The 128789-nt window shown below is 38.4% G+C and overlaps 5 protein-coding genes across 8 annotated transcripts; 3 read left to right on the forward strand and 2 right to left on the reverse strand.

The window, feature by feature from the left end:
- The first annotated feature begins 2430 nt into the window (after nucleotides 1-2430).
- rcor3 (REST corepressor 3) lies at nucleotides 2431-13440 on the forward strand. Of its 2 annotated transcripts, XM_053513652.1 has the most exons (13): nucleotides 2431-2653; nucleotides 2771-2827; nucleotides 3535-3612; nucleotides 3716-3768; nucleotides 5545-5706; nucleotides 8448-8572; nucleotides 8666-8744; nucleotides 8899-9117; nucleotides 9468-9545; nucleotides 10469-10526; nucleotides 10611-10855; nucleotides 11004-11375; nucleotides 11861-13440. In XM_053513652.1, the coding sequence occupies exons 1-12, from the start codon at nucleotides 2530-2532 to the stop codon at nucleotides 11346-11348; spliced, it is 1623 nt and encodes a 540-aa protein (XP_053369627.1). In that variant the 5' UTR covers nucleotides 2431-2529; the 3' UTR covers nucleotides 11349-11375; nucleotides 11861-13440. The 2 variants fall into 2 exon arrangements, with proteins under 2 accessions (XP_053369627.1, XP_053369628.1); XM_053513653.1 differs by lacking the exon at nucleotides 2771-2827.
- Nucleotides 13441-14565: 1125 nt separating this feature from the next.
- traf5 (Tnf receptor-associated factor 5) lies at nucleotides 14566-31077 on the forward strand. Of its 2 annotated transcripts, none has more exons than XM_053512737.1 (11): nucleotides 14566-14884; nucleotides 24481-24738; nucleotides 24889-24946; nucleotides 25689-25790; nucleotides 25941-26105; nucleotides 26201-26278; nucleotides 26383-26457; nucleotides 26549-26641; nucleotides 28063-28182; nucleotides 28982-29168; nucleotides 29611-31077. In XM_053512737.1, exons 2-11 carry the CDS (start codon nucleotides 24515-24517, stop codon nucleotides 30174-30176), a joined length of 1668 nt encoding a protein of 555 aa, XP_053368712.1. In that variant the 5' UTR covers nucleotides 14566-14884; nucleotides 24481-24514; the 3' UTR covers nucleotides 30177-31077. The 2 variants fall into 2 exon arrangements, with proteins under 2 accessions (XP_053368712.1, XP_053368713.1); XM_053512738.1 differs by having other exon boundaries at nucleotides 14568-14884; nucleotides 28982-29153; nucleotides 29611-31072.
- Nucleotides 31078-31253: 176 nt separating this feature from the next.
- On the forward strand, nucleotides 31254-41669 carry zgc:172076. The gene is made up of 9 exons (XM_053512740.1): nucleotides 31254-31668; nucleotides 33650-33696; nucleotides 34063-34261; nucleotides 37977-38137; nucleotides 39153-39285; nucleotides 39442-39598; nucleotides 40097-40220; nucleotides 40298-40487; nucleotides 41020-41669. Exons 1-9 carry the CDS (start codon nucleotides 31635-31637, stop codon nucleotides 41178-41180), a joined length of 1206 nt encoding a protein of 401 aa, XP_053368715.1. The 5' UTR covers nucleotides 31254-31634; the 3' UTR covers nucleotides 41181-41669.
- A 1976-nt stretch (nucleotides 41670-43645) lies between these two features.
- mark1 (MAP/microtubule affinity-regulating kinase 1) lies at nucleotides 43646-88483 on the reverse strand. 2 transcript variants are annotated; one of them, XM_053512736.1, is made up of 18 exons: nucleotides 88154-88483; nucleotides 71696-71899; nucleotides 69262-69315; nucleotides 61774-61822; nucleotides 58515-58580; nucleotides 58338-58408; nucleotides 57189-57245; nucleotides 56859-57095; nucleotides 55144-55263; nucleotides 54878-54977; nucleotides 54218-54330; nucleotides 53969-54122; nucleotides 52507-52688; nucleotides 52203-52300; nucleotides 51664-51825; nucleotides 51080-51337; nucleotides 45962-46006; nucleotides 43646-44485 (listed from the first exon to the last, which is right to left on the reverse strand). In XM_053512736.1, exons 1-18 carry the CDS (start codon nucleotides 88202-88204, stop codon nucleotides 44143-44145), a joined length of 2364 nt encoding a protein of 787 aa, XP_053368711.1. In that variant the 5' UTR covers nucleotides 88205-88483; the 3' UTR covers nucleotides 43646-44142. The 2 variants fall into 2 exon arrangements, with proteins under 2 accessions (XP_053368711.1, XP_053368710.1); XM_053512735.1 differs by lacking the exon at nucleotides 88154-88483 and adding an exon at nucleotides 78586-78669.
- A 2506-nt stretch (nucleotides 88484-90989) lies between these two features.
- Nucleotides 90990-126518, reverse strand: ptk7a (protein tyrosine kinase 7a). The gene is made up of 20 exons (XM_053513867.1): nucleotides 125974-126518; nucleotides 107125-107421; nucleotides 105884-105986; nucleotides 105302-105486; nucleotides 105010-105157; nucleotides 104789-104919; nucleotides 102744-103010; nucleotides 102490-102629; nucleotides 101564-101699; nucleotides 100640-100759; nucleotides 98735-98884; nucleotides 97834-97978; nucleotides 97553-97680; nucleotides 95978-96178; nucleotides 95691-95843; nucleotides 95355-95584; nucleotides 94397-94471; nucleotides 94156-94307; nucleotides 93780-93958; nucleotides 90990-92316 (listed from the first exon to the last, which is right to left on the reverse strand). The coding sequence occupies exons 1-20, from the start codon at nucleotides 126068-126070 to the stop codon at nucleotides 92156-92158; spliced, it is 3198 nt and encodes a 1065-aa protein (XP_053369842.1). The 5' UTR covers nucleotides 126071-126518; the 3' UTR covers nucleotides 90990-92155.
- Between the last annotated feature and the right edge of the window lie 2271 nt (nucleotides 126519-128789).

A 128789-nucleotide genomic window follows, 5' to 3' on the forward strand; every position in this document is an offset into this window, starting at 1 on the left:
AAAAGAGTATCAGATAGGGTAATGAGTCTGAAGCTGGAAATTGAAGAGGTGATGTTCATTGTTGTTAGTTGTTATGCCCCACAGGTAGGATGTGATTTGGAAGAGAAGGAGAAATTATGGGGTGAGTTAAATAAAGTGATGCAGAGCATCCCCAGAGGTGAGAGAGTGGTGATTGGTGCAGACTTCAATGTACTTGGGGTATCATCAGGAAGGGCAAAGTTGACAAGGAGACTTGGTGGTGGAACAAGAGGTTAGTAAAGAAAAAGTGGGACACTGAGAGGACTGAAGATAGTAGACATGAGTACAGGGAGATGCAGCGTAAGGTGAAGGTAGAGGTGGCAAAGACCAAACAAAGAGCATATGAGAACTCGTATGCTAGATTGGATAGTAAGGACAGAGAGATGGATCTGTACAGGTTGGCGGGGCAGAGAGATAGAGATGGGAAGGATGTGCAGCAGGTTAGGGTGATTAAAGATAGAGATTGAAAAGTACTGAAAGATGCCAGGAGGGTAATGGAAAGATGGAAGGATTCCTTTAAAGAGTTGATGAATAAGGAAAATAAAAGAGAACAAAGAGTAGAAGAGGTGACTGTTGTGGAGCAGGAAATAGCAAATATTAGTAAAAAGGAGGTGAGCGGTGAGAAGGGCCTTAAAGAGGATGAAGAGTGTAAAGGCTGTTGGTCCTGATGACATACCCGTGAAGGTATGAAAGTGCTTGGGAGAGGTTGCAGTAGAGTTTCTGACTAGTTTGTTTAACAAGATTTTGGAGGATTCCAGAGAGATAAAGGAGAAGCGTATTGGTGCCGATTTTTAAGAACAAGGAAGATGTACAGAGCTGTGGCGATTAAAGAGGCATTAAGCTAATGAGCCATACAATGAAGCTGTGGAAAAGAGTAGTAGAAGCTAGGTTAAGAGCAGAGGTAAGCATTGGTGAGCAGCAAAATGGTTTAAATCCTAAAAAAGAGTACAACAGATGCAGTATTTGCTTTGAGGATGCTGGTGGAGAAGTACAGAAAAGGTAACAGGGAGTTGCATTGTGTCTTTGTAGATTTAGAGAAAGCGTACAACAGGGTGCCAAGAGAGGAGCTGTGGTGTTGTATGAGGAAGTCTGGGGTGGCAGAGAAGTATGTTAGAGTGGTGCAGGACATGTATGAGAACTGTAAGACAAGTGGAGGAAAATTTGGAGAGGTGGAGGTATGCTCTGGAAAACAGAGGAATGAAGGATAGCCGCAGCAAAACAGAATACATGACAGTGGTGAGACCAGCAATGCTCTACGGCTTAGAGGCAGTGGCACTGAAGAAAAGACAGGAGGCAGAGCTAGAGGTAGCAGAGATGAAAACGTTGAGGTTCTCTTTGGGAGTGACGAGGATGGATAGGATCAAAAATGAGTTCATCAGAGGGAAAACCCATGTTAGATGTTTTGAAGATAAAGTCAGAGAGGCCAGATTGAGGTGGTTTGGACATGTTCAGAATAGAGATTTTTTATATATATCAGTAGAAAGATGCCAAGGTTGGAACTGCCAGACAGGAGGTTTAAAAGAAGACCAAAGAGGAGATTTATGGATGTAATGAGAGAGGACATGAAGTTAGTTAGGTGTGAGAGAAGAGGAAGCAGAGGATAGGGTTAGATGGAGGCAGATGATTCGCTGTGGCGACCCCTGGAAGGGAACAGCCGAAAGATGTACAAGTACATTTATATTAAAATATAGAACCTTAATGCAAGTACATATCAGTGTTATATTGGATATGTTCACAAATAATATTATTAATCATAATAATCATCATCATCTTAAAAAAGCTTGACTGCCCTTTACAGTTATACCCTGTGTCGGAGTTGTTGCGCCATCTGCTGGAGGTTAATAATATAGGCATTTTTGTTTATAAGAGTTTATAATGGCACTTAATTATGTGAAGAGGCCATAAGAACAGATTTATATCCTCTACAAACACACACCTATCTATTTATTTATCTATGTTTCTCTTTTATAATAAATAGTTTATGAAATTCTAGCCTAATGATAATATTTACCTCTTTAATCCCATGTTGATGTTACTTTTTATTTACTCACATAAAAATACTAAACACTCCCTTCACCAATGTCTCAAAAAAGCTAAATTGATTCATGTTTAATTTTTCATTATTTGCATGCATTTGTATTTAATGTATTTATAAACAACTCTGACGCAGGCACCGGTTCACAGGCATAACAATTCATTCCGCCTAAGAAAATAGTTCGCAAGAGAGAGACATAGAATCGGTTGGATGAAGACTGCAGTTAATCTTTAATAAATAAATATCTTGCTTATAAACATAAACCTAAAATCTAAACCAAAGGACTTTATTGTTATATAGTGTAAATGGTAGTGTTTACCGTTGTGGCGGAGGGATACAGATCAGAGGCACTGTGGCTCAAACTGCGCAGGGGAGTTATTGCAAGGGACAGGCTAGCTGTGAAAAAACCGTGCATTGAATATTGAATACACATATTTTTGTTTCATACCTAGGGAAAAAATATAAATACCATTACAATGCCTGGGATGATGGATAAAGGGTCGGAATACCTAGGAAAAGGTCGGTCTAACGGAACGAAAAGCCCCTCAAACGCCTCGAATGGGCATTTTTCTGATGAGAGTGGCAGCGACGACGAGCACGGTATAGCCTCGAACACACACACACATATACACACAGCTTTGCGTTTTGATTTAAAAATATATCGATCGAAACCAGACCCCCGAGGACTGATAGATACACGTTTCCTTTGCCTTGCAGATGTCGGAATGCGAGTGGGATCCGATTATCAAGCTAATATTCCTGATTACGATCCCGGTACGGTAGGCTCACTGGGGTTCTCTCGCCGTGGACAAGCAGCATACTACTTAACTGCACTAGGCAGTATGGAAGGGTAGTGCAGCAACATTGGTTACCATAGTTACAATACAGCGCGCGCAAGCTTGGCATACTATGTAGAATATGAGTATGCTTGTGGCTGAAGTGTGGTAGCCTCGGTGTATAGCTAGCGCACTGAATGCTAATATGAATAATATTTATGCTTGTTTGTTTTGTTCGCTAATTAGTTTAGTGTTATGGAGTCTAAATAGGTTAAATGTTTCGGATAATAACAATACTAAGAGTAGTGTTTGCGCGAATAAAATTGTAAATAATTTCGCGTGTAAGATAGCTTCCCAGTTAGCCAGTTGCTAGTTTGCGAATTAAAACGGGATTACGCTTAACAAAATAACAGTAATAACATAAATACGAAGAAACTTGCTATTATCCCCAGACAAACGTCATATCTTGTTGTTGATATAGTGTTATGCACAGTTTTATGCAGTTACAAAGTCCTGCTGAAGTAACATAGACAAGCTTATTATTTTACCAAAGCCTTTAAAAGTATACAGTTAACTTGCTGTACAAATTAAATAATGCAGATTTTATTATACTTTTCATTTTTTTAAACATAATTAGGGCTAATGTTAACACTAACTAGTTGTTACAATCATTGTGTTAAGCTGTGTTATTTCACATTTTCACAGGAACTACCAAATACAGTGATAAAGACACTGGAGGCATGTTGGTGTGGTCTCCGTATCATAATATTGTTGACACTAAATGTAAGCATACTTATTTTCTATTTATTATCTCCAAAATATTCATCAGATTATAAAGATTTCATTAGACTTTACTACCACTTACGCACTTGTGTTTCGTCCACAGTGGATGAATACATTGCCATTGCAAAGGAAAAACATGGCTATAATGTGGAGCAGGTAGATTTTGTTACTGCATTGCTTGTGTTTTAATGTTTTTAAAATGGTTTTAATTTAGTAAATTGTGGTAATATACACTGAAAAACAGTGGGCAGAAAAAGGGCAGAATTTCCATTCAAGTAAAATATGTACATTTAACAAAAACATAAGTAATGGTTAATAATTTGTATGTTTATGTTAAACTCATATTTAAAAAAATTAATTATAAAAAAAAATTAACAATAATTTTAGGAATCTACATTACCTTCTAAATCTTATAACATTTTCACTTCCTCTGACCGAAAATTTCACCTTTTTTAAAACATAAATCAGTACGTAATAGAAATTTTGTTCTTATTTTATAACTGAACAACAAAACATTTTAATTACATTTTAATAACCTGCGGTTTTGCAATGCTGTATTGGACAACTATAGCTACTTTTAAAGTAATTTTGCCCAGACCTACAGTATTTTGTGGTTGTCCAGGACAATTGAAGAACGACATCAAGCACTGAATATAAATATGCAAAAGGTACATAAGTGAAGTTCATAAATCTGGGTTTTTGCAAAAAATAAGTTTTACATTTAAATGTTCTTTGGAAAAAAATGAAACAAGTCAATGCATTGCACATGTAATATGAATCTTTTATTGTGAAACTGATACTAATATTGACACTGCTTGTATTCCTTTTTCATGATGCAATGAATAATCCTTAAAGAGCATTTCCAGTGCATTTCATAAAACAGTAGCAAAACATGATTTCCCACTTATTTATTATTATTATTATTATTATTATTATTATTATTATATAACAAAAATAATCTAATCTATTAATTTATTTAACATAGGGAGCTTTTTTATGATGTCAAAAACTTAGTTAGCTTAGTTAATGCTACACTAGTAAGTGCTAACCAGACTTCTGAAAGTTCAGTTAAAGTTGTTGGATGTTATCTGATTGACTGGTTATGTATTCAAAACCTTTCCTTTTCATAATTCTCTTGAGTTTATTTTGTTTTCCTGGATGCGACATGGACAACACAGTCACAGGCAATAAGTTTGGCAAGTGTTAATGATGACTCTAAACATTTTTAATATGACCTGAAGCCCAAAACCAAAAAATAAAAGCGAATCCAGAAGTAGTGTGGTCTTTAAACTTTACTTAAATTGAAGGCTGTAATTTCAGGTTACCCAGCCTCAAATGCTCTTTGGAGCACAAAGCTTTATTTCTGTGCTTTCTTCATGAGTAAACATACTGTATTGTGCAAATTGTTTTCGTTAATTATATATTATAAACATGTTATTACTGGATAGAGTAAATAAAGTTTATTAGCTTGGCTTTCAAAGCTTCAGGTGTAAAATGTAAAATTTATTAAAGTGCTGCTGTCGTGATGCATCAGTAAGCTTTTAATTACAGTAATTACACACCTCATGCAATAACCTCACCTCACATTTAACCCCATGCAGAGCAAAAGCAACAACACGAAAGGGAGCACAGCCTGTTTTATGCAGAACACTCAAAAACTTTTGATGTAATTACATTTTACAGGACATTCTAACAGTGGAATTTATAAGATTATGATTTGTCCCTGGGAATGAACAGACACACTTTTATGTCTGTATGTGAAGTTTTTTTTTTTTTTTCTAACATTTACGTGGTACAGATTCTGTTTTTGCTGTTCCTCTGAAAAAGGTACTGGAGTTGTTCTTTAAAAATGTAATGAAAGCTACAAATAGAAATTGGGGAACAGATGAGGTGACTGGTGAAAAGGATGATGTAACTGTGTATGTCCAACAGGCTCTTGGCATGCTCTTCTGGCACAAGCATAACATTGAGAAGTCCCTGGCAGACCTGCCCAACTTCACCCCCTTCCCAGATGACTGGACAGTGGAGGACAAAGTCCTGTTTGAGCAGGCCTTTAGCTTCCATGGCAAGAGCTTTCACAGGATTCAGCAGATGGTGAGTCACAAGACGATAATCACATGCAGTCACTGTAGATAATGTTACAGGGTGATTCCATCTCAAATGAACCAGTGGAAGAGAAATGGCTATCTCCTGTGGTTATGGAGATATTTCTAAAAAAACATTTTTTTGGGGTACCCCTTTTCGACCCCCCAGAACCCAAGGTCTGTATGTATATATGTTACTCAAAAAAATAGGGGTTACTTCACATCACCTTATCTTGAAAATAAATAAAAACCAGGGGTGTGTTATGCCCTGTTTTATAGAAATCATCAAAAATGAATTGTCCAGGTTTTGCAAATGTTTTACGATTTGATACACATTTTATATACAGAGAATGTACATGGATCTACATAATAGGCCTTATCTACCAGTAAATGTGTTATTTTATGATGGTACATGTAAGATACATGTATCACTGTCAAACAGTATCCTGTAACTGAACCATTCAGGTTCATACTGATCAGAAAGTTAAATTATCTCCTACCAACTCCATGAGTGACCTCGCACTCAAGGAACTTAAGGATGATTGCATCATCTTTTTCTTCGTACTAATTGAGTGTGTTTCATTTATGTTAATTCTTTTACTGAATCTTTCCAATGTAGTTTGTTGTCTTAATCACAATCTGATTACAAAGACTTGATGGCAAAGCTTGTCTGTTCTTTGGATTCTCGTGACTATATGTTGCACAGGCGTGAGCAGTGGCCCCCAATCAAAACTATCTGATTATCTTAATTAGGGCAGGGCAATATGGCCAAAAATATTTATCACGATATATATTTGAACATTTGCGATAACGATATAATTGACGATATGATTGACACAAGAAAAAATACTTTACAATTCCAAAACTTTATTAGTGCAAAAAAAAAAAAACATCAACTTACTTTCTATTAACTGGCAGCTGTTTGTATGTGCATTAAAGCTATATAAAATTTTATCAGTGCAAATGCAAATTCCTTGCTGACAATTTAACCAAAAGGCATTTCCAGTGGAAATGGGCTGACGTATCCTGAGCATAACCATGTATAATATACACAAAACTTAAAAAGAGTTGCTTTGCAACATAAAACTGCAGTGTGGTAAATAAATAGGTCAAATAACCAGATGAACCAGAATTGATGAACCAGAATATTAATTGAGTATTGTTAATTAATTTGCAAATATTATATATTTTTATTAAATAAATCACTATTTCTTCAATAGCTTTTTGGTCATGTCACCTGGTGACCCCAAACTAGTACCAATATAATCTCGTTAGAGCTCCACACAAGGTACACCTGATTTTATCCCAAGATATGTCTTCATTCATTTTTATTTTATTTTCTATTTAAAAAAAGGTCATATGACCTGGTGACCCCAAACTGGTACCAAAATAATCAGATCTGAGACCCCCAAAAGGTACACCTCAATTAGGTACAGAAATGTCCTCAATTATTTTAATTTAATTTTTTATAAAAAAAAAATTAAAAAATAAACGCTGTTTCTTCAAGCTACAGATGCGTTGAAATTAATAAGATCCCTCTTTTTCAATGCCACTACGACCCGCTTGCTTGTTATGTTCTACAAAAAATTGTGCTTTGTTGGGTATCTGACGGGCGAAAACCAAACCAGTTCCACACTACTGAAGTTGCACCATTTTTACAAACCAATTCTGGTTCATCAACGATCCGCTTTCGCCGTTCTCATTCTCCGCCGCCGCCATGCTTTTTCCCCCATAAAAATGTATGCAAACAAAGGGACTGCGCATGCGCATTTTACGCCTTTTCAATCGTGATATTTTATTTTCTTATTATTGCCTAACATTGTACTGGTATTACCGTGAAAGGTATAATATGGCCCAGCCCTAAACTTGATGGTATATTTGAAAATGCTGATTTGGACCCAGATGACACTGTTCAGTTCAAGCAGTGGAATCATGAAAGCCATGGCAAAATTTCTGACATGTCTTTGTGTCTGATTTTATTATGAGACTTTGTGAAAAATGTGACTCCTGCACAGCTCATCACTATACAGCCAAGGCCCAAGCTGTTTATTTAAAAGAACTCCAAGAGAAACAGTCTTTGACTAGATATGCATTACAGAAGAATTTAAGGTTACTTTTACTTTGAAAGGAGCAGATTTTATGAGTATGCATTAAGTATTCTACAGATATTGCAGTACATTTCTGTATGTCAAATCATAAAATGTTGCAAAACCTGGACAATTCATTTTTGAAGATTTCTATAAAACAAGGCATAACACAACTCTGGTTTTTATTTATTTTCAAGATGAGGTGATGTGAAGTAACCCCTATTTTTTTGAGTGACATATATACATGCAGACCTTGGGTTCTGGGGGCTCGAAAAGGGGTACACCCAAAAAATGTTTTTTCAGAAATATCTCCATAACCACAAAATTACATAAATATACCCAGTTTCATCTCCATATGACATACAGCAAGTGAGTTATCTAGAAAAAGAGGATTTTAAAAAGGGGCGTGGCACGTCTCGAAGCGCGTCGAGGCCAAAAATCAAGATGGCTGCCATTTTTTAACGAGCGGGAGTTGGGACAAAACAATTGGGGGTTTTTATTTTCATGCCAATACCAACAATTGGTGAAAAAATCAGCAAAATCTGTGATCATGTGGTGGAACCCACTGGTTGATTTCAGATGGAATCACCCTACATGGATTCATTTGTTTGTTCGTTTGTTTTTCAAAAAATGTAAATAGATATAAAAACCTTTTTTTTTACAGTTGCCAGATAAATCCATATCAAGCCTTGTAAAGTACTACTATTCATGGAAAAAGACTAGATCCAGGACAAGCTTAATGGACAGACAAGCAAGAAAGCTGGCAAACCGAAGTAATCAAGATGAAAGGTGCACTAGTCAAAGATTGGTTGTTTATCTGGTTATAATTAAAGTACTAATTTTATAGTCCATTCTATTCTTAACTTGTTTCTTATTGTCTAGTGATGAAGAAATGGAGGAAGCTAATCCTATTGAGGCAAACGACAGTGATTATGACCCTACTAAAGAAACGAAGAAAGAGGTAAAGTATTATGCGTGATAACTATTTTCTCAAAATAGCTTGCACAGGATGTCCTTGTGGTACTGCAGTGATTATTATTTAGTTTTTTTAATTATGATTTAAAATTTACTGCTTGTCATGGTGCCTAAGCTATGCACTGTGTTTTGTTTTCTAGAGCCATGTTGAGCCACAGATAGTGAGCTCTAAAATCAGCATGGGTCGGCGGGACCATCAGACCCTGCAACATCGGCACCACTCACAACGCTCCAAGTGCCGTCCACCAAAAGGCATGTACCTCACGCAGGAGGACGTGGTGGCCGTATCCTGCAGCTCCACCGCTGCTAACACTGTCCTCCGGCAGCTCGACATGGAGCTCGTCTCGCTTAAACGACAGGTAATCTGGTTAGACTGAAGATTCATTTGACAGAATCTGTATTCCTGACTGCAATTTATTTACATTAATTTAAATTTAATTTAATTATTTAATTAAAAAAGATTTTGTGCTGTACATCTGAGCAGTTGAGGGTTAAGGGCCTTCAACTGCTCAGAAGGACTTCTGAACCAGTAACTAGTTTTCAGTAATTATTTCCTTGGGAAAATGTCTCCTCACCGAAACGTATTATTCACAGATATTTTATATTATGCACCTGGTATTCACAGAAATCTTTCAGCAATTTACACCAGTGAGAAATGGAACCAAAATGGTATGCAAACAATTCAATATTAATTTTCTTTATCTATCAGGTTCAAAATGCCAAGCAGCTGAACAGTGCTTTAAAACAGAGGATTGAATCTGGCATTGATGAATACCGGCTACCTGAGGTAAATCAAAATTATGGTTGTATATTCTAATATTCTTTTTTTAAAACAAATCAAGTGTTTTCCACTAACTATTCTTTGCATATAAAGGTTGAAACTGTATAATATTTGAGTTGAATAAAGCTAAAGAAAAGGGGAAAAAAAACAATATTGACATTCACACCAAAATGGTTTGAAATACAAAAATATCACAAAGAAAATAACACAGTAACCTTCTTTTTTCTTTTGTCTGGTATTTTATAAGGTCAAGTGTGCCAGTTAGGTCTGTGTAATGTACTTCCAAGTTCAGCAATACATTGTCTATTGAAAGATTAAGGACATTTGACCTTTTTAATTTAGTCTGCTTTTTTGTCTTTTTTTTTACTTTTCACTTATTCCACATACAGCTCAAAACTATAGAATGTAAGAGATGTTTGTGGAGGAAGAAGGCAGTGCTGTGTGTAATTGAATAGCTTGCCCACTGACCCAAGTCTAACTCAATCAAGCTGCCCTGCTATATTTGAACTGAAAGGCAACATTTCAAACTAGAGATTTCTGAGGAATGCCTGGAAAAAAACATTTGTTTTAAATGAAGGAGTTTTTTTGTGGGGGTGTAAGTGTAACAACTACTGAGGGAAAGTTTATTATATCGATCTGTCATTTTATTATTAAGTACTGATGTTTCTGTCAATTTTAACTACTAAAACTACTGAGAGTAGTTTGAGTAGTTTTGAGAATTTTGTTGGTTTCTGCCACTACTTTACTACAATCTTAAACTCTTAAGAGTTCTTCAGTTGTCCCTCCAGAGAAATGTTTAAATGTTTAATAAGACATTATTTTCCTATCAAAAAGAGTTACAGAGTAGAATTATTTTAGAACATTACATACATTAACACTACAAAACGTCCTTTGATCAAACAAATGTTGTTTTTTTTCTTGTGTTTTAGTCCAACCAAAAAGTCAATGCTCGCTGGACTACAGATGAGCAGCTGCTTGCTGTTCAAGGTAGTTTCTGGACACATTAACCTTTTAGATGATGTTTAATTGCATGACATTTTGATTTTAATTCTTGTGACCTTTTCTATTCAGGAGTCCGCAAGTATGGCAAAGACTTCCAGGCTATTGCAGATGTTATTGGTAATAAAACAGTGGGGCAAGTTAAGAACTTCTTTGTGAACTATCGGCGTCGTTTTAACCTTGAGGAGGTGCTGCAGGAGTGGGAGGCTGAGCAGGGAACTCGTGCCCCCAACGGAGACAGCACAGCCTCTGGGGAGGATGGAAAAAACAGTTCCAACCCACCTTCAGGAAAGAGCACAGATGAAGAGGAGGAGGAGGTACATTAATATGCTCCTAGTAAAATAAACAGAGATTTACCTGTTTGATTTTATTTACACATTGATTATATGCTGATTAATGTTCTGATTTTAGTGTGTTTCATGCATATATAAAAAATAATTAATTATGTGTCCTTGTCATTTACAGGGTCAGGTAACACCTGCCTCTGGCCCGTCTCCCATAGCTGTAGCGTCACTGGCCATGGTAGCAGGAAGTGGCAGCACTTCCTTAAATCAGCCTCCACCATTACTACGGCCCTCTCTGCCAGCCACTCCTGCACTGCACCGTCAGCCTCCACCCCTTCAGCAGCAGGCCCGGTTTCTGCAACCTCGCTCAGCTTTAAACCAGCCACCCCCCCTCATTCGGCCTTCCAACCCACTCCCCCCACGCCTTAATCCCCGCCCCGCTGCACCTGCCAACACAGGCATGGGCCCACAACCCCCGACACTAGTGGGCATCCCATCTGAAAACCCGTCTTCCTCTTTGCACTGAGCATGAGCAGCACACCCGGAATTGAGGGTGAGAAAAGAAAACAAGCACTCACAAATTCATATGCTGTTGAATTTGTGGTGATGTTTTTTCTATCAATATTTTGTTATAGTAATCAGAGGCAAATTAAAAGAAATTACAGACATGTTGCTCTATAATCTTTTTTTTTTCTTCACATATATCACTGATGTAGCCCTTTTTCCGGGTCGTTAAGGTCAACTAATCCTGGAGTGACTACTTCTATCAGGATAGAAATGTTTCATCATAGGATAAAAGTGATCGTAAAAACCTTGTATTGCTTTGCTAAATTGTGCTGGGGAAAGAAAAGCCTTTACAGCATTAAAAAAACACAGGTTTTTCTTTTAATTTGTCACCAGTCCGCATGTGTGTAATGTTTGCCTTTGACTGATTTGTGTAATCATTATGTTTATTTAAGTATTGTGCATCTGGCCATTTTTTATGACTTCATACAAGTGGGAAAAGACAACTCTGAGTTTTACAAATTTGTCTCGCAGAAAGTGCTGCATAACCAACAGTCCTGGACACAGAGCTGGACCTGATTCAATCTGTGAGATGCTTTACAACACAGTAAAAAACACAGCCTAAAAGACACTGACTTGTCTCTGCCTCTTTGACCTTTGGCTCAGGAGGAAATGGCTTAGGTCTGGCTCCACTTCCTGGACTTTTGATTCTGCTGTGATTCTGCTGGTACTTGCTCGCAATCAGAAACTGATAGTGAGTGTTCTTTTTTTCATTTAAGTTTGTTATATAAGGGCTAATCAAGTCCTGCTGTATTTTCCTTTTCCTGATGTAAGTTTTCAGTGCACAGTTGTTGAGACTTTCATGTCATCTGTATATAAACATTATTTATTTTTATACTTGGTGCTAAGGACTACCGACAGATTAATGCCTATCGTCCAGATTTTTCACCATGAAAGTGCTCTTAAGGTTTAAGAGAACATTGTATTTGTTTTTAAAAGAACATTTTCGACTTTAAACATTGTCACAAGTCTTGAATCTTTCCACAAACTACTGTGGGATATTGTACATGATATATGTATTGTAATGAACAGCTTATTGCATTTCATTGACAGTGGTATTATGAACACTAAAATAGCTGACAATGTGATGTCTCAAAGTTTAAGGTTCTTGTCAGTAAAGAAATTATTTTATGAGCATAATTTTTATGTCATATTTAAATATTAGGTTTAATATTTTGGTTATATATTTGAACTTTTATGGACATATTTTTATTAAAATTTTAGTTATTAGATTCTATGAGACATTATTTACAGAACTACTTGTTTTTCAATTATTGACCAGGCAAACAGTCTGATAACTAGTAACAAACATGAGCACTTATGTTTGACTGTCACCACTATAACAAAATGTGCAAGTCATGGACCTGGCGGCTCTTCACTGACCCCATTTTCAGAGCCACCGTCTTTAAATTATCTTGCACACTCATTTTCATCCAGCTGTTATGATTTATTTGTATATGTTGGGTGTTGTTTTAAAAACCATTGCGTAGTATAGATGATTGAACCAGAGATTAAGCTGTTGACTCAGTGTGTGAGTTCGGTCCCACGCCGGTAGTTTCTTACTATACACCGTAGCATACATTTATGTACCCTTTTATGGAGAGGTGTTGTCGATAATTTTATTTGCCTGTATAAAACTGGATACTTGTTCTCCATTTCATAATCATCAGTGTTTTGCTGTAACTCTACTATGTTTTGTTAATTCAATCTGTAGAGATTCTGGATTTGTGCTTTCCCTGCATGTCACTGTTGGTAAAGTCACTGCTGTGTCTGTATTTTAGTATTTTTTGTGTTGTATTTTATCTCATGTATGCTCTGTGGTTTGATTTCAATCTGTTTTCATGTGACAACTTTATAGTTTTAAATGTAAATCTCAGTGTACATTTGTCCCTTTTTACACAATTACCTCTTAGAATGTCAAAATTATTTATAGCACTTATTGATTAAGTAGGAACCACCTTCCTAGTGGATTGAAACTATCTCCCTGTTACACTTGACAGACATAACGTCTACTTTATCTGCATTTCAGGCATTAAAGCAGAAGTGTCCACACTTCATTTGTGTGCATATTTGTGTTTTCTGAGGCACATTTTTGACTGGTGAACATTAGAATCTAAATTAGGTTTTTGGGTGAACCAGCTGAGTTAAAGATTGCAGTTTTTATGTTCTGTATATTGGTTGTGTTCTTCAGTTCCACATCCATATAACATATCATTTTGAAGTATATTTGAATTAATTTAAGTCAAATTAATTGAACGGTTTTCTTTTTGAACAGAGTTTCTTATAGATAAGCAAGACAAGGTTGACAAACTAGGGTGGGGTAGAGGAGTGTTGATATGTAATTAGCTGTACTGTATGTGTGTTAAACAATCAGAAAAAAAGCATTTGGAACGTTGTAAAATTTGCCAGGAATGTCTACATCCTAAGTATTTATTAATCCCCAATAAAACAGATATCAAGACATTTTCACAATTAAAGTAAACAATCTAAAATTGCCCCATGTAGCACCCTGCAATAGACTTGTGTATTTCTTCCTAAAGCCTTGTGTTCCCAGAATAAACCAAAAATTCGTCATAACCCTGAACAGGGAAATAAAGCACAGTTACAATTAAGCTTTACTGAAGATGAATAGCTAATTATTGTATATTAAAATGAAAACAAAAGGGCAGCACAGTGGTGTATTGGTTAGCGTTGTGGCCTGGCAACTCCAGGCTTGAGGGTTCAATTCCCACCCTGGGTCTGTCTGTCTGTATGTGTGTGGAGTTTGCATGTTCTCCCTGTGCTTGGTGAGATCCTCTGGGTACTGCACTTTCCTCCAGTAGTCCAATGACATGAATTTGTTTGATTAGTGTTCCCAAATTGCCCCATGTGTGTGTGTGCGCCCTGTGATGGATTGTCACCTTGTCCAGGGTGTAGACTCTAGCCCCCACTGACCCTGTTCACATGATAAGCGCTATAGAAGATGAAAGATGCAAGATAAAATAATAAAGTTATTACTAAAGTATATTTTAAGTCGATATTAGCTTATTTACAGGTGTTCAAGACATAAGTTGAAGGGGTTTAGCATATCAAAAAGTTTAGAGATGATGACGTGCTAATAGTGGCCACGCCCACATCTACTGTCAGGTAATAACATTTAGCTTTAAAACACTGACACTGGTGCTGCAGCTAGAAACACTCATGGCGACCCCGGGTGCTGCTGCTGCTGCTGGTTTCGCTGGTGGTCCTGGTGCACCATCACAGTGCCGCCCGCAGTGAGAACTGTTAGTACGAGACAAATCTAACTTCCTGTTCAGCGCGCTTTCCGCTGGCACCACGCCAACTCCGACACCGTGACGTCACGGCGTGTGTTCCCGCAGTGCTTGATTGCGCGTGCGGAGGAAAGCTCGTCTCGGCGCTCTCCAGTTGGCTCCTGGCGCTCAGGCCGCGCGCGGTATTACTGATCCACTGGAGAGAGAGAGAGAGAGAGAAAGAGAGAGAGGCGACACCGAGCTCGAGGTACGTGACCTGGACAGAGAACGCGCACAATTACACACGCGCGCACACACACACACACAAATATATATATATATATATATACTCCCGCTCTTCATCCGTACATGTATTCCTGCGGGGGTCAGAGCAAAGCGAAAGTAAAAATTAAGGACTGCATTTAAAGTACAGTCAGCTGTTACATTCTGCAGTTATGATAAAGGATAGAATATGATAGAATGTAAAATGTATGATATGAGACACGCTGTTCCTTTCACTGTCGGATGTTTCTGTATCCGCAGCCGCCTTCCACCGGGGATTCCCCGCGTAGTCTAGTGCAGTGTGAGTGTAGTGGAGGTGCTGAGGCGTTGGGTAGGGTACTGTCGTGTAGACTGAGTGTGAGTGTAGCGCAGTGAACTGAAGTGTTGGGTAGGGTAATGTAGTGCAGTGTACTGTCAAAGTAGTGTAGTCTGAGTGCAGTTGAAGTGAAAAGGTAGTGGATAAGAGTGTCTGTCAAATGCCTGAATACACAGTGTAGTACAGTGTAGGGTAGGAGGGTGTGAGTGCAGTATAAGTGAGAAGGTTGTGTAATGTGAGCGCAGTATAAGTGAGAAGGTTGTGTAATGTGAGCGCAGTATAAGTGAGAAGGTTGTGTAGTGTGAGTGCAGTACAAGTGAGAAGGTTGTGTAGTGTGAGCGCAGTATAAGTGAGAAGGTTGTGTAGTGTGAGTGCAGTACAAGTGAGAAGGTTGTGTAGTGGGAGTGCAGTACAAGTGAGAAGGTTGTGTAGTGTGAGCGCAGTATAAGTGGAAAGGTTGTGTAGTGTGAGCGCAGTATAAGTGAGAAGGTTGTGTAGTGTGAGCGCAGTATAAGTGAGAAGGTTGTGTAGTGTGAGCGCAGTATAAGTGGAAAGGTTGTGTAGTGTGAGCGCAGTATAAGTGGAAAGGTTGTGTAGTGTGAGTGCAGTATAAGTGAGAAGGTTGTGTAATGTGAGCGCAGTATAAGTGAGAAGGTTGTGTAGTGTGAGTGCAGTATAAGTGAGAAGGTTGTGTAATGTGAGCGCAGTATAAGTGAGAAGGTTTTGTAGTGTGAGCGCAGTATAAGTGAGAAGGTTGTGTAGTGTGAGCGCAGTATAAGTGAGAAGGTTTTGTAGTGTGAGCGCAGTATAAGTGGAAAGGTTGTGTAGTTGTGAGCGCAGTATAAGTGAGAAGGTTGTGTAGTGTGAGCGCAGTATAAGTGGAAAGGTTGTGTAGTGTGAGCGCAGTATAAGTGGAAAGGTTGTGTAGTGTGAGTGCAGTATAAGTGAGAAGGTTGTGTAATGTGAGCGCAGTATAAGTGAGAAGGTTGTGTAGTGTGAGTGCAGTATAAGTGAGAAGGTTGTGTAATGTGAGCGCAGTATAAGTGAGAAGGTTTTGTAGTGGGAGTGCAGTATAAGTTAGAAGGTTGTGTAGTGTGAGCGCAGTATAAGTGAGAAGGTTGTGTAGTGTGAGCGCAGTATAAGTGAGAAGGTTGTGTAGTGTGAGCGCAGTATAAGTGAGAAGGTTGTGTAGTGTGAGCGCAGTATAAGTGAGAAGGTTGTGTAGTGTGAGTGCAGTATAAGTGAGAAGGTTGTGTAGTGTGAGCGCAGTACAAGTGAGAAGGTTGTGTAGTGTGAGCGCAGTATAAGTGAGAAGGTTGTGTAGTTGTGAGCGCAGTATAAGTGAGAAGGTTGTGTAGTGTGAGCGCAGTATAAGTGGAAAGGTTGTGTAGTGTGAGCGCAGTATAAGTGGAAAGGTTGTGTAGTGTGAGCGCAGTATAAGTGAGAAGGTTGTGTAATGTGAGCGCAGTATAAGTGAGAAGGTTGTGTAGTGTGAGTGCAGTATAAGTGAGAAGGTTGTGTAGTGTGAGTGCAGTATAAGTGAGAAGGTTGTGTAATGTGAGCGCAGTATAAGTGAGAAGGTTTTGTAGTGGGAGTGCAGTATAAGTTAGAAGGTTGTGTAGTGTGAGCGCAGTATAAGTGAGAAGGTTGTGTAGTGTGAGCGCAGTATAAGTGAGAAGGTTGTGTAGTGTGAGCGCAGTATAAGTGAGAAGGTTGTGTAGTGTGAGCGCAGTATAAGTGAGAAGGTTTTGTAGTGTGAGCGCAGTATAAGTGGAAAGGTTGTGTAGTTGTGAGCGCAGTATAAGTGAGAAGGTTGTGTAGTGTGAGCGCAGTATAAGTGGAAGGGTTGTGTAGTGTGAGCGCAGTATAAGTGGAAAGGTTGTGTAGTGTGAGTGCAGTATAAGTGAGAAGGTTGTGTAATGTGAGCGCAGTATAAGTGAGAAGGTTGTGTAGTGTGAGTGCAGTATAAGTGAGAAGGTTGTGTAATGTGAGCGCAGTATAAGTGAGAAGGTTTTGTAGTGGGAGTGCAGTATAAGTTAGAAGGTTGTGTAGTGTGAGCGCAGTATAAGTGAGAAGGTTGTGTAGTGTGAGCGCAGTATAAGTGAGAAGGTTGTGTAGTGTGAGCGCAGTATAAGTGAGAAGGTTGTGTAGTGTGAGCGCAGTATAAGTGAGAAGGTTGTGTAGTGTGAGTGCAGTATAAGTGAGAAGGTTGTGTAGTGTGAGCGCAGTACAAGTGAGAAGGTTGTGTAGTGTGAGCGCAGTATAAGTGAGAAGGTTGTGTAGTGTGAGCGCAGTATAAGTGAGAAGGTTGTGTAGTGTGAGCGCAGTATAAGTGAGAAGGTTGTGTAGTTGTGAGCGCAGTATAAGTGAGAAGGTTGTGTAGTGTGAGCGCAGTATAAGTGGAAAGGTTGTGTAGTGTGAGCGCAGTATAAGTGAGAAGGTTGTGTAATGTGAGCGCAGTATAAGTGAGAAGGTTGTGTAGTGTGAGTGCAGTATAAGTGAGAAGGTTGTGTAGTGTGAGTGCAGTATAAGTGAGAAGGTTGTGTAATGTGAGCGCAGTATAAGTGAGAAGGTTTTGTAGTGGGAGTGCAGTATAAGTTAGAAGGTTGTGTAGTGTGAGCGCAGTATAAGTGAGAAGGTTGTGTAGTGTGAGCGCAGTATAAGTGAGAAGGTTGTGTAGTGTGAGCGCAGTATAAGTGGAAAGGTTGTGTAGTTGTGAGCGCAGTATAAGTGGAAAGGTTGTGTAGTTGTGAGCGCAGTATAAGTGAGAAGGTTGTGTAGTGTGAGCGCAGTATAAGTGGAAAGGTTGTGTAGTTGTGAGTGCAGTATAAGTGAGAAGGTTGTGTAGTGTGAGCGCAGTATAAGTGAGAAGGTTGTGTAGTGTGAGCGCAGTGTAAGTGGAAAGGTTGTGTAGTTGTGAGTGCAGTATAAGTGAGAAGGTTGTGTAGTGTGAGCGCAGTATAAGTGAGAAGGTGGTGTAGTGTGAGTGCAGTACAAGTGAGAAGGTGGTGTAGTGTGAGTGCAGTACAAGTGAGAAGGTGGTGTAGTGTGAGTGCAGTACAAGTGAGAAGGTGGTGTAGTGTAAGCGCAGTGTAAGTGAGAAGGTTGTGTAGTGTGAGCGCAGTGTAAGTGAGAAGGTGGTGTAGTGTGAGTGCAGTACAAGTGAGAAGGTTGTGTAGTGTGAGCGCAGTATAAGTGAGAAGGTTGTGTAGTGTGAGCGCAGTGTAAGTGAGAAGGTTGTGTAGTGTGAGCGCAGTGTAAGTGAGAAGGTTGTGTAGTGTGAGCGCAGTATAAGTGAGAAGGTTGTGTAGTCTGAGCGCAGTATAAGTGAGAAGGTTGTGTAGTCTGAGCGCAGTATAAGTGAGAAGGTTGTGTAGTGTGAGCGCAGTACAAGTGAGAAGGTTGTGTAGTGTGAGCGCAGTACAAGTGAGAAGGTTGTGTAGTGTGAGCGCAGTACAAGTGAGAAGGTTGTGTAGTGTGAGCGCAGTATAAGTTAGAAGGTTGTGTAGTGTGAGCGCAGTATAAGTGAGAAGGTTGTGTAGTGTGAGCGCAGTGTAAGTGAGAAGGTTGTGTAGTGTGAGCGCAGTATAAGTGAGAAGGTTGTGTAGTGTGAGCGCAGTATAAGTGAGAAGGTTGTGTAGTGTGAGCGCAGTACAAGTGAGAAGGTTGGGTCATGTGAGTGCAGTACAAGTGAGAAGGTTGTGTAGTGTGAGTGCAGTGTAAGTGAGAAGGTTGTGTAGTGTGAGCGCAGTACAAGTGAGAAGGTTGGGTCATGTGAGTGCAGTACAAGTGAGAAGGTTGTGTAGTGTGAGCGCAGTATAAGTTAGAAGGTTGTGTAGTGTGAGCGCAGTATAAGTGAGAAGGTTGTGTAGTGTGAGCGCAGTACAAGTGAGAAGGTTGTGTAGTGTGAGCGCAGTATAAGTGAGAAGGTTGTGTAGTGTGAGCGCAGTATAAGTGAGAAGGTTGTGTAGTGTGAGCGCAGTACAAGTGAGAAGGTTGTGTAGTGTGAGCGCAGTGTAAGTGAGAAGGTTGTGTAGTGTGAGCGCAGTACAAGTGAGAAGGTTGGGTCATGTGAGTGCAGTACAAGTGAGAAGGTTGGGTCATGTGAGTGCAGTGTAAGTGAGAAGGTTGTGTAGTGTGAGCGCAGTACAAGTGAGAAGGTTGGGTCATGTGAGTGCAGTACAAGTGAGAAGGTTGTGTAGTGTGAGCGCAGTATAAGTTAGAAGGTTGTGTAGTGTGAGCGCAGTATAAGTTAGAAGGTTGTGTAGTGTGAGCGCAGTATAAGTGAGAAGGTTGTGTAGTGTGAGCGCAGTACAAGTGAGAAGGTTGTGTAGTGTGAGCGCAGTGTAAGTGAGAAGGTTGTGTAGTGTGAGCGCAGTACAAGTGAGAAGGTTGGGTCATGTGAGTGCAGTACAAGTGAGAAGGTTGGGTCATGTGAGCGCAGTGTAAGAGAGAAGGTTGTGTAGTGTGAGCGCAGTACAAGTGAGAAGGTTGGGTCATGTGAGCGCAGTACAAGTGAGAAGGTTGTGTAGTGTGAGCGCAGTACAAGTGAGAAGGTTGTGTAGTGTGAGCGCAGTACAAGTGAGAAGGTTGTGTAGTGTGAGCGCAGTATAAGTGAGAAGGTTGTGTAGTGTGAGCGCAGTACAAGTGAGAAGGTTGGGTCATGTGAGTGCAGTACAAGTGAGAAGGTTGTGTAGTGTGAGCGCAGTATAAGTGAGAAGGTTGTGTAGTGTGAGCGCAGTATAAGTTAGAAGGTTGTGTAGTGTGAGCGCAGTATAAGTGAGAAGGTTGTGTAGTGTGAGCGCAGTACAAGTGAGAAGGTTGTGTAGTGTGAGCGCAGTGTAAGTGAGAAGGTTGTGTAGTGTGAGCGCAGTACAAGTGAGAAGGTTGGGTCATGTGAGCGCAGTACAAGTGAGAAGGTTGGGTCATGTGAGCGCAGTACAAGTGAGAAGGTTGTGTAGTGTGAGCGCAGTACAAGTGAGAAGGTTGTGTAGTGTGAGCGCAGTACAAGTGAGAAGGTTGTGTAGTGTGAGCGCAGTATAAGTGAGAAGGTTGTGTAGTGTGAGCGCAGTACAAGTGAGAAGGTTGTGTAGTGTGAGCGCAGTACAAGTGAGAAGGTTGTGTAGTGTGAGCGCAGTACAAGTGAGAAGGTTGTGTAGTGTGAGCGCAGTACAAGTGAGAAGGTTGTGTAGTGTGAGCGCAGTACAAGTGAGAAGGTTGTGTAGTGTGAGCGCAGTGTAAGTGAGAAGGTTGTGTAGTGTGAGCGCAGTATAAGTGAGAAGGTTGTGTAGTGTGAGCGCAGTATAAGTGAGAAGGTTGGGTCATGTGAGCGCAGTACAAGTGAGAAGGTTGTGTAGTGTGAGCGCAGTGTAAGTGAGAAGGTTGTGTAGTGTGAGCGCAGTGTAAGTGAGAAGGTTGTGTAGTGTGAGTGCAGTATAAGTGAGAAGGTTGTGTAGTGTGAGCGCAGTGTAAGTGAGAAGGTTGTGTAGTGTGAGCGCAGTGTAAGTGAGAAGGTTGTGTAGTGTGAGCGCAGTGTAAGTGAGAAGGTTGTGTAGTGTGAGCGCAGTGTAAGTGAGAAGGTTGTGTAGTGTGAGCGCAGTGTAAGTTAGAAGGTTGTGTAGTGTGAGCGCAGTATAAGTTAGAAGGTTGTGTAGTGTGAGCGCAGTGTAAGTGAGAAGGTTGTGTAGTGTGAGCGCAGTATAAGTGAGAAGGTTGTGTAGTGTGAGCGCAGTGTAAGTGAGAAGGTTGTGTAGTGTGAGCGCAGTGTAAGTGAGAAGGTTGTGTAGTGTGAGCGCAGTGTAAGTGAGAAGGTTGTGTAGTGTGAGCGCAGTACAAGTGAGAAGGTTGTGTAGTGTGAGCGCAGTACAAGTGAGAAGGTTGTGTAGTGTGAGCGCAGTACAAGTGAGAAGGTTGTGTAGTGTGAGCGCAGTACAAGTGAGAAGGTTGTGTAGTGTGAGCGCAGTACAAGTGAGAAGGTTGTGTAGTGTGAGCGCAGTACAAGTGAGAAGGTTGTGTAGTGTGAGCGCAGTACAAGTGAGAAGGTTGTGTAGTGTGAGCGCAGTATAAGTGAGAAGGTTGTGTAGTGTAAGTGCAGTATAATTGTATGAAGTGTAATGTAGTGTAATGCACAGTAGTATAGAGTAGTGTGGGTGTGGTTTATGTACACGGTAGTGAAGGGTAGTGCAGTTTTTGTACAATGTAGAGTAGGGTAGTGTAGTGTGATGCATGGTAGTGTAGATATAGTGTAGTGTGTGTTTCAGTGTAGGGTTGGCTAGTGTAGTGTGAGTGTAGCATAGAGTAGAGTAGTGTGATGCAGTGAAGGGTAGTGTTGTGTAAGTCTAGTGTAGTGTAGTGTGTAGTGTAGTATAGGGTATAATAGTGTGAGTGTATGGCAGGGTTGAGAAGTGTATAGTGAGTGTAGTTTTGTTTGATGTGTAATGTGTAATGAAAAGTGAGTGGTTAAAGGTAAATTGACAGATTGGTTTGAGCTGCTATGAAACATATATTGATATATACTGACACTATACAACATATGTAGATTTATATATACTGATATATTAAGTCTTTACAACCGTGGTGATATGTGTATATATATATATATATATATATATATATATATATATATATATATATATACACACGCATGCACGCACACACAGAGCAGCAATTCACTCCTCATCAAAGGCAAGAATGTCCTTACTTCCCCAACCTTTCAAGGAATCCTTATGGACTTCCCAATTAACACTTCTTATAGCAGCGAACCTCTCTCAGACTATTACTGACTGGTTGTGCTCTTTTACCTTGTTAGAGTACCACAAATCAGATCATCCACACTCACATTTCCCCATCACAAAACATGTTTCGAACTAACCTATGAGCTGCAAAATTCTGTCTCTTTTTGTATATAGAAAAGAGACAGCTCAAGAGACAGCAGAAAAGCTCAATTTTTGAGGCAGTGTAGAGAAGGATAGCATATTACAGGTTATGTGTAGGATATCATAGTGTAGGAAAGTATAAAGAGGGATAGGGTAGGGTAATGTATTGTTGGGTAGTGAAGAGTAGGATAGTCAAGTCACTGTAGTGTTGTCTGGGTTAGTTGGGGTAGGGTAGTATAGGGTAGTGTAATGTAGTCTGGGTTACATAGGGTAGTGTTATGTAATGTTGTCTGGTTTACATAGGGTAGTGTAGTTTGTGTTACATAAAGTAGTGTGGGTAGGGTAGTGTAGTCTGGGTTACATAGTGCAGGGTAGTAGGGTGTTGTCTGTGTTACCATGTATAGTTTAGTGTAGGGTAGCAAAGTGTAGTCTGGATAAACAGGGTAGTATAGTGTTGTCTGGTTCACATGCTATAATGTAGGCTGGTTTCATGGGGTTGGGTATTATGGGGTAAATGATTTTAGTCAGGGTTACATAGGGTAGGGTAGTGTAGGATATGTTAGGGTAAGGTACAGAGTAGAATATAGTAGTGTAGTTTCCTGTAGTTTAGTGTAGTGGTAGGATAGTGTCGAGTAGGGTAGTGCAAAGGTAGTCGGGGTTACATAGGGTAGCATAGAGTACTAGGCTAGTGTAGTGTAGGTTAGGGTAGTGTAGCTTAGGGTAGGGGGGTCTATGTAGCATTTGGGTCGTGTATTGTAGGGAAGTGTAGGGTGGGGAGTCTATAGTAAAGGTAGGTCATTGCAGGATAATGAGTAACATACTGTAGGAGAGGTTAGTGTAGGGTAGTCTGGGTAAACATAGGGTATTGTAGGGTAGAGTAGATTGGGTAGCATAGGGTAAAGTAGGGTAGGGTAGTGCACATATTTTGTATCAGAAGTTTAGAAGAATTGAACTTAACACTTTCTTTACAGAAGGAGTTCAGGCAGTAGTGACACAGCATCAATCTGACGCAATATACAAACAAAGATATACAGGTAGTCTGGAGTTAATGTGGGCCAGAATGGTTCAGAACAGCATTCCAGCACCTGAACTCTGCAGCACATCACTTATTGATATTTGGTTCATAGTAATGTTAAACTATTATTTTGTTTATGTTGCAGTCTGGTTGTAATATATGCCGTTATATTAGGGTCAAAAGTAGTGCAATTAAAAAGCCATATTGTGTGCTGTTGTCTTAGAACTTCACAAGCTCACTCTAAACTTGCAGTGGAAAAAGCAATGCACGTATATAAGCAATTTTAAGGTGAGTCAATTTCCCTATTGCATTCTTGCACTGGGTTTTACGGTTCCCCCACCTACGAAATATCCTTTTTTTACTCCTGGATAAAGGCACAGTTGGACCATAATAGCTTTTGGGTGAGTCTTATCTGTATGTAGGTGCACTACTGTACATGCCAGATAAACAGATGCATACTAGCTATACAAAAGATGTACCCTTGGTGGTACTATGTTTCTGAAAGTGCATGGTATCATTCCACACAGTATGACATACAACTGTTTTTCATTCAGTTTGATGCTTTAAATGTGCTGTGCTATGTGAAATATGATGTAATTTAATGGCATTATTCAACTTTAATCCTAAATGACAAGTGATTTATTCGAACCTGTAATAGCTTGAAAAAGACACCAGTTGTAGATTTAATAAAGCTAGGACAAATGCTATAAATTTGCTAAGGATTCAGGAATTTAAAGTTCTCATGACTCATGAATAAAAAACTGTTGTATGGCTGATGTTGCCTGTGGTCACAAGGTTTAAAATACTATTGTCAGAAAAGATTCTTTAGAACCTGTGTTGCCAAAACAAAATAATCACACAGAGACCCCAGAATAATCGTATTGCAGAGCCACAAGAACTGAGTTTGCAGTCTGTATATCTACCAAACAAAAAGCAACAGACTCCAACTATTCAACGATGACCGTACATTGTAAAGAAACCCGAATTCTTATACAAATATGATCATTGTCGTACATCTGGCTACACTGTTTGGAGCAGTAATATAGATAAAGTACTTTCTTGTCCTGTAAGGGAGAGTTTCCACTTATGTAAAGTAAATTCTGGTGCACAAATACTCCATTTCTATTATTTATTTATTTATTTATTCATTCATTTATTTATTGTCAGAATGTTCTGTTTAAATAATCCACATAAGGGACTTACTGTAATTGCAATAAAAACAATTAAAGATATATTAATAGAAAAACTTTTTTTTTTTTAAACGTTGAAAGGTTGTTCTTATAAAGTAGAAGATAATGTTTAGTTAATATAATGTCTAAATGTTAAATATGAATTGGGTAAAATCTGTCTACTCATGTCTTTCTGTGTCCGTTCAGTCTCATGTCTGTATCTTGAGTGTCCCAGCCTGACATGGCAGCGGAGGAGAATGAATGCTCGAGCCTCCAGCTCTCCAAACAGAGCTCTGCTCCCGTGAGGTCGTGGGAGTTGGAGTCTTTCCTGGCCAATCGCACACTCAGCTTCGTGTCCCAGCTTGATGAGTGCTACATGTGCCCGGCCTGCGGTGGCGCCATTCTTAACCCCCACCAGACGGGCTGTGGCCACATCTTCTGTGCCAAGTGCATTAGAATGTTCATGTAAGTACAACAAAAGAAAATAACAGATCTGTGTAGAAATAGTTCTGTGAGAATATGTATTGATTTAGTTTGTCATGATTAACAAACAAGTAGCTTATCCGGTATGTTTTGGGCAGGTGCAGAACTAAAACCAACTTTTTTTTCCTACAGTGAGAGCAGCGACATGTCCAAATGTCCCTTAGATGGCATTTTAATCAAGCCAGAAGAGGTATGAAGAAGTGTTTAAAAAGTTAACCATTGACTGTCATGTTTTATTTAGCACTTAAAAATGTATTTACTTAAAATCTAGAAGGTAAATATATAAATAGGAGAAATTTTTTTATTTATTTGCATTGCAGTATGTTTTTTCAAATACATTTTTTTAAATAAGTCTGCTGTTGAATGTTTTTAATAATTTTATTATAATTGTAACCTTTCTCGATGCTGTAAAGATTTTTAGACCATTTTGGAATAATCCACAGCTGTTAATCATCCAGACATTTTTAAGCTTAGTAAAATAGTGAAGCATTTATCCTATCATCAGGCTTAAAAAGCTACCACAGCTGTCTGTGACCAGGAGTCAAGAGAGCATAACTGGCCGTGCTGTCTGGGTGGGAGGGATGCTCTTACTTTCTCTCTCTTTCTCTTTCTCTCTCTCTCTCTCTCTGTGCTGCCAGTCGTAGTGATACAAGTCAATTATGGGCATCTATGAGCTCATGGTTGTGGAAGAGGATAGATTATACTTTTCTCATAGTGTGTTATGCTGTCTTACAATACAGTAGACGCAGCAGTTCAAAATGATCTTTGCTGTCAGTCATGTAATGGGAGAGCTGGATATAGTGTGGGAATTAGCTGTCTTTGAAAAACATACAAATATTTCTCTGTGCAAAGTTAATCTTTTGGGTGAAATACTTGCTACTTCCCCCAATACTAGTACAGAATACCGTAATTAACTATTTTAAATGTCACAGGTTTTTCAAGACAACTGCTGTAAAAGAGAACTACTTAACCTTGAAGTTTACTGTAGCAACACTCCAGATTGCACACAAAAAGTTCCTCTGTGTGATTTGCAGGTAAGGTGCTTCTGTGTGATTTGCAGATTGATACTGAAACCACAATGTACACACTGATGCAGCTAAAAGTCCCTAAATTTTACACTCTAGGTAGCTTAGTAATAACAGACTGGTTATAGCTCACTGACTGTTTCGATATTTCTCCCTCAGAAACACCTAAAGCTTTGTCAGTATGAGATGCTGCCATGCTCCAATCCAGGCTGCACTGACATTCTGTTTCGCAAGAATTTATCAGAACACCAGCAAAGCCTCTGCCCCTTTCGCACAGAATTCTGTCGCTACTGCACCAAGCCATATCCAATTTCCCAGCTCCCGGTCAGACACCCTTTGATGTTTTGCCTCCAGTCATGTGATTAAACTTTATCACAGACCTGTTAACCCTGTTAACCCTGTTTTGTGCATCATTTCAGGACCATGAAAAGACATCTTGCCCGGAAGCTGAAGTTCAGTGTCCCAATGATTGCTCTCAGATTGTGAAGAAATATAAGGTTCTGTCCACTTTTGGCTTTAAAAAATAAATTGTATATATATCATAACTTTCTAATGTGTTTATCATTATATTGAATTTCATTCTTCTATTTCTTTCCCATAGCTGAAAGGACATATAGATGAGTGTCCAGAGATAGAGACAGACTGCATTTATAAGCAATATGGCTGCACAGTCCGAGTATGTACACCGATTATTCCGCATACTCCATACTACGTAACTACATATTCTGATGCCGAATGCAATTTGACACGTTTCCTCTGTCTTTTAGGATAAAAGAAGCAAAGTGAAAGTCCATGAATACACTGAATTTAGCCATCATGTGCTGCTTGTGCTAGAGAGCAACAGCAAGCTCGCCAAACAGGTATATATTTCAATTCCGTTTCATTACAGTTCAGACTTTAAGTCAGGTCAAACTATCTTAGAATAGCAGTCCCATTATCAGAAAACAGAAAATAAACTTAAACCCAACTGCTCTTCATGGTTAAGTCACAATCCAACTCTAAAGTTTTAAATGTTGACAAGCACCTTTTTACCAAATGGACGTGTATTTTATGTTAGATTGTTTTAATTTGAATCGGTTTACATGTCACTATTCAGTGTTGCACTACCACCACCATGTTTCTCATTGCAAATTATACAATAAACCAGTTTAAAATGTATTGTATGATTATTGCTTGCCACACTGTAAAATCTCAGGTCTACTGTACATGTCAGATTATACAGTGAAGATCCATTAATAATAAAAAAAGATTTATATCCACTGCTTATGCCATCAATCAGTGTAAAATGGGGTAGCATAAACTGAAAACAACATCTTGAAATAATGTCTGTCATGATAGAATTTATTGAGACATTAAAGAGAAATTCTCTTTGCTGCCACAGAAACTCGTTTATATATATATATATATATATATATATATATAAATATAAATATATATATATATATATATATATATATATATATATATATATATATATATATATATTACCTTTTTTAATTGTGGCTTTTCTGTGCATTAAGCACAAATATATGCTGTGATTGTATTGTTCACTTTTAGATAAACAACATAGCAGCAGCTGAGATTTCAATCAAGCATTTTTATCTCCTGGCGGTGCCATTGACACTAGTGATCACGTCACATTATACGTGTGAAGGCTGTAGATTTTAACTCACTACAGAAAGATTTGAATTTTACAATGTGCAGTAATGGAATCTGCTCAAAAATTATACAACGTAAAGGTTTTTTTTGTTTTTTTTAATAATGGTGCTCTGTTGAACATTGTTTCAATTTAAAAAAATCATTTACACAGATTTTTTTTTTTTTGCAAAACACTGATCTAAAATAAATCTTAATGTGAAGCGCAGTTACATCATCAAGGCATTATTTTTATTAACGCTGACATTCTGAAGATTTTTCCAAGAAAAGCTTTTACTAGTAAACAAGCTGTGCTTTTGGTGAAATGAGTATTTAAAAACTTGTAATGTTACACAATTCCATACCAATCATATCACATCTGAGATATAAAAAATATATATATTTATAGGGACTACTTTGCTTACTTTTACCATTTATCTACCATGATTTTCCTGGTAGCACTTTTAGGCTAATTTAAGAACCCACATGTTAAACTACACAAAATTGTGCGTACTTTAAGCCATACTAAGCAGCATAGCAAGAATGACTAGGTGTGTTAAATTTCATAGCAGTTATTTTGCCTCCATACTCACTTACTGTAAGTGTAGGAATTGTAAGCATTTCCTCATCTCTCTTTCTCTCTCAGGTAGACCAGCTGCAGAAGGACCTGGCCATCCAGGAGAGGGAGCTGAAGGAAAGAAACTTACTTGTTGATAATCTTAAAAGAGAGGTGTCCAAGTGTGACAACACATTTTCTACTATCCAGGTACAGTTTATTTAAGCTTCATTGTTTAATTATTTGCATGCATTTGGCTTGAAGTATGAAGCTACCAACACCATGCTTGATGCAGTTGGTACAGTGTTCTTGGTGTTGAATGCCTCAGATCTGCACTGAGATCCATGTCTAGTGTACCCTTTTAATGTTGCACAAAGAAGATACCAGCTGTAGTCAATCATAGTCACTAACAGGATGTTGAGTGGCTAATAATCTAAGTGGGTTTATGTACATTATGGAAATCGTGGGAGTGTTTTATGTGTAACTTTATGATCCAACTCCTTTGAGCTTCATATTCTTGTTTTTCTTTCTATTAACAATGCATATGAACGATCATTCTGTACTATAAACGCAGTTCATGGAAATGACTAAAAGCCCAATATCTCCATTACATTCATGTTAATGGTGAGTGTATAGGTAAACTTCTGACCTCAGCTGTAGGTGTGAAATTTTATATTTATACTCAACGGAAACAGGAAGGTAAAAAGCTCTAATGTCTCTGGAGACAAAACAAGTGCTTTATTTAGTGATAATGATTGGTTTTTTTTTTTCCAAAGGCGGTTTAATATTTTTAAAAAATTTGCATTTGAGGAAATATAAGAAGGCATACTATTTAAGCAACTAAAATATGTTTCAAAACTCATATCTTCTTAGGCTTAAATCTACTTATGTTGGTACCAGTACTGTACTGTGTTTCTATTTAAATCTATACAAGCTTCAGTCTCGCATCTCCTTTGTAAAAAGTGTGTATTAGCAGGAGCTCAGGAGATGTGTCATGTCTATGTTGTAGAGGTCAGTGGCAGAGCAGAGGGAGTGTGTCTCCAGCGTTAAACAGGAGCTGCAGGAGCTCCGCAGTGTTCTGGATGCTGAGCTGGCGAAAGAAGAGCTAAGGTCCCTCCGAGTTTCACTGGACTCTCTCAGACAGCAGGTGGCAATGACGCAGAGCCTCAGAGATCACCTGGGTGAGGACAGCATGGGTAAAATAATCAGTCTGCAGAAGACATGTTTTTGGTCTATATTGTGTTATAGTTTGTCCTGTGTCTGGACAGTCATGGTGATCACTGAGGAACAGGGTACAGGAATGCTGATGCATTGTACATAGCATTTGAGGATTTCCATCCATCAGTTTATATTTAAATACTAATCGGCATTCTTGGTCCAGTGGTAAGTTTCTCAGCTACCACGCGGAACGCCTGTAAGGGATGTATTTTGGGTTGTACCCTATCCATTGCAGGGCATCATGCATGATACTCATTTACACCTGCTTTTTTCTTCAAAACCAAATGCAATTATACTAAAATGTCAAAATCTTTTATAATAGTTCATATAATAGCATTTTCTGTTGAATTAGAGAAAAAGTGGAATTGTTTCTACAGACACCAATCCTTATACTAGTTCTGTGTGTGTATGATCATGCAGGGGCTTTAGGGCAGACGTGTCAGCGTCACACTCGACTCCTAGACATTCACGTGGAGCAGCTGCAGTGCAACGAGCAACGTTTTCGCCAGCTCGAGTCCACGTCATATGATGGAAAGCTCATCTGGAAGGTTCACGACTATCAGCGCAAAAAGGATGCCGGTGCACCGCTCACCTCACCGCCTTTCTACACTGGCCGCAGCGGCTACAAGCTGAGTGCCCGCGTGTACCCCGATGGGGAAGGTAGCGCCCGGGGCACACACCTCTCCCTCTACGTCATGGTGATGAGAGGTGACTTCGACTCGCTGCTGCCGTGGCCGTTCCGCCAGAGCGTCACACTCACCGTGCTCGACCAGAGCGGCTCACGCAACCACATCAGCTGCAGCTTCAACCCTGACACCAACAAAGAAAGTTTCCGCAGACCCACAGCTGAAAGCAACACAGCATTAGGCTTTTCCCGTTTCATCTCTCACACTGATCTGGAAGGTCCCCGAAACGCAATCTATATACGAGACGACACACTGTTCATCAAAGTCAAGGTGGACACAACAGGGTTGGAGGATTTGTAGTGTATTCTGAGAGAGTGGATCTTGTAAAGCTGGCCTTTATAAGATTTTTGTTTCAGGATATGAAAATGCATTTAGACAACTCATAAATGAATGGCACGCCTCCAAAAACGACTGCCACTAGAAATAAGTAATAAACATTGGTTTCAAAACTATTTGTGTGCCACCCCAGTTAAAATGTAGTGAATCATGTGTAAAGGTTTTTACCAGAATTTCCCACATTTCAAGGTCTTACAGTATATGTTTATGACTAAGGTTTGTTCGTGTGGACATCCTTTCAGATCAAAGTTTTTAATAAGGGTTAAAAATCCAAAGGGAATTTTTAGGCAGAAGAGAAAGATATTTTTTTTAGTATTATTATTACTTTTTTTACAATAGTACAATTGTGTTGTGTTTCACAATTGTGTTGTAATGAAGGTCTTGTTTGACCTAATGGCAGAGAAAAACTTGGTCTGGTCTAAAATTTTCTGATATATGTATGTTCTGAACTTTGGAATATTCTGATACTGCAGAATTCAAAGTTGTCTCAACTCTTTACAAGAGTCAGCCCATCATTGTTTTTAATAATGCAAGAAAAATGTTGATATATATTTTTTCAAGTTTTTTTTATTATTTAAGTATTTTTGCCTGATTCAGCAGAAATATCACATTCCTTGTGTTTTATGCTAAAGTGTGTCTGTAATTGCAGAGCAGACTAAATTATTTTTAGCCGTAGATTAAGTTATTACTTTTTTTTCCTTCTTTCCTTTTTTACAGCACATTTGCCTTAGAATGAGGAAATAGCTTATAGGAGAAGCTGGGACACTGTAGTTATGGTTTCTAAAAGTTTTTGTAGTTTTATTTTTATACATGGTCATAAATGTGATATTTTCTTAAATAAAGATCTGGTGCATGTTTGTTGGTGTAAAACATGCGTTCCAGTGGTAATAAATAGCTTCCTAGATCTGTAGCAGTGAGAAACCACAGCATTCAACACACACACGTACACACACATCCACACACCTGTGAGAGATGACTCAACAGTTCCATTAGCACTGCTGTAAATATTCAGACCCCTCGAATGCAGTAACACAGCCTAAAAGATTCTAGCTGAGACAAGGGTCGCTACAACTGCTGTGTAAGGCCATTAATAATCAATATCCAAACGTGAGCAGCTTTTTTTCTTCCAAGAGTCCTTAATAGGACAGAATAGTACCTACAGTTCCAGAACAGTGCTAACTATGTAACAGTAAGGTTCAAAATAAAACATGACACAAAAGTCAAAAATAGGCTACTGTTACAACTGAGTAACATGACACTAGCATGCTCAGGTCTCAGAGGTGGAGGCATAATAGGCACTTGGATGATGAGACCCCCCAGGCTATTCATAGCTCTTTTGTTCGATTTTAAGACCAGTTGTCATGAGCCAGTGCTTGTGCTTCATTCCTGTCCACAATCACACGCTGCAGCCGATGAGAAAGGATGTGGAAGAGAAAGAAAGAATGGTTGATCAAACGTAAGTCTTCATGTCTTCGTTCTGCATGGCATCAAAGCTATATGTAGCTATCGATTTGGTATCTTAACTCCAGTGTACTGGTTAGTAACATTTTAGCTGTTTTTCAAATTTGTCAGCTTAAAGAAAACCTTTTCCCTAAAATACACTGAATACATTTTTTTCTTAAAATATCTGAAAAGTCCTAAGTGATTTCGGTGCTAACCTAACGTTTTTTTTTTTATTAATTCCTATGAGACGGTTCATTTCACAGAATAACAGACATATTGACAATTATAAGTGGTGCTTTATACTGTATATAAAGCACCACCAAATACATATAAAGGATGTGTTTTATTGTTTGAAATAAAGAAAAAAGTGTAATTATCTGGCTGTGATAGCCAGTGAATATTTATTGCATATTGGTTATACATTTAGTTATTACATACTAAAAGGTGGCCAAGAAAGGACTGTGAACCAACCACAGGGGTCATGGGCACCCAAGGATCATTGATGCATGTGAGAAGCATCTGATCTAATCTCACAGAAGAGCTACTGTAGCTGGAAAAGTTAACGCTGGCAGTGACAGAACATTGTTAGAACACCAAGTGCATCGCTGCTTGTGGTGGCTCTCATTGCATAGCTGCAGACCAGTCAGAGTGCCCATGCTGACCCACATCCAAAAGCCAGGGCAGAATAACAGCCACAGCATTAAAACTGAATCATTTATAGCATTTGGCAGACACCCTTATCCAGAGCAACTTACATTTTTATACCATTATACATCTGAGCAGTTGAGGGTAAAGAGCCTTGCTCAAGGGCCCAACTGTGGCAACTTGGTGGTTGAGGGGTTTAAACCTGAGACCCTGCGAACTGCAGATTAATGCATTAACCACTGAGCTACCCCTCAACCCCCTGGAGCAGGGAGGACGTATGTATTTATTCCTTCCAGAAGAGACAGCACCAGGATGCACTATGGGAAGAACGCAAGCTGGTGGAATCAAAGTGTTGACTTGACCACAAAATGCCACAGATCTCAATCTACTTAAACATCAGTGGGATGTGCTGGACTATTTCAATCCATGAAGCCCCACATTATAACTTACAGGAATTAAATGATCTGCTACTTACTGTATATCTTGGTATCAGATACCACAGCACACTTTCAAAGGTCTTGTATTGTTGATGTCTCAATCAGAGTCATTTTGAGAGCACAAGGAGGCAGTGGCATTGACAATTGTCTTAGCATTAAAGTTGGAGTTATGGAAATGTATCTGTGTAAGCAAACTGTGAAAAGTCTGTGACGATTAAAAAGTCTAAAACACTGCTGCATCAACTTATTAGGTAGATATAAAGCGAGTGCAAAATTCTTCAAGTGCAAATATCAGCAGAACAACATGTCTATGATAGAAGTTTAATGAAAAAAATAAATAAATAAATAAAAGTACATTTTATTATAGTGATTATTACAAAATACATCAGGGATGCTACTGAAGATCGCATATTATTTATGAATATGAATATACAAATCATTTAGTATCAGAAAAATAAAAAAGATTTGTATTTAAGCACATTAGTGAATCAGACCTTACAGAATGAAATGACTGGCTGAGTCTCCTGACCTAAAACCCATTTAGAGTTCCTTTCATTTACTGAAAATAAGACTGAAGATAGAAAGTCCCCAAAACAAAACAGGAAACGAAAAAAAAAAAAAAGCTGCTGGTGAGGTCAACGTTCTGCTGCAGACTTGTAAAGGACTTGCAACAACATGTAAACAAGTATAAATATAGTTTAGCTACTTTGTCCTATTCATTACTTTCTGTAAAATAGGTGTTTATTTGTAAAAATGTTGAGATTCCTGTATACATGAGTGATATATTAAAATAAAATAAAATAAATTTAGCGCTCACATATTTATATATAAGCCGAGTGGAATTAGTATTACACACGAGTATTATTGTGTTTATGCATGGCAGCACTTGCTAACATCAATAATCTCTTTCAGCTCCCATGGAGTACCCTCTGGAAACAAAGTACAGGCCTGTGCTCGAGGTATTCCCCTTCACAAAAAAATGACACCGAACACTTTACATTGCAAAACAAGAGGAAAGTCCCTTGCTGCGGTTGGTCTATGCAAAAAAAAAAAAGAAGAAAAAAAATATTGCAGTGCAGAGCCAAGCAGAAGCATTGTTCTAGTCGTGATGATATTGAATGGATTACCTCCTCTATGTCAACTTTGCCATCTGCAACCTTGACATGCCTAACAGTCAATCGCTCCCACAATAATGCAGGATAGAAAACAGATTTTAACATAAAGCACTCATACGTCACACAGCCAGGCAGGCAAAATGACACTCATGTTACCATGCTATGAAATCTGATAGAAGCTCCTTTCACCATATCATGTCGTTTCTTTAGAGCATGATCCCCACAGATCCCATGAGCAAGCTCAAACTGAAGAGGGGTTGTCCCAAAGAAGAGTTCCCTAATCTGGATGGAAACTACACCTGCATGGCCCGTGTGCTTGATCTACACATGTACACACGCCAGTTCAACCGGGCCACTGAGACTGGAGTCATCTTTGATGACATCATTCGTCCAGGCCTGGAAGACAAAGGTGATTGGTTTATTATTGGATTGGTTAAAATACAATGGAATTTCCAACAGCGGCGCTATCTGTATTTCAAATTGTGGGTTTATATTCATGCACTCATGCAAATAACTGTTATGTTTAAAAGTTAGTACCCCCTCTTTTAATTCTATTTGTTTTTCTGTAAAAACAGTTTTTACTCACCTAATCATAGCAGGTCTCAGTATTAGGCACATAAAACCTAGAGAAACAGTGTCTAACTTATTTCACCGTTCCAATATTTGTTTAACAAAAACATGTGGCCAATACTAAGTACCCTCCATGATACAATAACTTGAACTACAGTAAACGTTTCCTATACAACTGTATCAGTCTCTCATATTCTTGTGGAGAAATTTTGGCCCATTCTTCATTACAACATTGCTTCAGTTTATTGAGGTCTTTGGACTTTTTGCTTGGATCCTGCCACATCATTTTAACTAAGTTGAGGTCTTTGGACTTTGACTAGGCCATTCCAAAACCTTGATTCTTTTCTTTTTCAGCCATTCTCATGTCGATTTACTGGTGTGCTTGGGATCATTTTGTCCTGTTACATAACACAATTTAGACCAAGCTTTAGCTATTGGACAGATGGACCCACATTTGCGTTTGGAAAACTCTGGCATACAGAGGCGTTCATAGTCAACTTATCGACTGCATGCGGCAGGCATGTGGCTGAAAAACAAGCCTAGATCATTACCTCCACTGCCATGCTTGACAGTGGGTATAAGGTGTTCCTGTCTAAAGGACATTGTTCAAGGGGCCTTGTGGTTTGTTCATATGCAGTTTTGTGAACCTCAGTTGTGCTTCCATGTTCAAACAGAAGGGTCTTTCTCATGCCAACCCTTTTCCAGCAAACAATACTTGTTCAATCTTCTTCTAATTGTGCCGTCATAGACTTTAAGATTTAACATGCAGTGAGGCACGTAGGGTCTGAGATGAAAGTCTTGCATTTTTTTGTATTTCCCAGAACATTGTATTGTCTGACCTTGGAGTCACTTGTGAATAATTTTCCTACTGTCAAACACTATTTCTCATTTGGAGATAGTTTTATATCTTTTCTAGATTGATGTGCAGCAACAATTGCTTCTCTTAGACCATTGCTTATGTCTTTCCTTTTTGGCATGGTGTAAACACACATCTGAACGGCTGCAACAAATCCATGGAAACAGTACGGGGGTACTTAGTATAAGCCACTTGTTTTTTTCTTTTTGTTTTCATTTTTGTTAAATAAATAATTGCACAGTGAAAATTGACAACCGTCTGAGGTTGTATTTTCCTTATACTAAGACCCGCTATGATCAGATGTTTTTATTATGTTTTTACACTAAACATCCACAATAAATCTTTTGAATATGACTGTATATAGGTTGCATGGTAATCAAATATGTTTTTCAGACAATATGTAACTCTAAACTGATGAAACGTATAAAGTGAATTCTGTTAATAAAAAAAAAAAGGAATTGTTGGCTAACTGCGTCCGTAAAAAGAGGAATAAAGAACACAACACAGGATATGTTGTTAAAAAAAACATCAAACAAGCCAATAGGTAATTATTTATCTTATGTAAATGTAAATAATTTTACTACAGTACAGTACTCTTGTTGGCTCAGAACCACTCCACTGGACAATTCCATTTATAAAGAGTCATTTGGGCATCGGAAAAATCACACTTACTTTTTCTAAGGGAGATCAAAGGGTACTCATGATGCGGAGGAAGAATGACTCATAACCAGCTCAGCACAATTACGGGTTCACATCACACACCTCACAATTACCAGGTTGTTTTTTTAAGAACATGTTTCAAAATGACTTTCTCTGAGTAGATTGGTTTTACAGTATATTCTTAGATCGAAAACTTGTCAAGTGGTCTTTTGCTAGTTAACGAGTTTAGATTTCAGCAGAGCTTCTAGCTGAAACTCTTCTGTTGTAAAATTTTACACAATCTTTAAGAATGAGAGATTTGACACTTGATCTAAAAATGTACCTCTACTGATGATTCAAAGGAAATCGAAAGGAAGAAAATTGAGTAAAACAAAAAATGCTCGGTGAAGTGGAAACTGGAAACTAAACCTGAATCACAGCACTCCAGAGCACTAATCGGATGCCATAAACTACAGTGGGGAAAAAAAGTATTTAGTCAGCCACCAATTGTGCAAGTTCTCCCACTTAAAAAGATGAGAGAGGCCTGTAATTTTTATCATAGGTATCCCTCAACTATAAATAAAAAGATCCAGAAAATCACATTGTAGGATTTTGAAAAAAATTATTTGCAAATTCTGGTAGAAAATAAGTATTTGGTCATCTACAAACAAGCAAGATTTCTGGCTCTCACAGACCTGTAACTTCTTCTTTAAGAGGCTCCTCTGTCCTCCACTCGTTACCTGTATTAATGGCATCTGTTATCAGTATAAAAGACACCTGTCTACAACCTCAAACCATAATTTGCAAATAAATTGTTTAAAAATCCTACAATATGATTTTATGGATTTTTCTTTCTTATTTCTCTCATATTTGAGGTATACCTATGATGAAAATTACAGGCCTCTCTCATCTTTTTAAGTGGGAGAACTTGCACAGTTGGTGGCTGACTAAATACTTTTTTGCCCCACTGTATATTCTATATAGTCTAATCTCACAGTAAAAGGATGAACCAAACCTTTCTATGGTTAATCTGATAACGATCTCTACGAATCAGCTGATACCTGATACTAATCAGAGGTTGGCGTCTTTTTAGTTACCACCATGTGTAACAAAATGCGTAAACAATTCATGTGAAGCATCATAGGCACGATAGTAACATGCTTGACGAGTAGAAGTGTGTATGGAAATACATGTACTTATCGCCCACCCTGTAGATCAGGGAAAATGATCTAAGAGATTGCCTTACCCTATCTGTTAGTGGTTTAGACACACTAATCCCTCCCGCCCCAACCTGCATGCAAAGTTGTGTACTCTTATATTCAATGTTTGAAGAGTGTATAGGATTTTTGAGCTTTTTATTGAAGATAACTGCCAAAGTCATTTGGAATGCAAACATTTGCTGTTAGCTTATTGTATCCCAACAGGCATGTGATAAATTAAAGGAAGAAACCCTCTAGCTCTGTTGTGCTGTGAAGGCAATAATACTGTAGATCAATTTATCCTCTGAGAGAGAAGAGTAATTTTACACACAGAAAAAAAAGTTAATCACCGTTATCCTACAATAAAACATTTCTATCCTGATCGAAAAGGTCTGTTTAAGGAAGACTCTGTCTCCTCCAAAGACGCTATGGACATCACAAACACCATAGTCACTGAATTTTTTAGACAGTTCTTTGTAACACCTCCAATAAAACACCAGCAATTTGACTATAGTTGGGTAAAAAAAAAAAAAAATCCTTAATTGTGTAATATTCGCAAAACTGTTACATCCTTAGTGTCCAGCTCTTATATCCTGTAGTCCAAAAAGGTAATGGATGAGGATGATATGATGATAACTATGCATTTCTTCTATGAAAGTACAGTACTCTCAGTTCATTCAAAAGACTTCTCAGTGAACTTAGTCACCCTACAGATTGTCTGAATGGCCCTAAATAACTAAACGTTAAACACTTTAATAAGCTTCAGCATTAACAAGTGAAGTGGGCTGAGGAGGCAGAAATAAACCACTGCGTGATTGCGGTTCTAAACGGAACTGTGCCAATTTCTGTCTATGACGCAGGAACGAGGACAGGGCCCTTGACTGTGGGCTGTTTAGCTGGTGATGCCCAATCCTACATTCTCTTCTGTGACTTTTTCGATCGCGTCATTGAAGCCTACCACAGCTACAAGGTGCTTAGTCACGTTACACAAAAGAGTGACTTCAATTATGACAACCTCAAGGTGAGTGTTAGTTATAGTACAGTACATCATTTTATACCATAGCTACAGATTATTATTATTTTTTTAAATCTTGCTTTGGTCAGACGGTGTTGATCATTTTTCTATAAGAGCAGCCCAGACACAAGTTTATAACCTTATTGTAACAGCTAATTCACCAAAAGCCCTCCCCTATCCTATGACAGCTTTAAACCAGAGGTGAAAACTGACATGTACTTCCTGTAAGATAAATAAAAACAGACAACTACATATTTTCAAATTTCTGCGTTGTGACTGAACAAGCTGCAATCTTGGATACAAATCTCTTGATGTATAATTATGCAAAGGAAAAACAAAAAGTGATGTTGATTTCACTGGTGTTGCACAACATTAAATATAACAGAAAAAGAAGAACGTATGATGTCACATTTGAGAATTGAATTAAAGTAATAATAAATGGCAAGGGTTGATTCTAAACGTATATGTTTTTGTAAATATATAATATAGGGTGATTCAAAGAAATAAAACATAACTTTAATCATGTCATGGTAATATACAGTATGACAATGATCACTTCAGTGTGGTAACATCACACATTATATATAACCCTGTTGATTATTTTCCTCTAAGAGCATGTCAGATTACACTTCAGTCTTTGCATGCAAAAGTCTTGAGCTGCTCCTCATTTCTTCACATTAAAAAAAAATGTTTTAGTTTGTTAAGCCACACAGTGACCTATAAACCAGTGAGAAAAAGGTACAGATGATGACAGATGATTAGGACGGTGATTAATATACTGATGATGCTGAATACTGAGTGGTTGGAACAGATGAGAGGGGAAATGAGGCTGCTGCTGAGGTTGTTATATTAAAAAAACGACCCAATTTTTAAATTGTACCTTTTGGCACTTTGCATGAAATTAAATTAAATTAAATTATTTTATTTTATATAAAGAAATTAGTGGTGGCTCAAGACTTTTGCACAGTACTGTATGCCACTTGTGGCTCATTAATATGAGTGTGTGTGTGTGTGTGTGTAGGGAGGTGATGACTTTGACCAAGCGTATGCTGTGAGCTGTGAAGTGAGCGCTTCCCGCTGCATTGAGGACTTCAGCTTCCCCACACACTGCAGCCGAGGGGAGCGGAGACAGCTCCTCACACTGGCCAAAAAAGGTACTGCAATAAACTGTAAAAATACAGTACAGTGTTAATTGAGTCAGCACAGTGCAAGAACAGTCAGTGCAGTACAATGGCATGTGTTAATGATCCTCTGTATTTATAATTTAAACACAACCAAAGTCATACTAGCAAAAATGATTGGTTTTCCAGCTCTCGACCAACTTGGTGAAGAACTCCCAGGCAAGCTTTACTCAATGGAGGAGCTAAACCAAGAATCAGAAGATAAGGGGCTGATCCTGGATGTCCCGTCTAGTACATTAATGAAGATCGGTGTGGCCCGTGATTGGCCTGATGCACGGGCATTGTGGTAAAACTCACCAAATGCCATACATTGTGTTATGCTGGATGGACACACTAACATCGTTACAAAACGTTTCACAAAAATACACAAATCTACTAGACAGGGTTTCATAGACTAGATGATATTTAAAGAGAAAACTCTCTTGTAGAACTAAATTATAATACGCATCAATTTACACAGTATTGTCTAATCTTGCAGTTCATAAATAAGACAATATTCCGATCAAAATAATTTTTATATTTTTTATACAAATAAATAAATAAACATTGATCAGAACTCGCTCTTTCAATAATATCTTTGTTTCACACTTTGAAGAACCCAAAATCAGTTGCAGAAAAATTTCTGTCTGTCTGTATGTCAGTGTAAAGCTTTGAATTAGAACTTTATGAAAATTTGTTGAATGGCTGATGTATTAATATGGCAAGGCTCTGATGCTGAAGCGTATAACAGTGGCTTTCCTGTTTGGCTCATCTTCATGAAAGTATGCATCTTACCACCTTACAGGATAAGTGAGAACAGGAGCCTGGCAATTTGGATGAACATGGAAGATCATCTGAAACTGGTTTCTTCCAGAAGTGATGCCAATATTCAGGAGGCTTTTGCATCCATATGCATCAACCTAGTAAAGGTGAGACTTGGTTAAGGCCACTTATTGATGACTGATTACACATGACACTGTGTTCCTCCTTCATGTTTTCTTCTCAGTTGGAAGCAATATATAATAAACTAAGGCACTCGTTTATCTGGAAGCCTCACCTGGGATGGGTGGTGAGTTCGCCAGCGGAGGTGGGCACAGGTCTGAAGGCCACCGTCACTGTCAGGCTGATCCACCTTCCAGAGCACAAAAACCTGAGCTATATCCTGGACAGACTGAGACTTCGAATGGAGGCAGACGGTATGCATTTGGTTAACCATTCATGAAAAATGCTGTAAGCAAAGTGTTTACCAACTATGGGTTAAAAGCCTGGTTTGAGTTACTGTCTAATCAACCACATACTTTATTGTTAGTTAATTCCTTTGTATTCTGTAAGTACCAAAGCACTATTACGACAGAAGAAAAACAAAGATAATACAATACGCAACTGCTGGTAAATAGTATTTAAAAACACAATTTATCAGTGCCTATGTACAGTAAAAGAGCCACTGCTGAGTCACACCCATTACAGAAAAGTAAAGCTCAGCAATAGGCTGGGGAGGGTGTCCTCTTATATGAAATCACAAGGGGAAGATTTTATTGGCTTGGCTTTTTGTTGTCAACAAAAAAAGAAGACAAAAATTAGTTGTTTTTTTTGTCCCCATTAGAGTCTCATCTGAATGTATAAAAATTAATAAAAAAAAGAATCGTATTTAATTGTTCCCATTCAGATGTTAGTTATAAATTCAAAGATGGTACAGTTTAAAGTGTTGCATGTCCTCTGTCTACACAGACTCGAACGGATTGTACAAAATAAGCAACCAACAAACCATTGGGCTCTCAGAAGTGGAGTTTACACAGCTTGTGGTGGATGGGGTTAAACTTCTCATCAGGATTGAGAAGAGACTGGAGGACAAAGTGGACATTGATGACCTGGTGCCTGCACAGAAGTAGAATCACGACATGTTCTTTCAAGACTAGTAGTACCGCTGGAAAGTTTTCACAAAGATATTTATAGTTACTGTGTATCTCATTGAAACAGTTCTCTAAAATAATTTTGTAGTTATAATTTGAGCTGATTCCAATGTGGACCTTACTGATCTCTGTATGTACAGGCTTTCAACTAAAATGCATTACACCAAAGCTGAATTATCAAATGGTTGGAAAAACTTGTTTTTCTATAACAGCTCTGACCTGTAAAGATTTGTTAATGTGCTCATTTAATAGGTTATAATTTGTACAGTAGGAACTTGCACAGGAAATTAATGCTGGATGGTCCACATAATCTAACACCAATAATCATTAGATTTTTATGTGACATCATGTTTGGTTTGTGTAAGTAAAACATTAACCGAAAAAATATTACTGTAAAGAGATTTAATGTGATTTTCGTATTTAGGTGAAAATGTTTCCTCTTCTTGTTAGGTTTACCTGCAGTGGGAGAGCTTCCCTATGAAGGGCTTTGTGGTTTACAGTTTCTAAGTTATGTGACAAGAGGCATTTATCATATGAGAAGGAGAGAGAGGAAAACAAAAATGATTGTATGTAACTTGTTTTATGGCGATTGCACAACATTAAATGTACTTCTAAACAGAGATAAACTGACATTTGAATACTTGACAAATTGTTGCAGCATAAAAGGAATAACATTTTCCTTTAACAGCACAACTTGTATTAAACCGCTGCAACTATTGGAACAACCTGACTGAAGATTTAAGAAATCGATTCTAAACAGCACTAAAAGGACCAACATTACTACAAAAGTATAACAAAAAAAATATCATAAAAAAACAGACATTTAGGCTCAGAATCTCATTTCAAGTAAGCTTTAATGTGCACCAGTGAGACTGAACCTTTATGACCCATGAGACTTTATTGAGAACTGTACAGTACTACACTGATTGGAGGGTGTACAGGGGCGGTGGTAGTGAAATGACTGGGAGGATTGGGGGCCGAATGGGTAGTTGCATTTTTAGTAAATCTCTACCGTCTCTCCAAACACCTTCAAGCGTCTGCTCAGGAAATGTACCGTTACAACATGAAACGTCACGCTCCTCAAGGATCAGCTTAATCAGATCACAGCTTAAACCCATGTTTTAAATAAGCAAACTAAACACAATCATTCTCGTGAAATGTGTGCAGTCAGGGATGTTTTTCTGTGTTTGAATTACAGTAATACAACAAAAGCATTGCACATTTAAACCCTCATTACCTCATTACACAGGAACAAGAGGAAATGTTCCAGCACAAGTGGTCTTACACATCACCACCAGCATCATTATCACTGTTGTCTCCAGCATCACTAATTACAAAAGGAACAAATGAAAGTACATCTTTAAAAACAAATGTCACATCCTACTTGACAAGTTAAAGCAGCGTAGTAAAGGTGGTGCAGAAACTGTAATAAATAAACAGAACATCTTCAGAGAAAATGAGATGAAATCAAATAAAACTCAAAGAAACTGCTAAAAGATAATCATGTTTAACCAACCCTGTTCCACTCCTGTTCCTAATAGGGCTACATCTGCTACAACTACAGTGTTATCCCTCAATTAATTCAAAGCTTTGCAAGATGCTCAAGTCAAACTGGGACTTCTTGTTTGCACAATTATGAGAGTAAAAACTTGTTTTATTTTTCCATATAATCCCCAGCTACACTAATGCACTTATCCTAGCGTTTTACTAATGCTTGGATATAATCAAGGTAGAAAGTTTTCTCAGGCCTCGGAGACCTGAGAACTCCTTGCTCATACTCCTTGCTTCATGTCTCAAAGTCCCAGGAACTCCTTTAATGGCACAAAAATGTGGAAATGGCTCGGAGCGTCAGGACTGTATGAGGGATGTGGCGATAACTCCCAGCCGTGCTCCTGTGGAAATGGTTGGAGTGCGCCGTTCCCACAGACAGATGTGCTTCTACCGCAGGTTGGCGACAAGTTATTTGTTGACTATCATGGATCAGGTGTTCCACTCGCTGAATGCTCAAAGGAACAACTGCAGTGGGCTCTGAGCCGCCTTATTGACGGATGTACGGTCTTCTGTAAAGTCTCTGGACAATTTTTTTTTTATTGCGGTGAAGTCATCACCATACTGTGCTTGAAGTCTTTTGTAAAGGTTAATCTGTTTTATGTCTTAATTTACGAGAAATTTCACCACAAATCCCAGTTTGTCTTGAACGCCCTTCGTATATCCCTTTTCAGCATACAAGGAATGGGAGTGTGTCAAACTTATATCACAACTGGGACTTGAACAAAAGAATTAAACGGGATAAAACAATTTGCCTTTGGAATGTGCACAGCCTGCTTTATGAAACACTGTTATTTAGTAACTCGCCACTGATCTACTGGTTCTACATCCTGTTGAAAAGTGAAAAAAATTTATAAAAGAAGGATTAAAATGTCACATGGCAGAGGCAAAAAAAAAAAATCTAAAATTTTATAAGAAAAGCAAAAAGCTAAACAAAACAGTAAGACATTTAACAAATTTTCTGTGCAGAACTCAATACTATACAACACCTTCAGATACATAGGCTGAAAAAGTCTTGTATTATACAAGTCTATGAACAATTCAACAAAACATTCTGTATCTTAACTGTACATGTGGAAAAAGTAGCATTTAAAGTCTCTGCTTTAGCCTACAAAGGTAGTTCTGTAAAGGAACACCAACCTGCTGACCCTGAAAGGGTTTTCATTATTATTGCAAAGATGGTTATGTTAACCTTGCGTATATGTTGAGAGAAAAGAAGAGAACTGGGGAAATCATGGATGCTCATTCCTCATCTTTTTAAATCCACTGGTCAAACCATACAGCAGTAGCTTCAGAAAGCAGTAAACTCAAAATGGTGCCCGAACTAACTGGGAATGTAGACATCAATGTAGCAAGGCGGATTTGCTCCCCGTTTTGTTTTTTTTAATGCCGGTCACAGCTTCAGCTCATTGGCTATTTTGGATGCAATGTTTTTAAAGGCAATGGAGGTGCCCGAGATGCGCTTGAAGCGGACGCCATTGAGAGAGAGGCGGGGCAGCTTGCATACTTCCATCTCCCACTGGACGAGGCTGTCCTGACGGGCATCTCCATGAACGCAGAAGAGCAAGAAGCGCTCGCGCTGCTCGTAGTCACAATTGTTGGCGTCTAGCACCTTGCGGATTTCTCGCATCATGTCTCCTGGCTCCATAGATGACGTGGTCTTCATGCTCCATGTAAAGCGGAGGGATCTTGGCTTAGAATCACGCCCATCATCCTTAGGTTCTCCTGACCCGCTCCTGAGGATGAACACAACCCCCAGGAGAATGTTAGGCGCTATTTGAAATAAGATCTCATCCTAAATATTGAGACAATTTATGCATGTTAATAAATCTGCACTGAAGTTAATGTGTGTGATGCATCATCCAACCTTCAGATAAACTTTGTTAGCTCTGCTGCTGTTGATTTCATCATGTAATTTTTATTTGACCAAAACACAGTACTGGTGCTGATTTTTTTAATATACAAATAAAACAGAAAATGTGTGTGCTAAAGAAGCTTTTTCTAAAGTTTATGCAACACAGAAGTGACCAATGCTTCCCTAAAAATTTCAAGATGCTAACTTCAGCCATTTTGGAGAAACCTTTGCCCCCAAAATGGCAATTTTTCATCATTATACTGTCTGGCTTCAAACAATAATAATTTAAAATGCAAATTATTAATATTTACTAAAATTGGTGTACGCTTTTAGAAGAATTTGACCTGTAAAAATTCTGCTTTAATGATAAATTAAAGTGTCAAATTATTAGTGTCAAATTTATGCTGCAATATTTAAACAATTTTGCATTTAAAATTGGCATGAAATTGTAATTAGCAAATGTGTTTATTTTTACCTGACAAAAATATAAAGGTGTATGCAAAAAATGAAGCATGGATCAGGAGATGAGAAGAATTAAGTACTATGAAAAATGTTGTTACATGATCCTATCTGAAAATTTATTTTTCACATAGACGAGAGGCGTTTTCACCCTAATACCATGTTTTAGCCGATTATATACTCATTCTGATTACATGATATTTTCAAGACAATTCAGAATGTTTTAAAACTTTTCTTGTTAATTCCCATCTGCGAAACTTATACCTACGGTAAGTGGATGAGATCGGTGATGTGAAAAGTAATATAGAATATTATTACAATTCTTTTCTTCAGTCAATTTACAGTGACTCTCTTCATTAGCTTTTCATTTTCTGCTGCTGGTGGACACATTCAAATTATATGCAAGAATGAACTGAGACACCTATGTGTATGGCAGCACGCAACAAATACAATACATATGTTTTCACAGGTATACATCAGCAGGAGAAATGCAAACCATGCTTTAAACAAACAGTTATTAGAAAAGCATGTACTGTAGGTGCCTGCATATTTATGGACTTTTTTTTTTTTTAAAGGGGGAAAACTCAGCTGTCACGAACAATAATAAAACACATAATCGCACATGAATGTGTACCTGTGTTCATTTTTAACTTTTAAAATATTTATAATAGGAATGTGGACCTTCATATGCCAGCAACCGTCCTGTTGAGACAACATGCAAGCATGCCATAAGATGTGTCACATAAAGGCTGTGTTAGTGCATAAATTACAAAGATTTTACTGATGCAATACTGCCCCCATTTGGCCAAACCACTTGTCAAAGATGTAATCCTCACACTGACAAATTAAAAGAAATGAAAAAAAAATCTACACAGGCGACACTTCAGTGATGTCTCACCTCAAGCTGTTTGTTCTGCATCTGGCCTCTCCTTCACTGGGTAGCCTTAAAGACAGTTAAAAGTTCAGATTGAGACACAAAAGGAAATAGGAAACTACCAAAACACATCAGGGCATGGAACAAGTGATGCACAAGGGCATCGGTGGTAAATATTTCATGCAGTATTAATGCAACGGCTGCCTTTAACGGGATATCACAGTAATTAAAGTACACACTAAGTGGAATGCAGCGCAAACTACTAATTCTGATACCTTTAATACTACATGTTCAATGTAATAAAGCACATTTGCCACAGATTTTGCTATGCCTGACACAATGATGTACAACAGATGTGACTGAACGCTAACCAATAATGGTCCAAAAATTTGTTATTTCCATTCTGTAATGCTTAGACTAAAACTTTTTGTTATGATGATGCCAACACTATGTTCATCAGTTTGGTTAATATTATATAACAAGCATAAAAAATTGTTTTTTTTGTTTTTTTTTTTAAAAGACTGCCAAAATTAGGGTAGAAGAGATACATAGAAGAGCAGTACATTTTGACAAATTGCTGCATGTAACAAATCAGAACTTGGCACACAGGGGTTTCCACACCCCATACTACCCAAGCACTGCATGCAGTACTGTCCCATTTGATAGATTTTAATTTAATATTTGTTAAATGTTAATATTTGAGATATTATAAAACTACAAAATCTGTTTCCTTTAACCAGTTTTTCATGTATTTCTTTATTCCAACATTGCACATTCATAATACCAGTAAATCTGAGTATTAAAATCATAAGTAGTTGTGATTAATCCAGTGGTTCTCAAAGTGTGGGGTGCGCCCCCTAGTGGGGAATACAGATATGACAGGTGGGGCGCAATGAACGGGAGGAAATTAGAGGAAAATAATAGTAAAGTACCTATTCTAATTCATGCTTTTCTTTATTGATTTATTTAATCTTTATTTTCTTTATCGGGCACTCGAAACTAAATAATGACACACAAAGAAATGGATCATTAATACAAGTAAATTAAAATAACATCAGAGAAAAAGTGGAATCATAGTGCAACAATAACGGTTTAACGTCGGCATGTTAATTGCATAGGAACAATATATAAGGAAACATTCGGTATTATATATGTAATTTCATTTAATCCAATGTGTATGCTGATGTTTCTGTATTTTTGTTAAAAATTTATATTTTATCAGGCAGTACTAGTCTGGCATTTCTAGTTTCCAGTGCGGCAACAAAGTAGCTTTTTGATCCTTCAGGCGCCAAACAAAAGGGAAGATCAATATCGTTCTACGCTTTTTGTTGGTGTGCTGCATTTAGCGATGATCCCTAAATCATTCGTTGCGCCGTAGAGAATAATGGTGTTTATGCTTTTAAACATGTATAATTTAAGGCGGATGGAGCTTAAAGACAATGTAGAGAGGAAATATATCTGGGTATCTTATTTGCGGGTTTATTTACGCAGCTGTTGAATTCGGACATGCGAATATAAAACTAACTTTACCGCGGACACAAACCGGTGTTATGCGCTAAAGTGCCCCCCTGCCACGGATTGCCCCCCTACATAATCTCTACCAATTATTATATTAGGACATGCATTCAAAGGTTTACTATTATCAAATATATTATTACTATTATAATTAACCCTAGGCACATGACACTCGTCGAGACGATTAATACAAATCCCCAAAATGATTATTTTATGGCACATTTATTTTGTTGGGGTTTGTCAATGTACAAATAAATTACTTATCACAAATTACACTAAATAAATATTGTTTGTGGTGAAAAATTACAGGAAATGATTTTTATTATAAAATAAGCAATATAAAAATATACATGTGGTATATGAAAAAATATATAATTTATATATTTTTCCCCTATACAACCTTTTTTTATATTGCTTACTTTATAATTAAATTCATTTGTTATAATTTGTAATTTGTAAACCATAAACCTATGAATTTAGGTGGGCAATCCGTGGCCTAGGTCGGGGGCATTTTAGACCATAACACAGTAGCGAACTGTATGTAGTGAGCATAATAACATCAATGGATACATTTGTTACATGGACCACCAAAAAGCAGGTGATTCAGCATCATCAGCCTAATCAACCAAAAATCCAGCCGAAAGGAAAACATGATGAAGCCTATGTTGCGCTTGGATTCATGGTTGGGATGGTGGGGGCAGAGGAGAGACCTCTGTGTGTATTGTGTCTTAAACCGCTGGCAGCAGACAGCATGAGACAAGTAGGAAGACACTTAGAGACAACACACCCCAGTCACGTTAATAAGCCACTCAACTTCTTTGAAAGAAAGCTCTAGATAAGTGATGAAGTAAGCCTGTTATGACAATTGCACGTGTATTTTATCTGTTTTGAACTTGGTGTTATTTGATCTTACTGGTTTAGAAATTGATTGATTTTTCAATAAATAGTACACTTGGCCGTTTTTCGTTATCATTTTGTTGACAAGTGGGGCTTGAAAATTCACCCACCCCCTTAAGTGGGGAATGACAGAAAATGTTTGAGAACCACTGGATTAATCACAGTGATTAACTACAGTAGATAATCGATTGACAGCACTAATATGAGAGAGGGAGAGATGTTTTGAAATCATTCGCTATATATCTTATCCTAAAATAGTTGAAGGTGCCTAAAGTGTTTATCCACTAATGTAATTATTTACAGTTATATCACTCATACTACTACTACTCTAAGAGCCATCTAATTTTATATACTGTATGCATCTCTTGTTTTCTAGTCTGTCCTTGTTTTGTGTGCCTCTTCTTGCAACCATTTTTAAAACCTGTAAACTATGTGAAAATGTGTTTCATACTGTAACTCCAGCATGAATGCTATAACATCTGTAACCTTTATGTTCCTTTTGTTTGTGAAATTCCTTTCCTGACATTATCACACTTTGGCTTTGGGAAAGAACATCAAAAGTGAACAATATCTAGGCTGACACAAGACATTTAGCATTCCACACATGTACATGGACACACTGCTTCATTTCTTTCACACGAGGAATTTCTCTGTTTAAAAATTTATTTCTTAAGCATTATTACTGACAATTCAGCTGGGCATGCACAAAGATACACCACCAAGCAGGATTCTGGGGTTAAACAGTGGGAAGAAATCGGTAATCAAACAACAAATACTAGTATGTAGAAAAGTGTTTTTTTTTTTTGTTGTTTTTTTTACAAAAAATAAAAATAAATAAATAAATCCGGCTCAACTTCAGAAAAAGTCACTGAACACCACCTCCTACCTCCCTGAGGCCCTGAAAGAAAGAGTTCTACAAGAGAAAAAGCATACAGCACTTTTAGGGCTATTGTGTATATTGGCAGGTACTTCGCAACACAATTTCTTTATGTACATATGTTCTCTGTATGTTCATAATCAAAAAAGAATAAAATTACCTACACACACACACACACACACACACACACACACACACACACACACACACACACACACACACACACACACAAAAAAAAAAGAAAGAAAAATCTAAATTCAATCCAAAAAGTGTCTGTGAAAGGAATTCGCATCAGAACCAAAAAGTGACAGGGACATCTGCACCAAAATGAGGAGTGTGAGCTCAGGTTTGCTGCTAGTGTTTGAATTCCAGCACTTAAGAAAGCCACTGATGGCTTAGTTCATAATTCGCTCCGGAAAGTGTACTTGTACTGTATATCAAAGCACTTGTATATCAAACTAATTTTTATCCATAAGAATAATGGAAATTCTGATAATCCTTTCCATAACGCAAAAATATTAATAGAAAAAGACATAGAGGGTCCTCCGAGTGGCGCAGTGGTAAAGCCCTCGCCCTATCATTCGGAGATCGCTGGTTCGATCCCCAGGTGATGCTGTTACCTCTCACAGCCGGAGGTCTAGAGAAAGCTGATTGGCCGAGCTCTCTCAGAAGGGGATGGATGAGAGGTACTTTGTGCTCCCACATTAATCACGGCTCTACAGCCAATCAGGGGTGTCTGTGAGCTCGCGCACACGGAAGGAGCGGCTAGCGCTTTCCTCCGAGTGTGTTACCTCGCCCCTAACAGTGCGTGAGCAAGTAGTTCGAAAAGATGCGGTCAGCTGGCGTCACGCGGTTCGGAGAAAACACGTGATAGTCTTCGGCCCTCCCGGCTAAATGGTAGTAGTAGCCTTAATGTGGGATCCTCCTAGTGATGGGGGGGGTTTGGCCACAACTAAATTAGGGATAAAATCGAGTAATTGCATTAATGAGAATATCTGCTGTTCAAGCATCAGCTATAAAACCACTGAAATGACTGCAGTGCTGCAGTGCTTGTGCATTCCTGCTTAATCAGATTAATAAAATGTGGCTATACTGTAGGCTTTCAGTCTTTTAAACACTGCAGCAGGTACACTGCTCATAGACCCCACACTTTTAGGACATGGAATATTAGGCTCTCTGGTTGAACATCTGCAGTCAGATCAGAGCAGTGACGATTATCATGTCACAGCAGCACTGGAGATTTAAAGAAAGTCCAACACTGAGACACTGACATGCAGATGAAGGGAGATGTCTGGGTTTTCCACCAAGCTGGACAGAACTGAACAACTGATGAAAATTAAGTCCGTTTTACAGTGTGAGTCATGGTCAGTGAAATTGAAAACTCAGCATAATGAACATGTGTTAGTGGCCACACCCATCATCCTACAGTATAATCCCTGTAGTTGAGTGGGTTTCCTGTAACACGTAGTTTTATAGAAACATTTAGAGATAAAAAGTGCTTTTTACAAAAAGTAATTTAAGTAATAATCAATAACAAGGCCTGGCTAACTTAAACATAGGTTGCTGTTTCCTTCTTTTCCTGAATCACTTCTGAGTGACTATTGGTATGCACAATTACTTCACTCACACGTTAATTGACATATCATGCTTCCCATGGACACAGTTTTGGAAGCTCTACTTCCTAAAAAAAAATTCAGAATTCTGCACTCAGGCTGTGCTATGAGCACAGAGTAGAAGTTTGATTTAAACCCCCAACCCAGAAGATGCATGGCTACAGTGCTAACCACTAAGCCTTTGTCATGCTGCCAACTGTGGTTTATCCTCAGGGTGATGGAGAGGTTTGTCCAACTCACCTACGCACAAACTTGGAGGTGATTTTACCGATGATGCCCGTTGAAGTGCCCCTTCGAGTGTGGACTAGTGCTCCTGTGTCGTGCGAGAGCGTGGGAGAGGCAGGCGGTCCGTTGTAGGTTGCACTACGCCGTTCCCTTAGCTGGGCTCCGTGAAAGGTGCTGCGTGTAGATGTGCCACGAGGGAAACGTGTTCGGTCTGGGGTCACGCTGCTGATGCTGTGGGTCGATGGAGATGCAGCAGGTGCCCTGGAGCTGGGGCTAAAGAAAGAAAAAGAGAGACAACAATGGTAGTTTTAATAAAGCGATAGGATAGCTGAATGAGCCGCATGAAAACAACTGTAAATGAACAATCCAAAGCCTCTTTTATCATCAGTCAGAAAAAACACATTATATATGCAGTTTATGCCAAGTTACAATTGGGATAATAACAAAAAAGGATAGAATTTTCAATTTCTATCGAAACTTTAAAACCTGTAAACCTGCTTTGCAACCATGTTAAACTGTCTATTGTTAAAAGTGCTATAGAAAAATGTTTGAAGTAAACTGAAGTGAGTAGATAGGCTGAGTGGTAAATAGGCTCTCACCCCTTGTACTCTGCATTATCCTCTATTGGGGGCAACGGGGACTTTGTGGGATGGCTTGAGGCGGACATGGACTTCACATGACGCGGCCTAGCTGAGGCCAGTGCTGAGGAAGCTCCAGGTGACACAGAGGAGCCACTACCAGAAGCAGACATCTCAGTCAGACTGGAAGAAAGAAGAACCACGTGTGTTTCTTATGCCACCCACTGTGTTTGTGATCAATAAAAAAAAAAACATTCTGACAAACTCTGACTAGGGGCAGTACAATATTTAACCACTTTAACATCCATATAGATAAATGGCACACATTTTGGTTTATATGTCTAATATGTAATTGCTGATTCTTCATTCTGCCTTATATTGTTATAAGATATTTATCAGGATGCAGTTGATGAGTTTTGGTTGAGCTGGTTGACAGCCAGAACTGACAGCCTTGCGTTATTGGACACCAAGAGACAGTATATAACAGCAAAAAATCTTCACTACTCGCCCAGTTAAAGGGCATTGATTTCCCCTTAATGGACCATAACACTGGTGCTCACCTGCTGTCCTTGCCATTAGGAATAGCCGAATAACGATCTGTGCTGGCACGCTCACACACATACGTATTCCTCCGCGTCATTCCCCCGCTTGTGCTGTTCTGTTGATTCACACATGCAAAAAAAAAAAAAAAAACGGGTTAGATATCCTCCCTGCAATGTCTTTAATTTACAACTTAAAATGAGACTTCCTGTTAACACAAACTATTACAAATCCATCTCCCTTTCCTCAACAGGACTGCAAATAATATTTAATTGTCACTTTTATCAAGACCCCTCTGCATAACCTTAGTGTGTGATGTCTCACCCCTGAGGCTGTAGAATACTTCCTGCGCTCTTGTGTGGTCAGCGGTGACACGGCCATGTCTCCTTTGGAGCTGGAGGTGGGGACCTTACGACCCGCATCCCACTCCTCTTTCTTTTCTCCCTCCACACTGTTGGCCTGCGTGCGCTTGGTGTAGGACACGGCCGGTGGTATAGATGGGGCAACTGCAGGTTGCACAATTTTGTTGAACATTAAACCCTATTCTCTGATGCAAAAATCAGAGTTCATTTCACGGACAATAATAATGTAAAGAAAAAAAAGAAGAAGAAAAATAAAAAGTCGAGGACACATGGTTGTATAAAATGAATTGTGTCACTGGCAGAGCTGTTAAAACAAACTTGACTGTTTTAATATAATTTACATAGTGGAAAGCAAACATCCACATTCCAATGTTTATGTTTCCATGATAAACTGAAGAATGATAAATGATAATTTTTTTTCTTATAACTGCATGTTAGTTATGATAGATTCTCTTTATAAATATGTACTTTGTTTTGAAAAAATAAAATTAAACACCAAAATTATACAAGGTGTTCAAAATTTGTTATTGGAAGAAGGTTTGGCAAAACAGCATTATAGATGATGTACAAAACTGTAAACTAGAGTGAAAACGGATCACGTTAATTATAAATAATATAATATAATAATTAATAAATAATAATTATAAATAATAATTGTTTCTAATTCGTTCTGATTGCCTCGTGAATAAAAGGAACCATGTGTGCCCTATTTTTTACAGCTACAAAGCCTAATAGATTCTAATGCAAGGCTGAATCCCAAATTACTTTCAAACCTTTGATCATGAACCCTAATTGGTGTGCGGTAAAATTTTTTTTACAAAATAATGTTAAGTTATAATATTAAATAGCTGTTGTAATTGAACAGCTTTCTGTGTAACATAAATTGGGATTTAACCCTGGAACCCGGAAGTTCTGATATTCTAAAGTGGAATAAATGGAAATATAATAAAATAACCGTTTTATTAAAACCATTTTTAAGAAATCATGTTTTATTTTCCTCATAGTACAGGTAGGAAGTTAAAACCACCGTCACCCCTATTAATTAGACTGTCAGTATCCGGCTGCATCAATCGTGGTTAGTTAGTTCTGCCAGTACTGGAAGGATTTTTGTTGGTGGAACAAAATAAATGGAGTTCATGGAACTGTTGTATAAAAGCAATATTACACTAGAGCGATTGCTGTTGTGAGGAATATCAGCACAGCTGTGATGTTGTCATAGGCAACGAGGGTGCAGCTCGAGTTCACAGCCTTCTTACTAATGCTATGTACTGTAGCTGATATTGAGTGCAATACGTTTGTCAATGTGAATGAATATTTATGTTAAATGTAGGCACTTCCTAGACAGCAAAATGGTAAATCTACATTACAAGACCAGTCTTATGTATTGTGTGTGTGTGTGTGTGTGTGTGAGTGTGTGTGTTGACCATGGTCACTGTAGCGGCGCTGTTTCTGTGTGGCAGAGATGCTGCGCTGCACTTTGGAGTGGGCTGGAGACTGGGATAAGCTGTTATTCAGGTCACTGCTGGGTCGGGGCATCTGACACAGATTTGTGCTGGACAGAGACTCGCTTCCTTCAAACTGCAGGCAACAAAGAATATCATGAAGTAAACATAAATAGCCACTACTAAAGGCTATCTGACTTACTGATGACACGAGATGTGTGTGGTTCTTGCCTCAGGAGGTTTTCTGCCCAAGAGCAAATAAGTAGCCATAACTTCATCGTATTTCTGACTCACTAAGGCCTCAGTGATCTCTTCTTTGGGGAAACCCATAGTAATCATCAGGTCTAAAGGAGAGAACGATTAAGTCAAAGATTAGCAACAATCTTGTTAAAGACAGCAGGTTACAGCACACTAAAGAGAGAAAAAGAGTGAAGGGGAGGATAAAGTTACAATGTGAGTTTATGACCACACTGATTCATTCTAAATGTTCTCAGAACATTTAGTTACAAATACAAGAACAATCCTTAAATAAAAATAAAAAAGCCTTGTAGAAAAACTGCACCCTATATATTGCAGGTTGCCATTTGGTAGCTACATCTGAAAGCAAAGTCGGGCTGACTATCCAGTGCATTTCAGTATTCTAGTGTTCAAATGACAAACAGAAAACAGAATATCCAGAATACACTTTGCTCTTTGTAAAAAGACATTACGGACAAAGATGTGGAAATATTTCTGCCAACATCCTTTAAAAAATACTGCACCACGTTGTACAAAGCTCTTATAAACATTACATAAAAAGTGGTCTTAAGACATCCTAACATATTAAACGTGAATAAAACATTACCAAAGCTAAACTTATGGAGAACGATAACATCTTATATGTTTGTGTACCTATTCTTTTGGTGTCACTGAAGTCTGCTTCTGGCTCTGTGTACGGTTTGAGCTCCTCCTCCTCGTGACCCACATTCATCCAGCGATCTTTCATGATTTGCTGTGTGGTTAAAAATATCATGCATTTAGACATCAAGGGATAAACAATATGCAGAAAATTTGCACAACTGCAACTATGACATCACAGGGCGAAGCTGGATCTGGGGCCTGCCAGATGTTGAGACTCTGATTTAAGTGTTTATTGGAATGCTAAGAAAAGCTTTTACCTCTAGACTGCCACGTTTGCCTGGATTCAGTACCAGCAGTCGCTTCAGTAGATTTTCACAGTCAGTGGACATGTAGAACGGGATGCGGTACTTTCCTCGCAATACTCGCTCTCTCAGTTCCTAAGATCAAGTGGACAAAGAGTTAGGACACAACAATAGCGCACTGGCATTGGACAGGTTAACCGGGTCCTCTCTAAATAATCACTAGACATGTTGAGAGAATTTTAAAAAAAAAATTGAGGGATAATGTAAGAAGAGATTCAGATGACAACACTGATTCATGCTGATTTGTATATTTAATTTTTCAGCAGATGCATTTGAACATCTTGAATCTAGTGTACAATGATTTTGGGAGATTTTTTTGTATCAATGTTAAACCAGCCCATACTTTACAATTTCATATTTATTGGTTACATTAGTCTTTAGAGCTACATTTAAAAAACAAGATTCTACAACTACAATGTTTAAAAACAACAAAGTTTAAAATTTTTTGGCCAGAATCCCCCCCTCCTCACCTTTATGCATACACAGAAGAAAAAAAAAAAAAGCATTAAAACAATGAGAAAGAAGTGAATCACACTGATAATGTCATTACAGTAGCACTTATCAATGGATGGGATATATATTTGGCAGCAAATAAAAGCTCGCTTCTTAAAGTTGATGTTCTGGAAACAGGAAAAATGGGCAAGCTAAGGAACTGAATGATATGAACAAGGACCAAACTATGATGGCAACAAGGCCATTTCTAACAATTTTGGAACTTTTTACCTACTAACAATGGTCCAGGGAAGGAAAACAAGTGGAAGAATGGCTGTCACTGATAAGGGAACGAAGTAATTAATGGCTTTTTTAAAGAAGATAGGAAGTTGGCGTTAATGCAATTAACTGGATGCCAACCACCATAAAACTAGCAACAAAAACTGGTGAACCAACGATAGGAAAAGGTTAAAAGGCAGTAATATAAAATTGTGCCAGAACCCACAGTGCATCGAAGGTTGTTGTGTACGAGACTGCATAGCCAATGAAATGCCTTTGCCAACCCACTTGCTAATAAAACTACTCTAACTGCTCCTACAATGGGTATGTGAGCATCAGAACTGGACCACTGAACAAATGGAAGAAGGTTTCTTGGTCTGAGGAATAGATAACATTCTCTTCACATCAAGGCCAGGTGTTTGTGTTACTGAGGAAGGGATAGAACCACAATGCACTATACAAACATGGCAGAGTAATGCTCTGGGCAACGTTCTGCTGTGAACACTTGGGTCCTGGCATTTTTGTGGATGTTATTTTCACATGTACCACACACCACTTTACGGCAATGCTATTCCCTCATGGCAGTGGTCAGGTTATTGTACCCTCCCTGCCACACTGCAAAACCTTTCATGTCACACGACAAAATGTGTTGGTTTCAGTCATAATTGACCAGATCTCATTCAGATTAAAACAAACAAATCTGATCCATAGAGGCACCACCTCAAAAATTACAAAACTTCAAGGATCTGATGCTATGGTGCAAATACCATAGCACACCTACAGAGGTCTTGTGGAGTTCATGCCTTGAGGGGTCAGTGCTGTTCTAGCAGCATAAGCGAACCTACACAATATCAGGCACATGGTTTTGACAGTATGGATGATCTGTGAAAAAAATTACACTTGGTTTATTTAACTAAATATTTATAGCATGAAAAAAATAGAAATAAAATTCAATGGACCTTTAAGTTCTGCCCATCAAAGGGCAGCGAGCCGCTGACCAGTGTGTACAGAATGACCCCCAGGCTCCAGACATCCACTTCTGGCCCGTCATATTTTTTGCCCTGAAAAAGCTCAGGAGCAGCGTAGGGCGGGCTGCCACAGAACGTGTCCAACTTGTTTCCAATGGTGAATTCATTACTGAAGCCAAAGTCTGCTATCTTTATGTTCATATCAGCATCCAGGAGCAAGTTTTCAGCCTGTAGATAAGAACAGACAAAGTGAGGACAAAATGAGCATGTCCAGAAAAAGGTCAAGAGGTCATAAAGTAACACCTGAGGAACACAATTTACTTTGAGATCCCTGTGGACTATCCTCTTCTGATGGCAATATTGCACTGCAGACACAATCTGAAACACACCCACACACAAAAATCATGTCTTTAGCATACTAAGTGCTATAGTACAAATTGGTAATTTCTTATTTGGGGGATTATATCTGTGAGCTAATGAATAATAAAATCCTAAAAATTAATTGTTAAAAAGCAGCACATTCTTTATCCTGTACTGATGAAATCAGATAAAAGCTTGTTCAATTATGGCTATTAAAAGCCATGCTCAAAGCCTCGTAATGATTTCTGTATAATCAACACAACAGCACACCACCAGGGGTCAGTGTGTTAAATAGTAAACAAATACTTTACTTGACTCGCATAAAATATTGGAATTTTAGGAAATAGGGGAAAAAAAATCCAGTTCCAGAGAACCTGGTACATACTAGAAGAACCTGGGAGCAGGGCACGCAGCACTGTTTAATACACATACTGCAGAATATTGGTTAGATGTTTGTACTGGCAAAAGTTACCCGTACAAAAGGTTTAATGAACAAAGAAACATTTGTTTTGTGATGGCATGAAATGGCAACTTAATGGTCGATTTGTCAGACAAGTCAGCAGAAATGTCAGCCATTTTAATTTCACTGTGCAAAATATTGAAGTCTTAAAAGTTAATTCATAGAATCAAATATGGTTAACCACATGCAAAGTTGCCAGCGTAAAAGTTCTTAGCAAAATTGGCGTAGACAGGGAATAGGGTTGCGGGTGGAAAAAGCAAGTCCATGAGCAACATGATTTTTTTTTCCATGTTTTGTTTTTTGTTTTAAGTTTAAAAATAACCCACGGCCACCAAAACCTTCTTATAAACCAAATAAGTGGAAATTAACAGGGACATTTCTGAACACTGACTATAAACCCAAAGATAATGTGTTTCTTCCTTGAATTCCTACTTAGAAGCTCTGGGTAGTTTCATTAACCCCCAGTTGCTGAGACCTGGCAACCCTGACTACACACCAGATAAGATGAAAGGAACAGTTTTTCAATGTTAAACCAAACGAGGTCGTCATCTGCTGCAATAAGGAGAATGGAGAGTTTGCTGACATAACTGTGCCCCTGGGATTCATCTGTCTAACTGATAAAAAAACAAACTAGCGCTTGATCCACTCACCTGTCGAAACTTGGCCCTGGCTTCCTTCTCCTTCATTCTTCCATGTGCAACTAAGTAGTCAAATACTTCACCTGTGACACACACAAAACCAAACACACAGCCACACAGATTAAGACATCTGGAGCCTCCAGTGTCAGTCCATAATCCTCACTACGCACTGAGAACATTAAAATGTACCTCCACTGGCATACTCCATTACCAAATAAAGTGTCTTCTCCGTTTCTATGACCTCAAATAACTTAACTGTGGAAAAGAGAGGATAACAGTATAAAGCTGTGGTAAACAATGAAAAATTGCTGGTGTCAAATGCAATGTGAGATTTGAACATGCACTAAGGGAAATAAAAGAACTAAAGTACACTTAGATACTCGCTTCATGTAAACACATTCACTTTTGTCTAAAAAGAAACAATTGTTGAAAAGTTATGCCTCAGAAATAACCTCTATGAACAAGTAACCATGTAGCATAGTTAGTAGACATAAAAAAAGGAATATTAATAATAATAATAATCCTGGTAATTATAAGAAGATGGGGGGAAAAAAACTATTCACTTTTAGGTGATAAAATTATATATATATCGTATCAGGATCTTTATAAAATCGTGAAACAGAATATCATAATATTGTACTGGATGATCCCTAGTGATTCCCATCCATAGAAACTAGTGGACAAAAAGAAAAAAACCTTTATAATGTATACTTTTTCCATATTGTTCAAACACATGCACAGACGCCATGAGAAAGTGGGAAAGTCTTTTAGATGGTTCACCCTAATTATGTTTACGAGAACACCTTTTTTACAGATTGTAAAGATTGATTACAATCAAGCTAAGTTTCAATGAGCCAGATTAATGAATTTTTTTTTATGTCATCTAGTATCTTGTGCCACCCATGTGACCATATCTCTGAGATAAAGATGAAAGTATGACCTTTACCACCTGTTTAGAAAGAAGCAGTTTTAAAATAAATAAACTGTGAGCAGACACAGAATACAGGGAAAATAGTCAGAAAGTCAGCAGTGTTTATTTACAGCTTAAGCGCAGTTTAAAGCCAAAAAGAGAATTCCATAGAGACACAGGGACGCAAAACAGAACATGACTGAGTCGGAAAAATGTCCCGTCATCACAATCAATAGCGCGGAGGCCAAGTGTGGCCTAAAGTCAAAACTGCTGAAGAGGCGCCGGCCCTGAGCTCAGTCATCTCACTGCTGTAATGCTGCTCTGTTAGATACACAATCCAGCTCAAATTAAATTAAAATGTTGAGTGAGAGACCCGAGAAAGGGAAAACACGCATAAAGAAACGGGAGCTGTGATGTAGAGAAGGACAGCCAGGAAAACGAGTCTCCATTCCTCAAGAGATGCACATTAATCAGAGGACAGAAAGGTTAGGAGAGAGAGAGAGCAAGAGAGACGACTGAATAAAAAAAAGAATAAGGGCAAGGAAAGGAAGAACGAAAAAAGGGCATGCAAGGGTGATGAGAGACGATGGGAAAAGAGACAGCAACACTGAGGTGTTTTTAGTGTCTAGGTTTTTATAGTCTCATCACACAGACACAGGCTCTGATCAGTCTTTATAAGGGTAATACTGTGGCTGGGATACAGCAAGCTCAGACACACACACGCAAACAATTTTATCAACAGCAACCAGCGCTCAAACCAAGCTCCCCTTTGCCATGTCACTAATCTCTTGCATTACAGGGGACAAACTCATTTTTTAAAAGGTTTTAATGTGGAGTTATGGTGCTTCATTTGTGTCTTTTACAGTGGTTTTGGTCACTTACGGATCCCACTTAGTTAGGGGCCATTAAAACTACACAATAAGAGCTAAAGCTGTAATCACCATTATACATCAAAGTGCCTTTATGCCAATTTATCTGCATAGCAAGATATGTTCTTCACTTAACATTATTCCCTTAAGTGTACAAATATCTCAAAAAAAAAAAAATTAACCAAACATATACTAAACAGACCACTGCACAATAAACTGCACTCCTCTGAACCTTTCCTCTAGTTTCATTCCCTGGACTGCTTTGGGATTTTTATTTTCATTATTACTATACAGCTGAAGTGCAAATAAAACTCGAACAACACTTGCTTGAGTTACCTTTCTGTTTCGTTTTCAGTGTAATAAGTATTACACGGTCCCTGCCTAACACTGTGCTTTGTGGAAGGCTAAAAAGGTCACTTTATGTCTCAGGGACCTGCTTTCCACAAGCCCCCAACATGTTAACTCCAAAACTTCTCTTGTCTGAACTTTGCATCTGTCCAGATTTTTGTGCTGTGACCCTCAGCCTCACGGATTCTTCTCTGAACAATACCCCCCTGACCTGGTTAGTGATTTTTGGTGGACGTCTTTCTTGAGGCAGAGTTGTAATTGTGCTATATCCTTAACATTCAACTGATCTCCATAATGGTCTTTGCTTAGATTGAAATTATGCAACACTTACACTGCACACATAAATGAAGTCCCACGTGTGACTTTTGAAGGAAACTGTTTGCACCAAAACTAATTCAGACGTTTCACCCACCATCTCCACCACACCATCACAAACACACACTTCAGTATGGCTGGGTATCAGAAACTGTCGATACCAGTACCAATACTGATACCAAGACTTTGATACCTGCTCCTGAACGATTCTTTTTTCTGTACCAATTTCATAAGACCCGTTTTAACAAAAACAGAAATCGTAACATATGTAAATTATGGTTCATACCCTCGTGCATACCCTTGGTTTTATCTTTCAGCTCCTTGGCAGGATTACAAACTCAAACTTTTCTTCTTTGCCTCTTCAGTTTTATGTTTTTTCAACTTGGCGTTATATCACTCTAAGTAGTTTTCCAACATGTACAAATCTAGTTATTTTAACTTAAAGTTGTCTTATTGTTCAATTCACCAGAGCGAGGTAAAAATTTACACACTAATAAAAACCAAATTAATTTCTTCTGGGCTTGTTTTTTTGTTTTCTTTTCTTTTTAATAAGGTATCCTGAGGCAGTGCACTGTGTGTCACGTCATCTTTGACTAGTTTGAGTAAAAAGAGAGGGAGGGAGGGAGGGATAACTCCTTTCTTTGGCTTACAGAATATTAACAATAACACAACTGGGATGAATTAAAACTTTATCACTCATGTTAAATTTTTTTGTTGAAAAATGAGCATGTAAAATAAATGGAGGCATTTCATGCACAACACTGTTTGTTAATATTACTAACTAAAAATGTATGTAAGACAGAATCAAAACTGAAATCTTTATATTACTGCTCAGCTTTCTGCTCTTAAATTTACTCCAGACACATTTGTGTGTTTCCTTAATTTCATGTCATATATGGCATTGTGCGCTGATAAATGATTAGAGATGATAAAATACAACCATATTTTTGATTGTATAGACATTTTCACTCCTATTATGTGACCCATACGTAAGCCTAGGTCTTACCTATATTAGGGTGATTCAAAATCTTCATAATCCTTACTTCACGAAACAGCTGTTAAGAAAAAAACAAAACACAAAAACAAAACACATCAAGACATTGTTACAAATATTTCACTACATACAGTATTTACGGTATGACACAATGGTCATTTGAAAAACAAAACAGAGCACAACCCAGCAGACTTTGGTCTGACAGGGCAGTAGGACGGTATTAATTAGTGGAGATTTTAGCAATTAAGGCAATAATTGGTAAAAATATTTGACAGAACATTTCCTAAAAATGCATTCTGATACTTTAAATCAGTTAATGTCAAACACGTCTGTTAAACTTTCATTTTGGAAGTATTTGACGGGTCGTGTCGGAGGGACGTCATTTCAACGGTCAGCAAATGTTTGCTGGGAAGTGAAGGCAGTCTGAGCTATGCAGTGCATTTAACCCAATAATAACTAAGGTGCGATTATTTCTCAAAAGCAAACATTGCCTACTGATTTACCTTCAGAATAAAAAAAAAACTGAAAAAGGTTCATGAGAGATTGAAGCATTTGTAGTTTGACCACCGTCACTAGTAAACAGTTGTATGGTGAGGAAATATGGCATGTGTGATTTTTAAAAATTTTATGTGAAAGAACTTTAATGGCATTACTTTGGCGCAGTGCAAGGCGTTGCTGCCTCACAGCTCCAGGATCGATCCTGAGCTCAGGTTACCATCCGAGTGGAGTTTCTCTGCCTGTTGCAATACTTACTTGTGTTTCCTCTGAAATCACCAGACACCCCCCCCCCCCAATCCACCCTCCCCACAAAATGCCTACTCTGTGAATGTGTTTGCAAGATGCTCCAAGATGGACTGGTATCATATCACATAGGGAAATGTCAGATATATTATTTATCTAGTTAAACAAATTAAATCCTGATATTACACATCAACTTCCCTTTTAGCATTTTTTTTAGCGCCATTTGTTTATAATGCGATTTTATGCGCCTTCGGGTCAGGTGGTGTTCAGTAAGTCAATATTGGAATCCAATCATTCATTCATCATTGGTATTCCAGTTGGGTTTGGAATAGCTTAAATAGTTTTTAAAGGCTGGAAAGTTGTAATTGAGCCGTAATTTAAAGACACTAAATTCTTTTACTATACGCTGGGGAAAAAAAAATTATAATTGGCCTGTCTTTCTAAAACCTTAATTTTTCATGTTACCTCTTTCTGCAGATATTGTATCGCTGCCAGCACTGTGAACAGCTTTATGTTGGGATTAAACTCTACCTCACTAGCTTTGGATAATGACACCTTGCCAAATGAAGACATGTAAAAGTAAGACGATGTTCCATCTCCTCAGAGTTGTAGACCTTGGTACTTGGCTCCACACACACACACACACACACACACACACACACACACACACACACACACACACAAAAAAGGTGGGATATCATCCATAGGCTATATATAAATAAATCACTGGGCACTGGCCTAATCATGTGCTGATATGATTGGTTAAGCAGTGACTGATGTGAACAGTACAACCAAGTGCAAGAAGAGATGAATGCTACTGTACTCTCTATGCAGTCTGCATTTAGGACTTGCTAAACTGTCCACTTTTTTGCTGTAAGCGACTAGTTTTAAGTTTGATGAATTTTTAGGAAAGCTTGTAAAAACAGGACCAATACCACAAAAAAAAGTTTAGCTAGAGACAATGCATGGCTGAGAAAAAGTCAGGGACAACAAATAGTTAAAAAGAAGGGGTGTGTTCTTTCAACTCCATCAACTGCCGGCCACCAAACTCCAACAATACACACTGGCAGATCAATTTATCACATGACCAAGCTGTCACACAAACATTCTGTTCATGGGCACCCCCTCTTTAGATGCCCTGACTTTCCCAGTCATTGCAAAGCATCAGCAGTTCTACATGAAAACATGTTTTTAAAGAGAACAATCCATAATAACGCACATCTGTCACCCAACTCTAGTATACTGTAAGTCTATTAATGATGACAATGACAGACTGTTGTAATTATTTTATTATATATACAGTGTATATATTTTTTTAAAACAAACCATGATACAGCATATTTTAAAGCTCAAATGGTACTGTATTTCGAATTTGAACTCTTGCTGTTGATCAGAACATGACATTTGCTTTTTTTAAATAGACCTTTCATAAGAAGTGACACCATGAAGGACAGTTAGAGAGGAAAAAACAACAAATTTTTATACTTGGAGCTGCACGTCAGCTGCAGAGAAATCCAGGCAGCTATTTTTAGAAAGATATTTCTAAATCCGACCACAGTGACGCAACAGCATTCCAGCCTGAAGCAGGCAAAAATATAACTCCCGGTAGTGATTCAGTGATGCTACATTTGTTTAAGATCATCTCACGCAGCTTGGACCTCACCAGATCTACTTGTGTACTACAAAAGCTTCAGTGTGCAGCACGTCTGCAACAAAAGTATGAGCATCTTAAAACATGATTAACAGCTTGTATGAAAGACACAACTAAAGGGAGACAACAATTCATCATATCCTGATTTTTAATTCATGCACACAAATACTGTTTCGGATTCACAAAAAATGAGAGGGGAGACTAAACCTCCTTTACATAGACCAAGAGACACAGAGGCCACACCTCCTTCACAGAGGTACAGAAGCCGCACCTTCTTCACATAGACCAAGAGACACTGAGAGGTACAGAGGCCACGCCTCCTTCACATAGACCAAGAGACCCTGAGAGGTACAGGGGCCACACCTCCATCACCTGGCCTGAGAGGTAGTGTTGGGTTGTTCATGAACGAGTCTTTAACGTGTCCCAGAATAACGAGTAGTCTCAGAGAGTGATTTATTAATTTTCAAACCATTCACAAAGCATCGCAAAACCTCCATAGGTTATGTACAGGAAACATAAATTAATAGTTAACTTTGAGTCTTTTGGTCCGAATCGTTCGGTTTTTTTTTTTTTTTTGGGGGGGGGGGTCCAATTTTCCTCTCATCCCTCACCACTGAGAGAGCTCGGCCAATCAGCTCTCTCTGTGCCTCCGGCTGTGAGAGGAAAACAGCATCACCCGGGGTTCGAACCAGCGCTCCCCAGATGATAGGGCGAGCGCTTTACCACTGCGCCACTCGGAGGCCCTCGTTCGTTTTTTTGTCACGTGACTCCCATAGACGCTATGCAGTGCAATAGATTCAAAAGAACAAACAACTCAGACTAGAAGATATGAGAGGTGAGCTGCTCATTCGGTTCATCATAATATGTCCTTAGCTGCATTGTAATCTTTTTATTACTGGAACTACAACCAAAATTTGTGTATGTACACGTGTTGGGGGTCTGTATATTGAAAATGTAACATTTATTTTATTTCTGATCAAAAGAACAAAATGATCTAAATGACGCAAAAAAGATTCGTTCATTTTGAAAAATGTTCCATCTGCACAGTGACCATTTTAAATAAGTTGCATCATAAATACCAAATGCAACATGCACTGATCAGTCATTCTATCCCCCAAGCAAACAGATGGCAAGCACACTGCAGCTTCAAAAAGGACAATGACACACACAGAGAAAAATGCTCCTTAATTGCCTGAAGTAAACCTAAACTGATTAATTGCTTCCAGAGACCACTACATCACAGAGAGCAGTGAATTTTATGTCCAGGGTAACACAACTGAGATCCACTATTACCTGATGCCTTGATTTGTAGTGCCAACTATTGAGCTTGGTTGACTGAAGGTTGATTCATTTAATAACTTATGGCATTGCTCTTTAGAAATGACATTGTGAAAAATGGGACTGAGAACCATATATCTGGGCGTGTGTGTGCATCATTAATCTTCCTATCAGAGAACGAGGCAGTCGAGATCAGTGTGATGAGGGTGAGATGCTCCAGTGGTCACAAACACACGGAGACTGGTAATGCACACATTAATCATATCAAAACATACCAACTACTACTAAAGACAAAAATAATGCAATACTGTACCATACACAGATTTCTATCATTCTGTTACATTAAGAAATTGGCTCACATGAAAACCTGTTTTGAGCACAAAATCCATTATATGTGGCTTATGTTTTTGATGGCTATTTTGGGAAAATTTCCAATTTAATTTCAATTCCAACCACAAAAATATAGCTGAAATATAAAACGAGCTTGCAGGGTTCTCATTTCATGTTGCTTTTATGAGTCCCACCATCTTTACAAAAGCAGACCTCCACCTGTGTTGACGTGATTATGGGAAAACAGAAGGAATTTCAGTGCAGCCAGTTTTAGGGAACCGATCGTAATCAAACGCAAGGAGGTTTCTGAGAGAATACAAAGATTTTTGCATAATAAACCATGCAAATCCTGCCTGCTCCATCATGAGTACATTATATGTATAAAAAAGGCTTAATCATAATATTTTTTTATATTGCTAACATACTGCAACTTGCAAACTCTCATAGTAGAGTAAACCGCTAAATCCGTCATGTGTCAGGGTTAAATATAATACTTATATTACTTAATACTTATCTGTCTGGAACCTGTAGGAATCAAGAGTTCTTACAGAAGACTCTTTTGCAGCTTTAATGTAGTACTAAAAATTGCCAGGGTGTATGGCAGTGCATACAGTATGCCAGTGGCTTATTATGTCCCCTGACAAAGATCAAAAGCAATGCTGAAATACAAAGACGTGTGTGCAGGACATTAGTCACTTTAGTGAGGGGAAAAATACTGAACATAGTGGATGTCAGGTGTTATCAGTGGCATTAGCATTTAGTCAGGTTTTTAAATTCATTTCCTGATAAAAAGGTCAGAAATAGCTGCTAAGCTGAAGTCTTGAATATAAATAAACCCTAGAGTTTTTTTGCTGCAACTAGGCTCATTGTAAAACTAAAATAGAATTATATAAATGTATGCATACATAAGCTCAGTGTTAAACAGCAGATAATGCCAAGAACCCGCATTTTCATAATTTAAACCCCCGTTCATGTTTTGCAAGCAAAAACATTCCCGGATTTGTGTTTTATTGCATGGAAAAAGTGAAGCTAAGAGAAAGAGGTTTTGCTTTCCCCCCCAAAGTCAGACAGCAGTATTAAGGTTAATAAAGTGTGTAAAGGAAGCGAAATGGAAAAGCGATTACGAGATACAACACGTTATTTTGTTGGTCGTGCAGCTGCAGACACTATGTTTTTCTGACTTAAACTGTACGATTCAATGATTATGCCTTTAAATTAATCTTTTATTGATCAATTTAATTAATGATGGGTCAGTTGTCGACTCCGAAACCACCCACGTTTTTTAACTATTCATGTAAACTTTTAAATGTTTAATTCTGTAAAAATAAATTAGTGTTCCTTACGGTGCGGTAACTTTGAAATTTAGCTCAGTGGGACTGCAGAAGCTTCATACGAGTCTCAGCTGAACATCAAAAGGCATTTTTGGATTAAGGGTTGTGAAATTTAGCTTCGATTTATTCAACAAACCATGACAAACTTCATGGTTGGGTACAGAGCAGAAAAACGTATAAAAACCAAGACGTATTCTAATGTACTTGTATGCACCTCAGTTTTGATTTAAGACAGACTTAGCAAGGGGGAAAAAAATTACACCTTATTAAAGCTTTGCATCACTTTCCCTAGAAAACTGCATTTCCTGAGAAAAATGCAGATTAGTTGTTCAGATTATAGTATTATTGCTGTCCAAAAGGGTTGACTGACTGTTGCTAGGCAGTCCTTATGGAATTTCACCTGGTTGCCAGAGTTGCTATGAAAAGAATGAGGCAGGTGATGAATGAGGCTAAATACGTTTTTAAAGAAACACATGCTTTTCATGAACATATGAAAATTAAAAAGGCTTTGCTGGTGGCTTGGCTGTGCTGAGATTTGAACAGCTTCCAATAAGCATGCCTTAGCCACTGAGTCACCAATCCAGTGTGATTTGAATTTAATCAAATAAACAAGCCAGCGCTAGGCTGTGTGACATAACACAAACTGAACATCTGGGCTTGTGACTCACCTGCACTATGCACACACCAAATAACCGCTAAGAGAATTCTATAAACAAGCGTAATGACCACATTAAACAGAAGGTGCATTTTAATGATTACAGCCTGTCAAATTTTAGCCAAAACGTTACCGCTAATTTGCTTTATTTAATGCCACACCAACTTGTTTCGCAGATGACCATAATATCAATAGTTACAATTAACATCTTTAAGAAATAATAAAAATGAATCAGACGATGAATCAATAACAGCCATTGCTCAAACAGAAATCTAAGCCAGAGTCACTACTTTAAACACTACTGAAAGATACTTAATATAGCATCAGGTTGTGGTTATTTTGCAAATTTCTACTTTTAACCAGGCAAAATTACAGCACTATTCAAACCATTTTAAAAAGTACAAACTACCAACTTGCTGTTTTTAAATGTTTTGGTAGCAAAGTGTGTGTGCAGTGTGGTAAGCGCTATGGAATACACCAAGTGACACTTGAAACTGGCTAAAGCTGGCATTTACGTTCCACTGCTAAACCTAATTTCGCTACCAAGTTAAACGTCTCCTTATCACACCACCACAGTTGGTTACAAATTAGGAGCTACAAAATTGCTTCACACCAGTTAATCCATTATTTTTCCTTGGAGACAGAGTGGTTCTGCTTCGAATTTTATACCTTCAGGCTGTAATTAAAGTCAAATCAGACTTAAATTTGGCCCATTTGCAGCTTATCTTTCAAAGCTCAACCCCTGACTCAGCACAGATTATTGCACAGAAAAGAAAGGTTTGTTCAGGAACAGAGGAAAAAGTCTTTAATTCACAGAACTGAATCATTTACACATTTAGACGCTGAGCTAAAAATACTGCACACACAGAGGGTTCCAGCATACACTTATGTGGTGCTCCTTTGCCTTTGTCTTTTAAATCGCGTTATGCTTTCACAAAACTTCACTGGTAGAAAAAAATAAACTGCGTGATTAGGTGGCAGACGTAAATAATACACCGGGAGCAATTTTTGATGATGCAATGAACCAACTAAGTGGTGAGCAACAAAGTAAAGCACTCAAACTTCTAGACACACAACCCATGTGATGAACAGAAAGGAAATAAGGAAGCTTCTTACACAATGCTCACATTGAAAGAGTCTCTTGGGGACATAACCTATGTGGAAAACATCTTATTGCTATTTAGTTTTTTCAAAGAAAAGCAGCGGCAATATACATTTATCCAGGTCTTTAAGCAACAAAACCACAGGTACTTTCAAACATGTGACTCTATGCAACCATATATTCATGTGTATTTACAGCTTGAAACAGCACAGTGTCCTGAATGAACACTATTACACAACCATGACACACTTGTCACGGTGTATTATCACAGCTGATGTGCTTTTAAAAAATTTAAACACCGTCATATATAAATGTGAATAGAACATGTAATTTTATGTTCATGTATCAGAACATGAAAACACTCAGTTTTGGTTCAAACCTGGGGAAAGAACTGGTTAAAAGAAGGGCTCACCTTTTGTAAACTAGTGGGGTTTAACTGTGTCTTATCAATAATCTTCACAGCAACCTGGAAGATAAAGAGGTGAAAATTAACGAACATTCAGCAAAGACTCAAAAGCGGTGTTTACATCACAAGATTTACAGACATACAGACAAAAATAAAAGACAGGAAAACAAACAACCACAAGAACAGGACAAACAAAAACAAAATAAAACAATGTTGAAAAAGGACACAGCACAATACAGGGCTGATGTCATAGTGCTTAGGCCCTACAGTAATTAGACAGAACGAAGAGAATAATCAGAAAGAGACAAAAACATACAAAAACAGACAAGCAGACAATAAAAATCCAAATGCCCAAATCACTTTTTTTTCTTTTTTTTTTTTTAGAAGAAGACATTCACCATCATCCAAGTTCAGTGTGTGACTGTAGGTTTTGAAGCTTTAAGGCTAGCTGATCATCAGCGAGAGTGTGAATGAAGGCCTCACTTGAAAGCTTCTCCATAAACATACACAGATTAGATTAGGAGTCCACCTCAACCACATCTAGTTATTTAGTTCTTTCTGACATGCTTCTGTAGTTCAGGATGGAGCATGACTCTTATCTTATCTATCTAAATAATAGATGTTACAGTGTAGTCAAGGCATTACGAGGGCTTAGTGCAACTGGGAATCAATCTGTGCACGAACATAATACATGCAGACGAGTGACAGACTCTTCAAAGACTAAAGACAGAATTTTATTGGAGAGCTGAAAGATATACAGATAAGAGACACCATTATTCCAATATTATCTATAATTACGTTCGTAAATACTGGTTTACCAAATTAATTCATTCAGATGATAAGTACCCGGTGGTAAGGATGTGGTTGATCCAGAGCTTATGAGATACACCCTGGATAAGATGTCAAAGCACAGACGGCACCCACACATGGACATTCATGCCCTCATTCCCATGAAGAGTGGCAAACTTTAGAGTAGCGAATCCACCTTTTAACTTAAGGAGCTTCATGACTACTTAACAACATTTGAGGTAAGTGGTAAGGAGATTAATAAAATCAAATAACTTGGATTATCATGAAACTATAGTATGCCTTTACTGGTGAATTTGAGCATACTATTGGAAATTTTGGCTCCAGGTTACGGATGCAAGATGGCTGGAGGAGACAGAATGAGCCAAGACACAAGAATAAAGATGCTTACAGAGATGACTGGTACAGTTTCTCTTATACTCTTAGTTTTTAACTGATCCAGGATCATAGACAAAAATGCCAATGGCTAAAATTAAAAGTTGAAAAGTGTCAAAAGTTAGTAAACAACAAAAGCACAATAAAAAAAATAATAAAATAAAAACTCACAATGCATTAGCTGACCAAATACTAGTCAACAAGTCAATATGTGTTTTATTGATATAGCTTTATTAAAAAAGCTGCAAGCCTTCCAAAGCACACCTTAAGCAAGCAATATAACAGTGGGGGCATGCTACTATAGGAAAATAATAAATGATAGGGAAATGTGATTTTTTCACACATTCAGTTGATTATTTAACAACAGAATGTTTTATTCCTCTGATTAACACCATAATTTGCAACAGGTAAATGTTAATTTTTTTAATTATTATTATTTTATTTTTTTTAAAATTATTTTTTTTATTTATTTTTTTTTAGACAATACTGACTAATGTTAATAATCTTGTTTAAATATCGACCCGCTGCCTTTTTTCATTTGGATTACACAAACCTATAAATCCGCCTGCATACCTAGATTTTTAATCTCTTAATTTGTTGAATGCAATGACTTATTAAAATCGTTAAATTCAATTCTAAATACCTGTTCTCATTCCTCTCAATTATCACCACTGCAACAAACATTAAGATTAAGTGATGCACTATTACATTATTGCCTCCTAGAAGACATGTGGGACATGTATGATGTACAGGAGAGTGGAGAGGAAACCATCTTCATCATCACTATCATGGTACAAATCTGAAAAGACTCAAAGCTTAACCATTTAAATCTGGTCAGCAGGATGAGCTAGGTTTATTGTTACCGCAGAACGAGTTTTTGCCCTGCGTACAGTTCACCAGTTTATGTTTGGAGTATAAAGGCCTGCTTATAATAAATCCTTGATTACAAAAGTCCAGATAAGCAAGTAACAAAGCCTAACAGAGGATCTGATATCTGGACCACAGTCTGGCAGTTGACAAACCCTGGTTTTGTTTGCTTTGCTTTCCTGTCTTGTCCTACAATTTGCTTTTTAATGGCATACTGTAGGTTATAGATGAAGTCTATGTTAAAAGTACATACACAACAGGCGTAGTTACAAATAAAAAAATTAAGTATTCGCACAAGTTATCACTCTTTATATGCTTCCTGAAGAAAAGACCTCAAAATGAAATAAAATAAAAAGTAAAAAACAAACAAAACTTGGCCTGTGTGCATTACCTCCCGTCCTGTTAAAGTATGACGTGCTAGCTTGACTTTGGCGAAGTTGCCCTTGCCGATGGTTTTGAGCAGCCTGTAGTTGCCGATGTGAGGCTGGTCGTCTGTGATGGACGCCACGGAGTTGCGACATCGCGGCAAACTCTGCCTGCTAGCCGACTTAGCCGGGGGTGCTGGGGGGTCAGAGTAGCCGTCCACAGAGGTGTGCTGGAATACAGAAGGTGGAGAGAGTAAGAAAACTACTGAAAGCATATGCAAAGCAAAGGTTTATATATATATATATATATATATATATATATATATATATATATATATATATATATATTTAAAAAAAATTATACACATATACACACCTAAAATCAATCATCACCAGCACCAGACCAAAATGACATACACAATATCAGCCTCCTATCCTAAATGCACTTTGTGTTTTATAAAAACATCCCATATAAGACATAGCTCAGTATCGCAGTGGTCTTATAAAAAAAAAAAAAAATAATAATAATAATAATAATAATAAATGAATAAAATACTGATGTGTCACAAATCCCTAGTTGCTCCACCATGAAAGCATCATATTGTAAAATATTCTTTCTTCCAGGAACTTTTACATTTCCAAACATTTTTGTTATCATACCCCAGACCTTACACAAGGACTCAAAAACTGCATTAAATCTAAATGTAACTACAAATCTATCACTAACATTGTCACTGTATACCTCTTTACGGTTTCATCCAATGTAAGTGATTTATCACATGTATACTGTAGGACACATGAGAACAGGATGGATAAAGCACAGAAACCAGACATATGCTTCAGCGATATAGATGAAACACTGCTCCTTAACTGTATTCTCAAGAAACCCCCTGATGAGACACTGCAATCATCACCACAAAGATCATGAGGAAAAACCTCAGAGTTCCTTTAAACCCAGCACCATAATCACTGGAGGTCTGATGGGATCTGGAAAAATTCATTAGTCTGAGGATGTGGCGGATGAGCTTAGAAGTTAAACCACATGAAGACCAGCTCTTCTTTTACACAACACAACAATCACAATAACAAGCATAAATTTGGAAGTGTGTATTTTTTTTCATTGCCCTAAAAACTGCTGCTCATGGCATACTGCAGGTGCTCACACCGGGAGTCAAATTCAAAAAGTTAAATAGAGAAGTATAAAAGTTTGCAAAAAAAAAAAAAATCAGCTAGTTGAAACCGGAGTTCAACTTAGCTGCCTAGCATGTTAAGATAACCCAAACATGGAGGCGTCCACAGTTTTCCACTTTGTCTGTTGAACTTTATATTTATATCTATAAAAATATATATATTTTTGCTATTTTAGTTATTATTTTTTATTTATTTTGCCGTCCGTTCCATTAATTAACTGAAAACCGCCTGGCACGAGTTAAAGATACCAAATGGTGCAAAATCAAATATGCATACCATTTAGAGATGACTCTTCTATGTGGCAATTCATGTATCATAATTTTATATATGGCAGTTGCTTCAATGCATTTAGGGGTGTGGTCCTGGTCAAGACGATCTCCTGAACTCCAAACTGAATGTCAGAATAGGAAAGAAAGGTTATTTAAGGAATTTTGAGCGTGGCAACATGGTTGTTGGTGCCAGAGGGGCCAGTCTGAGTATTTCACAATCTGCTCAGTTACTGGGATTTTCACGCACAACCATTTCTAGGGTTTACAAAGAATGCTGTGAAAAGGGAAAAACATCCAGTATGCAGCAGTCCTGTGGGCGAAAATACCTTGTTGATGCTAGAGGTCAGAGGAGAATGGGCCAACTGATTCAAGCTGATAGAAGAGCAACTTTGACTGAAATAACCACTTGTTACAACCGAGGTGTGCAGCAAAGTATTTGTGATGCCACAACACGCACAACCTTTACGCGGATGGGCTACAACAGCAGAAGACCCCACCGGGTACCACTCATCTCTACTACAAATAGGAAAAAGAGGCTACAATTTGCAAGAGCTCACCAAAATTGGAAAAATGTTGGTCTGGTCTGATGAGTCATTCAAACGGTAGAGTCAGAATTTGGCATAAACAGAATGAGAACATGGATCCATCATGCCTTGTTACCAGAGGTGTCAAGTAACAAAGTACAAATACTTTGTTACCTTACTTAAGTAGAAATTTTGGGTATCTATAATTTACTGGAGTAATTATTTTTCAGCCGACTTTTCACGCCATTATCTGTACTTTCAACTCCTTACATTTTAAAAATAGCATCGTTACTCCTATTTTATTTCAGCTTGTCATGATAAATCGGGCCATCCGGGTGAAGCGAATTTGATTGTAGTTGGATAAAAAGTATAAACATACCATTCCGACACCCTATTGGTTAGTACGCGATCCATCGCACCTGCACATGATGTCACATCACACACTCCAGCAAGGACGTTTAAATAAAATAGCATTTTCGGTTGATAAGGTTCTGATAAGTAGACGAAGATGTCCGTGATAGAGACTTAAGATGCGAGCGAAATGTCACAACCAAGCACCAGCGAGGAAGGTAACAGAAATTATATATACACACATTTTATATATATAAATTTTAATTAATCACTTGGATTAATCATTCATTCTAACAGCACTAATGTTTATTGTAGACAACCATACAAGGGTAATTGTTACTAAGCCTGCCCTGGGTACACTAATTTTTACAGATTCCTGCAGCTTAGCTTGGATGTACATTAACATTCCAATAAAGGTTACTGAAGACATGCCTCTAAAGTTTGACTTTTTGCACCATTAAAATACTTATAGGCAACTAGTTATCATATATTCTTCTCCATAAAACATTATAATGCTCAGTAGTACACATATATGGTTCTTTAAAGTTTTTGCATTGTACTAAAATGCATCCTTTTTCATTTGCCATATACAGTATCCCAAATCACTATGGCCGTTAAAAAATACAACAAAAAAACAACACATTTTTCTTTTCTTTTTTTTTATGAGGTGTTAGTGCAGTATATAGGCCCGTGGCACAGCCTAAGCTTTTATCCTTAATGCTCTGCCCCCTCACTTTACTTTTACACTTTAAGTAGTTTTGAAACCAGTACGTTCACACTTTTACTTGAGTAAAAAGCTTGAGTTGATACTTCAACTTCTAAAGAAGTCTTTTTTACCCCAATAACTATACTTCTACTCAAGTAATGAATGTGAATACTTTTGACACCACTGCTTGTTACCACTGTGCTGGCTGGTGGTGGTGGTGTAATGGTGTGGGGGATGTTTTCTTGGCACACTTTAGGCCCCTTAGTGCCAACTGGGCATCGTTTAAATGACACGAGCTACCTGAGCATTGTTTCTGACCATGTCCATCCCTTTATGACCACCATGTACCCATCCTCTGATGGCTACTTCCAGCAGGATAATGCACCATGTCACAAAAATCGAATCATTTCAAATTGATTTCTTGAACATGAAAATAAGTTCACTGTACTAAAATGGCCCCCACAGTCACCAGATCTCAAACCAATAGAGCATCTTTAGGATGTGGTGGAGAACGGAAGCTTCGTGCCCTGGATGTCCATCCCACAAATCTCAATCAACTGCAAGATGCTATCCTATCAATATGGGCCAACATTTCTAAAGAATGCTTTCAGCACCTTGTTGAATCAATGCCACGTAGAATTAAGGCAGTTCTGAAGGCAAAAGGGGGTCAAACACTGTATTAGTATGGTGTTCCTAATAATCCTTTAGGTGAGTGTGTATGTGTGTATATACACATACATATATACATTCATACACACACTTTTGATGAGCTTTGCATGTTGGGACTCCTCTATACAGGTGATTTACACTAAACTAGTTACACTGGCAGGCAGCACAGCACCATGTGTGGTAGGAGCAAATTATTTGTTTTATATTTGTTTTAAATTATACCCAAAAATGTATAATAAAAAAAATTATAAAGCCTAGGTATTGTGATATAGTGGGTGATCCCTGGCGATTTCCATCCCTAGTACCTTTACACCTAGACTCAAACATCCTTAATGTCACTGACCATCCCCAGGTGACTAATTGTAAAAACAAGGCAAAGCTGTGCTCTAATGTTATGCACGATGTTATGCATGAATATGTAACAGACAAAAAAAAGCTAAAGGATATGTATAAAAAAATTTAGCCTTGTGAACATTTCGGTGAAACAACTAGCAACCTGCCCTAAGCATACATCATTAACACTGACTGACTTTAGAATGTGGTATGCATATTCAAAACTTGCTGCCAGCCATCACCCTGTATTTCTTCATACTGAGAGAAATTGAAGATGATAGCATTTAAATAATATCCTTCAAACAACACACAGTCAAAACCTTGGATTGCAAGCATAATTCATTTCTGAAGCATGCTTATACATCAAAGCACTCATATCAAAGTGAATTTTCCCCACAGAAAATAATAGAAACACTGATTTATAGTAAAAAAAAAAATTAATACAAAATATAAAGTAAAAATAAGTCTTCACGATATCCTTTGACCTTCATGACAATGTTTCACAAAAACAACACGCTGTAACTCCTTAGACTCCCTTCCATGCCGGATCACATGACCCGGTATATCATTGGGATTCCCTTGTGATATGTCCGTGCAGGCTCGTGAGAGTTCGACGACGGAACCAAAACACAATAATTGGGACACAAATATAACAGGTGTGATTTTTTTTTTATCAGGCACAGTAGTTTTTTTTTTTCTTTTTAACCTCTTTACAAAAAGCCTATAAAAAAAAGGACCCGTTCGGGGAGCGCTGGGTCGAACCCCGGGTGATGCTGTTTTCCTCTCACAGCCGGAGGCACAGAGAGAGCTGATTGGCCGAGTTCTCTCAGGGGGGAGGGATGAGAGGTACTTGCGCTCCCACATTAATCACGGCTCTACAGCCAATCAGGGGCGTCTGTGAGCTCGCGCAGGCGGAAGGAGCGGCTAGCGCTTTCCTCCGAGTGTGTTACTCTGCCCCTAACGGTGTGAGAGCGAGCAGTTCGAAAAGATGCGGTCGGCTCGCGTCACGCGGTTCGGAGGAAACACAGGATAGCTTTCGCCCTCCCGACTGAGTGGTGGTAGTAGCCTTAATGTGGGAGCCTCCTAGTGACAATTACCCACAATCCCCCAGCAAAAGAGAAAGAGAGCGAGAGAAAGAAGAACAGTCGGCTCAGTTGTGATCATGTGACGCTCAGCAGGAAAAAGTGGACGAGTACTACTCGTACATCAAGACCTCGCTTGTTTATCAAGTTAAAAATTTATTAAAAAATTTTGCTCGTCTTACAAAACGCTTACACATTAGTTTGGTATGACTTGTGAACACATCCTCAATCCACTTGTAAACAGTGGCTCTTATTAACCTATTATAACTTTCGTGATGTTATTCTGTGGATCACTACAAGTTCACAAGATGTGATGAAGCATGGTCAGTCCTGTGGTAGGATTAGGCATAACAAGTACGTCAGGTGGCCTGCTGTGATTCACAGCTTGCTGGCAAGAACCACAAATTGTTCCCCTATGCTTTAAAATGTTACGGCAGAGATACCGTACAACTTTTTACAAATTGTATTTCTGCCAACTCCACTATGTATTCCACGGGCTTATTTGTGGTCATTCATGGTTGTGCCATGTGACGGTGAGGAGTTGTAAGTCTCAGGAGGGCATCACTGGTAAGTAAACTTTATAACGAGTCAAAAATTATCCTGAATATATTAAAACGTCTGTTGTCTTAACAGCACTTTCCGTTTAAGGCTATTGTCTCATCAGTCACTGCTGTGTGTATATGTTACATCAGTTCATTTGTAACTGCAAAAATGGATGCACCACTTGTGATTTGCACAAATTTGTTATGGTCTGATGTACCTGGTGCGGTTATTTACCGCAGTACAGAGAAAGTGTCCAACTTCTGCCAAACTTTGTTTTGAGGTGTTTAAGCATCCTCCATATAGTCTGGCTAATTTTGCATCAGACTTCTACCTGTTCTGACCTCTGCCAGCAGTCCTACGAAGACGAAGATTTACTTTCGATGAAGAAGTAAATGAAGACAGCGGTTGCATTCTTGGCTCACACCTCAGCCTAAATAATTTTTTAATGAAGGAAAATAAAAGCTTGTTAACAGAGGGTCAACAAGTCTATTGAAAAGCAAGGAGACTTGTGTCAAAATTATGCATTTGTCTTTTCTAAAAATCTTAATTAAATCAGTCACCTGTGCCTGGTAAAATTAGTATCTCGTGCAAGTATCGTTAAGTCAGAGCATTTATTGGGGTGTCTCATAGGTTTTAAAAGAAACGGCGCACCAGAGACACTGCGCACAGTAATTCTCGTCATCTCTGCCTAGGGCTGTACATTTTGATTTAAAAATAAATTGCCGTTAAATAATTGAACAGATTCATACTGAGATTTTGACTTTTTATGTGATTAATTGTGCAGCAGGTTTCACTGTACTTTGTCTTAGCTCTGCTATAGTGCTTAGTTGCTACACCATAGCTAATGATGTCGGAGCATGTCATAGTCATGGCAAGCCTGCAGCGATTCATAGCAAAACGTCTGAAAGTGAAAACTGGGCTTAAGCTTCTATTTATATTGAACTGTTTACTATGTGCTATGCAACAATGTCCAATAAAACATTTTCACTTGTCAAAAGTTTGTTCTCCAAAAGCTTGGGGCAAGACATTTCTTGGGGGTCTTGACATTCTCAGACCCTCCAATTCATACGCAATCTGAACCAGACTTCCAGAGTAATTTGGACTTTCCTGTTTCCAGATCGCAAAATAGATCAAACTCAAAAAGTTGATTACAGCATTAAAGTTCTATGCCAAAATAAATGTAAATTCATCACTCCTGTTTTGAACATGCCTGTGTAAAAAAATACAAGCAGCAAGCCGTTATCTTACCTTGACCTTCAACATGTTCCTGTTTGCCAGCACTAGTCCTTCAGAACTTCTTTCTGCTTGAGCTGTGTTCCCGCTCATGCTTGCATGGCCCCTTAAGCCTTAGCAACTGCAGACTCTTTTAACAATAGTGCTTAAGTAAAGCCCACTCTCAGTCAGTCGGACGCTCGGTCATGATGCCGCTCAGCTCAGTCAGCACAAGAACAGCCTGCACACCGTGACTTCCTGCATGGCCTTGTCTCCTCCAGCATATTATTAATAATGTGCAGTGTTATAAACCCAGCCACCCCATCTCCCAACCTCCTTAAATTCTATGGCATGATTAGATTTCTATTGGGAAAGGTTTTGGTTTATCCTTAGTTTATCATTTCTCTACCTCAGACCAGTAGCACAAATTTCACTAACCACAAATATGATCTCTGGAAACAAAAAGCGGTGTCTCCAGCTAGCACAGTAAGACAAAACGCAGATAACCAGCACTAGCATGTGAGCATGTATCTCAGCAAATAAAACATGCCTTTGCTTTTTGCCTGAGTCATAAATCGATAAAATATTGATTGAGGCTTTAAATTTCACTCAAATGATTTTGTGCACAGTTCAGTAAATGCAACACCGCTGATTTAGCAACTTTCTGCATGCCATGGGCCAGCATACTAACACAAGTCTATAGGACAATTTCAGCAGGTCTGACGCAGAAGCTACAGCATAAAAACAGCCTCCTCCTCCTCTGTGTGAGCCTTTATACCCCCGTCTCCACACTGTAGCCCTCCCCCCACTCACTGTGTGCCTCGTAACACACCACAGGCTGGAAGATATGAGCCAATAAAAAGCCCATCCATCCAGCCCAGTCGATAAACGCGCTCGTCTCCTGAAACCTGGAGGTTAGATGGAGGGCAAAGCTGCTGGCTCAGTGCCATCGCTGATCACAAGCAATCTGGAAGTATTGGGCCAATTCTTCAAGGTTGGGTTAAGGTTATGCTTTCCTGCCTTTTTTTAAGTTCCACCAGACAACTTATTACTTGAAAATAAACCGTAAGTAGGAGCCAACATCGAGTACATGAAATGCTTGGTCTCAGTGAGAAAACGATCAGTGAAGGAATGCAGTCCACATGAGGAAGGAATTTGGCTTCAAGACCTTACAAACTTGACACGATAACAATCACACAATAACAACACATTGGCATTCTCATTTCCATTAGCAGGGAACTGACATCAACTCACGTTCATGCAGAGTCTGAATCAGAGAGACATTTATCCTTTTGGTTAATCTGTAATTTGGTATGATTTCACACTTGCATCATTATGTAAACAAAATAAAAGAGAAAAAACTAACCAACCACATTAGATAATCGTCGAGGCTGAAACACAAACAGGTTTATGTAAAGTGCTTGTTCTTATGCATTATCAGCTCTTTTAACAGCTCATCTGCTCCATGCAATATGTGTTTAAATATCTTTTGTTTTAATCAGTTTATTATTAAACACATCTGACTGTCATGTATTATCTTGGGAGACATTTATCATTTATGTAAGATATCCCAAGTATCAGAGTTTTTAATAGTCACGATTTTATGCAAAGTCTTTTGTAAAGCTGATGAGGGAAGACTGGAGACTCCAGACTTCCTATTTGACTTTTTTGGCTCTCATTTTCAGTCGTACCGGAGTAGATTCAGAGGAATATTTTTTGTTTATTAAGCCACACAGTGATATATGATTTACTTAAGCATTAAAAACATTAAATTTAAGACATGAACCAGTGAAAAACAGGTGCATATGACGACAGATGATCAGGCGATTATCGACAGGTGGTGTTTATACTGGTGATGCTGTATGCCGAGTGGTTGGAACAGACGAGAGGGGAAATGAGGTTGCTCCTAATGCTTTTATACTGTATAAAATAATTTTTTTTATTGTGTCGAAAGTTCATTTGCAGCCACAGTAAAACATTTGTTCCCATTTCTTTCATTTAATCATATACTAAATTAGGGAGAAAATTGTGGTATATATTATATATACACACACACGACGGGCAACTTGGAAACCTAATCTGCATGTTTTTAAACTGTGAAAGGAAATGGGGAACCTAAACAAGCATGGGGGTGAAACTTCACGCACACAGACTTAAGGCAGGAATCACAAAGCAAACCACTACACCACTAATAATGTCAGATAATCTAACTCAAAGTTGTAATGGTAACTTGATCACACCACTCTGGCACTGATTATTTTACACATAACCATACTTTTAATATAGTATTATAGTAATATAGTATAAAGTTTAATATAGGTATTCATAGTCCTGACAGAACCAACCCTAACATAAGGAATAATCAGCATTTAACAAACAGGTAATTGTGTAATAAAATACTAAAGCTGTACGTGGGACATCCTGCAGTGCTACTGCTCTGTTCTTCAGCTCAGTTTAAAAGGTCTCCAAAAAAAAATGCTGCAACCTAAAATAAACACCACAACTGATTCACTTCCTGCGGCTGGATCGATTCAGGATCGAATCGCTTTCAAACTGCAATGAAACCATGTTAAAGTTCACTTGGAACTAATCAGAGACCACCCCGAACTGTGTTTTTGTCCACGCCAGAGTGTAACTGCTGTGATGGAGGAAAATCACGTACCAGGATTTGATTCAAACGGACAAACACTGTTTATGTTAAAGCTCCTTTAAAAAACTGAACCCATTAGAGTGTTTGGATTCGTCAAACCTTATAATAAAACCTCTAGGAAGCATCATACTGAGTTTTCTGACTGTGGGAAAACTCCCAGTCCAGGACCTGACGCATGACTCAGCTAAATATGAGATATATGAGATATATGAGAGATATTTGTCTTCAAAGTTATCTAAAGAGTTCGGCAAAAGCAAAAAATAAAAATCTTACATTACCAGATGTTTAAAAATCTTTTAAGAATATGTTACGGAAAGTAAAAAAAAGTCACTCCATTAAAGACAACAGTGTGCGTATTTCCTCCTATTACCACACACGTGGTTAGCCAACAGTTTGTAAGTGAAAAAGGCTTTTATACTGTATTATCCTACTTTTCATGGATCCCACCTACACAGTATCTTACATTAAGGTTCACTGAGCTGTAGATAAAGCCAGATTTTAAAAAATCTTAAAGTCATAAAACATCTTGCAGTCACAGCCATTCTGCTCATAAATTAATGTTCATAATATTAATCAGCCCAATATGACCACAGTCATGAATTGTTGACTTTTTATTAAATAGATACATTTCTATTTTGAGTGCAAAAATCTCACCAGATCTGACCAGTGTGTGCAAACAATTTGTAAAGTTTAGTTAGATTGATAAAAAGTTTAGCTTTCTAGTTCACCATGGTCTTGTCTGAATAGCATGACAAAGGCACTGGGAAAGCCAACAAACACAAAAGAAGCTTCTAAACAATAGCGCAGCACATCATAACCTCAACGGCAACTATTTTATTCAAAGATCATGAGTAGGGGCTGATTTTAATCCGCCTTTCGACCCAGAAACAAAGATCTGAGCTAGACCATGGGAACTTGGAAACATGGCATCTCTCAGTGCAGAGACCTGTCTTATCATTCACTCTTATAGGACGTCCAAGAGCACTTTTCCACTGTGCAATGTGTCACGGCATTGCACAGCAAATTAACCATGACCTGCATTTTGGGTGTGCTAACCACCTGCAGACAAAGCACATGCATATGGATGGAGTTAAAAATAGTGCGTGGCATTGATTGGTTAAATACAACTGACTGCGAATCATCCTGATCATGTTTCTGCCTGAGTCATGACTCTACTTCAGTGGTGTAAAAAGTTGTTTTTTATGACCTCCTTCAAGCAGATTTAGGAGAAAATATACATATACGGACAAATGTCATAAAAGCTCTTTTTTGTTGTTCAAAGAGACACCAAATGTTAAAACTCATGCTTAAATTGTTTCCTTTGTGACAATGCTGCAGATAAATAACGCAAAATGTTACATGCAACATGTAACACAACCAGAAACATTTTCTGACCAGAAAAGAATGTGAGCATATTATGCAATTTAATTGATATTCTGGCAGACAGTTCAATGAATTAAATCACTGGGTGAGTGTTCTGAGATTCTTCAGAATCAATTCACAAAGTTACACAGATAAAGTTACACCTGTTAAACAGTCTAAAATAGATGAAATTCTTTTTTAAAAATACACCACAGCTTTTGCAAAAAATAGAAACTGCTTGCATCTTATGCAAATACTCGTGTTTTGAAACTATCACTTCTTTTGAATTTGGCCGCAGTTTGTGCAATCCTGCCACCTACTGGACTGGAGTGGGGTGCAGAAGCTCAGCAGGGTGAAAAAAAAAGAAAAGAAAGAAATTGCTTTATAACAGGCAATATTCAAACTATCAATTGAACATGCTATCAATTCTCATGCTACATAGCATTCAAATGCTTATTAGATATTAATACTTGTATAAGTATAACTTAAGTTGTAAGAAATATAGCTGCTTAAAACAAATCAGACTATCAACATTAGTGCAAAAGAATCAAAACTAAAACTGCAATGTTTTAAAATTTCAATCAACAGCCTACCCATGATTCACAAATCATATGGTTGTTAAGGCAAACAAACTCATTTCATTAGGAGTACAAAACAATTTGTACAAAACAACACTCAGAACAACACACCATGAGAGTCAGACAAAATGAACCAGCAGCAGAACAACTTTTCCTGAATTAAAATGACAACGACTACAGGACTAAGATACAACATTCCTGAACATCACAGCAATTTGTCAACAATTTTCAAAGTAAAAATGTTCTATCCCAGTTGGTGCTGACTGATGACGTCTATCCTGATGGCCGCCCTCATCTGGGCTCTTCTCTCAGACAGCTTTTGTTATTTCTCAGCCTTGTTCCGGTTATGCAACTGGACTGAAGGGCCCAAGCAAAGTTGATAGGCTTCACTGAACCAACCCATGCACTTACAGATTCATTTTCTACAATAGCAGCTCTTACAGCAGTTTCAGCACTATAAGGATCACAGGTTTATATTACTGCATGCATCCTTAAATAATAATTTCTATTGTGACAGAAAATTCACATCTAAGTCAAATAATAAAACAAAGAGTAAATAAAATGTGTCATTTTACAATGAAAAAAAATTACTGATAGAGTGAAGCTTTTGTATGGAAAAAAATTAGTTAACATTTATGGAAGGAGTGTTTTGTAACTGTCTGTAACCAGGTTTTCTATAATGGGAATGTCTTCAGGACGACCTTCAGGTGACCTTCCAGCATGATTAGCATAACATAGGCCTACGTTCACATTACCAGCCTAAAGTTACATTAATGTGACAGATCAGCTTTTAGGGCTGTCTGAATACATACATATTTTTTACAGTTAGGATCTGAGTCACTTTCACATGTAATCCTAGATTGAATGTATATCTGATGCATGGTCATGTGACTTGAATAATAATATTGGGGCAGTTCGGAACTCGTGCACCTTTTTGCACATACATAGGGTGCAGACGTCATCAGTCAGCACCAACTGGGATAGAACATTTTTACTTTGAAAATTGTTGACAAACTGCTGTGATGTTACAAAAATAAAATAGGACATGCTTTTATGGAAAAATAAACTTTATTGTAGTAGCAGTAACACTGCTTTACATCGGACTGCATTACACCACCTTGTTGCTGATCATTTCATTCCATGATGCGATTTATACGTTATTATTACAATACATCTGGCAAAGATACCTGTTGTGCCGTATATAATATGTGAAAGGGAAACATATTTACATAATAGGTTTCTTTCTGGGGAAAGTCTGGAGTGGCTGATTTTTTTTTCCCCTCAGAGACCTGGCAACCCTGCTGCTGACTGTAATTTTGCTTGCTTTCGCCTGCTCATGCCCAGACTGTTTCCTCACATCAATGCACAAAAAATCCAACACAGATTTGTTGAAGTGAATTTGCTGGCAAGCTAAGAGATCAAAGCGAGATCACACATGATTTAAAAACAACAGAATATGTTCATGGAGTTGTTTTTAATCCTGTGCTGTTTCTGAAATTCACTATGTAATTAACACACTATTTACACTGATAATGATGCAGTCATAAGCAAATGACTATACCACAGTGCAGATTATTGTCAAATCTAATTGGTCAAAAAATTTTGATTGCTTTTCTATAACAGCAGTAACTGCCCCTGAACCGTTCATGTTGAGTTTTACAGCTAACACAAGCTACAAAGCTAACTAGTTTTGAACACAAGACTGAATCCCAAATTCCTATGCAAATGCTGATCAAGGGCTCTACTTGGTTTGCGACTGCAAAAGGCCTATACTTTTACTTGTAATACACTGCTCAGCCAAACAGTCATACACTCCAAGATTTTACTGACTGCCTTTAGCTTTGATTACAGTGCATTTGTTAAACAGTTCATATTTGTAAATAATTCCTCCTTTTCCCAGACCACTCTTTCACAATTTGAGTCTCGCAATATGCCCATGCCATCACATCAGGGAAGAAAAAAAGTCCTTAGATGTGATAACCTGGTCGTTCAGTACATTTAGGTCACCATCTGACTTTCTTTTTATTGCCATATAATGTTACTGAACCTAGACCTGACCAACTGAAGTAACCCCAGCTCCCAAATGCTTGTATATTTATGTCCATCACTCTAGAATAGGCTCAATTTGAACTGGATCTTTTTAAAAGTCCAATCTTGATGCTCCCTAGCAATTTTAAGTGTTTTGTTCCTGAATATTCTCACCAACAAGTGGTTTTCGTAGCGCTATTAACCTGTGTAGTCCCAATCCGTTACGCTTTCTTTTGTCCAGGCAGTGTAGTTAGTTATAAAAACTAAATGAAAGCTAATGATTCTTAACTGTTCACAAGGGTGCTGATCCAATAAGATGTGCATTAACATGCACAAAGCCTTTAATCAGAATGTAACTTCTTTGACATGCACAAACTGGTTCTGCTCGCTGTGAAACTTTTAATCTGTCGGAAATACAACAGCAAAAATATTTTTGTCTCCAACTTTGAGGTTAGGTTAGCTTCCCGTCTTTTTCTACAAATTTCGCCTTCTGCATTATGATTGGTTACGGGAATTCAGTATTGCCTCTGATTAGTTAGATCCCTTACCGCATGTGAAATGGTGAGCCATTCAGTGCCCTTTCCTCAGCAGGTGGCACAAACAGTAAAAGGGTGGAAGGCAGTGGTGCAAGACCAAAAGCTCCTTTCCTCCCAGAAACTCATCACATCACCTAATGTTTTCCCCATGTGAGGCAAACATGCACAGAAAGTATGAATTAACTCTGACAAGAAAAAAATGTCAAAAATCAGATGTTTACATGGATAATATTTTCCTACTGAACAGATCATCAAAGCTTTTTGACCAGCTGTTTCATTCCAATTAGATCAGACTGTACAATGAAGTTTTATTCTGATTATTAGTAAAATATTGGGATCCAAGTAAATGCACCTAGTGTCTAGAGTTTGTGTTCAGCTATGATCACATACTATACCTAATCTTAACTCCTACATGGTTGCGGTATGATAAAATGATAAACATTCTAACTAACTGTCCAAACAGCCCAAAAAGTCCTGGGGGAACAAAAAAATAAAAGCGCAAACTATGTTCATATTACCTGCCTGAAATAACTCGACTAGGATCTTTTACCCTTTTTTAGGAACTTAAGGGCTGCCTTAATGCACATATCTGATGTACGAGTCCTTTTGTATGCTGCCCTATATACATATCTAAAACATGGTCATGTGACTTGAATGAGGATGGGCAGATCGGAATATATGCAAATTTTTATCGCATGTACCGGCAGCACATGGATTTTTTAGCATCCTAAAAAGCTCCCAAAAAAAGCTAAAACTACCCATCCGACTTTCTTCCTTCTTCTGGACCTCAACAAATACAGACCACTAACTGCTTCCCATCCTCGAGAGCAAAACCCCAAGTATATTTTTGCTCAAATCGCATCCATTGTTTGAAAGGAATGAGTGCTCGCAGAATATGACGTGCTTTAACAAAAAAAAAAAGAAAAAAGACGTATCGTCTATGTGCATACATGATGTTTCAGAGGACAGACGCATCACATAAGAAGTAGATAAACGTCACTTGTAATTAGAAATGTGAAATTTAATAACATGTTAATCTGATCTGACCAAAAGAGTCAGAAATGTTTTAATGTGTTCCATGTAATGTTAATGAATGTCTATGTCTATGTTAATGAATTCTACATCCAATTTCCATGCCTTTGTGTATCTCATATGGAAATCATACATAAATATTCTATCCAACATGTTGATATGATCCAATCTTAACTGGATAACATTATGACATTTTATCCATATAATAAAATATGATGGCAATTTTTTTTATTACTTCTGCACTCACTTGGGTGGCAGCATGACTTGCTGGCTAGGTGGATATTTCACAAGAAAACATGTCCAGACATGATGACTGCAGCGAATTAAAGTCTGTTCGTCACTACTTCAACCCTCAGAACCTGAATGTAATATTCACTAAATTACTGGCAGCAGACGATCACAGAGCTGTTTCGATATTTTAGATCGCAGATCATTCACCGCCTTAGGCTATTTCTTTCCAAAATGTGCAGTGCGTCTAGAAACCGGAGAGTCACTGCAGCAAACCTGACATCCAAGCAGCACTGAATCAGCATTAGTGCTTGATAATGAAGAAAACTCATCTCATTTTCTACTGATACAGGTTATTCACATGCCCGCTGAACTGGTTGTGTTCTTGGTGCGCACTTTAATTAACACGACATAATTACAGGTTCCAGTTAGAGCTGAAGCTCATGTGAAATCTTATGAACAGCTCATGAAGAGTTCTGTGGATTGATTTTTCTTATACATAATATACGAGCAATGCTTCCGGGAGCATGCATATCTCTCTGTCTTTCTCTGGTCCATTAGAGTTAAGAGCAAGAGAAATAGTGTCTTATCTCCAATATATTCTTTAAGACAGTGATGATGATGATGACAGTTACTCATATTCATGAAGGGTTTTTTTTAACAGATCTTTTTTTTAACAAATATTTTCTAGTTTAACTACAAATCAAATTACAAACACTCGTAGACAGAGGAACTGAGACAGGGAGACAGAAGGGAAATCCTGAGATTCCTCTTTTCACTGTGAACTGTTATTGTTCCAGTTAGCATTAGCCGCCAGGCGTTAAAGGGCAGGACAGAGAGCATCGCTATGCACCTGAATCTCTCTGTCATTAGGTTTACCGGCTAAGACAAGGTTAACACCGTATTTAAGCGCACAAACAAATAAATATTCATCCTAATCTGTTCATTAAATAAGACGTTTTTTTTCCAGTTTGTCATGGCTAAAACATTAATAAGCGTTAGCAAGCGTTATGAAAGAAAAGAGACCGTTTGATTAGCACTTTAGCTAACAGAGCTGCTTCTCTACGAGGATGAGAGCTGTGGCTAGTTAGCAAAGCTAGCAGGCTGATGTGGAACACCCAGGCATCGCAAATTAACGCGACAAACACCACGAACAGCGTCTTTTCTAAACGTCTAAATGGGTTACTTACGTTCTCCGTGTCGCGCTCGTTAACGGTCGGTAATGGCGTTCTGGTCGACATTTTGTGCGTTTCAGGCCGCAGAGAAGGGACGAGAGAGAGACAAGGGGAAAGGAAGAAGGAAAAAAATGCCACCTCTTTTACACCGGCATGCCCGACCCAAAGGCTAAAATGGCAGGAGATGTCCGTCGTGGAGCACAACGAGACCCCGGCCGAGCCGACATGAGCTGCAGCCGGAGAGCAGGGAGCCGCACTGGGGGGGAAAAAGAGATAAGGGGAAAGACACAGAAAAATTGTGTGTAAGAGAGAGAGAGGATGCGCTGCGCGGCTCCGCTTCCAGGTGAAACTGCAGCGCGCGCAGAGGATGAGCGGGAGGAGCGCGCGCGCGCACACACACACACGCCCGCGTGCGTGCACGCGCACACACATCACTATAGTCACAACACAGCCACTGTGAGGAGCTTAATCGAATTAAGCTTTCGTCATTAATTCTGTACTAACACCGTCACCGAACACTAACGTCAAACCTAAACTAATATCTGGGGGGAAATGACAATTATACGTGTTTAATTGGTAAATGTATTTATTTTATAAATAAACAAATATTATAAACAAATGACATAACAAATGTCTATCCATCAGTATGTGAGATTGAATAGAAAACTACACTACCAGTCAAGTTTTTTTTTTTTTACATTGTAAAACAATTCTGAAGGCATTCACAATGTAAAATAATCTCCTTTGAGCAGTCGATATAGAGATAGCTACTTATGTTCTTCAAAGCCTTTATAACAGCTCTAATCTGAGTCTGGTAACTTTGTTACTGCAGCAGAGGTAAGTTTTGAACCTGCTTTGCTGGGATGGTCTCAGTTTTATCTTGGAGACAGTTTCATCTAATTAACAATACTCTTCTTGCAAGAACTGTTCCAGAACATCTGACCTCATGTCTTAAAATAACCACTAACTGTTGTTATGTAATTACATAATTCCATATGCATTATTTCATAGTTTTGAAATCTCCAGTATTGTTCTAGAATGTAGAAATAACTGCAAGTTGTGGCCAAACTGCTGATACCATTACAAATATATATTTCACATACATGCAAACCAAATGAGTGAGTGCTTCAGCCTGGTCAGAATCAGTGTGGGTCAGAAGACTATGCTGGGAAAGAGCAACACTGGATGCAAGACAGGATAAATGCTCTGGATGGCACACCAGTGCATCGTGGGCAACCAAACATCCTGTCTTTCCATTAGATCTCCCTGTAGCCAGGAACTTTTTTCTGTACTGACCATCTCCCGTTTCCCTGGTACATTTAAATGATGATAGCCTCTTTTGCTTTCTTTCCACCTTTATGATTTTTGCACTCTTTAAGACTGACCTGATTTGTGCAGTTTATAATCCACCTGTCTGTTTTGTACTAAGCATGCATTTTTCATTTTTATATGGATGAATTGCAGGTATAGTTGGAATCAAAATTTTCCACCCATTTGGAATTAAATGTAAATTTCAATCCAAAAAAACAAACAAAAAAAAAAAAACATATCCACTAGGAAATATGATGCTACACTGTGTAGATGGTTTGGAGCCATTTTGTGTAGTGTATGCAAGTGTTGTTATGTCTGTGGGCCCATCTATTTTTCCCCACACACCTAGTCCGAGAACACTTGTAGATGAACTGGTAGATAATCAATTCACAATACTAAAATGCTGTGTATGATATATAGGGGTCAGTGCTATATTAGCGCATTTGCTCGTTTGAGAATACAACACTAATAATATTTGGTCAGTGGTGATTAACAGGTAGACATGGTTGAGGGGAGCTGCTAAGCTGTGCATAGCAAAATATCCGCTACATTCCAAGTCAAGTCAAGCAGTCGATCAGTGATGAGCAAAAAACAATCGAAAAAGAATTTAATATAGTAATTATATTTCATGGAGGAATTAATAGGAAAGTGCACCACTGTGCAGAGCTCATTATGGCTGAGCCACATTTGAGTTTAGATTAATACTGCCCTCTAGCGACTGAACTAGACTGATACTGCTTTTAGATAGATTGATAGATAGTTTCGTTATTGATAGTGAAGAAAATTCCAGAATTTAATATGGTTTAATGTTCTTTATCTACTTTTTTTTAGGTATGTCATCAGAAAATCAATCCAGCACAGTACTAAAATCAGGATATTTTAACAGTTTGCTTACTGAATCACCTGCATTTTTTATATATAGGAGAAAAAGTCATTCAAACATTTTTGTCCCTGTGTGAAAATGTAATCCTACATTGTTAGATTATAAATGGTCTGTGATTTTTGGAAAACCGAGTTACATTTCACACACACAGGCCTGTTGAATCAAAAATCATAGAACTTCTTTGACAATGTGAAGCACGCTAAAAGATAAAACTAAAGAAATTGAACCCATGAGAAACAAAGTAATTGACATGTATTAGTCTGGAAAGGGTTAAAACCAGTAACCCCTCCCCCTCTTAATAAATGAGGTCATTTAAAAACTGCATTTTGTATTTACTCATGTTGTCTTTGTGTAATATTAATATTTTTTTGGTGAGCCAAATCATTTAACTGACATATGAAAAAAATAAATTCAGGAAGGGGCAAACACTTTCGCAGCACTGTACATATATACCTACTGTATATAACTCTGCTTTTCAGGTGCCTTGGTGTTAAAGGGTGTGACCTGTTGCCTTAGTGAGCATGGCAAAGTAGTTACCTGGATGGATTTTTTACTGATTAATTGTTGGTGGATAAAGCAAGACTTGTTTTTGTAAATAGAAAATTAGATAAATTAATTAATTTAAAGAGAGAGAGAGAGAGAGAGAGAGACCTTGCATCTTTGTAAAAGGTGAACCTTTATTATATTAGCATATAATGATGCTATTTTCTGTGGCTCACAATTTTTTTGTAATTTTTTTCCACATTTGTATCAAAACCAACACGTGTATATCTGTAACAGTAACTTGAAAGAAAATCAAAATTTATAAAAACAAAGAAACCAGAAAAAAGACACAGCTTTCAGTGTGTACTAAGGCTATCCTTCATCTTACAGGCACTTGAGCTGATGTTTTATCACCAGTGACGTCTAGTCATGTATACAGCATGGCCAAAACGTCTGCATCCCTAGATATTTTTCCTAACATCAAATTTGATATTTCTTTTTGTTCCAGATTAAAGATGGATCAGCGACCAACAACCTGAGGGTTGAATAAAATCAGACATAACCACCACTTGCCTTTTTACGTTGGAGTCATCTGTACTCGGCAGTCACTGCTGTAACATCATACCCGAACATTAAAAAGAGTTCCTTGTATTCAGCGTATACACAAGTGCCACGAAGTCAGAGGCGATCAATTTGAACCTTCGCTCCAATTTATACCTTTAAATACATTACTAGTTATGGATCCAGATTTTTGGGCCACACTGTATAACCTTTCAACCACACTGTAAAACCTTTTAATCCTCTGGATTACATAAAAGAACAAGTAACTAACCAATAACATGAGGAATACAAAAACAGTACCTTTCTGTACAGTACAAATGTTTGTTTAAAAAAAAAAAAAAACAAAAAAAAAAAAAAACACAGGACCTTTAAAATAAATTACGAGGTTCCTGGAACAATCCTTCTATAATACAAAAAAATGTAAAATTGATCAGTGCATGGTATTAACAGTCTATATAACAAATGCACTTAGTGTGAATATACAGGTTCTGTTCCTGCTTGACAAGCAAAGGTGAAAGCAGTTATTTTCACTAATGTAGCTCAAAACACACAGCTTTTTCTTTCATTCTTATTGTTTGTTTGTTCATGCCAGCATATAAAGTAACTTCCTCACAAACTTACTGGAGGCGTATCTATATGTACAAGAAAAAGACTAAGAAAACACATAAGATCCAGCATTTGTTCAAAAGCAGTCCGTTTTTCCTTGCAGGATGAGGAGACTGCAGCCTCTTGACGGCTAAAGACTGTGGATTCTTTAGTCGTAGCAGCCGAACCATTGCTCATACTTTGCTTTCAGAGGGAAGGTCGCTGAGGGCCGTGACGATGTCGCTGAAAGACACTCTGTCCTTGGGACTTGAGGCCCAGCAGCGTAGCATCAGCTTGTAGATGCGAGACGGACAGCCATGTGGAGGGGAGAGCTTCAGCTTTCCTTCCTGAAGACCTGGAGGACACATTGAAGCAAAATAAGGAAAACACAAAGGTTAGCAAGACAGCATACGTAGTAGCTGTTTCCAAATCCATAAGGAGTGGCTTTCGGTTTTTCACAACATTTTAATTTATATTTAGGTGTGACTCAAAGTGACAAAGGCAGAATACATTTATCCAACCATTTAGCAGTTTGGTTCTTGTTTGGTTCATACGTAAGTAATAAATCACTTTGAGGCACGCTGTTATAGAAAATAATCAACACTGTGGTGATATGATGCCATAACCGACGATGAAGTGATCAATACATGTAAAAACTGGCCATTCAGTATATTCAAGTCATCAACTGACCTCATTTTATCGCTCATCAACTTGCTGAGTCTAGACCTGACCAACTAATGCAGCCCCTGATCATAACACCGTCTCCACAGGCTTGTACAGTGGCCACTACGCTAATAGGTGCATCACTTCATGTACTTGCATTCTTATCCTGATGTTCCCAAAACTCTGGATATTGGATCAATGTAAAAATGACATCTGGTCTATGGAATTCAGAATGACTCTATACCAATCATTTTGCTTCCTGGCAAATCCAACTTTTTTTCTGATAAGTTTCACTAACAAGTGGTTTTCTTATGACCACACAGCTGCTTTGCCCTGATCCTGCGAGCCCTCACCATGAAATGCTCCAAGTGCTGATATCTTGCTCTGGAAAGAGTGTCAAACTGTTCACATCATTCAAAAGTTTCTTTCCCTGTTGGACTGACAAAAACAAGTGCCATGAAGGATGAGGATAGCTGAAAAGATTGCGACTGGCATGACTCTAATAATCCAAGAGAGCTTGGATTATGCACCTAATTAACTAATGAGTTGCCAATAAAAACCAAGAGAAGAGTACAGGATGTTAAATTTGGACTGTGGGTTAGATTTTTTAAGTACAAAGATTGACCGTTTTACAGGTGTTCCTACTTCATCAGTAATGGCTGTCTAGTTCAGAGGAAAGGGATTGTTGTGTGCTGCGGTCTTACGCGGACTTCAGTGGCGACTGATGCCGTTGATGACGTGACATTCTACACAGCGGTCCACTTGCTATCATTGCAAGATTGCTATCAATTTTTGTTTAGAACATTTTCTGCCAGGTTTGCTAACCTTAGTCTAGCTAATATACATGTAAATGCTAGTGCGCATTAGCCTTCACACTCAGATGAGTGCTTACTGTGTGATGGAGATGAACTTTACTAGAGGAATTGGCCATGACTAAATTAGGTGAATAATCAACACTTTAATCTTTAGACCTGAAGCTGAAGCTAGGTAAAACTTCACTGTTCAGAAAAGAGCTTCAGATGTTTATATGTACAAGTATGTAGTATGTACACCATTAATAATACTATAAAAAGGCTCTGAGGACATAAAGTAAACATTAATGTTTTAGTTATTATCTTTGCTATATAATTTATCATTATTTTTCTTTTCTCTTACCTTCCAGGACCTTGTCGTCAGCGAGGTCAGCATAGGGCAGCTCTCCGAAGCTGAAAACCTCCCACATGAGCACACCAAAAGACCAAACATCCGTCTTAGTGGAGAAGTCGTCCTCAAACACGGACTCTGATGGAAGCCAGCGCAGGGGGATCCAGACCTGGCGGAAATGGTAATACTCGCTACAAACAAATACAAAGATACACACAGCAAGTCTTCAGTCATATGGCAGATAAAACATGTAGGAGAATGTTCAAAATATTCAGTGACACAGGTCTCGTCCCAACCGCGATATCATACTAGAGACATGTATATAAAAAAAAGTGAACAATGAATCAGAATCAAGTAAAGATCAAACGGTCTGTCTTTTTTTAGGCACCTGTTGTAGACGTCTTTGCTGAGGCCCAGGGCAGATACTTTGATGTGCCTCTTAGCACTAATAAGGCAGTTGCGTGCAGCCAGGTCCCTGTGGACAAAGCGCTGATTGGAGAGGTGCTCCATTCCCCGAGCAACCTGCAGACACACCGACACCTGGGAGGAGACACGGGAAAAGAAACCCAGTGTATGTACAAAAACTTTAGCTTCATGGGTATTGTTGTGTATCAAGTCACTAGTTTTACCTTCTGTTTGGTGCTGAGCACTTTCACTTTCTCTTCTTTACTTTTGGAGATTTTTAGGTACTGTTTCAGGTCACCCTGTGAAAGAGAGAACAGGGTAAGATATGCTCCAAGGACAGAATAAATTTGACAAGTTTAGTTTACAAATTTTGCATGTAAACAGTAACATCTGAAGTGAGATTTGTCCAACAAAAAGAAATCCAGCTTTGCAATTCAGGACTTGAAAAGGTCACAACACACCATCACGCTGCCATCTAGCTCGTTCATGCAATCTAGCACTATCCACACACTAGAAAGCGACAGGTAGTCATTTCCTTTCTATGTACAAACTCTACACAGAGCCAGGACGTCAGCGACAAGCATTTTTCGATTGACCGTTCTCATAATTGTATGGAAAAAACATTACAGTGTAAAGTGACGACTACGCCGACCCACCATGCAAAATTTACTTTTTAATCAAGTTTAAACATTCTACTGGATCTCCTTCGTGTCCTTTGTTACTTTAAGTATTGAAGGCCTTAAAGAAGCCAATTAGACTTTCCCCCAAATGTGACCACATATATGAAGAACCCCTTTCTCCCTTTTAGTGGTTCAGCTCAGCTGTTCTCTTGTAGTTGGGTAGGTGGAAGTAGCTCATGAATATAGGCACTAAATCATGGGTGCATTTGTAGAAGAAGTGAAATACAGGGAGTCAACTAGAACACACGCTTTGAGGGGAGGATCTGAGACCTGTGTTAACTTAAAATAAAAATAGTAAAATATGGGACATTTAAACCAGTTCTAGAAAGCATGTGGTTTGACAATTCCCCACTCAACTGTTTCCTACCGCAAGTTAATTCATGTGTTGCCACCTACCATGCAAGTGTGATTGTAGGGTATGCTGTTTTATTTCTTAACCTTCACAAAAGAAAAACTAACTCTTTGTTCTCTTTGTCAACATGGAGGTAGCGGAGTGACTCACCATCTCAGCGTATTCCAGGATCATGTAATACGGCTCCGCTTCTCTGCACATGCCCAGCAGGCGTGTGATATTCGGGTGGCCGAGTTTAGCGAACATCTCGCATTCCCGCCGAAAATCTGATTGCACCTGCTCATCTCTGGTCTGCAGACTCTTCACCAGAACCGCCATTTCTTCATCATCTGCACCGGTCTTTACCTTGGCCAGGAGCACTTCGCCGAACTCTCCTTTACCTGAGGAAGAATGCAAGCACTGTGAGTTACAAATGGATTTTTCTTTGACGCTTTGCCACAATTTATTTTCTTTTTACATTTCGCAAGGAAGGTTTTCACGTAATACCCAGAGTTGTGATGGCGTGCAGGCTGGCACGAGGGAACTGCAGCTTGTCGTGAGTGCTGTGGCGTTTGTTGTTCCCAGTAGAAGACAAAGGGTTCAGCGGCACTTCCTCCTGAATCTCAGCTGTGGTTTGTCCGTTCTGCTGCGTGGTGCCCCCTTTAGGGGAAAAAAAAAAAAAATTGGGATTAAGTACTGGCGAATCATCCAATCTAATGTCTATTCTTTTATCTTGGGTTTCTAAATTAAAGAAAAGAATACTGTCAATACTCTAAATACATGCACAAACATACCGTTAAGACACTCCATCTCGGGCTCCTCTTTGTCCTCGCCGTTCTGCAGTCTCTTGGCTTTGCGTCTTTGCTTGCAGTAGAACATGAGGCCGAGTACGACAATGATGTATGCAACAGCTGCACCCACCGACAGAGCGATGGTCTGGATCATCTTGTATGCCGTCTTGTCATCATCTGCCAGTATGTGCTGCACTGGTTTCTCTACCACCGCAAACACACCAAAACCATAATATAAGGGCCACAGAGACTAATAAATCAATATGTCCACCAGTAATATGTAGGAAAAAAAAATGGCAATATGTTGTAGAAGAAATGCAATTTAAATGTATAGTACAGCGCAGAGGTTTTAGGCAGGTATGAATGCTTCATATTGTTCCTACACTTGCACAAAGTCAGGGATTTTGTAGGATTACAGTCAGGTGTATGATTGACCAGTTATACCAAGCAGGTGCTAATGATCATCCTTTTCATATGTAGCTTGAAATCGAGTTAGAAACAGTTGTGTAGAAGGCTTACAACGGGGCGAGGAACACCCAAACTTTGATACTAAGGTGAGGTTGTGAAAGACCTTTTCATGTCACAGGTCACATTGTTGCTGGCACAACTGAGCCCAGCAACAAGATGCCTGGAAGAGACCTTGCTAATGCAGTATAACTCGCTTGTAACGATTTAAAAGCAGATTGGAGTTTTAGGATGTGCTGTTCAAGCTACTTTAAAGATGCACAACGAAACGGGCAATATTTCGGACCGTAGACGCAGTGGTCGGCCAAGGAAACCACACAGCAGATGAAAGCCACATCATGCTTACTTCACTTTGACATTGGAAGATGTCCAGCAGTGCAATCAGAGAAGCACTGGCGGCACTGTGGTACCCATCTACTATCCGGAGAAGTCTGGCCAGAAGTTCATGGAAGAACTGGGGCCCAAAAGCCAGACCTCAGACTGGTAAACGAATTGGAGAACCTCCAATATGCACATAGGAACTGGGGTGCAGGAAAAAGGACAGCAGGTGCTCTGGACTGATGAGTCAAAGTGTAAAATATTTTTCTAGCAGCATTGGGCAGGATGTTTGCAGATGGCTAGAGAGTAGTACAATTCAACAGTGAAGCAAGGTGGTGGTGGTTTCTTACAAATTTAGGGAAATGCATTTCTGCAAATAGAGTTGCAGACAGATTCTTTTCAATTATACAGTACCATCAAGGAGGCGCCTAATTAGCCTCAGATTTATACTTTAGTAGGACAATGTATCGCCAATGTCATTAAGAAATATCTTCAGTGCAGAAGAAAACAAGGAATCCAGGAAGTGATGTTTTGGCCCCAACAGACCCCTGATCTCAACCTTATTGAGTCTGTCTCGGATTACATGTAGAGACAGAGGGATTTGGGGCAGCGTACATCCACAGAAGATCAGTTTGATGTTTGGAACAACATACCTGCCAAGTTCCTTCAAAAACTGCGTGCAAGTGTACCCATTTTCTATTTCTGTGAAGCTGCTTTGCAGTAATGTCCATTGTTAAGTGTTATAAAAAGAAAACTGAACTTAATAGAATTTTCTCGATTTTGTCCTCAACTCACCCACGACATAAAGCTCTGCAGATATGTGTGCGATGTTGCAGCTGTTCCCAGCAATGCAGGTGTAGCTGCCTGTGTCCTCTGTACTGACGTCATGAATAACCAGAGAGCCATTGGGCATCATCTGAATCCTTATTACCCACACACAGACAAAGTCAGACACACAGAGACGTGCAAAAACATCAATAATAAACCAAATTAATTTTGCAGCAAAATTGATTGAATTTTCTGGCCAAGCCATTTTCATGCAGGACACAGGATAGTTTTAATTATTTATTTTTAACCTGCTTTTGTTGGATTCAAAGAATTTATCTTTCTTTTTCCACTGGATGATGGGGGAAGGATCTCCTGTAGCTTGGCAGTTCAGCACTGCGGTGTGACCCTGATATACAGTAGTGTTCTCTGGCTTCAGCTTGAAAGACACATACACTAAAAGAGAAGCAAAGTGAGAGAAATCTAAAAAATAGGTTTCTGCATAAAGTTAAATGAATCGCAGCCGACATGTAAATTATCAGCAGTATCTGTGTCTAGTCAGTCAACGAAATTAGTAATGCCGGGGTTTGTTGCCTTAACTTTTTTGTTGCCACGCACCTTTTAAACCACTTGGTAAAACACAAGAACATTACAAGAACATAACGCACTCTGGGGTGGAAACACATCACATCACCTCAGAGTGGATATTTTCTTGTAATAGCGTTCTACCAAGTGGTTTATTCCTTACTTAAACGTCCTGAAACCTTTTATTTCAATTAAAAATTTAACATTTCTTACTTTTTACCAATTTAGAGTATATTTAACTTTTATAAAGGTGTTAATGTAAAAACTATAACATACTATCACATTAATAATAATCTCTGATATGAATTACAGGTAGAATATATACAAACAGCGCTCTTGAATAAAATGAAATAACAAATAGCAATGCAGGTGTTTATAAAGACGACTTATATTTAAACTCATAACTCCGTATATGGCAACTGCAAACTTATAAACTTAGTGGGAACTTTTGTTTCTAATAAAATCTCATGCTGTGCAGAGATGAAGGACTTGGCTCTGAAGATTTATGGAAAACCATTCCCATAAATCCTAAAAATGCTCCATGCGCATTTTCAATGGCCTGTGTAAAATAAACACTTGAGCTGTTCATTAGGCTGTAACAAGCCTTTGCTCGATGCTGCATTATACCTGCCACAGTGAGCTGGACCACAGAACGGATCTCTCCTTGCAGGCTGTTGGAGGCCACACAGGTGTAGTTCCCTGCATCTGCCCGTGTCACTGTGGAGAAATGCAGAGTGCCTCCGTTTTGCTCCACCCAAGCTGGGATCTCGCTGCCGTCTGCAAACATACACACGGTTATCTTACTGATCTAAAAATATTCCCACATGCACAAACACTTTCAGCAGCAGCTGCTACTACTGGACTGACGCATTCCAAAACGCTTCACTGCTTTATACCAATCACATTATTAAGGGTATAATAACTTCAAAATATATACATAATTCCAACACACATACACACAGGAATTCTACTTGTAAGCTTGGTTTAAAAACATGCACTGTAGTTATGGTTATTCAGAACTGTCCACACAAATTAACTGAACTTGCTAGTAGGAATTTATTAAAGTACAGTAATAAAACCATTGTCCATCAATCAATATAGTAATAAAATTCATATAGAATAAAAACTTTAGTTTACTTCAGGCTATGAAGTAAAATTCTGTATTAATGTTTAAAAAGAAATAATAATAAAAAAGCGTTCAGTGGATACACCGGTGCGTTCAGAAAACATGGCCAAGACGTGTTTTTCTTTTTTTTTTTTAAGAAATATTTCTGCCATATAGGGATTATCGTTTGCGTGCTGAATCTGAGCTGTCATCAAACATTAAAATCAAGGGCTTGGCCTGAATCCCCGAATCTTCTCTTTAAAAGGCTTTGGACAATATCATCCATCATATGAATAGATATGCATTCAGAGTAAGGATAACTTTGCTAACAGGAACTTTTCTGCAGATGACAGATTGATTGTTTCTTCATCTCTGAGCTATCACATTAACTTTCCCTAAATGAAAGCATTTTCACTTCTTTATTGTGCAACGTTGTCTGTGATGTCGTCTTTGTTCTGAGTTGCAAGACTCTCTGGCTCAGCATTCTTGCAATTTACCTAATGTTATGGAATTATACTGCATCATTCAGTTTATGTGGAAACAATGTTGTGACAATTCCTCGGGTCTTTCTGCAAAGAGATGTTGAAAAATTGTAGCCCTGTAGGAATGCATACTAAATCATGTATGCATAAAATGTTTGTGATAAAAACCAAATACAACTATACAGAATTAAAGGCATAAAAGCTTGTGTGCATGAACTTAATGTACATGCTCTTATGCATGCAGGGGTCACAAGGCCTCTATTTTTGGGACTCTACCATTTCTAGGTTTTGGTGTGTTGGCAAAATTAAACCCACACAAAGTAGGGTAAAAAGATCCCATATTTTATCAGTTGGTAAAAAGATAAAGGTCTCAAATGGCGCTGTGCGTGTGCGTGTGTGTACTCAAAACTGAAATATTCTGTACTTTTCAAGACCTTCGCTCCTCCTCCAAACACACCATTTCAGTGTCTATGTTTAATGAGCTACTGCTGAGACAGCAGAGCTGAGCAACAACTTATATGAGGTCACATAAAGCAGCAAATCAAACTGACTTGTTTAAGCCGCTGGCAACACAAAATAAAGAACAAAAAGTAGGATTATATTTCCCACTTTTTGTTTGTGTATGCATACTAATGGGGGTCGGGAGTAGCTCAGTGGTTAAGGCATTGGACTATGGTTCGGAAGATCCCAGGATCAAACCTCACAACCACCAAGTTGCCACTGTTGGGCCCTTGAGCAAGGCCCTTAACCCTCAACTGCTCAGATATATAATGAGACTTAAAAAAAATGTATGTCACTCTAGATAAGGGAGTCTACCTAGATGCATACTGATAACCCATCTAAATGCCTTAAAAAAAAAAAGTGAATTCTGCATAAAATGTCAGTTTTACGAGCATATAAATGCAGAGAATATTTCGTAATTTTATTCTGTTTGGAGATACACACCAGCTTTCATCCAGCGAATAGTGGGAGGCAGACGGCCCTTGGCAGAACATTGAAGGCTTCCCGCCTTATCCAGCTCCTGGCACTGTAGAGTCTGTGGAGTCGGGGTGAACTTTAGCCGCTCTGTGTTGACGAGAGAGAGATAATAAAGAGTGCAATAGCATGTAAGCATGAAAAGATATAAAAGAGCTAATTAAATTATAATAACCCAAGAGTTATAGGAAAACATCCCAGTGCAGTGGTATAATAACTGGTATAAAACCTGGAAGTTGATTCATTTCCAATAACAGCATCCTTCTAAAGTGCTTTGTTACAGTCATAACACAAGAAAACATCATTTTTAAATTTCAATTTGTTAATTTAATTATTGATAAAACTATTTTGAAATATTGTACATTCTAGTGTTAAATTTAAAATGTTAATGAAGTCTTAAAATTTTAGAACAAAGACGTTTTATCCTCTGTACACAAGCACATTGAATTTGAAATTGGGTTTGACAAAAAGTGTGAAATTAACAATTCAGGAATTATAGCCATTTTAATACACACAAACACATCGCCATTTGGGAGGCTCAAAAATATTGGAACAACCCAACAATTATAGTCATAGGGATTGCTTTTAATACTTTTAATAGTCAATGATTGCCTGAAGTCTGGGATAACTGTATGTACTGTAGAATGTATTAATATAAGGGTCTGAGGTTTGAATTATACCCAGAGGTACTGATCTGATCAGTGTTGTAGTACAATCACACTTTATACCTTAAACCCAAGCAAAGCCACACTGATTCAGTGAACAAAATTTGTAATAAATGTAAAATATAGTTAACATATTTTTAAAAATTATGACAAGGAAAAAAAGGAAACCATCCGGTTCATATAAAATATTGCCAATTAAGTATCTCTCTCACACACACTCACACCTTACCCAGCACAGTGACTCTGGTGTTGGCGCTCAGTTTCCCGGCTTCGTTTTTACTCTCGCAGCTGTACACGTGGCCATCATACACTTCCACACTGTTGATACGCAGGGTTCCGTTGGGGAACTGCTTAAACCGTGCATCCTGTCACACACACCATGACAATGTGCATCATATACAGCAAATGTTTAACCCAAAAAGTTGATGTCTGCATGATACAAATTTACTGAGTTTAATCCTGCCTTTGTAGCCGCCTTCTTCAGACGATATTCATCTGACTGTGAGTTATAATCTAAAGAGAATCTGGGCAGACTTCTCCAGAGAATCAGATTTAGTGTTACATAAGAGAACAATTTGAGAATGTGTTACAAGATAGTAGGATTGCCCAGGAATAGTATTACATGATTGTTTAGACTAAGAATGAAATAAAGGACAAGAGGCTGAACTTTGAAAGAAGAAACTTGTTCTCATGAACTCTCAAATTCTACTAGGAGCTGGCTTCTAACCGGAACACGACTTATTTTTTACAAGTTTTTCACATACAAATTACAAAAATAATGACACCACGTTTAAGAAACCTGTACACAACGGGTGCAACGGTTTCCAAGGTCTGGATCAGAACCACAGAACTATTCAAGCAAGGAAATTTTACTTCAACAAAATCTCAAAATAAAATATTTTAAACTCCGTTGTTACAGTACTCAAAAGATGTGGACACTGACCCTTATTTCTTTAAACAAAGGTGTATAAAAACAGTTCACTGTAACACACACACGGTGACAGTGTGTATCCACATAAAAAAGTACTAGCTAAAACAATTAGATTGTCTGAACAGATTGGTCTGTTTTCTAGTTATTGGGATACTTTTTAGCATTTTGGGACAGAATGCGTCTTCAACCATGTGAAGACAATGTGACCTCATCTTTCAACTAACCTCAGAAGCAACTGGCTGCATGCTGCGGTACCATGTGACCTCAGGATCAGGTGTAGCACGAGTGTAACAGTGTAAGTACCCAGCATGCCCCTCTTCCAGCTGGCTGTCTGCATCTGGTTTTTGCACCCATTCAGGTGATGCTATTGATGACACAAGCAATCTCAGCATTAACATTAAGGAAAAGCTGAAATATAACTGCTATACAAACTATTAACTATAAGAACTAGACTGAAGTCAGACAGGATCCTACTCACTGGCCACAGTGACGGTCAGTTCCTGTTTCTTCTGTCCAGCTTTGTTCTGGGCGAAACAGGTGTAGATGCCAGAGTCCTCTGCTTGCGTCGGGCTGAACACAAGATCCAGACCATCCTGGAAAACGCGTCCCTCGGCAGGCACGCGCTCACCTGCCCGCTCCCACCAGACCTCAGGCTCAGGCTGTCCGCGAGGAGGACGGCAGGAGACCCGCTCCAGAGAGTTGTCAGTAAAGACACGAGACTGTCGAGCCTGCATTTCATCGATTTCTAAGAGAGGGAGAAGAAGATTATGTAAGATTAAGAAGTGTTGTAACTTTTAGGTTAGTGGAGATCGATATGGATCTATGATTATTTTTTACCTCTTTTCAGGCTATTGTTTCTACATTCGACATTCTTGGATATTAATCTTCCACTCTATGCTGTTGATATTGTTTTAATGGGAGCCATGGAAATTAGGTGGATCAAACTGTTGTCATGGCATAATTTTTTTTTTTTTTTTTGCACCAGTCCCAAACTGGTCCTTGGTTCCAAAGCAGTAACATTTCAGTGCTAGAAGGAAAACGATCATTTTAGCTGGACTTTTTCTGCTAAGCTATATTTTAAGCTTTACAAGCTTTTTCAAATGAGCTACAGGCTGTGAACTAGTGCTGGCACCTTATTGGTGAAGAGTTAGGGTTAGGGTTAGGCGTGCACACAGAAACCATTTCCTTACCAAAAAAAAAACCCCACATTTGTCTGAATGTTGGTATATTTGAATAAACATGCTGTCTAGGCACTCTGCTGGTTCTGAATACACAACTCCAAACATATAATTTTTCATCTTGCTAGGCTGAGTGACAACAGTTATTAAACAGCTATACGTCAAAATGTCAGAAAACCTGTGTGCAGATTTAAAGGCTTTCCACGTACTTCTCATTGAGCAAAGCTTTTCAAAAGACAGATGAAAAACTGCTGGTGTCTCTCACTGAGCAACCAGAGTGATGGACACGATAAGCCATTAGGATTGCTCTAAGGACTGTGGCCAATGAAGACTGTGTTACTTAAACCCACACACACTGTATGTTAAAAACTAAAGCGAAATGTTTCAACATCTTTTATATTTCATTGCAGCAAAATACCAATCAATCCAACATCAACTCTGCTTATCCTTTTGTAGGGTCATGGGCCTATCCCAGGAAATCGGAATACCAGGACAAGGAAACCCAACAATCACAGAGAGAACATGCAACCTCTATGTACAAGAGACAAGATTTAAACCCTCAACCCTGGAGGCGTGAGGCGACAGTGCTCAACAACCATGCCACCTTCAGCAAAATAGAGACAACGAGATAAGTCAAGTCTCGGCATATGTTAAGTTAATGTTGTGTTTGTTTGAGGTAATTAGGGGGGAAACTAATTCCAAAAGAGTTTGTCTCCTCATCAATGCTTAAACTCACCACCCTCCGTTTAGAAAATGTGCCACGTCATTATTGTCTATGCTCTTTGTTAATATGGAGTGTGACTAGATATTTCCTGTTCTATTCTAAAAAATGTACCTCAACATCGTTTGTATGTTGTAGGAATATATTTCAACAGCACCACCTGCAGTACTGGAGCACGGCCGGCATGCAACCGCAGACAGCATGCAAAGTTGCAGAGTGTTTTCACCTTGACAAAAGTCGACTCTACATCAAGTATCCTGAGACCGTGTTGTGCTGATCTCAGTAAGTGTTAACGGTTTCTCTGCTGCCTGTAGCATTCATTTAAATGTTATCTCAAAAAGTGTTAAATGACACATTCTCACATACCAAGCGATGGGAAAAAAAAAAGTCACTGTGCACGGCTTCTACCAGGGGCTGTTCTGCTGTTTTCTGGCACACTGTATTAAATTCTGATCATCATTAAATGACTATACATCATAATAAGACCCGAGTCTATAACACACAAGGTAAACCCAATATCCCTCACCTCCCCTGATGAGACTATTAGCAAGCAGGGATTGCTAGAGGGAGTAACCAGATGATAGTCTATTTCACACAATGGCAGGAGACTATTGTGTTCCTTACCTGCTATTCTCAGAAAGGCTTCCAGTGAGACAGGCGGGCCACGGAGACCCTGAGCCACACACTTGTACTGTCCAGTATTGCGCTGCTTCACGTGACTGATGAAGAGTGAGCCATTGCTGAGCAGAGACACACTGTAGAGACAGCACGAGTTAGCAAGCACAGACAAAGCAGACAGAGAGAGGGAAAAAAAAGGGGTCATCGTTCAGGTCAACGACACACACCGACTCTTGTTGGAGATCTTCTCATTATCGTGGAACCATTCGACAGAGGGCTCCGGCTCAGCCGTGAACTGACAGTGAAAATATGCCTCCTCGTTTTTTAGCACCACCAGATCTTCAGGCCTTACCACTGGTTGAGGGTAACTCTTGTCTATAACAGAAGACATCAATAAAATGAGTTTATGAGATTTTATTTTTTTTGACCAGACAGAGCAAAAAGGATTATAGTTAAAGTCAAGTAGGTTGAAACTAAAAGCAGACTGTAGCTACACTCCTGTTAAAAATAAATCCACACCTATGATGTTAAGGTTGAAGTTGGTGCTGCTGCACACTTGGCCAGCAGCGTTTTTGGCACAGCAATTGTAGACGCCGTTATCATCAGGACTGACATTTGAGAGAGTCAGCGTTCGCTCCTTGTTGTTGATCTTGTGGCTCTTCTCTGCCAAAAGCACTCCGTCTTTGTACCAACGATTCGTCGGCCTGCAGGTTTCAGCAAGAGATCGATGATAGCGGGTCATTTAACATACCATGATTATTAATAGTTCTTTATTTGGCAGTGCTCCCATTGCCCTTACTTGGTTTAAAACACCTTCGAAGCAAGCATGTTTAGCATTTTAGTCAGTTTGACATTACTTTTGTGTATTTCATGAGGGATTCCAGGTCAGGTGTAATCTGTTGCTTGTTGCATTCATACATTTTCAAGATAAGAAATTTTATTCTCTATTTTATTCTTGGTTTTCATGGCATGCACTAAAATAGAAAACTTCAGTTTAAAAATCAAACATTGATGAATCCAAGTATATAAAATATCTTAAAAACATCTTAAATCTTCAATCTTCTCAAAGAAAAACTGCTCTGTAAATATAGATTTTCTGACCGTGGGTGTCCGTCAATGTTACAGCGTAACATCACAGACGAGGAGCTCATGATCTCGGCCTCGGAAGCTGGACTCTGAAGAATCACTTCACCACTTTCCAACCCTACACAGATGAAGAGATTAAAATGAGTTCATTTTCTAATGCAAGATCTCGCTATTTTCTTTTTACGAGATTCAAACGCCACCATTGGGTCTATTTACAAGGACATTAATAGTCAATTAATAATCAAAATAATGGCTTAGTCAGGGGAAAAATAAAAAAACACCACGAACACCGCAGAGAGGGGTGATATATACCTAGATAAATATTTGATCTGATCATTTCGCAGGATAAATACATTCTATCTGCACATTTGCCCCACATTGCAAATAACATTAGGTGATGTTATGAGTTTCCAGGAAGAAAAAAAAAACTTCCTTAAAAATCCTTAACTTTAACTTAAGAGTAATCTCAGTGTAGACGACTCTCTCCCACCTGTGTTTAGTTTTATCCACTGGGTTTCACCATTTCATATTTTAGGTATAAAAAAAATTCGGTCTCATCTACTGGTTCGATGCTTCACAATAATCACACAGAAGGCGATATTTATTAGGAAAGATGGGAAGCCTATCCTAACCTCAAAGTTGGGGAAAAAAATCTACCTCTGTTATTTTCCAGCAGGTTAAACACTTCATGGCAAGCAGACCCATACTCTGCATTTAATTTATATTTCGAAGAAATGTGGATCGCTATCCATGTTAACAGTTAAGCTGGAATCTCTGTGGAATCCAGTTAAACTGGAACTCGCAATGAATTCAAACGGATTGAGGCAATATTGTCAAACTAAAGGTAGCTACTGTGACCATCTGGCAATCTGATTGCCATTTGCACTCTGAGTAAAAACAGGCCCCACTTTTCAGCTGACCTTCCATGTTATCCAACACAAGTGGCTAGCTGCTGCATTTCAAGCAATTAATCTTGGCAAGATGTATAAAGGCGAGCTTTGTATGCCTCTCTGCTGGCCCAAAATAACTTTCTCTCATCTTGGCGCTGTTTGGCTTCTGCAGAGCCAGGGTGGTGAAGCACAAGGACCAAAAAAATAAAAAATAAAACCCTTACCAATGGTTTACACGTGTGCTTTTATAGACCAGCCAAGCGCAGGTTAACGTGGCAGCTGGCTGAAGCCAGATGCGAGTCACATAAATGTTAGAGGGTGAGGTGTTCTGCTATGATTTTAGGGATGCACAAATATCCAGCTTACATTTAATGTTGAAATTGGCTTCGCCTGTTTTTTCCTCTTCTCCTGTAGCGTTTTTGGTAGCCAGGCACTGGAAGTTCCCAGAGTCCAGAGTTCGGTCGATGGCCGTGAACTTTAAGTTGCCTCCTTCTTGGAAGCGCCTCTCCGAGTCAGTGACGGGCTGGCTGTCCTGTAGCCAGCTGTAGATCACGCCGCTGGGATCGTTCACTTCACACCGCAACATAGCACTGCGTCCGTGCAGTGCATCCTGGGATTTGGGCTCCTTCGTAAAATGGAAGGATGCAGAGTGCACACAAAGCGCTGAGAAAAGAGAGCAGGTTGCGATCAGAACAGACCAACAAAAACACACCATTAAAAAAAAATTTGCAACTTTGCGAACACACAGATCAGGAATGTATGTTCGTAAAGCCCTGACTATTTTTATAATTATTATTTATAGTGTGCATTAGAACAGCTGCAACTCCTAAAAACCTCTAAATTGCTGTAAACATTCAAACATTATACAGTGTCCAAGGATGCAACTAAAAATATCAGGCTTTGCGTGTGGCCATAACATTTCAAGTGACATGCCAGGAGGAACATTTCTAGCTAATTAAATCAGCAGCACATGAGGAAGGCACTGTAATTACATTAACTATTTTATAAGCTCCATCTGGTAAGTTCAATCACACTACCTATGAATGAGACCAGAAGCCACTGGTATTGGGCTGAGAAAGTCTGTCTAAGCCTTGCTTCTTAGTTGACAACACGGAAAGGCACTAATTACTATTTTTAAGTGGCAAGAAATAGAATCTTTGAGACACCATCTTATAATCTAGGCAATCTGACATGACATGAATGCACTCTACAAGACATAAAAAACATTATGTATTGTTTTTCATGTCATCGCTGCCAATGGTTTGCAATGGTAAACACTGGGGGATGCGATTTGGATGGTAAAAAGCAACTTTCATAATTAACATTCAGATGTGAATAGCATGAAGTTCTTTTGAAGACGACTAAAAATTTGCTTAAACTGAGGCCATTGTCTGTGTAGAGTTTCACAGTTCTCCCTGTGTTTGTGTACAGTTCCTACCAGCTGTGAAAAACAAGTACAGCTTGTAAAATTTTTCACTATTTTTTGTTATTTTTTGTTGTTATAACATGACTGACACAACTCCATCATCTAACTGCTAATGAATTGTTCATCTTGAACATGTCTTGCATGAAACATCTGCTTGGTGTTTGAAGGCCAGCTGTGCAGTCTGCAGGTGGACTAAACAGAGGCCAGGCAATGTGAACTCAGGATATTAGTTTCTCTTTTAAGTTCAACTAAGGTTGGTAATATTTCCCTCGTCCTTAAATATGTCCTCTGTGACTACAGGGGGCCTTCACATCAGTCAGCTTCTTCCACTAGCACAGGTATTATGATGATGATGGAAATAGACAGGTGGCCTGAACCCTCTATATTGCCATGGACCCGATGACCTCTCAGCCTCCACTTGCTGACTGATGCCCCTTATGGAACTTGATAAAAGATCATCATTATAAGAGAATGTACGAAAGAAGATAAGATTCGTCATGGGCTCAATTTTTTTTTACCATCAAAACACTTTCCAAAATAAATGAATAAATAAATAAATAAAAATTCTCCATGCAGGAGTCTCACAAGACAGGCGTCTCGAAACTCTAATCAGTGGCTTCTTTGCACGCGTTTCCCCCTGCCGAGTGGATCCTTCATCCGTCCAGACGTTGTTCATTGACACATAAAGCCACCAGTCAGTCGCACACCAGAAGGCATGGCCCATGCTGGGACAGAGCCGGTGTGTGCGGTGAATGGGAAATGAAGGCGCGAGTCCCCACAGAGCGAGGCAAAGTACATTCAATAGGCATGAGGACAGAAATGAGCAGAAGACCTTTTTCCTTGCCCCTGTGGGAGAGGGAGAGCGAAGGAGTAGACAGCCAAGGAACTTGAGACTTGATTTATACTCGCGAAGAAAAACAATAGCAAACATCACAGGCCCTGCCTGAATAATTTTATGTGATGTAGCGAATGAAAAGATGCAACTTTGAGGGAACACATAGCTCCATTTTGTGAATATAAGAGCTATTTAAGGTTTAAAAAAATGTTTTTATTACCACCATCAACATTACTTGAAGGTTGCATCTTGAATACTGCATTCTCTTCATCCCATCTTAGTCACACTGTTTCAAGCGAGGCTGGACCTAAATCCATTAAAAGCCACCCAAACGTCTTTGCAATTTGTGCCCTCCTATACGTTATTATTTTATTAATTATTGAGTAATACCTCTAATGCTATGCTAGCTGGCTAGCTTACTGCTTACGTGCTATTACCCGTCTGCTTTTGTTGCGGTTATGCAATTTTATTCGAAGACCTACGGATAAATGGTAGGTAAAAGTTCAGGGATCCCTCGATACTAGAGTCATAACTTTAAAAGGTGTTTATGTTTTATGCTTTGAAACGATACAAAATAACTTAAAGTTAATTAACTTCTATTAAACAAAGCTACATTTTTATTTCCCCAGCAGGTATCACTGGAATGCCATTTGACACAGTTTTTATTCATAAAGAAACTTTGCTCCACGTGGGACGTTGTGCTGACTGCCAACGTGTGAATAGTTTAGAGCACGCCACCTGTAGAATTGTAGAGGAACAGTGATGTATTACCACCTCAAATGCAAGCATACTGTATATAAATAAAATGTAAAAAAAGAAAAAATACATATATTTGAGCCAGCTTTATCAAATGAATAAGTACCATCTGTACACAAATCAGCAAGAAACTAAATAGCGTAACTGTGACTCATCACAAACTAACAGCTTAAAGGGTACATCAACAACTCTATTCTAGGTATAAATTAGGCTTAGTTGCCAGGAGAAGTGGATTAAACACTTTGCTTTAACGTGAACACTTTATAAACACAAATGTTCTCAACCCAAGCTGAACAGTGAGAGTCTGTTCTTTTAATAAGATTACAGAATAACCCCCTTTTAGGTGATGAGGTTCGGGAAAGAATTTTTTTTTTTTTTTTTTAACACCAAGATTGGCTGGAAAAGATTAAAGGAATCTGTAGAGGCAAGAAGGACTGCACCTGGATAGTCTAGGACAGGCTCTCTTTTTTTTTTTTTTTTTTTTTTTTTTTAATTCTGCTTGGAATAATGTCACCTTTATTTTCCTGTCTTGCACGGTACACAGAGAGGAATGTATGCAGCAGAAACACGTAGGGTCTATTGCTTTAAATGTCCATCCTCGTCTGGTTTTTATAATGTGTATTCATACATGTGAGTGTGTTCACTGGATTATTCATGCCATTATATTTTAAGCCATACAGACAGATGCCAAAGTTTATGTACCAAGAGCAGAAAAAAGAAAAAATTTAATATGTTGTTGTATGCCTTTTGGCTGCTCCTGTTGAGGGGTGAATCATCCAATCCGTACACAACTTTGCCACAAGTTTTATGCTGGACACCCTTCCTGACGCAACCCTCTCGCTTTATCTGAGCAGAAACTGAACCAGGGTCTTCGTCATGGCAGACAAGAAACCCAACACTGAGTCATCAATGCCCTAAAACCTTAACATATGTACGTCAAACTAATATTTTGTATTAGGTTTCCATCTTTCTTTTTCCATTTAAAGCCCAACTGGCATCATAGTGGAACAACCCCTTGAAGTACCCTTCACATTAAACAAGGCATCCCTTCCTAACTATAATCTTTATAAAAAAAATATATTATCTTTAATGAAATATCTACCATCCAATGACATAAAATAAAAAATAAAAAAAGAATGCCACTCACTTCTCAAACTGCCCTACTGAGATTCAGTTGACAAGCTTGTGAGCCGTTTGTCCCTCCTATCTCCAAATACCATTTCCTCCAGCACTAATCAAGATGCCAAACATGACCAAACGTGAATACAAAAGAGAGACAACACAGGAAAGCCAGACACAAACGTGACTCCAGAAATAAACCAAGGGTATTTTTATCTTCTCCTGATTAGACATGGGTTTGTGTTGAGCAGGAACCCCAAGATTGTTCTTTCCCATTCTTCCAATTGGAAAAAAAACCCACAAAAAAAACAAAGAAAACCACAAAAATAATAATAAAAAAAACAAACAAACAAGTAAACAAATATAAAAAGCCGTATCTGGTGATCTGCAGACTGGGTCTGTTTCTCCCCTGTGGAAGGGCAGTACTGCAAAGCACACCCAGGAGGAGTATCACGGAGACACGTAATGACCAGATCAAACATAAAAATAAAACAGGAACTTCCTTAACTTGGATTTTTTTTTTTAAACTCCTGTTGCTTTTACATATGGTGTCATTTATTTGAAAGTCAGGATTCATCTCTCAACCTTTCTGCAGCTCTGACCAGGACAAAAACAAGATTGAGCCTACAAACTTTAAGTCTTCCATTTCTACACAAACCGGTATGAAGACTGCTTCATAAACCTCTTTTTGAATTCCTAAAGAGAGGCTCAAAGTCTTAGTACAAAGATACCATTGAAACAGTTTACATTTTTGCACAAACTGGTAAGGAGCAGAAATTCCTGGTAGTGGCCAAAAAACAGACTGGTTTATATTTATAGCGTATTTAACATTTATTACATTTATAATGTAAATAACCACTGTTTAGAACCATAGTGTGCAGAAATGCCTCTAAAAGGCAAAATCATCTTGAGGTGAATGAGCGACAACAGTAGAAAATTAGACCATTTTCCACTTCTATTAGGCAGGAACAAGAACAACAAACAATAAATCATTAACAGTGGGGATCCTCTGCTTACCCCTAAGAGGGTTGTTTAACAGAGCCTGGAGTGTCTGGCTTATTCGAAAACTCCCTCAGGTCTCACTTACTATTATGCTGCCCCTACACAAAGAACTGCTTTCATGCTGGGTGGTAAAACATCCTTGGGTTGAGATTTTTAAAGATTTTTTCAGTAAAGACCAACCTTCTAGCTAGTATGAAAAAGCAATGACGACCTCCAACATATCCATGTTCTTTACACACTATCACTCATCTCTCGAGGCTAGACATGATCTCTAACAAACGTCTGAAGGCAAAAGGAAGGAAGTGTATCTTAAGGGGAGTGGGAAGAGTAATGGGGAATCAATACTTTTCAAACTTCTAAACTGATCAAATGGTTCATGGCGGGGTAGTGACTGAGAAAGTTGCCATGGTTACGGAAAACAAATAAATAAGCCTGGGAATTAAATTACAGCCAACAGAACTATGACAGTTGTGGTTATAGAAAATAAATCAGTGATGTACAACAGTAGTGTAAAATCAGCATTTTATTCGATAGTTACCAACACATGAGGGTAATGCTGGTATTTCTGAGGGGAAATGCTGATATTTCTGAGGTAAGTGTTATTTCTAAGAAATGTGTTGATATTTCTAAGCCAAATGTTGATATTTCTAAGGTAAAGGGTGTTAATGATTCTGTCTCATTTCAATTCATCTTTGTGCTGTTTTGTTGTCCTTCTATATGACTTTGGCTAAGTTTGTGCTAATACTCTGCTTGGCGTCCACATCCGTTAGTAGCCTAGCAACAGTGCTTTCACACAAACAACTATCAAAGTGTATTGGCCTTCCTATCTAAGAAACTTGAAACAAAGTTAAATTGAAACACACTATTACATTGCCTATAGAACATTACTATTTTTTAAACAAATTTTCTACATTTCCAGTTCTGCAAATTGGTGCTTTTAAATTTCATACTTTTCCAGGCTTTACATGCCCATGTTGAAACCAGGAACAAAACACTGTCAGGTACGATAATGCATAATCTTCACTTGTACTGAATTCATTTGGTATGAATGTTTGGTTCTCTTGGAATTATAAAGAAAGTTTAGCAGCTGTTGCCTGTGAACAAAATATTATTTTAGCCTGTTAAAGAAACGTTTTACTTATGAAACAGCTTGGCCATAAACTTATTTTATTCTTACACAGACCGAAGAGACCAAAAAACCCAAGTAACCAAATACTACCAAAGGAATCAGTGGCCAATTTAGTCAGCAGCAAGGATATGAAAGCCTTGGCAAACGCCTATTAAAGAACTTCAGTTAACTTCACTTTAGTTGTTGGCCTCCTTGAGGGTAACAAGACACCAAAACTTGACAGCCCTACCATGACAACAATAGTCTTTGCATGACGAGTCTCTGCCCCGTCACGGAAAATTTCAGGGCACCCCATTGTCTGCCCAACTGTGGGGACCCAACTTGGACAGGAAATAGCTCATTTCTCCAGCTGTTTCCCCATCAGAGACATCACATTTACATGGACATGGCTAAACAGGTGTCCAGCTTCACGCCTTGAACAGACATATCAAACTCCAGAAACAATAAAGCAGGGATGTCCTCTTGGAGCTCTATAATTAAAAAAAGAGAGAGCTGGCAGAAACGACAGAAGGGTAATGTGATAGCTAGGGGGGAAAGCATACTGATTAAAGAAAGTAAATCCTCTCTGATTACAGTCATGTCAAACACGAGAACATTTTAAGTCATGAGGTTTCTTTATTAAGGCTTTGTGATGGAGTGGGTGAAAGAAATAAAGTTTATGTGATCTGATGATCACCTTTAATCCCACACACCTGTGCCTGATGATGTATGCATCTTCACCCAAGGTCGTCAAAAGGCCAGAACTTATGAACTGTACATGGAGACTACAGTGTAAGAGGATTGGCAATGCTTAATCTCAAAAAGAGCCTATGGTAATAGGAAACGATAAATATCTCCCAGCTGAAGCATGAAATACATAACAGACATGCAGTAGCGCTACTCAGTAGAATTGGACCCAATTTATCACATTTAGTTTGAAGGAAAAAGATCAATATATCTCATTAATATTTAAACAGTTTAGTTCGGTCAGATGTAAGTGTATTAAAACTTGCATTTCCATAACTTTACTGTCTTTATTTGGCTGAGAGGGTTAAAGTTCATTTATATAAGATTTATAAGATTGCTTTCTTGTGATTTCTTTGTTGGAAAGTCAAAACATTTACTTTCTGATATCTTTTATATGATTCCCTTTAAACAGAACTGATCATCTGTGAACTGTAACTCACTCCTGAGAAACAACAAAAACTGGAGTTTGTCTGCTACAGATATGCTTTTCGAAAATATTATCGCAGCAATTGTTACAATTGTGGTCAATTTGTCCACTGACCTTCCTCCGAGTCCCTGCAGTTCCTTTCTTTGTTCTTGTGCCCACCTGTGGGCTTAAGATCAATCATCATGTGCCAAAAAATATCCTGTGGTCTAAAGTGTGCATGTCACAGCACAAACAAGAGCAGCAGATGGATCAACTTGCACACGGGTGACAGAAAGAAATTCCTTTTTTTTCCCCCTTTTAACTTTGTCATCTTTCTTTTCAGCAAAAGGCCACTGTCAAGGGTAAAGCCTTCACAACACAACATGGCACGATCTACCAGATTCCCAAGCAACAACTTTTATTTACAAGCCATCCTAGAAGGTCAAACTACACCCCAACACTATTGGAAACCCTACACCGTGCATTATTAGCTGAATGAATGGTTAGCGAAAAGTGTATGTGTGTGTGTGTGGGGGGGGGGGGAGCACAAGCGTCTTCGTGTTTATAGTACACACTCTACAAGAGCAGTGGGGGGAAGGGAGCTCTCCATGGGGTCCATGCCAGGAGGGTCCTGGGAATGGGCAAGTTTATAGTTCTGCTACAGGCTATAGGAAGAGGATTTTTGTTTTCTGGCTGAGGTTCAGAAATTGATTTCCGCTCTATATGGATTCAAGACCACCTCTCAGTTTCGCACTCCCTCTCTTTGTCTCCCCCAACTCATGGTGAGAACAAATGCGACATGCCTATGGAGCTCATTTGGCTAATCTGATCCATACCCATGCTTATACAAAGATCCAAGCGATCTACAGTATGTGAAGGCGCTTAAGGGTTCTGTTCACACCACACACCCTGCAGGAGGCCCACTCACACCCCTGCCATGACCGTTCCTCTTCACACTGAGAGATCTTTTTGGAATGTTGTGTAATTAACTGCATTAACTGAAGATGATGCCTTCCCTCTCAAGACCATGCAAACTTTATATTTTTGTTGGCACCAAATCACCAAACAAGCAGTGTTAACACCTAAAACCCAGAGAGAAATGTTCATTCCATGTGAAGCTACTCAAAAGCATCATCATTTCCAAGTTTTAATTCATGTTTCTTAAATCAATATACAAACGAGTTGTGAATTTGCTTCAGGCTTTAAAGTTGCAGAATATTATATGACATTATTAAATAAGGGTATGGCTTAGATGACTAACGAGCCAAACCGCATCGGTGTAATCATGTTCCAAAAACTAACAAAGATTAACTTGTATTAATGAGAATGTAACAAATGTACAGATCTTCTTTCAGAATAATTATGATGTAATTGCCACATGAAGGAAAATTTTATTTGCCTTAAAACACAACTTGTAGGAAAAAAAGTGTTTGATTTTTTTGCTATCTACATTTTCATTCTTTTTAAAAATAAGATAATTAATGGTACAAAAATTTTCCCATAAGAAATAATGAAAACTCAAATTATTCGTTCCACAGCCCAAAAAAAATAAATACATAAAAATAATTAATACAAAATATAAAAGTAAAAAATAAAACAAATTAACCTGCACTTTACCTTTAAAAAAAAAAGTAAAAATAAATCCAGACAGATAAGTGTTTCTGTTTATGCAGACAGGTGCTGTGTGTGTATTTTTTGTGTGAAGCTAAAAAGTAAGAGGAAAGAAGGAATTAGACCCTCCCCCTCTTCCCCTTCTCTTCTTACATAGTAAACCTTTCTCCACTCTTATTTGAGTTTCACACACACAAACACATTAACGGAAAAATTAGCAAGGAACATCACGAAAAACACTCACGTGGGCGCATAATAATGGAATCGCTGCTGTAAAGTAAAACAAATGAACCCGCAGTTTACCTTTAAAAGGAATCGCGACAGACCAGTATTTCTGTGTAGAGTAGACAGGATGTGTGTGAAGCTGAGAGAAGGAGGGGGTTAGGGGCGTTATGTGTAAAGGCGCTGGGGAGACGATTGCTCACAATTCTGCAGCGCAAGACAGAGAATACACATTGGTTCAGTTGTGATCACATGATGCTCGGCGTCAAAAGAAGCGCATGCGTAATACATGATACTCGGTACTCGTAAACCAAGACTTAGTTCGTATTCCAAGTCAAAATTTATTTAAAAAAAATCTTAGCTCTCTTGCAGAACGTTAAATTATATTTAAATAAAAATGTCTGTAAGAGTTCATGAACAGATATTATATGTCACAGGAATAACGTACAGTCACAATCTCAGAATTTCCTCCTCTAGCCCTACTGGAGTCAAAAATTGCTTACAAATTATAAGTTTTAAAGGCTACAGCAACTTTGACATTACTGAGGTGACTAAAAAAAATCTTTTAGAATTCACAGTGTAAATGTTTGTTTATAATTAATCCCTCAATTGAGATATTGTGTTTGTACAACAATCACTATTTATCAATGGATTGGGATTTGTTCGTTTTCTTTAATTTGTTATTTGGATCCACCGGCACATATCCCTCCAATACTGGCATAACCAGTATTAAGCTGATGAGCAACAGTTAGTGTAATTAATCATTATTGGAACCATGGCATCATGCCTTACTTTTTTTTTTTTTTTTACTTTTTTGGAAGACTCAATTCCATGGCATTGTCATCTAAAAATTTGACCAAAAAAGTATTTAATATGATAACATTAGCTTGTTTTTCTTTTTATTAAAATTATACTATTGCCATGTCATAAACCAATATCGGTTATTCATATCCAGAACGGTGGTTAACACGATGAAGGTGTGCATCAGGTCGTAAAATATCTGCTTGACTCCTACAGCCAGGCTGGTGAGTGGTCTTATGTTGAGGTGATGGTGGGCCCATAAAAGGTTGATCATGTGCATTTTAAGGTTTGCCCATTTAGGGTTAGTCCACACGAAGCCGGTGCGTTCCCTATCCGATCATTTTTTTTCCCCGTAAACACGGCGTCGTCTCAAGAAATATCTGCGTACACACGAAACCACTGAAAACGGTGTAGTATATATGCCAGACCAGTATGGGGCGCTGTAATTTTGCCATAGAGATACACTATACACGGAGAAGAAGACTTTGAGCATGCGCATAACCTTCGCGCTGTATACAAACCAAGATGGTGTTCTCCATTATCGCTTGTTGCTCATAACATTTGCATAGAAGCAATAGATTTTGCTGTAATAAAGCTAAAAAAAGCCAATACGATAAACAATTTATACATATACAGCGAAACGCGTCTCCGTGTGGACAGGCCCTTAAACTGGTTGAAAATGATAGATCTTCACAGGTAAAAGCAATCCATCTCAAATGGGACTTCCGTTAATTATGCAAAAATAAAAAAGTTCTCCAATGTTGAAAAATTCCTTTAGTTTAATAGAAATCTTGACTTTTCTTCCATGAGCCACAATTATTTTAACAAAAGGAAATATATTTTATTCTTTTCTCGTTCTTATATATTAATAGACAGGAATGGGCATGTTTTAACTAAAACACTTCACATGCATTGTTTTATTATAAAAAGCCTAAACTGCGAAAGCTAAAGTCAGGGTACTGTACTGTTTCTAAAAAATAAAAATCACTAGCAGGAAGAAAAAAAAGGAAACATAAAGCATGTGAACTTCAAACCAACTGAGCTGACATAACTAACAAGAAGCACTTGTACTCATAAGATGACTTTAATTTTAGCAGCCGTTTCATCCACCAAAAATACTTGCTCTTATTTTACCTGCCACTATATACAGCACATCAAAGAGGGTGTTATATCAAAATGTACAGCATCATTAAACTGATGCTGGACATGTAAAAAACAAATCTAACGATTTAATCTTTCGCATATGATTATGAACTTTATAGAGAAGTAGAGGGCGTAGATTAAATAGAGTTTTACCTCAGCATGCAGGTAAGTCAAATTTAATTACAAAGAAATGTACACAATTACGGTTCAGATGAACATATATTGTAAATATATTATATTTTAGCAGTAAGACTTTATTGCTTATTTTATGTTTTTAGATTATTGCACAAAAGGACGTCTGGTAACAAAAAAAACTAATTCTTTAGTACATCAAATAAAACAATTATAATAATAATAGTGGCCGTACAAAACAAGCTTAGTGCATCACCAAGAAAGAAACATCAGAGCAAATCAAAGCTCTTTCAGACAGTGACTAAACCTTAAACGAAACAAAGACCAAACCGAAAACATATCACTGTAAAATATTTATTCAAACAAGTACTAAAACATAACCTGATACAAGTATCACAAAATCTAGACAACAGAGCTCTTGCATGCGTCATCCTACCCAATGTAAATTCAAAGCAGTCGCCATTTTGTCTGGCAATACATCTGTGGTTTCGCAACGTGAAATATGAGTCAAACACCTGGTTTTCCACTGACAAAAGGAAAAGTGATTTGTGGCCATCAGCCACAAGAACAAAAGAAGTGAATCAATGGTATGAATGGTAAAACATGAGCGCCTGTTGGTGATCACTGGTGCTTGTGTAGTGACCGTTTTATCTCATCACCATAAAATGGTAACACCATCATCAGAAGTTCAATACATTGAACACACTAAATATCCAAGCATATAGAATATTGTGCAAAAGTGTAGAGCCACCACTAAGTTTCTTCATATTTTGCTTTCAAATATTATGCTTTCAAAGAGTCAGACTTGTATTTTATGTATTATGTATATTATCTTGAATAGTTCGCAGAGAGCCGCCAGACACCGCGGTGACATCATGGTATTCAGATTCTTCGGTTTCTTCAAAGCTTAAATGAATTTTTTCTAATCAATTTTTTCAAAGCGTTATTACATAAGCTATATTGCTAAATACATTAATCTGTGCAGCCACAGGCAGCTCAGTCACATGCCAGACAGCACAGAAAGATAAATATGCGAGAAATTATGTGTTTAATAACAGCATGTAAACTATATCCAACCAGTGTTTAAGTTAGAGACCTAGAGTAGAGGCCTGCATTAAGTAAAAACATAGCATATACATAATTTTTTTTTTATATATTGATTTCTTCAATTTTTCAGTATTATCTGTTTAGGCGGTATTGCCAGGCTACTGCCATCCTTCAAGTGCGTTATTCTGCTTTGTGATGCAGCATCAGCATATGGTGGAAAAAGATACAGCTAGCTGATTTCTTGTATCATGGAGAGCACACAGGTTGGCCTACAGCCTCCCTGGTTGGGATTTGTTAAGAATGAGAGGAAATGTTCATTAAAATCTTCACAATAAAATACCGCCTATTAAGTTGGTCTGCATTCTTTTCCTGCAAGACTTAAAACTTTTGTTGGATTTGTACCAGTAAGTAGTACCTATAAAGGTCTGATTGCTCTACAGGGTCATATAATAGCTAAAGAACATGTGGTCATTTAACAGGACTGGAGCACCGCATGGTGCAACTGCAAACACGGTGCCTTTAAAAATGTTCCCCATTCAATAAGTACAATGCCTGCATACACACACATGCTAACAAAAAATCAAGAGCAGTTTAATCAAAGGCAGAACAAGCCAAATAAATGCCTTCGTTGGCCTCGCCAAGCAGCCGATATAAATATCAATGCGACTTTATGAACACATCTGGAACGTGGAAACAAGAGCTTGTTTATCCACAAAACACTGCACTGATCGTCCACTACAGAATAAAGCCATGTAATTAAATCGATCATGTTGTTTAATCTTTTTTGTAGGAATCGATTTAAAAACTCAACATTTTTAAAAGTAAACTTTTTCACAACTGTTTATTAACCTAAAATTGATTAATCGTTTAAAAATATACCACAGCGCTTGCAGAAAAGCCATCCAACACCAATAATAACTAACTGAAGGATCACCAGAGGTTGTGCCTGATCAGTAGTGCAAGACATGTTTTAGGTAAAAGTATTCAAATGTTCTAAAGTAAAACTGACAGCACTTGTCTAGATATATAATTAATAGATGCAGCAAGGTATAAAAAAAAAAAATTCTGACTAATCCCACTTATAAAAGAGTTATAATAGGTTACAAGAATTAGACAGTCTCATCTATGATTTGTTAGATTGCCACAGATGGGTTAATCCCACTACAGCATGAAATCATGGCTCAAAGATACGCGTGTTTAGTGCAGGTAAGCACAATATTATAGATCCACATCATGTAAGGGTATCATAGCACTTTCAACTGATCTTTTAATAGGCGATGTGGTTATGATCTTAAGGCTACAAATAATTACATGTAATGAGTAACAAATTGATTTTTTAAAAGAGAATGAACATGAAAGCTAGCAATAAAAAAAAAGATGAAAACGAAAAAAAACAGTACTTTTTGTAATCACATTGCTCTACCATTCAAAGAACAGCTGTTTAAAGATGTCCAAACTTTACTGATGTTTCACTCACTTGTGAAACATGATGCTTTTCACACACCAGTACCTGCTGTTTAAATGCCTCAAAAATGTAGGCAAAAGCGTAGGAAAATGATGCATTAGCCATGGCTTCGCATGCAGTTAATGTAGCTGCATACAATATGGCAGTGCTGCTCGAACATCTGCACCAAGGTGATAACCTGGGTATGTCCTATTGAGTCTATACAACATGTGTGTGCAAATACTCTTGTTTTCCAAATTCTTTTTTTTTTGTTTATGGCAGTAGTTGCTTTACTGTTACCTACTGAACAAAAGTGTGGAGCAAGAGATAAAAAAAGAAAGAAAAATAGATTACCGCTCATTACGAGGCATAATATTAATATTCAAGAACACATGTTATACAACACTTCAAATGTTCTGTAAATAATTTAGAAGCTTATAATACTTTGTATTAAAAAAAGTAGTAAGAAATATAGCTGCTTGAAACAAATTTGAACAATGAACATTAAACACTAATTTAATGGAATCAAACCAAAAATCCCTACAACAAAAATCAACAGACCTCAAATCTGATTCAAAGTTCCATATACAAAAAAAGTCAAACTTTGCTAACATTTTATAAACTAGGATTTTGTTAGTGTTTTTTTTTCCAATTAATTTGTCTCCCAGTGTGACTTTGGTGTGCCTCCTGGTTCAGTTCTTGGACCATCTACAGTCATGCTGGAGCATCAGCATGATAAACTAGCCATCTAAAAGATGAACTAACCATCTGTTGAAGGAAATTATAGGCTAGACGCCCTGTACATATAGCTCCACTCCGGCAAGAACAGAAATTGGCTAAGCCTCTTTACTGGTGTCTGCCCAAAACCAAAATGGATTACAGCTGTAGCGGCAGGACATCTAGCAGAGGATGACAAGTTGCTAATGTTTCCCTTAATAAAGCTTTAGTCATCTGGCACAGGGCCCTGTGAGAGGAGTGTAACTCTACAAACTAAAGTAACCACAGCTTTAATATGCATCCATGGCCATGAATGTCAAAATACTAAAGCATCTTCACTATACTAAAACAGAAAAGTGAGCAAGTTTACCTGTTACAGGAACAAATATCATCACTCTGATGACATGTTCAACGCCAGAATCTGTTACAGCAAGCTAAACAACAGTCAAAGCAGTGGGGCTTAATTAGTCTCTATTTAAGGGTCAGAAGTACTATAAAAAAAATTTAAAAAAAAGGTTATGACTGTGATGAAGGCACCTCAGCCCCTGTATGTCATCACCCTCACTGGAGGAGACTCACTTAAAAGTCTGTTTTAAAGCACCGCCATGGTGGTCATTGTAGCATTTCGATAAGCTCATGATCAAACGGCTCAGCATGTCAACTGCTTCTGTCCACATCATTCCGAGCCAAAATCAGGCTTTATTAATAATAACTGAGACATGATGTGACATGAAGCCTGTAGTATTTGTAAAGACTAAGGTGATGCCACATTTATCAGAAATAGGAAGAGCCACAAGTTTTTAATTCTTTATCCTGCTCAAGATCAAGGAGGATCAGGAACGTACATGCAACCTAGACTGAGAAGTGAGAATACATCCATACCGGGCCAACAGGGACACACACACACACCTAGGGGAAATTTAGCATAGTCAATTTACATACCAGCATGTTCTTAGAAGATAAGAGGGAAGTTTAGAAGCAGAAGGAAGCCCACACTTTTTTTTACTTCGTTTTAAAACACTAAATACATTTATTCAAGAAACTAATAATCCAACCGTTATTGTAATCTTAGCAGTTATAAGATAATTCAAATAAAGTCAATATGCGTTTTATGATATGATGATTGTTTCTTTTGCATATTATGCTACTTTTTAGCCAAACTTCCAGGTTTCATTTCATGTCCTAACATCAGTGTGTGAATATTTGAACATCACATCCAATCCAATATCCAACATAAATACGTAAACATATCCACCGAGATTGTAAATCAAGATCTGGCTTGTCTTCTAAAGTTAAACATGAATTAACCTGGCTTCCAACCACAAAATGGCAATGAGTTAACTAATGAAACCTAAAAATACATGAGCTTCTAAGAGAGTCTTTACAACTTCAGTTAATTTTCAGACACACAGCTACAACTATATTTTCACAATTTTCCTTGATTATCAAACTACTTAAAGAAAATGCATTAATCATCAATTTTAATCTGTAGCAAAATCTTTTACTTATATCTTTCTCCTTACTTATAAATAATATCAGCCTAGAGAACTACATTTATTCACTCCTTTATCTTAAGTAAGTGCTTTATCCTGATCATCACCATGGAAAGAATATAGTATAAATAGGACCCCAGTACATTGTACAACACACACACACAAACAGCTGTTTCCTCAATCAGCACGACCAACCATTAACCGACATACATGCCCCCCCCTCTCTCTCAAAGCATCACTGTTCAAAATATAATCAGGCACTGACAGGTGAGAGCATAATCCGTCTTCTTAAACGTGCTGACCTCTCTACAGCTGAGTGCGCAAAAGCTTGTTTGCCTTTACATCAACAAGTCTGCATGTTAACGGACTGTAAAACATCAAAACTTTTAGAAGTAAAAGAAAACTGGAGACATCTGAAGAAACTCAAGCAGACGTGAGGAAATCGGGTAGAAATACAACTACACTCAGGATCATAACCTGGAGCTACAAGGAAGCAACACTACCTACTGCAACATCATGAATACTACAGCATTTGTTAGAATCTGGTATGTAATGTTCCTAAATGATAAATCAACACAAGAACTATCAAGTGTAGACTGATATTGCACAGGCCGACCACAGACCTTCAGCGGTCCATCAACAAAGGGTTATTGTGAGGTTATTGATGGACTGCCAAAGGTAGTGGTCCACCATCAACAGTCCTCCAGACTTGCTGCGACTCTGTATAAAATGAGCAGGAAGCCTGGAACCCTTTTACAGGAAAGTTTGTGCATGAAGCGGTGCATTTAATCTGCATGTCTTTGGACTGTGGGAGGAAAAGGGAGTACTCAGAGGAAACCCACCAAGCATGGGGAGAACATGCAAACACCACACACGTACACAAACCCAAGGTGGGAATCAAACCCTCGACCCTGGAAGCACATGACCACAGTGCTAACCACTAAGCCAACAAGATTATTTTAATGACTGCACTTTTTTTCCATTTTTTTGGGGGGGGGGGGAAACTGCTGCAACATTATATTCTGAGGCAGAATACACAAGAAAGTTGTAAAAACCCTAGACAGTGAATGTGTGTTGTATTTTGCCCTTATACTGCCTTAAACATCTTTTTCACGCTTGTTTTTTTTTCTAGTTTATTTTGTCTTGTGTTTGGGATCGTTATCTCGAGTTGGAGCATTCCAACTTTCAGCAGTTTTTTTAAAGATAAAATCATAAATTGGGGCACATTTTTCTTTCCCCACCCAGACTCCTGAGTGATTTTAACTCCTTCACATAAAAAAAACCTTGAGTTTAGTTACTCTGCTTAAAATATATTCGTAACAGTTTAACAAGGTAAGCATACGTAATGTATTACAAATTATATTGTTTCTGTTACTGAAAAACAATCATCTAAAACAGTGTTCATGTGGAGTTCAAGTTCTACGAGCTGCCGCTGTAACAGAAGACGACTTTTACATATAACCACCACTAAAAGCCTCCAAACAACAAAATCAAAAGTGTTCCTTGAGAAAACTCACAGACTGCTTTTAAAGATATGGGCTTTTCAAGGACTCAATATTTTTTTGGACTGGGGGTATACACTGATGATATGTTGACTTAGTGGGGTGACAAATTCAATCAAAATTAAGAAATCCCCAGTCAATCTAGTTTACTACCAACAGATAATTAAAGATCGCTCACACCAGTGACTTCACCTTTCTGTTTTAACCTTTCCACATTTTTTAGCACTGCAGAGACTTAAGACAAAAAGACTGAAGTCAAAAAGTAGCTCATTGTGTGATTAACTGGTGAAAAAAATTTTTTTAATCGTTTTGAATAAAAAAAAAGAAATAACACTATGATCACATAAGAGGTGATACACAATAAATAGGAGGAATATGTATGCAGATCAGACAGGTATTGTATCCAAAGTACTACACTAATGTCTGTCCTCGACACTTCGCACCTTTACTCGACCATTGTGAGGAATCGGCTTCCCCAGACTTGCTGGAATTAGCACAACAAAGCGGTGTGACGGCCCCCCTGCTGTTCGTAAACATCAACCAGGGCCTTCAAGTACCTGTGAAGTGCCACTGCCCTATGTGCTTTTATCTTACAGGCATCCATGCAAATGTTACACTACTTCCTCGGCGTGCCCTAAAGGAATACTCCATCCATACACAACACAGCGTCCTCTTATCCACCCCCCACACAGTCATCCTTCCCCTCCCTGCTCTACCTTACCTGGGTCCCCTGGGATGTATTACTCAGGCAGAGCATTCAGTATTCAGCACTCATATAAAGGGCACACTCAGTTTTCACGCCTACTGTCCTTAAAAAATGGATCTACAGAGATGGGGGATAAAGTAATACACAAAATCAGGGGCATCTTGGTTTCATGCAAAGGACACACTGAGTAGTGTGGAATCTGGCAGAAATCCTAGGCTGAGTCCATTTGCTTGTGAAAGTCATGAAAGAGCCTGTTGAATTTGCAATGTCAACATTTAAAATCCTGGTTAGGATAAAAGCCCGCAAAGCCGTCTCTAGTTCAGGTTTAGGAATTTGACTACATGGAGAGTGTGCAAAAAAAAAAAGGTATACAGGGATGCAGTCTTTTTATGCACTTCCATCATATGCAAGTATGCAAATACATGCAATGCTCAGCAGTTGCCGTACTACCTTTAATGCAATCACCCTTTTGTTTCTTGGACGACCATTTGGCAGATCACAAGAGCGCACTGGTAACTTGAACCCACTCCATTGTGTATGCATCACAAGTCTGTAAGGATTCACCACCCGCCTGCTCATTATGGAAACCATGCATAATTACCCAAGACATGGAATCACACACAATAGACATAACTACTCGACCTTCACTCTGAGTGATATTTCTTCAGACTAAAAAGTGTTAAATGAACCCTGTACAAGCCTGTAGTCAAGCAGAGGGCCTTTGAATGCATAAAAAGGAAAGAAAAGCATGCTGAATAATGAATGCATATGGGACAAAACCAGGTCTTGTGTAAACTGCAACAACAAGCAAACTTGTGAGTGTGTGTGTGCGCGCGCGCCATCAGGGGTCGTTTAGAGCTAATCTTTAATTCATTTACAGGCTGCAGTGTTACAGATTTAAGCAACAAAGTCGATCTAAAACTAATCCCACGAACAGTTGGAAGCAAATGAGGTGAATTTAGCACCAACCTAGACATTATACTTTGTCATGTTCTTACCTTGCCAGAGCAGAGTGATGATTGTGTACACAGCAGCAGTGGTGTGTGTCCGGCTTTCACACTGCCAGTGAGCTTTCTCCTTCATCCACCAACTCATGTTTCAACTTGATTCGGAACAACAACAGCAGCAGCAGCAAACCTTCCACCAACTTATCAGTCCGGATGAATTAATCCACTCGCCCAGTCGTCTTGTTTTTTTCTTCTTATTCTTTTTGTTCTTCAAACTGCGTGACTTGAAGCGAGTTAGAAAGAACTGGTTTAGTCCAGAGTGACTAGAGATCCGCAGGGGGGATGTGACTGCGCCAGGCGCTCCATGCTGCTTTCATTACGCGCAACTTTCTTTCCTGGAGGTCCTTTTCACCGCTCCGGCTCTCCTTCCTCCAGCTGCGCCGGGTTTCACAGGAAGTCTGCGTATTAGATTTTGGTGTTCCGTATAAAAAAAACAAACGTCAAGTCACCAAATAAATAAATTACTAAATGATCACTATTAATAATAACAATAGAAATAATACTACTCCACTTTGTGATCGAGTAGAATTAGTCGCGATGGCTCCCACCGCTTTAGTCTCGCCGAAAAGCCCCGCCTTTACGTGATCAAGCCCTGCCCTCAAACCGGCCCAGTTTGGAGCGAGATTTCCGGCGTTGTAACAATCCCGAGAATAGGTGCACTACGTAGTGCGCGTGCCCCACTCCGGAGTAGTGCACTTATCCAAGGGAGAGAGAGAAGTCATTTGGGATTTAGTCTCAGGGTGGTGAAGAAGGGTTGGAGGCGGAACCAAGTGCAACCGGTGTTCAGCACTGAAATGCCCCCCACCCTTCCCCCACCCCACGTAATCGCGAGTTTCAGACATGTGAATTACCTTTACAGTGATGGAAAGTTTGGGTCATTTAAGTGACTCGGTTCTTTGAATCTCGTTTATCAAACGAATGAACGAATCTTTTGTGAGTCGTTTAGTTCATTTCGTTCTTTTGTTTAGAAATAAAATAAAATGTTGCATTTCCAATAAAAATACCCCCAACATATCTATATACACATTTTTTTTTTCAATAATGAAAATATTACAATGCAGCTAAGGCCATATTATGGTAAACAGAATGAGCAGCTCACCTCTCATATCTTCTAGTCCGAGTCGTTCATTATTTTAAATCTATTCCGCTACATAGCATCCAGGGGACTCACGTGACAAAAGAACAAACAACTCAGGCTAAAAGACTCATGAGATGAACCGCTCATTTCTCTTTCCTGTACATAACCTACGGAGGTATTGTGATGCTTTGCGCATGTGCGCTCAGTGTAAAAATTAACAAATCACTTTTTGAGACTACTCATTCTTCTAAGCCACCTTAAAGACTCGTTAAAGAAATCGTTCATGAACGGCCCCTTACTAATCTGCAATTTAAATACAGTCAAGCTGGGGTTATTTTTTCTTAACAGCAGCGACAACAACCATACTGGTGACGCTTGGTTATTTTTTGATGCTTTTTCCATTCCAATGTGTCTATTTATTTTATGCTTGCATTGCACGTATACAGATTTACATTATTTACATTTATAGCCATATCCAGAGGGATTTCAATTCATCTCATTACACACATGAGCAGTTAAGGGCCTTGCTCAAGGGCCCAACAATGGTAGCTTGTTGGTTTTGGGGTTCGAACCTGGGACCCTTGGATTAGCAGGGAAACACCTTAACCACTGAACTACCAGTATACAACCAATCAACCATAAGTAGGATTACTTTTGGTAAGTCCTAACCACTGCAGACCAGAAATATCCCACGAGAGGTGCAGTTTTGGAGTTGCTCTGACCCAGTCCCCTAGCCATCACTATCTGTCCCTTGTCAAAGTCACTCTTATCCCTATGCTTGACCATTTTTTTCTGCTTCCAATACATCAACTTAAGGAAAAAAATAACCACTTGCTGTCTAACATATTCCACTCAGTTCCAGCTGCCTTTGTAAGAAGTTATTTAGAATGTAGTGTCGGGTTATCTGGGAATTTGCACATCAACTTTTGCTTCAAGCTCGAAAAAATCTATTAGCCACCTACTAGGGACTCAAGGATCCACTCTGGAATCACTTTTTAATTCTTGTCTTTAATAGCTTAGCAGGTTACACAACAATCATTCAAAGTGGATTTAACTAAGTGGTTGATAACCTTAAATGAAAAACCGCAAAAAAAGGTACATCACTATTTATGATAAATAATAGTCAAATCACTACATCTGATAGATATTAGTTAAACAAAATGTAAACAAATACAACAACAATATTATTTAAGTAAGCTTAACACATACTATTCCATGAACTGCAAACATGTAATACACAACATATATATAATGGCTGATTATTGCGAATGTACTCAATCTGAAAATTATATAACATCAAACCAAACATCACAATAACCAAAAAACGTGTCATCATCACTCATTAGCCATGATACCTCCGCATTTTATTAACCCTGGCTGGAAAAAAGAATTTTGTATAATTGTCCAATTATTTCTGCAGCTGAAAATATTTTAAACCAGGATAAAGAAAACAAAAATCAATTAGTTTTTTCCCCCACAGGGCCCATTATGTCAAGGCTGCGCCTGATATGCTGTGTGCATGGTTTTCAGAGGGACAGAACATGGTGTAAACTTCAAGGAATATTTGTTTGTTCAGGTCTTCCAAACAAATGCATGTTTTCCACTTTTGACATTTTCATGCCTTGCTAGGTAACAGTGAAAATTTTCTTCAAAGGCATTCTGTTTTTTGCATCTCTTTGATCTTAATCTTAATAGTGTTTAAACTTCATGGATCAGTTTTTATTGTTCA

The sequence above is a fragment of the Clarias gariepinus genome, chromosome 15 (genome assembly GCF_024256425.1).
Source record: "Clarias gariepinus isolate MV-2021 ecotype Netherlands chromosome 15, CGAR_prim_01v2, whole genome shotgun sequence".
Classification (NCBI taxonomy): Eukaryota; Metazoa; Chordata; class Actinopteri; order Siluriformes; family Clariidae; genus Clarias; species Clarias gariepinus.

Coding starts and splice junctions, on each gene's coding strand:
- traf5 (XM_053512737.1), top strand. CDS start 24,515: ATGGCAGCGGAGGAGAATGAATGCTCGAGCCTCCAGCTCTCCAAACAG. Junction 24,739..24,888: donor AAGTGCATTAGAATGTTCAT/GTAAGTACAACA, acceptor TTTTTCCTACAG/TGAGAGCAGCGACATGTCCA. Junction 29,169..29,610: donor CCTGGGTGAGGACAGCATGG/GTAAAATAATCA, acceptor ATGATCATGCAG/GGGCTTTAGGGCAGACGTGT.
- zgc:172076 (XM_053512740.1), top strand. CDS start 31,635: ATGTGGAAGAGAAAGAAAGAATGGTTGATCAAAC. Junction 39,286..39,441: donor CCTCACACTGGCCAAAAAAG/GTACTGCAATAA, acceptor TTGGTTTTCCAG/CTCTCGACCAACTTGGTGAA. Junction 40,488..41,019: donor ACTTCGAATGGAGGCAGACG/GTATGCATTTGG, acceptor CTGTCTACACAG/ACTCGAACGGATTGTACAAA.
- ptk7a (XM_053513867.1), bottom strand. CDS start 126,070: ATGAGTTGGTGGATGAAGGAGAAAGCTCACTGGCAGTGTGAAAGCCGG. Junction 97,979..98,734: donor GGTCCAGCTCACTGTGGCAG/GTATAATGCAGC, acceptor CTTCTCTTTTAG/TGTATGTGTCTTTCAAGCTG. Junction 94,472..95,354: donor TCCTGGAATACGCTGAGATG/GTGAGTCACTCC, acceptor TCTCTTTCACAG/GGTGACCTGAAACAGTACCT.
- rcor3 (XM_053513652.1), top strand. CDS start 2,530: ATGCCTGGGATGATGGATAAAGGGTCGGAATACCTAGGAAAAGGTCGG. Junction 5,707..8,447: donor TTCACAGGATTCAGCAGATG/GTGAGTCACAAG, acceptor TTTTTTTTACAG/TTGCCAGATAAATCCATATC. Junction 8,745..8,898: donor CTAAAGAAACGAAGAAAGAG/GTAAAGTATTAT, acceptor TTTGTTTTCTAG/AGCCATGTTGAGCCACAGAT.
- mark1 (XM_053512735.1), bottom strand. CDS start 78,663: ATGAGCGGGAACACAGCTCAAGCAGAAAGAAGTTCTGAAGGACTAGTG. Junction 71,900..78,585: donor GGAACATGTTGAAGGTCAAG/GTAAGATAACGG, acceptor TCTGTATTCCAG/CACACCTCTGTGGACGGCTA. Junction 54,123..54,217: donor TGGGCAGAAAACCTCCTGAG/GCAAGAACCACA, acceptor TGTTGCCTGCAG/TTTGAAGGAAGCGAGTCTCT.